The sequence below is a fragment of the Malania oleifera genome, chromosome 12 (genome assembly GCF_029873635.1).
Source record: "Malania oleifera isolate guangnan ecotype guangnan chromosome 12, ASM2987363v1, whole genome shotgun sequence".
Classification (NCBI taxonomy): Eukaryota; Viridiplantae; Streptophyta; class Magnoliopsida; order Santalales; family Ximeniaceae; genus Malania; species Malania oleifera.
Genome location: NC_080428.1, coordinates 715,239 through 859,417, shown reverse-complemented (window position 1 = coordinate 859,417; position 144,179 = coordinate 715,239).

The window sequence follows — 144,179 nt, the reverse complement described above, 5'->3', positions numbered from 1 at the left end:
AGTTTCCTCTGATAGCATATGTGAAAGTAGGGACTTTCCTAAGTGCAAGTGTGAGGACCTAAGGTCTTTCTAAAGTTATTTTTTAGAATATACCACATCATGCATGGCATGCAAATATTACAGTCCATTATTACAGACTCGAAAACTAAATGCAATTACAATAAAAACAAAAATGTTTTCAATCTTCATGCTCTTCACTCAATGGAGTACGCTAGGTGTATGTGTATTATCCGTCTTGGCCTTTATGCACCCTGTCCCTTATGTGTGATCTCAATTATAGATCTATGTACATGCTAAATACATAAATAAGTTCACTGCGTTTCGTCAGCATCAAAATAGAGATCGAACTCACAAAATCAAAAGATAGTCTTATATTAGCTAGTGACAGTTCTCATAAATCATCACTAATAATGCATTTTTTGATGGAGAGAATGATTTACAAAAACTTCTAATGGAGCAACGAAAATGGCCATCGAGTGCAATTAGCAAACACAAACATAAAAATGACCTTGCCTTGGCAAAATACCTAGAAACTGACCTAGCTAATGAGTTAGGCCAAACACCTTGCCCATTTGAACCAGCACCCATCTCTCAAGCTCCAGAGCATAATGATCTATATGTTTAGAGACCCGAAAAAATTTTATTTATGAAAGTAATAAAGGAAAAGAAAAGAAAGAGAAAGAAAAGAAGGAAAAATAAATTATACAAAGGCGCATCAGTAGGAATTCATTCGATGAACCTAGGGTCTTCGTCAATGAACATCATTCTTGGTCTCGTTAACGAGTACACGTGTCTTGTTGACGAGAAGATACCAAGAGCAAAACTTTTCAGGCTATTAAGGATTTGTAGATGAACCCACTATATTTTTCGATGAACGTTCTTCTATGGATCATTGACGAATCTATTTTGGGTTGATGAACTCCCTTTTGTGACTCATCGACGAATGCACGTGTCTCGTTGACGAGGATATGTGGCCAGTGGTCTATAAATATGTTGAAATTAGAATTTTAGCATAAATTTAATTTCTCACTCCACTCTCTTTTTCTAAGTTCGGTTCCTCTCCCTTCTCTATTCATTTCTGGCTCCACAATGATCTAGGGGCAATTCTCTGCAAGTTGACAGAAGCGAATTGTTGATATGGAGTCCTTGGGCACCACTCCAAAATTAGGGTAAGTGAGTTATTTTAAGGTTTAAATGATTGTTGGGATATGTGGACCCAGGAAATGTCTTAGATGCTAAATATATTGTGGTTGAGTTGATTGAACTGGGGAAAATGCAATTTCAGGGTTTGGAGTTCTGAGCGCTGCAGCCGTGATTTAGGAGTTTTCAACAGGCTTATTAGGAAATAGGTAAGGGGATAGACTAAGTCAGATATTTTCAGAAATTTTATTATTGAATATATAATATCTAATTCAAAAATTTATATATAGATGATTAGTATAGTTTTTGGGAATATTGATGTTGAACTAAGAAAACCCTAAAAACATATCTAATAATATTTTTCAGCAAAATATGCTTTTTCCAGACAAATAACATGATATATATATATATATATATATATATATATATATATATATATATATGCATGTATATAGTAGCACTCACTCGTGTGGCATTAGTGCATATTTTACAGCATTAATAACTTGTGAGAATATTTTATGATTCCACAGAATAAACATGATTTGATAACAATTTATTTTTTAAAAAACTATAAATAGTACAAAAATTATATTTTCAGTATATTATAATATTCAGTCAGCACAGATGCCATGATTATTCAATCAGCGCAGATGCCATGCTTATTTAGCCGCCCCAGATGCCATGATATTTTAGTTGGCCCAGATGCCATAATATTTCAGCCAACAAATTTATATGTATATAACAGTTTAATTAGAAATATTATTATGTCGAATTTTACATAGAATCATGAAACAGTATATACAATATTTATGAAATTTACTATATGCTAGCATAACCTTGATGGCTTAGTTTAGTTTCAGAGCATGGTACTATAGCTGTCAGTTTAGGTAGTGCTACCATACATCTCAGATAAAGTATGGGAGTTGGATTGTCAATTGAGCCCAGAGAAGAGTAGTGTCTCCCCTTGCAGTCCGGACCAGGCTGGGTAGGCCAATCGTACTCAAAGACTAATCAGTTTTGTCTTAGCGTGGTAGGCCAACCATAGCTAGGTCCTGCCTGCGGACCACACAACCTAGTCATGTGGGGGTAATACATGACGTTAGATGGCTATCCATTCAAGGTATAATTTCAGTAATATACAGATATAGAAGATGATTTTTATGTATACAAAAAATTTAGTATGACACAATATATTATTTTGAAACATGATTTATTCAGATTTATATAGAATAGTTTTATCATATTCATCCTACGCAGTTAAACTAAGTACATATTTTCCTTACTTATCAGATACAGTTATTATGTACAATATATGTTTATGACATGATGATACTCATGTTGCCACACACTGATTTTAGTTTTTCTCCCTTACTAAGAGGTGTCTCACCCCAACATTACAAATATTTCAGGAAAACCCGATAGACGAGTGAACTGAGCTCCGAGATAGAGGAGTTCGTTGGTACTGCCCCAGTTGCAAGGTAAGTAGTTGAGTCGAGATCAGGATGGATTTTTGGGTATGACTCTAGGATTTATGGTCCTTTTTGGGATGTGTATATATGTATTGGAAACACTAAAACTTTGGTATTGTATATAAGGTTAAGTATATTATGGTTTCCGCTACATAGTTGTCATGTATTTATAAATAGGTGTATCCCCGGTTCCCTTGAGGTCTAGGTTGACTTTGATTATGTTTATGGTATTAAATTTCTATTATTATTATTAAAAAGAAAGGAATTTACATATATAGCAGAAATTTGGGGTCGTGACAGTTTGGTATTAGAGCCTAGGTTGCTCAGCTCTATAGACTTTAGTGTACAGTGGAAACAATGCTAGAGTGTAGGAGTAGATTTTGGAGAGGATAGTAAATGGGGTAAATTAGGATTTTAGTGAGTCTATGTTGGGAAGTTAAGATAAGAATTTAGGGTTTTGTTCCGCATTTTGAAAGTAGGATTTTCATAGTGGTTTTCATGCCTTTCCTAGGGTGACGATTTCAGGAAAGTCATAGTAAACTATTGTCAGGTTGTGTTTCTAAATTGTTGGAATGAATCTTAAATTGATAATAAAGACGTTAGGTTAAGTGATGATATGAGATTTTATTTAGACAAATATAATAGTTATGTTATGAAGATAGGGTTCTCAGACTATATTTATTTTCTTTTCAGGATGGACCCTAGCAGTAGTAGTGCTTACATCAGTGGTAATGATGGTGTAGGGCCCTTTAGTATAGGTGGTGATTTAGATGCATTTATGTGTAGTGTTGCTCAGCAAGTTATGTCTGAGATTGCATGGACCTCTAGGGAGCAGGGAGGCCCATCAGCAGGCTAGGGTTGCACTATAGAACAATTCACCAAAATGAAGCTTCCGATTTTTTCAGGAAGTATAAACCCGAGTATAGCAGAGAATTGGGTGTAGGAAATAGAAAAGATACTGATTGTACTATGTTGCACTGACGAGCAGAGAGTATTGTATGCCACCTTTAGATTGATAGAGGAAGCTGAGCATTGGTGGTCTGCTATGAGACTCCTAGAGGAGCAGAGATCAGTACCTATAGTCACAACCTAGAGTATGTTTAAAGAAATGTTCTTTGATCGATAGTAGAGAGGCAAAAGTGGAGGAAATCTTGAATTAACCCAAAGGCATCGGACAATCCAACAGTATGTAGTCAAATTTATTGAACTGTCTCATTTTTCCCCATACATAGTCCCAGATGAGGTGAAGAAAGCAAGGAGATTGAGAGAGATCTGAGGCAAGAAGTTTATAAACAAGTGGCAGTGTTGAAAGTACAGGATTTTGCAGAGTTGTTCGATGGGGCTTCTATGGCTGAAGCGAGCAGGCAGAGGGATGCTAAGTTGTAGGGCTAGAGGAAGAGACCCACACCTCTTGGATCTCATGCGGGTTCTAGCCAAGGCCTATGGAGGAGAGGTGGATACAATGGAGGACAGAGGTAAGAGACTGGGAGCCGAGAGATGTAGGGTGAGCAGACTTATCCTATTTATCCTAGTTGTAGTAAGAGACACATGGGAGAGTGCCAAGTGGGGAGAAATGTTTGCTACCGATGTGGTGGACCAGGACACTTGGCACGAGACTGTTGTGCATAGCGGGGCAATGCTCTTATTCCCAGACCATTCCGAGGAAATATCGAGGCACCCCGAGTTGTCAGCAAAGGAATACCGCGCAGGCGCAAGTCTATACACTGACACAAGGAGATGCTGAGGTGGCTAACGATGTCGTGATAGGTACATTTATTACACTTTCAATTAAAGTTGTTGTTTTATTTGATTCAGGGGCCTACACACTGACACAAGGAGATGCTGAGACGGCTGACGATATGGTGATGGGTACATTTATTACACTTTCAATTAAAACTATTGTTTTATTTGATTTAGGGGCCACACACTTATTTGTGTCCGTGGGGTACATCAAGTTATGTGGGGTTTCAACACAACTGTTAGACATCGAGTTATCAGTAGTTACACTGATAGGATCATTAGTGAGGTGTCGAAGGGTACTCAGAGGCCATCCAATAGATATTTAGGGGAGGGTATTATTAGCTAACCTGGTAGTGTTAGACATGCATGGATTTGATATGATATTGGGAATGGATTGGTTAGCTACTAATTATTCCAACATCAACTATCATTAGAAAGAGGTGATATTTAGACCTCTTGGAAGGCAGGAGTTCATATTTATGGGTCACACATGCATTCCTCACCACAGCTAATGTCATCCATTCAAGTAGGAGGCTACTCCTGGATGGATGTCAGGGGTATATAGCCTGTTTAAAGGAAGTTCAAGAAAAAGAATTGAAGCTTACCGATATTCCAGTGGTAAAGAAATTTTTAGATGTCTTTTTAGAGGAGCTACCTGGATTGCCTCCTGATTGTGAGATTGACTTTGCCATTCAGTTACTTCTAGGGACGACACCAATTTCTAAAGCTACCTACAGAATGACTCCAACAGAGTTGAGAGTGTTAAAATATCAGTTGCAAGACTTATTAAATAAAGGTTTTATTAGACCCAATGTATCACCTTAGGAAGCGCCAGTTTTGTTCGTAAATAAGAAAGAAGGGATGATGAGGATGCGTATAGACTACAGAGAAGTAAATAAAGTAACTATTAAGAATAATTATCCTCTTTCCCATATAGATGACTTGTTTGATCAACTCCAGGGTACACAGGTTTGTTTTAAGATTGATTTATGCTTTGGGTACCATCAAAAGAAGGTCAAAGCAGAAGACATCTCCAAAATGGCATTCTGAACTCGATATGGCCACTATGAGTTTTTGGTCATACCATTTGGACTGAAGAATGCTCTTGTTATATTTATGGATTTGATAAACAAAGTGTTCCATCAGTATTTGGACCAGTTCATAGTAGTTTTCATACATGATATACTACTCTATTTGAGGAGTTTCGAGGAGCATGAGACACACTTAAGGTTGGTACTTTAGATGCTTAAAGAAAGGAAACAGTATGCCAAATTTAAAAAGTGTGAATTATGGTTAGAAAAAGGTTGTGTTCTTTGGGCATGAGGTATCAAGGGATGAAATTCCTGTAGATCCCTGCAAGATAGAGGTAGTGGTAAATTGGGCGAGTCCGAGGAATGTTCAAGAGATCAGAAGTTTCTTGGGACTGGAGGGGTATTGCCAATTCGTAGAGGGATTATCTAGGCTATCATGACCTCTGACACGACTAACCAGGAAGAATGCTAGGTTTGAATGGAATGATGAATATGAGTAGAGTTTTCAGGAATTGAAGCAGCAGCTTATCACTGCACCAGTATTGACTTTTCCATCAGGAGATGGTGAATATGTAATTTACAATGATGCATCTCCGAAGGGGCTCAGATGTGTTATGATGTAGCATAAGAGAGTAGTTGCATATGCCTCCCGAAAGTTGAAAGAATATGAAAAAAAATTATCCTATGAGTGATTTAGAGTTGGTTGTAGTGGTGTATGCATTGAAGATCTGGAAGCATTATTTGTATGGTGGGAGGTGCGAAATATTTTCATATCATAAAAGTTTAAAGTACTTCTTTACACAGAAGGAATTGAATATGAGACAGAGGAGGTGGCTTGAGCTGATTAAAGACTATGCTTGCACCATCAGTTATCACCTAGGAAAGGCTAATGTGGTAGCTGATGCATTGAGTCATAAATCAGGGAGCGCATCTGTATCAGTGATAGTAATTGCACTTCATATCAAAATGAATTTAGGAAGACTCGGGGTGGAGCTTGTAGAGGGTAATCATCAAGTGTTCATCACTCGTTTGGTTGTGTAGCCTGCATTGCTAGAAAAGATTAAAGCTACTTAGGTGAAAGATGGGGAGTTAATGAAGATTATGGATAAGGTGCAAAGCAGTCAGGAAGCTGAGTTTAGTATTTCAAATGATGGAGTTTTAAGGTTCCGTAGCAGACTTTGTGTGCATGTAGATGCTGAGATTAAACGAACCATTCTGGAAGAGGCACACCTTTCCCTGTATACAGTACATCCAGGGAGCACGAAAATGTACAGAGATGTTGACCCTATGGGTCATATCCTATTTTGATTATGACAAATATTCAGGTATTTAATGTTTGCTGAGTTGATGTGGAGGTTTATCTTGGCAGTATCCTATAATGGCACTCGGAGACCCGGAGGAAAACGAAGACCCTAAAGACCCTAGATATAATTTATGTGTTGTAATTTATATTCGAGTCTGTAATATTTAAGTAGGAAAGGTCTATAATAGTAAATAGGGCTTTGATTGTAATAATTGCATGCATCACTTGCATGGCTTAATACGTAAGCTCAAAATGAAAATGACCTTAGACAGACCTTAGGGAACACCCTTCAGTCGACCGACACCGAATTTTTCCAGTATCTTCAAAAGGACCTATAAATGACCCTAGAACACTCACACATGCATATATATGAATGGTCATTTGAATAAGGTAAATGTATAAGGGCGTTGGAATCGAAATACATGTTGGAATCGAAATGCACTTAAAATACATGTTCGGTCGATCGTACCATCTAGTACAATTCCTCTTGATCGACCAAACTGGAATCGAGTCAACAATTTGACCATGGCCTGGTCGACCGAACTTGCTAGTTCATTTACACCCGGTCGACCGAATTTTCCAGTTCATTTACACCCAGTTGAACGAACTCCCTTGGAGTCAACATTGTGACCACCTGGTCGATTGAGCCCAAAATGTACTCCAATGCTCTAGTCAACCAAGGGTCCTCGGGAGATGCCCCAACTACCTGGTCGACTGAACTTCTCAGTTCAAAATGTTCCAGTAGACCGAACCGCGCAAGTTGGGAAAATTGTCTCTCCCGATCGACCGAGCCATATGAACGTCGGTCGACCGAGAGTGTTATGGTCGACTGGTGCTCTTAGGTTGGTCCAAATTTTTACCATAGTTAACTATTTTGAACGGGGTTAATTAAGGTTAAAATGATTCAAAACAAAATTAATAATGCCCTATATGTCCTAATGGCTAAAATTCTTCCAACTTTTATAAATAGCCCATCATTTGCAAAGATTAAGTGATATTGCCATTTTGATTAGGAGAGATTCTCTGAAAATCCCAAAACCTATAATACTCATATCTAAGCCCCAACCACTCATACTTACCTTCTCTTATTGCCAAAAGTCGTTTGTAAGTTGATTGAGTGATTGTCTTGAAAGGTTTGCTCTCCTTGCGTGTTTGATTGAAACGATTTTCTTGAGAGCCAAACCCAAGTGTTCTTAAGGGGCTTTGCTCATAAGTCTATCCTAAGAAGACTTACCTAAGCTTCTAAGTATTGCAGTTGTGTTGCAATATCTTAGGAAGCTTGTATTTGTTTTTGGGTTGCAAAAACGTTTTAAAAAACATACCCAAATATCTTGTGTGATTTATCTTGACATATTTGTGAAAAGATATTTGTGTTTGTGATATTGATCCTTGCTGCAATATTCATTAACTTACATATCCTTTGCTGAATACAAAGATTAAATATCTTTTTGAAAACCAAACATATACATTACTAGAGCAACATACGATTGAGAAAATCTGCTGATTGAAATATACATATATATTGTTTGGCTAGTATCTTTGTGTGAGCTATTAAATTAAACACATATTGTAATACAAAGATCATACTGGTTGACACTCTCACATACTCATTACACAGATAGCAAATATTTTTAGAGTTGAAATATTAGACCACGCTGAACTTACATATTAAATCATCTTATGGTATATGTGACTGAGCGTATCTGGGTACACATCTGCTTTACATGAAAGCATAATCGCTGTACCATTGTATTGTATATCAAATCTACAGTATATCTAGGCACGGGCCTGAAGAAGGAGACTAGCCCTTTGAAATAGTCCCGGATTGGCTTAGACCCGGTTAGAAAAGTTAGGTGCGCCATCCAGTTAAGGCGTATAGGTTGAGGTCAGCCCCACTAATTGACTTGGTTGTTAAGGTTGAGGTTAGCCATGTGGTAATTGACCTGGTTGTAATCGGTGCCGCTCCACCTTTAAGTGAGCCTGTAGTGGAATCCTCGGGCTTGCAAGTTAGAGGTAGGGATGTAGGCACAGTTAGCCAAACCCCGATAACATATCGTGTGTCTGTTTACATTTTTGCACTTTATATTTACCGCACGTATATGTTATGGTATGAATGATGTGCATGATTTAAATTACGCATATTTTATTTATCAGCACATGTGGAATTGTATAAAAAGACCCTAGGTTACCAAATCATATTGACTTCTGACTTAACCTAGGAGAAAAGTTTAAAATTCCAATTCACCCCCCCCCCTTTTGGGAATACACCAATTCTAATAAGAGATTTGAGGTTATCATTTTGGTGGAGCAATATGAAAAGGTGGAGCAATATGAAAAGAGAGATTACTGAATATGTAGGGCAGTGTTTGACATGCCAGCAGGTGAAGGCTGGGCATCAGAGATTGGCAGGGCCATTGCAACCACTTCACATTCCCAAATGAAAGTGGGAACATATTACTATAAACTTCGTATCGGGGTTACCGCCGGCACAGCGTGGACAGGATGTCATCTGGGCGGTTGCTGATAGACAGACGAAAACTGCCTATTTTCTTCCCATCAGAGTAAATTACTCCATGGGTAGATTGGTAGAGTTGTATGTACAGGAAATAGTCAGACTGCATGGAGTGCTCGTGTCTATTGTTTAAAACCAAGATCCACGTTTCACATCTTAATTTTGGAAACGATTGCAGAGAGCTTTGGGATCTCAGTTGGCTTTTAGCATGACCTTTCATCCTCATACCGATGAACAAACTGAGAGGACTATTCAGATATTGGAGGATATGCTGCGTGCCTATGTGCTAGATTTTGGAGGTAGCTGGATCCAGTACCTGCCATTAGTAGAGTTGGCCTACAAAAATAGCTACCAAGCCAGTATTTGGATGGCCCTGTATGAGGCATTGTATAAGGGGAGTTTTCGATCTCTGTTATATTGGGATGAAGTTGGAGAGAAGTAGATATTGCAGCTAGAGATGGTATAATGGGCTTTTGAGAAAATCAAGCTTATCCAGGAGAGAATTAAGATAACTTAGAGCCGACAGAAAAGCTATAAAGATACCTATCGACGAGCGTTGGAATTTGATGAGGGTGATAAAGTATTCTTGAAATTGCACCAATGAAGCGAGTAATGAGGTTTGGGAAGAAGGTAAGCTTAGTCCTAGGTATATTGGGCCATTTGAGATATTAGGAAAAGTTGGCCCAGTTGCTTACAGGTTAGCGTTACCCACAGCGCTATCCACAATTCGTGATGTATTTCACATGTCCATGTTGAAGAAATACATCCTAGATCCATCTCACATAATAAGTTATGAAACAGTGGAGATTGGTGAGACCTTATCTTATAAAGAAATACTAGTTCAGGTCTTAGATTATAAAGAGCAGGAATTACATACTAAGAAAATCCCACTAGTGAAAGTGCTCTGGAAAAATCACGCAGTTAAGGAAACTTCATGGGAGTTAGAGGAGGAAATGCATCAGAAATACCCACATATATTTTAATGGGATGCAACATCAGCTAAAGGAAGGAAATGTTCAGGTAAGAAATCATGTAAGTAAGTAGATTTTGTGTAGGTTAATTAGTTGTATGTTATAGTTTTTAGTTTTGATGGTTTTGGGAGAGTTTTTTTTTTTTTTTTGTTATTGTAATCTCCCAGGACCGTAAATGTAACCATAATATTCTTCTGCCATAAGTGAGGTAATTAATAAAATTACAGTGAGTTTTCTTTAGAGATGGATATATGAGATAAATAGTCAATTTTGAGGACGAAAATTTTACAAGGAGGGAAGGATGTAGAGACTCAGAAAATTTTAATTTATGAAGGTAACAAAGGAAAAGAAAAGAAAGAGAAAAAAAAATAAGGAAAAAGGAATTATAAAAAGGCGCATCAGTAGGAAGTTGTCAACAAACCCGGGGTCTTTGTCGACGAACGTCCTTCTTGATCTTGTTGACAAGTACACGTGTCTCGTCAACAAGAAGATATCAAGAGCAAAAATTTTTAGGCTATTAAAGATTTGTCGACGAACCCACTATCTTTGTCAATGAATGTCCTTCTATGGATCGTCGACAAATCTATTCTTCGTCAAAAAATTCCCATCTGTGACTCATTGACGAATGCACGTGTCTCTTCGACAAGGACACATGGCCAGCGGTTTATAAATATGATGAAATAAGAATTTCAGCAAGAATTTAATTTCTTACTCCACTCTCTCTCTCTCTCTCTCTCTCTCTCTCTCTCTCTCTCTCTCTCTAAGTTTGGTTCCTCTCCCTTATCTCTTCATTTTCGGCTCTATTTTAGCCCATTTTGATGATCAGAAGTTACCACATTGATTTAGGGGCGATTCTCTGCAAGTTGACCGGAGCGGATTGTTGATTTGGAGTCCTTGGACATCACTCCAAAATCAAGGTAAATGAGTTATTTTAGGGTTTAAATGATTGTTTGGGATATGTGGACCCAGGAAATGTGTTAGATAATAAATATATTGGGGTTGAGTTGACTAAACTGGGGAAAATTCGATTTTAGGGTTTGGAGTTATGAGCACTGCAGGCGTGGTTTAGGGTTTTTCAATAGGCTTCACAGGAAAGAGGTAAGGGGATAGACTAAGTTAGATATTTTCAAAAAATGTATTATTGAATATATAGTATCTAATTTAGAAATTTATATATAGATGATTAGTATAGTTTTTGGGAATACTAATGTTGAACTAGGAAAACCCTAGAAACAGATCTAATAATATTTTTCAGCAAAATATGCTTTTTCCAGACAGATAGCATGATATATATATATATATATATATATATATATATATATATATATATATATATATAGTAGCACTCACTCGTGTGACATGAGTATATATTTTACCACATTAATAACTTGTCAGAATATTTTATGATTTCAAAGAACAAGCATGATTTGATAACAATTTATTTTTAGAAAATCTATAAACAGTACAAAAATTATATTTTCACTATATTATGATATTCAGCTAGTGCAGATGTCGTGATTATTCAGCCGGCGCAGATGCCATGATTATTCAACCGGCCCAGATGCTATAAAATTTTAGTTGGCTCAGATGCTATAATATTTCAGCTGGCGCAGATGTCATGAACATATTAATATGTATATGACAGTTTAATCAGAAATATTATTATGTCGGATTTTACACATAATCATGAAACAGTATATAAAGTATTTATGAAATTTATTATATGATAGCAAAGCTTTGATGGCTTAGTTTAGTTTCAAAGCATGGTGCCATAGCTATCAGTTTAGGTAGTGCTGCCACACATCTCAGATAGAGTGTGGGAGTTGGAAAGTTGATTAAGCCCAGAGCAGAGTAGTTTGCCCCTTGGTAGTCCGGACCAGGATGGGTAGGCCAATCGTACTTACAGACTAATAAGTTTTGGCTTAGCTTGGTAGGCCAACCAAATTTAGGTCTCACCCACGGGCTGCACAACCCAGTCATATGGGTGTAATACATGACATTAGCTAGCTATCTATTCAGGGTATAATTTTAGTAATATACAGATATTGCAGATGATTTGTATGTATACAGAAATTTAGTATGACATAATATATTATGTTGAAACATGATTTATTCAGATTTATACAGAACAATTTTATCAGATTCGTCATACGCAGTTAAACTAAGAACAAATTTTCCTTACTTATCAGATACAATTATTATGTGCAGTATATGTTTATAACACGATGATACTTATGTTGCCACACACGGATTTTAGTCTATCTCCCTTACTAAGAGATGTCTCACCCTAATATTACAAACATTTCAGGAAACCCCGATAGACGAGTGGAGTTAGCTCTGAGATAAAGGAGTTCGTTGGTACTACCCTAGTTGCAGGGTAAGTAATTGAGTCGAGATCAGGATAGATTTTTGGGTATGACTCTAGGATTTATGGTCCTTTTTGGGATGTGTATATATATATTGTAAAGACCCGAAAATTTAAAAGGATTAAAATAATTTGGAAAAAAAATAATAAGTAAAATAACAGATAAATAAATAAAAGGAAGGGCGTGGGAAAAAGAAGAAAAAAAATTTAAATGAAATAAATTAAATTAAATTAAGATAAATTAAATAATTAAATAATTAGTTATTAAATTAAACATTTTTACATTGGATTTAAAAAAAACTAATTGAAATAAGAAATATATATATATATATATATATACACATATATAAGTAAGTTATTATAATATATAAATATATATATACATAAAGTAACTGAAAGAAGAAAGAAGAAGAAGTCAGAAAACATTCACGCCCCCACCCATGCTCATTCCTGCGCAGCCAACATTCACTCCGTCTTTGTCGCTCTCCTTTTCTCAATTTCTCGACGAGTTTGCGGCGGATCGGGAAACAGAAGGTGCCGTTGGGTTCCTGGTTCCATTGCCGACATTTCTACTAAAGTAGATTTTTCATGGGAACGGCTTAGGCATTGCTCTTGGGGAAAGGTAACTTTTCCCCATTTTCTCAATTTTGTTTTAAATATGTGGTTAAATCGACGATCGGGTACCACCACATGGTACTAATCAAGGTTGTCGTCATTTTGGTATAGGTAAACTTCCAATTGGGGTTTTTTAGGTCCTACTCCAAAGCGAGAGTAAGATTTGGAAAATTTAGCAATTTGGGTATATTTGCGGGTGTTACTATTTATTTAGGAATTATGGCCTTAGGAAATATTTTAATAATATTTTATTCAAGAATAATTTATTGGAACTAGGAATTTAATTTCAGGGTTTGGGTGAGCATCGCAAGCATCTTTTCGGGGTCCCAATTGGCGTAGTGCAAGAAATCAGGTAAGGGGAAAAATATATATTAAATTAGAATTTTTATGAATTTAATGAAAAATAAATTGTGTTATATATATGTGTATATGTTTCAGTATTGGTTTCAAATGCCAGCCATTTAAATTATATTTTTTCGAGTTTAGGGTTGTTTATTAGATATGTATATAATTGAATACAGATGGATGATTAATTTATTATGGTTGGTAGATGGATTTAGAAAACTCTGGTATTATATAATTGGGAGATTATATTTATGTTTTCTGCTGCGTATATGTTGATTATGGATTATCAGCAATTTTATCATCTGTAACGCGTTGGACCTCGGGTTTAAGGGTTCGAGGTGTTACAGATGGTATCAGAGCAATGTCCAGCTGGAAGTGGGATTAATTTCACATCACCTAGATATGGAAATGTTAGAGTATTAGGTTAGAGATGATTTATACCAGAGTATAGGAAACAGTTAGGATAAGTATGCTAGATGGATAGGTTAGATTAGGTGTTGAGAAGTAGGTATGGAGTAGGGAAGTATAAGATTTTGTCTTCTAACTTGGAGGCAGAAATCCCTTGGCAGACTTCTGTGATTTTCTAATTCAGTCGACGGTTTCAGAAAACCACAGGAAATCCATCGATGGTGATGTTTCCTAACCGTGAGATTGGTCCTTATATGGAGAACTTGGTTGTGTATTGGATTTGAAGTATATAACTGTTGTTGAGATTATGGTGTGGGATATGGTAAATCGTAGAATTATGGGAATGAAAGATCGGGTAACAAATTTCGAGGATGAAACTTCATAAGGAGGGGAGAATGTAAAGACCCAAAAATTTAGAAGGATTAAAATAATTTGGAAAAAAAATAATAAATAAAATAACAGATAAATAAATAAAAGGAATGACGTGGGAAAAAGAAGAAAAAAAATTAAAATTAAAGAAATTAAATTAAATTAAGATAAAATAAATAATTAAATAAATAAATAAATAGTTATTCAATTAAACATTTTTACATTGGATTTAAAAAAAAACTAATTGAAAAAAGAATATATATATATATATATATATGTATATATATATACATATATAGGTAAGTTATTATAATATAGAACTTTATATATAAGATAAGATAAAGTTTTATATATATATATATATATATATATATATATATATATATATATATATAAAGTAACTAAAAAAATAAACACGCACAACCACAAACAAGAACAAGTCACAGAGCATTCATGCCCGCCCCCCCCCCCCTCTGCTCATTCCTTTGCAGCCAACATTCACTCTGTCTCCGTCTCTCTCATTCTCTCAATTTCTCGACGAGTTTGCGGCAGATCGGGAAATGAAAGGTGTCGTTGGGTTCTTGGTTCCACTACCGATATTTCTACTGGAGCAAATATTTCATGGGAATGACTTAGGCACTACTCCTAGGGAATGGTAACTTTTTCCCATTTTCCCAATTTTGCTTTAAATACGTGGTTAAATTAATGATCGGGTACCACCACGTGGTCCTCATCAAGGTTGTCGTCATTTTGGTATAGGTAAACTTCCAATTGAGGTTTTCTAGGCCCTACTCCAAAGCAAGAGTGAGATTTGGGAAATTTGGCAATTTGGGTATATTTGCGAGTATTACTATTTATTTAGGAATTATGACCCTAGAAAATATTTAAATAATATTTTATTTAGGAATAATTTATTGGAATTAGGAATTTAATTTCAAGGTTTGGGTGAGCATCGCAGGCATCTTTTCGGGGTTCCTATTGGTGTAGTGCAAGAAATCAGGTAAAGGGAAAAATATATATTAAATCAGAATTTTTATGAATTTAATGAAAAATAAATTGTGTTATATATACGTGTATATGTTTCGGTATGAGTTTAAAATGCCAGCCATTTAAATTATATTTTTTCGAGTTTAGGATTGTTTATTAGAATGTATATATTTCAATACTGGTGGATGATTAATTTATTATGGTTGGTAGATGGATTTAGAAAACTCTGGTATTATATAATTGAGAGATTATATTTATGTTTTCTGCTGCGTATATGTTGATTATGGATTATTAGGGATTTTATCATCTATAACGCGCCAGACCCCGGGTTTAGGGGTTCGAGGCGTTACAGATGGTATCAGAGCAATGTCCAGCCGGAAGTGGGATTAATTTCACATTGCATTGTTGATTGGTACCTAATTGCATGCGTAGTTTAGAATGCCTCTTGCATGGTGGATGCAGTGGATGTGAATTGCATGCTGGTAGTAGATATAGGTTCTCGTGTGCCTTGAACTGAATTATAAATTGCTTAATTGAACCTATCAGGTACAAGTTATGGGAAAACGTCCAATTTATAGATGACATGCTGCCAAAATTTCAGTAAATTTTTCCCAAAGTAAAAACTTGTACAAAGATGATTATGTTAAAATAAATGATAAATCATTTTTGAAAGGATGAGTGAAAACCAAGTGAATATTAAATTTCATCCTAGCATAATCATCGAATAGTTATAGGAGCTTAGCTCCTTCCTTAGAGAAAAAGTATAAAAGAACTTATATGCATCATCTTCATTTATTGAAATATTGAGGCTCTTCACGTTGAACATTATATCCAGTACTTAAAGCTTGATAACCTGATATAGTCTGTTCTTGGTTTATAAGCATCATATTATGCCTTGATATCACTCTCCTGATGCATGTATGATTTGTTGGGATAATTATACTAGTTGAAATTTTTTTTAAATGTTTTAATCAATATCCAGTATAGTTCGTAAGAGACTTATACTACTAGGCATAATGAAATGCATCTTGATTTGTATAAGCAACTCGTTTCAGCTAAGCCATATCTTCAAATTGTTAGTGGGGAGCAACTCAACTTAAAATTCTCTGGCTCTGAAATTCCTTAACAATTCTAGCACTTTCATTCATGTTCTTAATGTATATATTGATATGTTTGCTTCATATTGATCATGAATGTTGGATGTATTTGAATCATTTCATGTACTATTTTGGACTATACTGAATATCTTGCATGCATTGATAATGAGCTATTCTTGTAATCATTCAGGTCATTGATTTATTTTTGGGAATTGCTCTATTTTCAAACGGCATATTGCCAAAATTTCAAAATTTTTCCAAAATTGAATCTTATATCTGAATGTCTTGTGTTTACTTTCCTACCTTAGCCCCTTCTTGTTGATGTCAAAAAAGGGCAGAAGTGTCTAATGCAAAATTAGGAAAGCTAAATGCACATCAGTTTATATTATTACTTCATACTAATTGAGCTTTATTGGCAACTAAAATTGAATGCATACTTTGTGTATGTTTGTCTTCATTATTCATATGCTTGCACTTCAAATTTAAATTCTATGCATATACTTAGGGGGATACAGTATTTTACAAAACCATGATACACAAAGCATAGAACCATGACATACAGAAATACAGTTGATATAGATACACACACACACACACACACACATATACATATATATATATATATATATTATAGCGTCATGGTTAATACAAAGATTTATAGCACCATGGTAAATACACTTGATACATAATCATGGTAAAACATATAGATGTTATATAGAAATAGTATTATATAGTATCAGACCCTGATGGAATAAAGTAGTTTATAGAGCACGGTATCGTAGCAATACAGTATAGACAGTGCAACCATACATCTCAGATAGAGTATGGTATTGCCAATTGTGCCACAAGTAGAGTTGAGGGCTCCTTAGCGTCCAGATCAGGTGAAACGGGCCTTTCGTGCTATAGGCATATACAGACATATGCATACATTTAGACTAGCTCTGGTAGGCCAACCAGTGTTTAGTCCCACCTATGGGCCTCACAACCCTCTCATGAGGGGTTAAATCATGACATACAACTATTCAGGGATGTTTTCAGAATCATGTACATATACAGTATACACAAAAAAATAGAGATTATCTATTATAGTTAGAAGTATGACTGGATAGATAATTTAGAAAATTTTCATATTTTAAATGGCATAGGTGTGGGTTATTATTGTACATATACTTTTATATGATATCTTATTTACAATTTTAATTGAAGGTTGCGAATAAACTCATATACCACGCACTGATAATAACATGTTTCTCCTTACTAAGAGGTGTCTCACCCCAGCATTATGAACATTTCAGGTAACCCAGAGAGATGTGCAGGGCTAGCTTAAAGATAGAGGAGGCGACTAAGTCGGCATAGTTTTGGGGTGAGTCTTGGGCTAAGTAGTAGAGCCCTAAGTGTTTTGGGATTTTTGAGGAATGATGTGTATGTGTGTGTGTGTGTGTATATATGTGTGTGTGTGTGTGTGTGTGTGTATAGAGGATCTGTAGTACTCTAGTACTGTGTACTTTGGGATATGGTTTGGACATATATGTTTTCCGTTGCATAGATATTATACAGAGAATGCGCAGGATACCACGACACCCGCTCTAGGCCTTAATGATGATAGATATCTGAGCCAGGTTGTTAGGTTCTATAGACTATAGTGTATAGTGGAAAACAATACTAGAGTATAGGAATTGATTAGGAATTTGGTAAGTTAATGTTGGGGAAATTAAAATGACTATTTAGGGTTTTGTTTCGTGATCGGGAAGCAGGATTTCCGTAGTGGTTTTTGTGTCTTTCTTGGGGTGACGATTTCAAGAAAGTCATAGTAAACTATTGTCGAGTTATGTTTCTCAATTGTTGGACTGAATCTTATGTTGAGAATAAGAACGATAGGTTAATTGAGGATACAAGATTTCAGTTAGATAGATATGTTAGTTATGTTATTCAGACAGGGTCCTCAGACTATGTTTATCTTCTCTATAAGATGGACCCTGGGCACAGTAATGCCCACACCAGTGGTGATGATGGTGCAGGCCCCTCTAGTGTAGGTGGTGGGGAGTTAGACGCAGTTCTGCGTAGTGTGGCTTAGCAGGTTATGGCTGAGATTGCGCAAAGCTCTAGAGAGTAAGGAGGCCCATCGACATATCAGGGTTGTACTATTGAGAAGTTTACTAAAATAAATCCCCCGGTATTCTGAAGAGGATCAGATCCTGCAGTGGCTGAAAATTGGATGTAGGAGATCGATAAAATACTAAAGGTGCTCCACTATACGAATGAAAAGAGGGTTCTCTATGCTACGTATAAATTGACAGGTGAGGCCGATAGATAGTGGACAGCTACGAGATTATTGGAGGAGCAGAGACGTGTACTAGTGGTTATGACCTGGTGCCGATTTAAAGAAATCTTCTTTGACCTTTATTTTCCTACCACCGTTAGAGAGGCTAAGGTAGTAGAATTTCTAAAATTGACTCAGGAAAATCTCACGGTCTAGCAGTATGTGGCAAAGTTCATTGAGCTGTCATGCTGTTCCCCTACATCGTGCTAGATGAGGTGAAAAGGGCGAGAATGTTTGAGAGGGGCTTGAGGTAGGATATCTACAAGTAGGTGGTAGTCCTAAAAGTTCAAGATTTCTCTGAATTAGTGGATAGGGCCACCGTAGTATAGGATAGTGAACAGAAATATGTGGGGATCCCTAGTCAAAGAAAAAGGCCCACGCCTTCGGGTTTCTAGGTAGGGTCTAGCCGAGACCCTTGGAGGGGAGATAGATATGGTATAACTTAGAGATAGGAGAGAGGAGATCATGGGTACCAGGGTGTGGAGACATAACCTATGTGCCCCATATGCGGTAGGAGACATGCGGGTGCATGTCGATTGAAAAAACAATGTTTGCTACATATATGATAGACCCAGACACATAGAACGGGAGTATCATTGGCCACCAAACAGTGCACCAACCCCCAGACAGATCCGGAGATATAATCAGGCACTTAAGGGTGGTGACCAGTAAAGGAATACAGCACTAGCGAGGGTTTATGCAATGACATCAGGAGGTGCTGAGGCTGCTGCCGGAGACGTCGTGATAGGTATTCTTACTATTTTACCATATAAAGCTGTTGTTTTTTTTGACATGGGTGCCACCCATTCTTTTGTGTCTTCGGGATACATCAAACTATCTGGGGCTAAGACACATATGTTAGATGTTGAGTTGTCAATAGCCACGCCGATTGGAGTAGTAGGGATATGTAGAAGGGTGCTTAAAAACTTTCTAGTGGGAATTCAGGAGAAAGTATTACCAGCCGACCTCGTGGTATTAGATATCCAGGGATTTGATGTGATATTGTGCATGGACTGGCTGGTAGTTAATTATGCCAGCATTGATTGTTATAAAAAAGAAGTGATCTTCAGACCCCCAGAAGAGTAGGAATTTAGATTAATGGGATCACGTGGGCGCGCCTCACCATTGCTGATGTCAGCTATTCAGGCAAGGAGGCTGCTTCAGGGTGGTTGCCAAGGGTATGTTGCCTATATAAAGGAAATGCCAAAGGAAGAATAGAAACAAACTGATATTCTAGTAGTCAAAGAATTTCTAGATGTTTTCTGGAAGAATTACCTGGGTTACCACCAGATCGAGAGATAAAATTTGCCGTGGATTTACTACTAGGGTGAGCACTGATATCTAAAGCACCCTACAGAATGGCTCCAATTGAACTAAAAGAATTGAAAGACCAGTTGCAGGAGTTGTTTGATAAACGATTTATTAGACCTAGCGTGTCACCATGGGGAGCACCAGTCCTCTTTGTAAAGAAGAAAGACGGGACTGTGAGGATGTGTAATGATTATAGAAAAATAAATAAAGTAACAGTTAAAAATAAATATCCTCTTCCCAGAATTGATGATTTATTTGATCTGCTCCAAGGGACTCAGGTCTACTCCAAGATTGACTTGCGATCGGGATATCACCAGGTGAATGTTAAAGCAAAGGACATTTTAAAAACAACTTTCCGAACTAAGTATGGGCATTATAAGTTCTTGGTAATGCCGTTCGAATTAACTAATGCACCAGCAGTATTTATGGACCTAATGAATTGGGTGTTCCATCAGTACTTAGACTAGTTTTTTTATGGTATTTATTGATGATATACTGGTCTACTTGAAGAATTTTTAGGAGCATGAGAATCGTCTGAGGCTGGTATTGCAAGTATTAAGGGAAAAGAATTTATACGCTCAATTCAAGAAATGTGAATTCTGGTTGAGACAAGTCACCTTCCTCGGGTTTGTGATCTGTGGGGATGGCATATCAGTAGAACCGAGCAAGATAGAAGCAGTGGTGAATTGGGTGAGAGCGAAGAACGTTCAAGAGGTCAGGAGTTTCCTAGGTTTGGTAAGGTACTACAAGCATTTTGTTGATGGTTTTTCCAGGTTATCGGGTCAACTGACACGACTCACGAGGAAAAATGTGAGATTTGATTGGACCAACGTGTAAGGACCTGTTTATTTACCACTTTTTTTTTCACAATAATATCCAATATAATAATCCTGGAAAATCATAATCCACCTGGACCCATGGTGCTTGGGGTACATTTGAAATACAGCACTGATACCGAAGCAGCAGGAAATGTAATAACATACACATATCAAATTTCCATTCATCACAATACCAAAGTTTACTGCCACCATTGTCTGAATATCCACAACCCAAAATAACTAAAAAGAGTCCTAGGGTTGCCAGCCAAAAATCCATCTGACCCTAACAAAAGACTTACCCTTCAAAACAAGGTAGCACAACTGAATACTAATGCTGCAAAGCTTTATCCACTCTTCTATCTGGGGCTCCTGAAATATTTATATAATTGGGGTGAGACACATCTCAGTAAGGGAAAATAAACTAATATCAATGTGTGAACATGAGTATTTTCATGTTATACATATAACAATACATAAACATGATAAAACTTTCTGTGTCATATCTAGGAAAACATATATAATCATAACATGATATAACATACTGAATTTCCATATACATAATTCATCTCATATAACTATACATAGAAAACATCCTAGATGGTTAGCTGCCTGGTGTCATATCTTACACCCATATGACTGGGTTGTGCGACTCGAAGGTGGGACCTGACAATGGTTGGCCGACCACTACCGAATCAAAAGTAAAAGTTTGTAAGTACGATGGGTCTACCTCTCCTAATCCGTACACTAGAGGGCACCAACACTACAATAAACCACATTGACTGTCAATCTCCTACTGCCCCGTACAGCAAGAGGTAGCACTAACATAATCATGATCATAATCATATAGCAACGGTACCGTACTTCGTGATAGCCTAAACCAAGCCAACCAGGTTTTGATAACATATAACATATTTCCGAATAATGATACATGACTATTCATAATAGTAACTGTCAAGTTAATATCATCATATAATTTTGCATAACATATCATAAAAATCTTCAGCCCTTACACTAACATTTCATATTATATAAATCACGGCCCATATGCCGGTATTGCATATCATAAAACCCTCGGCCCGTACACCGTTATTTCATATAAAACTCTCAGCTCGTACGCCGACATATCATATAAAACTTTAGCCCGTATGCTGATATATCATATAAAAACCTCGACCCTTACGCTGATATATCATATAAAAATCTCTATATCATTTTAACATTTTCCTAGAAGTAGTAAAACCATAATATCCCATCATCATAATTTTTCATGGTAAATTTTACTCATGCCACACAAATTAGGTATTAAACATATTTTTGATCAACAACATTATTCCCAACATAATTTTACAATCTACATATTTATCTAAAATTAAATGCTGTAAAATAATATATACATTTCCATAAAAATCCTGACTTAGTTTATTCCTTTACCAAATTTCTAAAAAGTCCCAATAATGTCTAGCCTTACACTCGAAAGGTTCCCCGTTCGACACCCTAAAAACAATATCCCCCTAAACAAAACTTCAGTATTTCTTGGACTACTACATTTCTTATAATTGTAGGAAAGCCAAATATTGAATAAAAAGTCTTACCTTGAATTCGGGATGGAATCCAAGTTAACCTTACCAGCGATCCACTCCAGCAGACTTGAAGAGAACTTTCCCAGGAGTATTGTGATAGCCTCAGATCTTTGAACTGGTGAGAATCTGGCTCGAAATCCTAGAGAGAAGGGGGAAGGGACGAACAGGAGAGAGAGAGAGAGAGAGAGAGAGAGAGAGAGAGAGAGAGAGAGAGAGATTTTTTGTGATATTTTCTAGAGAAAAATTGAGTTTAGGCTATTTATACACTAGTTTCGTCGACAAAGCCACGAAGAAAGTTCATTGACGAACACCTATTCCTCGTCGACGAAGTTCAAAGCTAAATATAACCTCTTGGTATCTTCTCTTTGACTAGACACGTGTCCCTGTTGACGAGCCCAATGAGCCACTTCGTTGACGAACTCTTTGCATTCGTCGATGAGGACCTACTATCACCCCCCCCTTTATAATTTCCTTTTTCTCCCTCTTTTATTATTTAAATACCATAATTCTTTGAGTCACTAAATTCTCCCCTCCTTATAAAAATTTCATCATTGAAATTGACTATCCATACGATTCATCATCCCCTAAAGAAAACAGTCTACTTATTTTATTACTTATCCTCACTTATGGCGGAGAAATATCGTGGTTACATTCAGGGTTCTAGGAGATTACATGTATAAAATAAAAATTCCCCCAAAACTAAAATAGTACTCACTAACTAAACTATTACATATACTGACTAACCTACAAAAGAAACATTACATTATTACTTACACTTTACCTGATTATGACTAAACCCCATGGAACAATTGCGGGTATTTCTGTCTTATCTATTCCTCATGCTCCCAAGAAGCTTCTTCTATTGCATGATTTCTCCATAGAACCTTTACTAGAGGAGTCTTCTTATTATGTAATTCTTTCTTTTTCTTGTCTAGAATCTGTATTGGTACCTCCTCACAAACTAGTTAATCATTGAGCTCTAATTCACCATAACTGATTACGTGAGAATGGTTTGAGATGTATTTCCTCAACATGGAAAAAAGGAATACGTCGTGAATCCTGGATAACACAGGTGGTAAAGCTAACTTGTAGGCAATCGGCCCTACTTTCTCTAGAATCTTAAACGATCCAATAAACCTAGGGCTAAGTTTACCTTTCTTCCCAAATCTCATAAACCCTTTTAACAGAGCTATTTTAAAAAACACATGGTCACCGATATCAAACTCCAACTTCCTACAGTGGTTATCGGTGCAACTCTTCTGTTAGCTCTGAGCTGCATTGATTCTGTCTCTGATGAGTCGAACCTTATCATGTGCTTGCTGTACTAACTCTAGCCCCACAACTCGCCGCTCACCCATCTCATCCCAATATAAAGGAGAATGACATCTCCCACCATAGAGCGCCTCAAATGGTGCCATGCCAATGTAGGTCTGGTAATTGTTATTGTACGCAAACTCCACTAGCGGCATAAATTGGGTCTAACTATCCCTAAAATCCAGCAAGCATGCTTGAAGCATATATTCTAATATCTTTATTGTCCTCTTAGTCTGCCCATCTGACTAAGGATGGAATGTCATGCTAAAAGATAACTAAGACCCTAAAGCTTCCTATAAGCTCTTAGATAATCGTGACATGAAACACGGGTCTCGATCTGACACTATAAACACTGGCACTCTATGAGAACATATTATCTCCTAAATATAAATCTCCCCCAAGTGATTAAAGGAGTATCTAATCTTAATAGGAAGGAAATAGGCAGTCTTAGTAAAATGATCTACAATTACCCAGATCGCATTCTGGTTATGCACTACCGATGGCAGCCCTGAAAAAAAATCCATAGATATGTGATCCCATTTCAGCTCTAAGAAAAAAAGTGGCTGCAACTGGCCTGCTGGCCTCTGATGCTCAACTTTTACCTGCTGACATGTCAAACACTGTGCTACATATTCAATAATCTATTTCTTCATACCACTCCACCAATAAGACTCTTGCAGATCCCTATACATTTTCGTACTGTCGGGATGAATTGTGTACAAAGATTTGTGAGCCTCTTCTAAGATGGTCTTTCTGATACCAGCATCAGCATGAACACATAATCGAGAACAGAACCACAAATCTTCGTTATCTGTAATACAAAATTCCTCTCTTTAACTACTCTGTGGTATGACCATTACCTATGTTAATTATGGATCATCCTTCTGAGCACCTTTAATTCTTTCCTGTAGAGTAGGCTACACCACTAAACTAGAAATACATGCCTAAGGATCACTCTCAATCAACTCTATGTCAAGTCTCTCTAGATCTCATCATGTTCAGATACTGAATCTTCCTAATTGCCAATGCTGGTCCCACAGACTTCCTACTCTACGCATAAGCTACTACGTTTGCTTTTACTAGGTGATAACTGATAGTATAATCAAAATCTTAATTAACTCCAACCACCTTCTCTGTCTCATATTCAGTTCCCTTTGAGTGAAGAAGTACTTTAGGCTCTTATGGTCGGAGAAGATTTCACATCGCTTGCCATACAGATAATGCCTCCAAATCTTCAATGCATCTACTACTACAGCCAATTCAAGATCATGGGTAGGGTAGTTCTTTTCATATTCTTTCAACTCCCTGGAAGCATATGCTACCACCTTACTATGCTACATTAATACACAACCAAGTCCCTTCAAGGATGCATCACTGTGGATAACATAACCCTCACCTCCTGGTGTCGTGACAAGTCTTTGCTTCAATTCTTGAAAACTCTGCTCATAGCTATCGTCCCATTCGAATCTGGTATTCTTTTTAGTTAGTCATGTTAAAGGCCCTGATAACGCTGAGAATCCCTCAACAAAACAATGGTAATACCCAGCTAGCCCTAAGAAACTCCCGATCTCCTAGATGTTCTTCGGTCTAGCCCAATTCACTACCGCTTCAATTTTACTAGGATCCACAGAAATTTCATCCCCTGAGATAACAAGCCCCAAAAAAACAACTTTCTCGAGCTAGAATTCACATTTGCTGAACTTGGTGTGTAACTTCTTTTCCTTGAGCGTCTGTAAAACCTGCCTTAAGTGCATCTTATACTCCTCATAGCTCCTCGAATAGACCAGTACATCATCAATAAAAACAACAACAAGCTGGTCTAAATATTGGTGGAAGACTCTATTCATCAAATCCATAAATACAGTAGGAGTAATCGTTAGACCAAATGGAATAACGAGAAATTTATAATGCCCATATCTGGTCCTGAAAGTTGTCTTTGAGACGTCTTTTGCTTTCACTTTCACCTAATGGTAGCCTAATCTGAGGTCAATCTTAGAGTACACCCGCGTACCCCGGAGCTGGTTGAATAAGTTATCTATACGGAGTAGAGGATACTTGTTCTTGATTGTCACTTTATTAATTTCCCTATAATCTATACACATCCTCAAGGTCCCGTCTTTCTTTTTCATAAATAACACTGGAGCTCCCCACGGAGATACACTAAGCCATATTAAACCCTTATCAAGCAAATCTTGCAACTGATTCTTTAATTTTGCCAACTCTGCTGGCGTCATTCGGTAAGGTGCTTTAGAGATCGGTGTTGTACCTGGAAGTAGATTAATAGTAAAATCTACCTCCCGATCAGATAGCAAGCATGGTAACTCATCTGGAAAGACATCCGTAAACTCCTTTACTACTAGCGTACTAGTGAGCTTTAATTCATTCCATGTCATTTCCTTCACAAGACCACGAATCCCTAGCAACCATTCAGGAGCAGTCTCCTCACCTAAATTGTTGAAACTAACTAAGGTGAAGATTCCACTCACAACCCTATAAACCTGAATTTTGGTCTTCCCAGAGGTCTAAATATCACTTTTCTTGAATGACAATCTATACTGGCAAAGTTAACTGCTTGCCAATCCATGCCGAATATAACATCAAACCCATACATGTCCAACACTATCAAATTAGGGGACAAAATTTTCCCCTGAATATCAACTGGACAGCCTCGGAGTACCTTATTACACTGCTCCACATAGTCTAGTGCACTCCATATACACAAACAAATGTGTGGCTCCTAAATCAAACAATACAATAACTTTAAATGAAAACATGTTAACCATACCTGTCATGACGTCGCCGGCCACCTCACCATCGCTCATCATCAAAGCAAAAACTCTGGCTGGAGCCATATTCCTTTACTAACCTCCACGTGGTGCTTAATAGCCTCCACGGTACGGTCTGGGAGTAGGAGAAATATCTAGTGGTATAGAGCAATCTCGCACCAGATGTCCCTGTTTACCACAACGATAGTAGATAGCTCTCCCTACTCGAAACTCCCCTCAGTGTCTCCTGCCACAAGTTTCACAAACAAGAGAATTCTACTCCGCCTGAACCTCATAACCTCCAGTCTCTTGCCTCTATCCTTTGCCATAGTTTCCTCTCCTCTACTGACCTTACCTAGGTCTCTTCTGGAAGCCTAAAGAAGCAGATCTCTTCTTCTGTCCCTGCTCCTTTACATCCATACGCTCACTAACCTTAGCCAAGGCTGTTCTGTCGACTAACTCAGCAAAGTCCCGTATCTTTAGCACTACCACTTGCTTGTATATGCCTCACCTCAAACCTTTTTCAAACTGTCTCGCCTTATTTATCTCATCAGGAACAATATACTAAGCGAAGCAAGAAAGCTCTATAAACCACGCCGTATGCTGCTGGACCGACAGCTATCCCTGCTTAAAATTCAGGAACTCTTCCACTTTAGCTTCCCTGACAGTGGTTGGGAAATATCTATCAAAGAAAAATTCTTTAAATCGAACCTATGTCATAGCTATCGACATCGTCCTCTGTTGCTCCAGAAGTCTCACAGTAGTCCACCACCTCTCAGCCTCTCCTATCAGTTTATAGGTGGCGAAGAGGACCTTTTGCTCCTCTATACAGTGCAATACTACTAAAACTTTCTTGATCTCCAGCATCCAATTCTCAGCGGCTGCAGGATCAACTCCCTCTGAAAATACTGAAGGATTCAATTTGGTAAACTTCTCTATTGTGCATCCATGGCCTGCAAATGGGCCTCTCTACTCTCTAAAGCTTATAGCGATCTCAGCCATAACCTACTGAGCTACGCTGCATAGTACCGCATCAAAATTAGTCCCACCTGCACTTGAGGGCCCTGCTCCATCACTATCACTCGCATGGGCACTACCTCCTCATGGGTCCATCCCGAAAAACAATAAACGTGATTTCAAGACTCAATCCTTCTAATTTACTCACCTAACATAGGTCCCCATCTTAACTTCCCTATCTTATTTCCAAATCAAGTTCCACATTCTAGGAACACAACCCGACAATAGTTTGCTATGGTTTTCCTGAAATCGTCACCCTAGGAAAAACACAAAAATGACCACAGAAGCCATGCCTTTAAATTGTAGAACAAATCCTTAAATCCTTTTCCTATACTCTGGTATCGTTTCCACTGCACTCTAAAGTCTACAGAACCTAACAACCTAGACTCTGATACCAAATTGTAACATCCTGCTTATTTACCATTATTTTTTCATAATAATATCTAATATAATAATCCTGGCAAATCATTATCCACCTAGACCCATGGTGTCAGGGGTACACTTGAAATACAGTATTGATACCTAAGCAGCGAGAAACATAATAACATACACATCAAATTTCCATTCATCACAATATCAGAGTTTACTGCCACCATCATCTGAATACCCACAACCCAAAATAACTAAAAAAAGTCCTAGGGTCACCATCCAAAAATCTATCAGACCCTAACAAAAGACTTACCCTTCAAAAAAGGGTAGCACAGCTGAATACTTATGCTGCGGAGCTTTATCCACTCTTCTATCTGGGGCTCCTGAAAAAATTATATAATTTGGGGTGAGGCACCTCTTAGTAAGGGAAAATAAACTAATATTAGTGTGTGGTAACATGATTATTTTCGTATTATACATATAATAATAAATAAACATGCTTGATAAAACTGTCTGTGTCATATTTGGGAAAACACGTATAACTTTAACATAATATAACATATTGAATTTCCATATACATAATTCATCTCAAATAACTATACATAGAAAACATCCTGGATGGTTAGCTGGCTAGTGTCATGTCTTACCCCCACATGACTAGGTTGTGTGGCTCAAAGGTGGGACCCGAAAATGGCTGGCCGACCACTGCTGAATCAAAAGCAAAGGTTTGTAAGTACGATGGGGCTGCCTCTCCTGGTTCGTACATGAGAGGGTGCGAACACTACAATAAACCACATCGACTGCAAATCTCCCACTGCCCCATACGGTAAGCGGTAGCACTAACATAATCATGATCGTAATCATATAGCAACGATATTGTGCTTCGTGATAACGTAAGCCAAGCCAACGAGGTTATGATAACATATAACATATTTCCAAATAATGATACATGACTATTCATAATAATAACTTCCAAGTTAATATCATTATATAATTTTGCATAACATATCCTAAAAATCTTTGGCCCTTACGCCGACATTTCATATTATATAAATCATGGCCCGTACATCGGTATTGCATATCATAAAACCCTCGGCCCTATGCCGGTATTTCATATAAAACTCTCAGATCATATGCTGAAATATCATATAAAACTTCAGCCCGTATGCCGATATATCATATAAAAATGTCGACTCGTGCGCCGATATATCATATAAAAATATTTGTATCATTTTAACGTTTTCCTAGAAGCAGTAAAAACAAAATATCCCGTCATCATAATTTTTCATGGTAAATTTTACTCATGCCACACAAATTAGGTATTAAACATATTTCTGATCAACAACATTATTCCCAACATAATTTTACAATATGCATATTTATCTGAAATTAAATGCAGTAAAATAATATATACATTTCCATAAAAATCTTGACTTAGTTTATTCCTTTACTTGATTTCTGAAAAGCCCCTACAATGTCTAACCTTACACCCGTAGGGTTCCCTATTCAACACCCTGAAAACAATATCCCCCTGAACAAAACTTTAGTATTTTTTCGACTATTACATTTCTTACAACTGTAGGAAAGTCAAATATTGAATAAAAAGTCTTACCTTGATTTTGGGATGGAATCCAAGTTAACCCTACCAGCGATCCACTCCAGCAGACTTGAAGAGAACTTTCCTAGGAGTGTCGTGGTGGCCTAGGATCTTCAAACAGGCGAGAATTCGGCCCGAAATCTGTGAGAGAAGGGGAAAGGGACGAATAGGAGAGAGGGAGAGAGAGAGAGAGAGAGAGAGAGAGAGAGAGAGAGAGAGAGAGAGAGTGAGTGATTTTTCGTGAAATTTAAAATTGAGTTCAGGCTATTTATACACTGACCTTCATCGACGAGACACGTCACTTCGTCAATGAAGCCACGAAGAAAGTTTGTCAATGAACACCTATTCCTCATCGATAAACTTCAAAGCTTAATATAACCTCTTGGTATCTTCTCGTTGATGAGACACATGTCCTCATTGATGAGCCCAATAAGCCACTTCATCGACAAACCTTTCGCATTCGTCAACGAGGACCTACTGTGACCCCCTATTTATAATTTCCTTTTCTCCCTATTTTATTATTTAAATACCATAATTCTTTGGGTCACCACACGACGAGTGTCAATAGAGTTTCCAAGAATTAAAAAAGTAGTTTGTCTCTGCACCGGTGTTATCTATCCCATCAGGAGAGGATAAATTTGTAATATACAGTGATGCATCTCTTAAGGGACTTGGATGTGTGTTGATGCAACATGAGAAAATTATTTCTTGTGCTTCCTGATAGCGTAAAGAGTATGAAAAGAACTACTCAATACATGATTTAGAGTTAGTTGCAGTAGTCTATGCTCTAAAAATTTGGAGGCATTATCTTTGTGGTGGGAGATGTGAGATCTTCACTGACTATAAGAGTTTGAAGTATTTTTTCACCTAGAAAGAACTGAATATGAGGCCAAGAAGATGGCTATAGCTCATGCTCATTAAAGATTATGATTGCACTATCAGCTACCATCTGGGGAAAGCAAACGTGGTGGCTAATGCTTTGAGCTAAAAATCAGTAGGAGCAGCATTGTCAACAGCAGAGATTCAGCATCTGATTCAGATGGACTTGGAGAGGCTTGGTATGGAGCTAGTGGAGGATGATCACCAGGAATTTATTGCCAACCTAGTGTTATAGCTTACTTTGTAAGAAAAGATTAAAACTGCTTAGAGAAATGACACAGAATTGATAGAGTTTATGGATAAAGTGCAGGACGGACAAGGAGAGGAGTTTACTATTTCAGATGATGGAGCCCTGAGGTTCCATACCATATTGTGCATTCTTGCAAATGCTGAGATTAAGAAGGCTATTTTGGAGAAGGCTCACAGTTCCCTTTACACAGTTCATCTTGGTAGCACCAAAATGTATCGGGACCTTCAAGAGTCATTCTGGGGGAGCGGTATGAAGAGAGAGATAGCCAAGTTTTGGAGCAGTGTTTGACATCCTAGTAGGTAAAGGTTGAGCACCAAAGGCCGGTAGAATAGTTGCAACCACTTCACATCTCTGAGTGGAAATTGGATCATATAGCTATGGATTTTGTCAGAGGTTTACCGCCGGTGTTGCATGGATAAAATTCTATTTGGGTAGTTGTTGATCTGTTGACGAAGACTGCTCATTTTCTCCCAACTAAAGTCAATTATTCTATGAACAGGCTGGCGGAATTATATATTCAGGAGATAGTTAGATCTTATGGAGTGCCATTATCCATAGTGTTAGACCAAGACCCCTGTTTGACATCCCGATTTTGGAGGAGTTCGCAAGAAGCTTTGGGGTCTTAGTTATCATTCAGCATAACTTTTCATCCTTAGACTGATGGGAAGATAGAGAGGACGATCCAAATACTTGAGGATATGCTATGAGCATGTGTGCTTGATTTCAATGGTTGTTGGACTCAGTATATACCGCTGGTTGAGTTTGCGTATAATAACAGCTATCAGGCCAGCATTAGGATGGCAGCTTATGAAGCATTATATGGTAGGAGGTGGCGTTCTCCACTATACTGGGATGAAATGGGCGAAAGGCGAGTTTTGAGACTAGAGTTAGTGCAGTAGGCGTATAATAAAGTCAAACTTATTAAAGATAGAATCAGTATAGCTCAAATTCAGCAGAAAAGCTACATAGATACTCACCGTTGGAGGTTGAAATTCAATGTGGGAGACCATGTGTTCTTGAGAGAGGCATCGTTGAGAGGAGTTATGAGATTTGGAAAGAAGCGTAAGCTGAGCCCTAGGTTTATTGGTGCATTCGAGATAATTGAGAGAGTGTGTTCAATCACCTATAGGCTAGCTTTACGACTAGCTTTATTCAGGATCCATGAAATATTTCATGTTTCCATGCTAAGGAAATACGTCCCAGATCCCTCCCAGGTGATCAACTACAAGGAGATAGAACTTAGAGATACATTAGCATATGAGGAAACACTAGTGCTAATTCTAGATAGAAAAGAACAAGAGTTGCATAGCATGAAAATACCATTAGTAAAAGTCCTGTAGAGGAATCATGTAGTGGAGGAGGCTTTATGGGAGCTAGAGGAGGAGATATGATAGAAATACCCACATTTGTTCAGTGGGGACCAGTATTAGACAGAGAAGAAACAGCTATAGCTCAAATAAAGTAAGTTTTGTTTGATATCGTTTATATAGTACAGAGTAACTGATGTATAATTTGTACTTTAAGTTATAGGATAGGTAGTGTTTTGGTTTTGGGAGAATTTTATTTTATGAGTATATTTGTAATCTCCTAGAACCATAATTGCAACCACAACATTCTTATGTCATAAGTGAGGGTAATTAATAAAATAAGTAACCAATTTTCCATAGAGGATGGTGTATAACACAAATAGCAAATTTCAAAGATGAAATTTTATAAAGAGGGGAGAATGTGGAGACCCAAAAATTATAATAATTAAAAAATAGAAATGAGGAAAATTAAAAGGAGAAAAAGCAGAGTTCGTCGATGAATGCCTTGGTTTCATCGACGAGCTCTCTTGTAGTGTTCGTCGACGAGTTTTGGTGTTTCATCAATGAAGAGATACTAAGAGGGGGGTATTTCAAACCCATTGGTTCATCAATGAGTTATTCACATTCATCGATGAGCTCCCTTCTTTGGTTCGTTGACGAGTACACGTGGCTCATCGACGAAACCACGTGGACAACTGCCTATATATAATCAGAAATTGCATTTTCAGTGAGAGAATTGTTTTATTACTATTTCTCTCTCTTAAAATTTGGCCCTCTCACCTTCTCTCTAAGATTTCGGCTCTATTTCTCCTCGGTTCGATGATCAGAAGCTACCACGATGATCCTAAGAAGATTCTCTACAACTTAGCTGGAGCAGAATTTTTGTTTGAGGAGTTCAGGCAAAATCCCAAAAATAGGGTGAGTAGGATATTTTAGGGTTTTCATAGTTATCAGGCCTTTCTGAACCCAGATTTTGTATTAGATGTTGATATACTAGTCTTTAGGATGATTAAACTAGGGAGTTGTGATTCCAGGGTTTGGGTTTCCAAACACCGTAGGCATGGGTTAAGGATCCGAACGAGTGTTATCTCAGGAACTCAGGTAAAATGATAAATAGTTTATAATTTAGAAATGTGAGTATGATAATTATTCTAAATATTCAGTTGATTGACAAGGGGAAATATGTGTGTGTGTGTGTGTGTGTGTGTGTGTGTGTGTGTGTGTGCGTGTGTAATTTCAGGGTGTTGAAATCACGAATGCTGCAGGCATGAAATAGGGAAATAATAAATAGTTCTCAAGAAGTCCGGTAAAGGAAATATGTAATGCCAGTTAAATTACAAATATTATCAGCAAAGTATAGTATTTGAATATGGATTACAGAGTATAGTTTCGAATAAATTAGAGCATGGAAATTATATAGTATTATACATAATATTTATTGAGTTTTAATTAAATTGTGTGGCATGAGAAATAATGGAATATTTACAGAATTTTATACAGATTTACAAACTTATGATTATGTAGTTTTTACAGAGTTATGAAATATAGCTTATATAGTTTTATTTACAGAGCTACGACTATACAAAGGCTTATAGAATTACAGTTTACATGATTATACAAAAATATTATTATGCAATATTTTACAGAACCATGTTTACACAGTATTTTATAGAACCATGTTTGCACAGTATTTTATAGAGCCATGATTATACAGTATTTTACAGAACCATGATTATACAGTATTTTACAAAACCATGATATGCAGAGTATAAAACCATGACATACAAAAATATAGTTGATACAAATATACAAATATATATTATAGCGTCATGGTTAATACAAAGATTTACATTATCATGGTAAATACAGTTGATACAAAATCATGGTAAAACAGATAGATGTTATATAGAAATAGTATTATATAGTATCAGACCCTAATGGAACTGAGCAGTTTACAGAGCATGGTACCATAGCCATATAGTATAGACAGTGCAACCACACGTCTCAGATAGAGTATGGTATTGCCAATTGTGTCACAGGTAAAGTGAAGGGCTCCCTAACGTTCGGACTAGGTGGAGTGGGCCTTTTGTGCTATAGTCATATACAGAAATATGCATATAGTTAGACTAGCTCTGATAGGCCAACCAGTGTTTAGCCCCGCCTACGGGCTACACAACCCTATCATGAGGTGTTAAATCATGACATACAACCATCCAGGGAAATTTTTAGAATCATGTACATATACAGTATACACAGAAAATAGAGATTATTTATTATAGTTAGAAGTATGACTGGATAGATAATTCAAAAAATTTCCATATTTTAAATGACATAGGTGTAGGTTATTATTGTACAGATACTTTTAGATGATATCTTATTTATAGTTTTAATTAAAGGTTATGTTGCGAATAAACACATATACCACACACTGGTAATAACATGTTTCTCCTTACTGAGAGGTTTCTCACCCCAGCATTATAAACATTTTAAGTAACCCAAAGAGACGTGCAGGGCCGGCTAGTTTTGGGGTGAGTCTTGGGATGAGTAGTAGAGCCCTCAGTGTTTTGGGATTTTGGGGGAATGATGTGTATGTGTGTGTATATATATGTGTATAGAGGATCTATAGCACTCTGGTATTGTGTATTTTGGGATATGGTTTGTATATATATGTTCTCCACTGCATAGATATTATATAGAGAATGCACAAGATACCACAGCACCCGCTTTAGGCCATGATGATGACAGATATCTATATACAGGGTATCCGAGTTATGTTATATAGTTTGACAGCAATAATATATAGGAAAAAAATGGATAGAAATTTTGGGTCATTACATAGAGTATACTTAAATATGTGGTATGAAGTGGTTTGTTATAATAGAATCTTTTGGCTTAACTAGGTTTTTCAATCAATTTTGGTGATAAGAAACAAAAGACATTTTAACTTGGAATGTTTGAGTTTTGGTGTTTCAGGAAAACAAGGATCAATATGGACCATCAAGTCAGATAAACTAACAAGTGATCCAAAAAGAAGCTTAAAATAGCACAATACTGATCAAAGCATGGGAAGCTAAAACTAGCTCAAGCAAACATCCAAGGGATTTCAAAGCAAAAAGAAAGTGGATGATCTCAAGCTTAGCATATAAGGTTTTAGGAAAACCAATGTAAGTACTTCAAGGTCTAAATATCTATTGAAAAATCTTTTGAAGCTTCTTGAGGGGGTTATCTGGACTTAGAGACCTATTTAAAAAAAAAAACCCAAAAAAAGTTTTATAAAAGGATAAAGAAAGAAAGCAAATCATATTTTGCATAGGGATTAAAAAATTCAGAAAAACATAAAAAGATTGAAATTTCTCTTAGAAGTCTGAAGTGGCAACTTCAGATGACTGAACTCCACATTTGGTTGACTGAAGAATTACTTCAGACGTTTGAAGAATAAGTTCAGGTGTCTGAAGAATTGTTTGAGAAAGATTGTAACTGGCAGAAGCACTTCGGTCATCTGAACTTAACTCTTTGGTCTTCTAAACGCGACACTTCGGTCGTCTGACTCTGTATCCAGTTCATTTTTTTAAAAGGATCAGGAACTTCAAATGACTGAACTCGAGTGTTCAGTCATCTGAACACTGTTAACGGGCAAAAAATTTCAAAATTTTATTTTTTAAATATTAGTTGCTTGGGCTCCAATCTTTCTAAAAACTTGAGAAATACTCCAAGGAAACTTGAACAACAAGGAAACTTCTTTGAATGCCTATAAATACATGGTTTTCCAAATCAAAATACATCCAAGTATTGAAAAATCTGCGATAAGCTCCCTTGCTCTCAAAGCCTCTACTTGCTCATCTTTTGCAAACTGAAAGTGCTGCTATTTTGAGATCATTGGTCATCAATTCCTGAGTTATACTTGTTGATTTCTCATATGGAGAAAAGGAAGTTTGGTGAAATCTACTCTTAAGCTTCAAAAGTGTATTTCATTCTTGATATTTACTTTTTGAAGTACATAGATTTGAAGTGTACTAACTTGCTCTTTGTGTGAGCATTCTTTGTTCACAATCCTCTTATTTTTTCTCTTGTAGATTTTGGATGATTCTAGGTTGTTGGATCATTGACCAAGCGAGAGTACATCGTTTGGAGAAGGCAGACTCTAGCCTTAACAAAGGAGTGCTGTAATCGGTGTTGTTTCACCCGGTAAAGGAATTGCGATAGTGGAACCCTTCGGTAATTTGCCAAGGGCGAGGATGTAGGCTGTATTGAAGCCGAACCTCATAAAATATTTGTGTCTCTCTCTCTCTCTCTCTCTTCCTTATTCATTGTTTTTTTGTACTATATATCTTTGTGTATACTAAAGTGCAGGTTGCAGGGCTTGAAATTAAAGTCAAAGGAAGACTCTTGATATTTAGAAAGTACGTTTTGATTAACTGTTTGTGGAAACCCAAGAGGGAGTATGAGGGTTAATTTGCAGAAATCTTAATCAAGAGAAGCCCAAACAAAGATTTCATCCAAAGTAGGTTGCAAACAACTACACGGCCGCTAATAAAAGGCTTAACAAACTTTCATGATTGTTTGAATACTTTGGTTAATTGGTTTGTGTGTTTAAATTTCAATATCTTATGGTGTGGTTTTTTGGGTTGTCGTTATTAGTTTAATGATTTATTTTTCTCATTGTTGTATTAAAACAAGTAAGTTCTCAAAAAAGGTCAAAATATTAAAATAAACCAATCCGTCCCCCCTCTTGGGACAGCTATCCTAATTTCAGAATCTAAATATAATTATTAGTTCACAAATTTCGTGGATGAAATTTTATAAGGAGGGGAGAATGTAGTAACCAGAACTCAGAAAATAAAATAAAACTAAATATAAGAAAAGAAAAATAAATAAAATAAAATAAAAATAAAAATAAAAGAAAAGGAAAATAAATAAAGGAAAGGGAAAATAAGAAAAAAGATTGAGATGGTTTGGTTCAACACCAAACCGTCGACGGTTTTAGGTCCTCTCAAAAAATTGTTGACAATTTAAGCTATCGACGGCTTTTAAAAAAGGGGAAACAAGGCAAACCGTCGACGATTTCAAGCCATCTCAAAAAATTGTCGACAATTTAAACCATTGAGGACTTTTAAAAAAGGGGAAACAAGGCAAACCGTCGACGACTATAGGAAGCTAGGGTTTCCAGATCAATTTCGGTGGCGGTTCCATAAAGCTAGGGTTTTCATCTCCCGTTCATTTTAGGCAGAACTTTGAGAAACAAGTAAGGGGAATAGATTAAGCTAGTTGTTTTGTAAATTCTACCGATTAAAAAGGAAATTATTTGTTTATGTATATGATTATCATACAAGTTTTGAAATCAAACCATTTAAACTAAGGGTTTTGAACCTAGGGTTGTGTTAATAGCTATTATTTTTGAAAATGAACCGGTTAAACTAAAGAAAAAGGATATAGGATTTAAGTAATGGATTCTCTAGATAATTTGACTGGTTGAAATGATTGGTTGGAGTTGTTTTATATTTTCTAAAATTGGTCAAGGTGAGTAGGGTTAATTATCTCTATTTTTCTTACTAATGGTTATTTTGAGTATTAGATAAATTGTGGAGATAATTTAACCTATATTTTCAATAAAGTAGATAATGAACATGGATTGACTTAATATTTTAGTAGTTATATAAATGTGTATAACTCAAATCGTGTGGCATGAGGAAAAATGAAAATAGTGTGTTGGGTTATGAAATATGTATAATATATTGAAATACTAAAATGTGTTGGGATTATATTGTATTTAGAATTTTTTAATCAGAACAGAGTATTAATGTTAAATTGCAATGTATGACTTGAGAACTCCAGTGGACCATAGTACGTAAGGTACCGTTGCGAGAGTTATGGAGTTAGTGCAACCATGCGTCTTAGAGAGAGTGTTGGTATTGAATAGTCAATTGAGTTGTGAAGGGTAGAGTTTCCCCTGAAGTCTAGACTAGCATGGGAAAGCCAATCGAACTAGCAGACTGGAGAGTTGGAAATTGATTTAACTCTGGTGGGCCGACTAGGGTTGAGTCTAGCCTATGGGCCCCATAACCCATCATGGGGGGAAGCATGTCGGTTTTTATCCATCTAGCAATGAGTTCTAAATTCATATCTATAAATTTAACCAGAGTATATGTAGAACAATGCATGTAAATACAAAACAGTGTATATGAATACAAAATATATGAAGATAGAGGATGTGAAATGTGATAACAGAGTATGAGATAGGAGAACAGAGCATGTGAAAATAGAGATTATGAAGAGTTGGGTTTTACAGAGATAAAAACTTACAGAGTAAAGTAACAAAGTATTAAATATATTAAATATAGTAGTATTATATGTATTTGGGGCGAAGTAAACTCTCCGCCCGACGGCTTGCTGAGAAAGGTGAGTGCCCTGATAGGTATCAGTTGTAGCCATACCAGGTTGCATAACGTATTAGAGTAGAGGGGAGCTACATGTATGGGCATAATCTCCTCCATCCTCTTAAACTTTCGCTTATAAATAATTTTGTGTGTGTGTGTGTGTGTAGTAGTAGTAGTAGTAGTAGTATTATTATTATTATTATTATATGTATTTGGGGCGAAGTAAACTCTCCGCATGAGGGCTTGCTGAGAAAGGCGAGTGCCCTTATAGGTATCAGTTGTAATCATACTAGGTTGCAAAACGATATCAGAGTATAGGGGTATTACATGTAAGGGCGTTTAATCTCCCCTATCCTCAAGAACTTTTGCTTATAAATAATTATGTGTATGTGTGTGTGTGTGTGTGTGTGTGTGTGTGAGTATGGTCTAAGAATGATTTTATAACTATGGTTAATCAACAACTGATGATATTTTGTACACACTAAACTCACAATAGCCACACTATTGACTCTATGAGTCTAATCTCGTTTTGATTATGACAAAACCTATGTTTCTCACCTGTGCACTGAGCTTCTTGAACAGGTTTATCCTTAACATGCACTGTTGGTAGGAACACAAGCAAGCCATACAGACTATGAAGATCAAGCTTCATTTATGGCATCTGAAGAATCGAAAATGAACACCTATTCTCTATTGTATTTGCATTCCTTTTTAATCGGTCTTTAATAATTTATATGGTCTATACTAATGCATCTGCATGCATAATAGGATTTAATACTTAATGAGACTATAGGGACAGAATGACCTTAAGGCACCCTTCGGTCGATTGACGCCAGGTTTTTGGGGGTACTTGAAAAGATCTTAGGTCTCAACGCATATGTACTAATAAGTCCCCATTATTAATTACAATTAGGGGATCAAAATTGAGATAAAATGGACTTAAATTGAAAAATTTGAGAGGGTTCAGGCAACTGAACCCAAGCCGTGTAAAACGGCTCGGGTGACCGAACAAGTCAACATGTTGACTTTGTGTTCAGGCACCCGAACCACTTTTGAACGTATCTCCCTTGGGCACCCAAACCTGTGTCAAATTCCTTTTCAACTACCTGGGCGCTCGAACGATCACGTTCAAAAAGGGCTTGGGCAACCGAATTGCTTGGTTCGGTTAACTAAATATAGCCTTGGGCACCTGAACCTCGGACAGAATGCTACTGACTTTGGTTCAGCTAACCAACTCTGATTTCGGGCACCCAAACCTTTAAAAAGTAAATTTTTGAGTGTGCCTATTCGGGCACCCGAATCTCACGGGGTAAATTAATTTTTACTAAAAATTAAAAGGGGTAAACTGGGTTAATTTTTCTAAACCTGTTTTAAACTTTTCTAATAATGCTCATTGAGTCCCCAACGGTCATAATTTTTCCCTTACCTATATATATCTTCTCATTTGCAAAATTAAGGGTTGATTAACAAGATCATTAAGGAAAAACTCTCTCAAATTTTTAAATCTTATTTAGCCCATACTACTTCCATACACTCTCTATTTTGCTATTCCCTTGATAGATCAAGTTCCCAAGAGTGTTATTGAGTGTTTTACATTGCTAAAACTCTCCTTGCTTGTTGATTAATTATTTTTATTGAGAGTTCTTAGTTAGGGTTTTTCCCTGATTTAAACAATAAATCTTTGAGCGGGAATACCCTTATAGCTAGTGAGTCTTTGCATCTTGATTGCAAGACTCATCAAGCTTGTGGATTTTGATTTGCAAAAATATTATTTCACACAAGCTTGCATATTATCTTTGATATTTTTTTTTGCCGACTTCAATCCAAAATATCTATTGTGCTTTACATTTAGAATATCCTTGAGATATTTGATTTGGATTGTGTTAAACTTCCTTTGATGATTTGTGTGTTGAATATCTTATCTTGAATCAAAGGTTGAACTCTCACATATACATACACTCAAACATCTTAAAGAGTTTAGATATTGGATCTCACCTGAGCATTAAATCCATATCATCTGTGAGTGCATATTTGTTTGTGTTGTATTTTGGTACATATCTACTTTACTTGAGAAGCATAATCATTGTACTGGTTATATCATGAAAATACTGTTGTATTCCATGTGTGGCCCGAGGGGGTAGTAATCCAGCCCAGTAAAGATTGTCTGTAAAGGTTGAGGTCAGCCTTGTGCTAATTGACCTAGTTGTTTAGGTGTCACTTCACCCATTAAGTGAGCCTTAGTGTAATCCTTGTGCGGGTGTGTCAAGGCGGGGACGTAGGCAGGATTGGCCAAAACCCGATATCATATTCAGTGTCACTTTTACATTTCCTGCATTATATTCTATTGTGTGCTTGATATAATTTCCTTGTTGAATATACCGTGTATCTGATAGACACAAAATTGCATTGAGTTGAGAAATACTGAAATTGCATTGTATGCTTTAAATATTGGTAAACAGTTCATGTCTTCAATTTCATATATACTTAGACTGGCCCTAGGTTGTGTAATACTGCTACTAGACTGATTCAATTAGGAAGGAATTTTTAAATACCAATTCACCCCTCCCCCCCCCCCCCGGGTTGGGATTACAACAAAGCTAACACACACACACTAGTTTTCATCTATTCCGTTTTACTAAGATGTGTCTCACTTGTTATACAATTCATCTTTTTCAAGACCTCCACATGATCGAGTCTAGCAAGCTTGGGGCTGGGTTTTTTGGAATAGCAATTTTTTGAGAGGGTGCAGATCTTGGATGTATTTTTGGGTTTATGTTTTCAGTTTTATGAGATGTATATATATGGATACTGATGTTGGGAAATTTTTGGGATGTTTATATAGAACTCTAGTATATTATTGAGGATGTTTATTTATTTTTCCGCTGCGTGATTGGGGTTATGGTATCAAACATAGGTGATTAGATCACATCATGCCCTCGGGCCTCACTTGGCGAGTTCGGGGTGTGACAATATCTTCACATGATATTTACACTCATACTATACATGGATACATAGGTTATACTTCATAACTGAAATACATTTTGTTCAGGGGGAGTTAGACTTGTTAAGTGATGATATCATGATTTATGTCCATTACTTAAAATTATTGAAAATTCTGATATGCATATTACTATTCTTCAAATCTTGTTAAAATGATGCTTATTGTATGGAGGAGCCTTCTTAAGGCTTACTTGTTTTTACTTCTTTTTGTCATCATCAAAAGGGGGAGATTGTTGGCTTTACAAATAGGCTTAATCTCGTTTTGATGATAACAAATTAAAGATATTTAACATGATTGTTAAAGCATATTTTAGGACAATCAAAAGAGCTTATGAGATCAAGATTATGTGCTTAAATAGATTGACGATGTATGTACCTAAGTAAATGGGCTACGAAGGAAGATAAAGCATATTGAAGGAAGAAGTTCAAGTTGGACATAACATGGAAGCGGAAGCATGAAGACTTAGTGTTTGGAATGTTAAAATCTCAAGAAGTCTCATTTAAGTACTTTGCAAATTTCAATATAAAGGGTTGAAACTCTTATGAACCATTATTGACTTAGAGACCTGCTTTTGAAAACCCTAGAAAATGTTTTTAAATAAGTCTCATTTAAGTTTTCCAAGATCAAAGGGATAAAGTGTTGAAAATCAAAGTTTTAGGAAAAAATGTAAGCTCAGGCGAATGACGTGGTTAGATCAGTTGACTGACATCTTTAAAGTGTTTAAAATCAAAAGTTTTTGAAAAGTTATAAGTTCAAGAAACTGACCTTGTTTGATTAGTTAACTGACATTTTTATGCTAAAAGAATTAATGTAGGTAGAATAGAATCAGGCAACTGACCCCATTATGTGTTTGAAAATTTGCTGAATTATAAAAGATCAAACGACTGACCCTGATAACCACAGTCGACTAACCTTCATATTTTCAAATTTATAACAGCAAAGGAAAGTTTCTAAAATTGATTATTTGATCCCCAAACTTTGAGAAAACTTGGGAAACACTGCAAGAAACTTGAGGAATATGAAAATAAACTTTTTCTATCTATAAATAAATGTTAAACCCAAGGATTACACACCAAAAAATACCAACAATCAGCTATTGATCTAATTCTCATACAATCAAAGCGTTCTTGTTGAATATTTTTGTGAAGAGCTATTGCTGAGTACTTGCTGATTTAAAAGCTCACAGTTCTTGTGCTCTAACTTAAATTTTCAATCTAAGAAAGAACCCTGGTGATATTTACTTGAGCTTCATCTTTCTATATTGATTATTGATTGAAGTATATTGATATTCAACTGTACTAATTCGCTCTTATTGAGAGTTCTACTTGTACACAAGTTGTTTCTTGTTTTTCTTGTTATTATTTGACGATTCGGGATTGTTGGATCTTTGTCTAACGAGAAGGGGTATTTTTGTTAGAGAAGGACTTGTTATTGACGATTTAGGGTTGTTGAAATGTTGCCTAATGAGGACGAGTATTCTTGTTAGAGAGGGGTCTCAACCAAATACAGAGAGGTTGTAACTTGGCCTGTAAAGAAGTTGAAAGGAAAATCGTCACAGTGGTTGCTTGAGGCAAGGATGTAGGCTTCTGGGCGAAGCTTGTAAAAATCCGGTGTTTTTCTCCTTCTTCCCTAAATCTTTTTAAATTACTACAAACATATTAACTGCATGGATGTTTAAATATTGACTGAGAATTTTTCAGAAGTTGGGATATTGTTGAATACTGATTTAAATCAAGGAATTTGATTGGATTAGATTTTTTAGTAAAACTTTGAAAGATGAAATTGTTGAATGCACAACTGATATAAATCTTATGTGATTACCTCGTCTATTTTACAAGACACTTCAAATTGGTTTATTGGAACAATTCATTGAAGTTATCATTATTCATCGTTGAGAATAATAATTAATTTTGAAATTTGGTTATGTATTGAAGTATTGGATGTAGATACTGAATTGTTGAGTATCATAACTAAGTTTAAACTTGTGAAATAAATTATTCTATTAAAGAAAAATTGCAAAGTACTTAAGACAAAGTTCAGAAAAAAAATATTGTCTTTGATATATATTGAAAAGAAAATTTGATCTAAAATTGTTATCGATTGAAGTACTGAAAGTTAAATTGGTAATATCATATTTACATTACATTAATTATTGATTAATATAAATAAGGTGGTTGATAAGATTTGTGTTGTTGGTTGAATAAGTGTTATTATAATCAACTTAAATTTAAAAAGGGTTATATTAGACTAAAGTTCCAAAGAAGTTTTTAAAAACCCAATTCACCCCCTCTCTTGGGAGTACACCTTACTTTTCAAGCATCCTTGACCTACTTGCGCTAGTGAGTTTTGCAGGTCGAGCTGCTGGTCAAGACTTGTAAGATATTGATCTTTAGGAAAGTTCAAGAACTCGACTTGGTCGCCTCTCAAGGTCTTCCTCGTTGAGCACTAGGTTTAGACTCTCAATATCTATGGGTTAGTGAGCCTCAGTATCTCAACCTAGTTGCCCCTAAGGGTCACTTGGTTAATCACTTGGTTGAACCTTGCAACAATTTTTCTTCAGCCCAAACCTTAGAGTCTACAACTTGAGACTTGGTAGCCCTTATGTGTCCCTGGTCACACTACATGGTCGAGCAGAGTATTTTCTCCTTTGATGAGTTGAGGCTCTAGGGGATTGGTTGAGCATCTAATTTGAGCTTTAAGTATTCCAAATACTCAATTGGCTTCTTGTATTACTTAACTCCTCGGTTTTAATATGTTTTTCCCGAAACATGAACAACCCTTGCATAACTCCGAACTATGATAACAAAGGGCACTTACAAGATAAAAGAAGACAAAATAAAGGTAAATAAGGGTCTAAAATAATGCATTTTAGGGACTCATAAAAAATATATCCTCCTCAGAAGTAAAGAATTAGTTGATAGGTGCATTGTGAAGAAAAAATGAGTTTGGATTATTTTTTCTTGAGTTCGGATTATTTTTTCTTGTTTTTGAACCTCATTTGGGACTACAACATTCCGTAAGGCATGATCATTTTTCGTGTTAGAAATTGAAGGCCCTATGATGTAGGACAAGAAGTAAGACTAATGTTATGAAGGTAGGTGTAGTGATAACACATGTTATAAAAAATTGACTTGTTAACTCACATTGAATTCACATCATGTAAGATTAGTAAAAAATGAGTATTTGTTTAGTAAAAGTAATTTTTAAAAATTAGTTATTTTCTTTAGCTATTGATCCGAGTGGTAGCTCAAGTTAGTGTCGAAGGGGATTGTCAAGAAGCAAGAGATGAAGGTTGAGCCCCATTCCAAGTTGAGCGTAAGTGATTGTTAACTACCAAATGGAGTGTAATATGATATTAACTGCAGCGTATTTTGTGACTTCATACTCTAAAATATTTTATTAAATGGAAATCCTTAATCTACTATGACTTATACAATGAATTGTATAAAGGTTCATCATGACAATGCATTTTCTGAATTCATGCTATAGAAATATTATATTCAATGCAAAGTCTAAAGCTGCAATTACCTATATAATGATATATATACATATATATATATCTCAAACATTTTTATCACTATAATAGTCATAAATACCAAAATTTCACTTTTAATAAGTTGTTTCTCTTTGGTGTGAAAAAGAATGCTTTGTTAACTTTTATAAAAATTCAGCAGAGTCTCCTCTTAAAATCGGGTGTACCCATTTCTTACCGCACCTGTTCAATAAAAAAATAACTTTCATAGACAAATAATGACAACATTTTTTCATAACATTTATATACAGAAGTTATACATTGATAGTATGTCAATTTTTTGTAAAAATTTCGGCTAAATCTCCTCTTAAAATCGAGTATACCCATTTATGATCGCACTTGTTAAAAAAAAAAAAACATTTCATAGGAAAACAATGACAATGCTTTTTGTAACATTCATACACAAAAGTTATATGTCGATAGTATGTCAAACTTTTGTAAAAATTTCAACAATGTATCCTCTTAAAATCGAGTATACCCAATTCTGACCGCACTTATGAAGAATACAACTTTCATCGCAAAGTAATGACAATGTTTTTTCACAACATTCATACAAAGAATTTATACATTCATATCATGTCCAACTTTTATAAAAATTTCGCATGAGTCTTCTCTTAAAATCAAGTATACCCATTTCCCATTGCACTTGTTAAAAAAGAAATATGTTTCATAAACAAAAAAATTGGTGGATGGATAAGATTTTTTAGGATGTATAATTTGAAAATAAAGTTTTATCCGAATTATTTTTAAAATTTTATCTAAAATTCAACCTGAGGTGGCTGGAAAGTTAGGTAGGAAAAGATAGGAAAAGCATTGCGATGTTTGGCGAGCATCACTAAAAAAAGAAAGGTGAAGAGAGGAGTTTAGGTCCGGCCACGACCGCATGGCCATAAGTAGTTTTTGGTGGTGCGGTGGCTGTAGAAATGAGTCCTGGTGCAGCTCACAGCCGATATGTGGAGACAGGAGTGGAGTTTCACTACACAAAAAGGCAGCGAGTGTGTGGAGAAGATGAAAAGATGAGGTTTAAAATAAAGTAGGCTATGGTAGGCATTAAGGTAGCGGCCACGAGGGAAGCATAGGGGAGAGGTAGCTTCTCCAGGACGCTACTAGAGTTTAAATCTTTTTATTAAGAACAAAAAAAACAAAAAAAGAAAAGAAAAGAAGATGTCATCCAAACCAAATTTGGGCACGTGGCCACCTTCTTAAATCAGAAGCCGTGCAACCACCCTTGCATGTATGATTGTGATGGAATGGCAAAACCCATCTCTCATCTCACAAATCCACATGCTATGCATTAGTTGTTGAGATAGTAACATATCTTCTTTTTTAGTTGTTTTCATCACTATCACTCTCTAACACAAAAACCCAATATTAAAAACCAAAAAAATAGAAGAGTCCATAATAATAAAAAAAATCAAATTTACAAATTTTTTGGAGAAAAGTCTTGAAAAATCCATTTAAATTTTGAAAAATCCTAAAAAAATATAAAAAAACATCACCCCACCCTTTGGGACCTGCTTATAATGCCTTTCAGCTTTGAAACCTTTTATTTTATGGTCATTTGTTAGTTTATGCATGATTTACTTTTATCATATGTTTTAAGTGTTTGTCTTGAATGTTGCTTATTTTCTTGTCTTGCATGTGCATGTGTGTGCGCGTGCGCATGTGCACACACCTCTATGAGAAAAAAATTTATAAAAAAATATGGTTATTCAATTTATCTCCTGCGAGGTGGAAGGTCTAATAGAATTACTTCAAACCCGTTTGAGGTTACTCTATTAGACTGTCTTATTTCAGTGCATATATTTAATAATTGTCTCCTTAGTACGTTTGTCTACATGCGTATTTAAGGACAAAGTAGCTTGATCTATTCACTTGTATGTGATTTTTGTCTCTTCATATATTTATGTGCTTCTTTGATTAAACTAAACGGACATTCATAATGAACCTTCTTCTAGAAGTTGGAGGTTATGTCTTTACATTACTTTGAGAATCTGGAAGTGAGTGAGGTTTTTGTCCTATGCAAAACTTTCCAATATTTAAAGACAAAGTAAATGACATACAAAGAATGAAGAAATTGGAAAGCTACTTGGTAAAGAACTAGTATTCTTAGGGATCTTGGGGTTTTTTTTCGCATATACCTTTGGGGATCCTGAGGTGAGGATAGTTTCGTCTTTCGTAAAACTATCCACTATAAAAAAGGCTCAACAATTGAACAAAGAATGGAAGAATAAAAGTCTTGACCAGTTGATCTCAAGAATAATCTTAGGTTAATAAGGTACTGTCCATTGAACACGTATGTAAAGGGTGCTAATACCTTCCTTTGACAAAACTGTACTCATGAACCTTATTTGGTTGCGCATAATGTTGACTATTGGTTCATTGACCATAGATTAGCTTAGAGACTAATTAGCTAGTAGTAATTAATTAGGGATTCTAATCTCACCTATAATAAAATATGTTAGTGACGAATCCATTGGACAATATCTTAAACCCATTATTTTCGTTAATTTTGAAGTCATCATTCAGTTGAGGTGGTTTAGAGACTTGATCCCTCTTTTTTAGGAGGCAGCCCTTCGGGACATTGTGACAACTTGACAACTTTGCTAGGGACAGCAGAAAGTTAAGCAAGGGATTTGCCTCTGATTATCTTAAATTCAATTGATAAAGACTTGATAACTCTTCTTAAATAAATATTGTTTGTTTTGTTGTTGAAATGCTTGTATAATAAGACAATTGTGTGCTTTGTGATACTTTTTGGTCTATGGGGTGAGGATTTTTGGGTTTTCCTTAAGCTTCTTTTTCACACACACTTCATGAGCTCTATACCCAAGCTATTCTCTTTGTAGGTTAGTTTGGAATGAACTAATGTTAGTCATTCAGAGGCAAAAGCCTCCTAATGGGCGCATGAAATGTTCCACTAGGATGTATGCTATCCACTTTTAGCCTGTAATGGATGAGAATTGAAGCTCTACTAGTTGTTAGGCTACGCAAAAGCAGACTAGGATCTTGTTATCATTATGTTTTAGAGCTTAACTTCACTTCATAAGTTAAACAAATCTCAACCCCAGGGTACAACCTTAGAATTATAGCCCTTATACCTAGGGATCCACCACCTCAAGATAGAAGCTCCATCCTTCTTTCGCTAAACTTTTTCTAAAACATATAATATATATATTTATTTATTTATAAAACTAATTCATATATAACTAATTCATTTTTTTTAATGATACGTTATGCTTATACAACAAGCACTTATTTGAAGGGGTGTTATTAACCTCAAAAGGGTGCATGGTTCAACTTGCAATACCCAAGCAAGGTTACTAACACCCTAATTAATTGATTATTGCATAGATTACTGACTCACTGCACTCTCCATTCATTGTAGTTGCATCTACATTAGGAGTACATTATTGCCATAGTTCTAGACAATCAAATTTTCTTTAATAGATGTCTATTATGGAAATAACAATAGACATTGGGAAAATAATATAGTCATGCGCTGAATTAATTCAAAGTCAGAAAGGTGATAATTTGTCAAAATAGCTTGTGCCAGTGTTACCAAGTGTAGTAAATCTAGATATTTGCCTAAATCAAATAAAAGAGTTTAAGTTTGTTTGGTCTAAATGTGATGAGGACAGAAAGAAGAAGTTCACCAAGTCTTAAGTTTGTTTGGTCTAGATGTGATGAGGACAGAAAGAAGAAGTTCACCAAGTCTTACAAGCAGATTGCTACATTATTATCTATTCACATGGACACCAATTTTTTGAAGGTCATCATCTCTTTCTAGAACACTTCATACAAATTCTTTATATTAAATGAAAAAAGATCTAGCTCTGGTCATTGAAGAATACAAATTTTTCTAAACTTGAAGCCAAAATGCCCATAAAAGATGTATGTTGACAACAAGAAGTACAATTTGCGTAGACAGTTGTCATGTTCCTTAATACTCCTTATAGGTTAAATTAACGAGATAATGTAGAAGGATCAAACTTTAAGCAAGAAGCACTTGAAGATGCTAGATGAAGATAACTCTCACCCATAGACAGGAGGTCGTGCCTTTGCCTTGGCCATTTATGAACTTTTTATTTTCCCAGTATCCCTTGAGGTAATTGATGAACTAATAGTGGATGTATTCTCCTAATTAAATCATCATGTGATAATTTTATTCCTGGGCGAAGTATTTTTGAAAATATTACACTAGCTCAAGAAATGGTTCAGCCTTTGCACAAAAAAAATAGCTGGCGGCAATGTGATGATAAAACTAGATATGACTAAGGCTTACGATAGAGAGAATTAGAATTTTATTCAGGAGGTACTTAAGGCTTTTGGTTTCTCTGAGAGGTTTTGCAAGCTCATAAAAAATTTTGTGGAGTTTCCATGGTTTTCAGTTTTGATGAACGAAACTTTTAAGGGGTTTTTTCAATCTACGAGAGGCTTGCGGCAAAGGGATCCACTATCTCCTTATTTATTCATCATAATGGAGGAGGTTTTAATAATGTTGCTTAGGAAAAATTATGAGACTGGTTGGATTGGAAAATTTAATCATCCGATTGGGACCCCATTGGTTTTGCTTTTGTTATATGCGGTTGATACTCTTATTTTTGCAAATGGTGGGAAGAGGTTTATGAGAAATTTAGTTTACGCTCTGGAAAGGTATGAGAAGTGGTCGGGTCAAAAAATCAATAAGACTAAGTCAGCGTTATTCCTCTCAAAATACATCACTCCTGCTAGGAAGCGTGGTTTATTGAGAATCACGGGTTTCATGGAAGGTAAATTCCCTGTTTCATATTTGGGTGTGCCTTTGGTGTCTAGAAAATTGTCTTCTAGGACATTGGAGCCTCTTGTGGAGAAGATTAGAAAGAGAATTGCAGGGTGGAAATCTAAGTTGCTCTCTCAAGGTGGAAGATTGATTTTATTAAAAATGTGTTGTCTAGCATGCCTATTCATTTGATGTCTGTTATTAAGATTTCGTAGGTCACATATTCTCGCATTAACTCTCTTCTTTCAAATTTTTTATGGGGAGAGGTGAAAGATAAAAGGAAGATTCATTGGCGCTCTTAGGGAAAATTTGTAAACCTACCTTGGAAGGTGGTCTAGGCCTGAGAGATCTTAAGGAAGTTTAGAAATCTCTTCTCATGAAATTTGCCTTCAGATTGCTCACTTCTAACAATCTGTGGGCAGATTTTTTCAGAGCTAAACATTGCAAAAATGATCATTTATTAAAAAGGAAGGGGAGACCAAATGACTCTTGATTTTGAAAATCAATTATGGCCACCATTTCAGAAGTTATGGATAATGTTAAAATTTTGGTGAGAGGTGGGAACTCTTCTTTTTGGTTTGACAGGTGGCTGTCATTAGACCCATTATCTGTGAGCATTGAGGATATTTTGAACAAGAAATTGTGTATTAAGGATTGCTGGCTAAATAATAATTAGAACTCTGATTTAGTTCGGGAATTGGTTGGTGCTGATAAAACAAGGGAAATTTTGCAATAGGTGCCAGCGGGTAAAAGTGGGCAGGATATTTTTGTCTGGAAGCCAGCCCCGGACGGTAATTTTTCTACAAAAACAGCTTGGGAGGCAGTGAGGAGCAGAAGTGATAATTTTTTGTGGAATGATTGGTTTTGGCATTCTTTATTGCCCAAAAGAATCTTAATATGTTTATAGAGAGCCTGATTTAGATGCTTGGCTGTAGATGATAGAATTCAGACCAAAGGAATATCAATGGCTTCTGCTTCTGATTGCTGCGTTCAAAGAAGTTAGGAAAACATTGATCATTTTCTTTCTGTTGGAGAGGTGGCTTCAGAGGTTTGGTGTCGGGCTAGTGTGGCATTGGGGATTTCTTTCCAATGATCTCTTCCTTGGAAAAATAAAATGGAAAATTGGTTCCACTATGCAAAAAAATTGTCTATTAAAGGTATTTTAATCAGGATGATTCCATGTTTGATTATGTGGTGCCTCTGGAATCGAAGATGTAAAGCGAGAATGGAAGGAGTTTATCAAAGTGCAGATCAGATGTGGAGAAGTGTTCGATTCTGGGTTAGTTTTATTGTTGAGAGCACCATTTCTTTTCAAAAATTGAAGAAGTCAGACATTAAGATTTTGAATGAGTTTCAAATTAAGCATAAAAGAGTTTACGATAGGCTTGGAAAAATTATTTCATGGGTTAAACCTCCAATAGAGTGGATAAAACTTAATTGTGATGGGAGTTGTAGGAGCAATCCGGGTACTTTAGGAGGTGGAGGAATTATTCGGGATTGTCATGGCATGGTAAAAGTGGCTTTTTCAAGTTATTTTGGCAATGGTATGAATAATAGTGCGGAATTAAAAGCAATCAGGGAAGGAATTCGTTTGTGTAAATGTTTGCATTATGTTAATGTGATTATATAAAGTGACTCGTGAATTGTAGTTGATTGGCTTTGGAAAGGTAGATGTACTTTGTGGTATCTTTGGAAATTTTGGGAGGAGCTCGTGGCAGAGTTAAAAGGAGTGAATGTCATGGTGATGTATCAATATAGGGAAGACAATAGTGCGACTAATTTTCTTGCTAAAGAAGGAGGAATGGGAAAGAATGTAATCTATGAAGAACAACACCTTCTACCATGTTATCTAAAAGGTATCCTTCGGATTAATAGGTGAGGTCTTGTTTCCGTTCGTCGTTAGTTCATTTCTAGAGTTTCGTTTGGTGTTTTTCGTGTTGTTTTTGGTTGTTTTTATGTTTTTATCTCCTTTGTTAGTTATGTTTAATTTTTTTTGTCCTGGTTTGGTTGGTTGGTTTTAACTTGTAACTACGGTATTCCTCCGCCAAAAGTGAGATTTTATTAATAAATAAATGGAGGTGCCGCCCTCTTTTAGAAAAAAAAAAAAAATGTGAACCCAATTCTAGAAATCCTAGTAAAAACCTTCAAATCACTTAGTTATTGTTGAAGGATAGGGGAAGTTAGGCTTCATTGTTGTGTTCAGTTACTCTATGCTATGCTTGGTTACTCAGTCACTTGTCACTTAAAGAAAGGCGGTTCAAACTAGTCTTGTCATCCACCCTTTTGCCACTAGAGGAATTTAAGCATGCAGCAAAGAAGCATATGGAATTGAAACAACAATGGGAGGAATACCTAACAAGCTTACTAGATTAAGCCATAGTATGGATGGCCCTGTGGATGGATCATTTTGATTTTTTCTATCGTTATGGGGGGGTTCTTTTAGAAGTTGATCCTCCAAGATTAATCATTGTTGCCACTTCCTCCAACCAAGTTCAATCGTGCAATGTTTAGCTTTACCTATATTCTACTAGGATCATGGATTGGTAGATAAATTAAAACTAGCATAGAAGAAAGTAGAACAAGCCACACAAAGGGCAAGATAGGTGGACATTAGAACAAAGTAGGCATTTTCTAGGTTAGAACAAGAAAAATTGTAGCTTCGTTAATTTTCTTCACAAAAAAGGACTGTGATCCAAGCAAGTCAAAGGAAAGAGGAGCAATGCATCCAAGCCAAAAAAATAAATGGTGGCCCTTTGAAAAAAGAATCAATATTTTACCACTAACGAAATAGAGGACACGATGATAGGTGTTGAAGATAAGGCCCTCACCATTGAAGACTTAGACAGGAAAATATAGGAGTAGCAGGAGGCTCTTAAAGAGTGAAACCTACAATTGCAAGGGATGTAGCAATTCATAAAGGATGTCCATGTCCATGCTCAGACCATAGTGAAAACCCTTCAGATTTATGAGAATATTACAAAGCATGTGATAGAACTTCAATAGGATAGGGGGTTGATCATTGGAGTGAGAAAGTTTTGGGAAAAATTAGAATTTTTATATTGATTTCTAGTTGTATGGGTTGTACGAGAAATATTATGGAACTTTTGTCATGTTTATGTAATTTAGCCTTTTGGAATTCAATAAAAAGGAACATTTAGTGTATAAGAACTTTAGCAAAGACGTTTTCATAACATTGGCATCTGATTCATATAGCCATTTCAAGATCAGTCTTTAACTACAATGCTAGAATGAAAAATTGAGAACTCAATCAGTAGGACTACAGTTAAAAATGCACTAGACATTCATTTATGCATAACATATAGTTTTCATGCATTTCATGATTATATGCTCATACTTAGCTTTCATTACAGGACTTCCATCACATAGCCACACAATTCATTTATCTAGCATCCATACAATACTAGGAGACAATCTAAAATAATGGATGAGCATATGGAAAGCAAAATAATTCGCATAGAATAAAACTAAGAGGAAGTGAGACATGATGTGAAAGAAATCCAAGAGTAGATGAGTTAGTTGATGGGGATGTTCATGGCCTTAAATAAGGGGAAATGAGTGCAAGCAAACCTTATTGAGCTAGTCTCTATAGTAGAGGAGGAACCCACTTTCCACCAGGTTCACCCTTATGAGGGTACAGGAAGAACCCAATTTTCCACTAGGGTTCACCCCTATGAGAGTACAACCACCAGCACTTGCACTTCCAAAACTAGGACAAGGTTTTAATACCAGATACCACATGCCGACTATATCTGCACACCAGTTTGAGCATAAGAAACCAAGGGTTGAGCATGAACACTACCCTCTTACGATGGCTCCAACGGTAAAAGAGAAGGATCCTTATTCTACACCTCAAATGACTAAGGAGTTGATTAGAGGTAAAATAGAGATATGATATGATTGAAAAAAAAATACTTAGAGTGATTGAAAGAACCAACCTCTCAAGACCAATGGATGCCTTTGAGTTGTGCCTAATCCCTGATGTGGTGATTCACCTAAAGTTCAAAGTACCCAACTTCGAAAAATATGATGACTCGACCTATTTAGTAACACATGTTTGAATGTATTGTAGCAAGATGATTGTTTATTCTCAAGATGGCGAGATCTTAATGCATTGTTTCCAGCATAGTCTAAATGGAGCATCTGCAAGATGGCACCTTTAGTTGAGTCATACTAGAATAAGAAGTTGGAGCCATTTTCCTAAAGCATTGATATCACAATACAAATATGTGCTTGAAATGGCCTCTAATCACCTAACTTTGTAAGGGTTGGAGAATAAGCCTACTGAAACATTCAAGGAATATACTTGCAGATAGAGAGAGATGACCACTCATGTTACACTACCAATGGATGACAAAGAAGTGATTACCATATTCATTAATACTCTAAAATACCCATTTTACCATTAATTTTTGGGCACCATGACAATTAGCTTTGCGAGCTTGGTGTCTAGCGGTGAGAGAATTGAGAAGGTGTATAAGAGTGGCAGGATGGTAGGGCCAGCTATGAAACAAACCAAAAAGGTATTCAAGAAGAGAGAAGTGGAAGTATAAGTGGTTGAAGGTTAATTGAGTAGAAGAGGCAATACTAGAAGAGGAAAAGAGATTCAACAAGGACAATCGTTTTATTCGATAATAAGCAATATAGCAACAGTAGCTACTACTAATGCTCACTAGAACCAAGAGAACAAAAGGCCAACGAGGCAAGGTTTAGAGTTGAGATGCCTCACATAAAGGAAGAGAATTGAATGCAAAGCAATACCCATATGACATCTAAGGAATTATTTTCATAATTAATGAGTGAATTTTTTATTGCACCAATCCCATGACACCTATTTTCCCACCTTTTCCCAAATGCTATAATACAAATTTTAAGTGTGAATATTATGCTGGCTCTTTAGGGCATGATATATAGAATTTCTATGCATCCAAGGTCAAGGTCTAAGCTCTCGGGGATGCAAAATGGTTTGACTTTGATAATAACGAAGAAGCACAAGTGCTTCATTGCTTTCCATAATTCATCTTTCATTGTGTTTTTATATATTAATTCCTGTAAATACACTTGAAAGCACAAATAAATGTCTTGATTTGTCATCATCAAAATGAGTCAAGCCTTGTTAGGCCAATAGTCTCCCACTTTTTGATGATGACAAACAAGGAGCAAAATGAGGTAGCCTTGATAAGGCTCCCCCTCACAATAAAGTATAAACATAAAAATAAGCAACGTAAAAAAAAATGTTTAAGCTCAATTGTGATTAAATTCTCCCACTTTATAAAAAAATTATATTCTCTCCCTTTTTACTTGGAATTTGAAAAAAAAAATTATAATAATATTTGCATTTTGCTCAAAAAAATATCTCACCCCTTTGACATAGAAATCAAAAGTATTAGTTTGCATCATTTAGAAATTTCGATTTGCTTATTATTCTCCTCTTTTGGACATCAGTAAAAAAATCTCAACAAAAATTCAACATTATGGTATGTTGACTTTTTAAATTCTATCCCGTTTTGATTATAACAAAGCACAACATCTCATTTGTGCGTTAAGTGAATGAACAAGTTTACGTTTTAGTAGCATAGATGATTGATGCAAATGGAAGCCAAGAAACACTTACACGCTCACATCATTTGGCATATTCCATGGATTTGTGAAGAGCAAAGATTGAAGACTTTATATTTTTAAGTTGTATTGTTTATAGGTTTAAATTGTGCATGCATATCATTTGATTTGAATTGAATCTCTCTTTCAACCATGACCTTTGTTGGACCCTAGACACTCTGTATTTCATGGAAAATCATTTTAAAAATGTGAAAAAATTATTTCAAGTGTAAAAATAATTTTTGGAATGAAAAACTCAAAAACAAGATTTTCAAAATCCCCTTCATGTTTTTGTCGTCTCATCGATGAGCAATTTTCTCAATCAATCAATTCTTATCTTAAAATATATTTAACATGAAAATTTTGGGATTTTCTCTTAGCTTTCTTTGAATACTATTGGCTTTTTGATTCCGATCTCTATTTTGATGCTGACAAACCACCATTATCTTATGTGCGCGTTTGGTGTTTGAATAGGTTGTCATTTCAGCACGAACATAAGATACCAAAAAATGGAAGCCAGCAGGGATATAAAACTCATACACTTCTGGCGAATTCCACTGAAAATTAAGAGCAAGAGAAGAAAACATTTTAATTTTAAATTTGTATTGTATTTAATTTTTATATCTTTGGTCTGTAATAATACATGCATCTATGTTTTGAACGCTCAGAATACCGTAGATTGACCATAGGGACCGAATGACCTTAGGGCACCATTCGGTCGACCGATGCCAGGTTTTTGAGCGTAGTTAGAAAGACCTTTGGTCCCAAGACATATGCACTAAAAAGTCCCCAACATCACTTATTATATTTGGGGAATTAAATTTTCTAAAAATTGAAGTTAATTAAAAATGTTGAGAAGGTTTGGGCGACCAAACCCAAGCCATCTAAAATGGCTCAGGCGACCGAACAAGTCAACATGTTAACTTGGTATTGGGGCACTCGAACCACTTTTAAGTGTATCTCCCTTGGGTACCTATGCGCCTGAACGATTACGTTCAAAATGGGCTCGGGTGACAGAATTGGTCAGTTCGGTTAACCGAACTTTAAGTCGTGCACCCGAACCGTGCGACAAATGTTTCTGACTTTTGTTTATCCTATCAAACCTAGAATTGGGCAATTGAACTCATTAAAATGTATTTTTAGCTGAGTCTATTTAGGCGACCGAACTAAAGTTTAGCCACCCAAAACTTCTTGGGTTGGAAATTTTTTAAGGGCTTAAACGTCATTGTTGGCCTTACAAGGCTTAATATCCTATTTTGACGCTAACAAATAAGTAGAACTTAACATGCTTTTGTTAAGTGATGTATTTTCAGGACTCAATGATGAATGCAAGGTTAAAGAATTTGTGAAAGTTTGTACTTCAGAGAAGGATAATTATATCAAGCTTGAGGCATGGATTCAAGAATAAAAGCTCAGGTGATCAACATAAAAAGCTCAACATGGAAAACTCAAAGTTCAAATGAAGCTCAAACTTCAAAGGCCATATCTTGAAAGCTCATGAGGATCAAGGAACTTGAATGCCTTAGATAAATACAAGTGATCCATAATGAAAGCTCAGAGAAGTCTGAAAGATCATTGAAGCTCAGTAAAGAAGACAAAGAGAACTCAAAGCAAAGAAGAAGTCAAATCAGTTTCTTAGGACAAGTCTTTGTAAGTACTTCAAATATGGTTCAAATATGATTTTTCATTTTGAAGCTCATTAAGCAAAGACATACTAAAAATTCTGAAGTTTTAAAGTCTTGGAACATGTTTTTCAAAGTTAAAACAAGTTAAAATTCCAAGGTCAATTAAAAAAAAGAGAGAGAAATCAAAATGACCTAAATTGAGAAATAATCAGTTGACAGTCGACTGTCTACCAATATACAGACAACTGGTAAGTTAAGGAACCTAAAAAAAGAAGATAGAAGCTAGACAGACGACTGTCAACCAACTAACAGATGACTGCCAGTGAAAACTGAGATGACTAAGTGTGTTTAGTCGACTGACTGCCACCCTTCTGTATGTTTTTTAAAACTGAATTTTTCTAGTGACAGACAGCTGCCACCTTGAGGACAGGCGACTTCTACCTTTTTGTTTGTGAATTTCGTAGTTGTAATGCATGGACAGCCGACTGCATAGTCGCCTGGCTCGCGGTAAATTTCAAAATTTCGAACGGCTATATTTTTGAAATTTAAATTATTTGAAGCCCAAACTAATTTACAACTTGGACCCTACTCCAAGTAAACTTAGGGAACAAGCTAGATACCTTCCTATATCTATAAATACCATCAAGTTCCATTGAATAAAAAACCAACAAAAGAAGAGAAATTAAGAAATCAGTTCAGCATTCAAAACTCTCTCTCAAGCATTCTGAAATTTTGAAAGTGCTCTATTGCTCACATCTTACATGAAGTTGCTAAAAGTCTTGCTGATTCTCACTGAGATTGTGCTTCAATTACTACTTCTTTCATCTATTGAAAGAATCATATGGTGATACAACTCTACAGCTTCAAATTTGAATTTCATATTTTGAATTTTATTGAAGTATTGTATCGTGGTGTAATTGTTGTACTAATCAACTTTTTGTGAGAGCATATTCTTTGTACACATATTTTGTTTGTGTTTCTTGTAGATTGACGAATCCAAGGATTGTTTGGATCGTTGGTTAAGCAAGGAGATATTTCTTAGAGAGGCGGCCTCTAGCCTAGTTAAGGAGTGACTGAACGAGGGGACATCGTTTGGAGAGGCGGGCTCTAGCCTATTTGAAGGAGTGACTGAATGAGAGAATATCGTTTGGAGAGGTGGGCTCTAGCCTACTGAAGGAGTGTGTAAATGTATTGTTCCGCTTGGTAAAGAAACAGGTTTAGTGAATCCTTTAGTGGTTTGCCAAAGGCGAGGACGTAGGTTGGGTATAAGCCAAACCTCGTAAAAATCTCTGTCTCACTCTCTTTTTTCCTTGCTTTTAACTTGCAGTACATATACAATTACCTGGATGTTTTAAAATTTCTAAATCATACAACCTACGTAATTTGGAAATCAAGTAAACTTATAGTTTAATTTTGATTTGGGTTTCAAAAACCGAAAGGGAGTGCGTTGGTTAAATCATATTTTGCGAAAACCATATGGGAGTACATTACTTGGTCAAACATCCCAAAGATAAATTAACTAAGAGTTTATTTGGATTTTGAATATTGGGAAGAGTGTTGGATTCTATATTACACATCATATTAAAGAGGCAAATCCATTCATACAGGGCTTTATATCAGCAAACTTAACATTTCATATATACAAGGCTTAATTCAATTTTATATCTAAGGCTGACATCGTAAGCTATATTGTGATTGAATGGTTTAAAGTTTGATATCGAATGGTTTGTGTTTATATTCCAAAGAGTGTTGAATCTTCCATTAATCAAATAGTGCTGCAGTTAACTTATACTTGACAAATCATTTGGTTGTTTGGTTTAAACATTGTGCTTGATTGGTTTGGTTGAATGATTGATTACTTGTTTGGCTAAGCAATAGTGTTGTTGATTGGATAAAAGAATCTAAGTTCTTTTGTGATTAAAGAGTTAAACAAACAAGCCAAGAATTAGTTAAAAGAAATAAAAGAAGTTTAAGAATTCTCGAAAGCAATTAAAATAAAGTTTTAAAATCCAATTCACCCCCCCCTCTTGGGACTACACCTTACTTTTCAATTGGTATCAGAGCCAGGTTATAGAAAATCTTAATTAGTAGCTATAAAAAGATCTTAATGGATCACTTAGGCGTAGCTCCCTTTGGAGAGGATCAATCCTCAACCTGGCCACCCATCTTTTGTGGTTTGAACTATACTTTTTGGAAAATGAGAATGCAAATCTATCTTCAAACTATGAATTGGAAAGTTTGGGAGGTTTTCATGGAAGGTGACCAAATTCCTTTTAAACTAGTAGATGGAAAAAAAGTTCCTAAGGAGAAAAATGATATGACAGACTTAGATTATAAGATGTTGCAAGTTAACTCTAGCACCATGAAATCCTTATATTGTGCTTTTGATGCCAATGAATTTAATAGAGTAGTGGTTTGCAAATCAGTTAAGGAAATATGGGACAATCTAGAAGTCACTTACGAAGGTACTATAGATGTTAGAGATAATAGGATTGATATGAGTACAAGTAGTTCAAAATATGAATCAAGTGACCAAGAGGTTGCTTATACTTGCTTTATGACTTGGGATAATGAGAAAAGCTCCTCATCTAAATCTTTAAATAATTCTTGTAGTGATGAATCCAATGATGAGTGTATGCCATCTTATGATGAATTACAAAATGATTTATTCAAAGTTCATAAGATGTTAATTAAAGTAACTAAACAAAACACATCATTAAAAAATAAAATGGAGGTATAATGAAAGAGTTAGAATCTCTTAGAACTGCTGAAAGAGAAAAGGATTCAAGAATCAAGAAAAAAGAAAGTAAGAATGAAGTTATGACAAAGGAGTTAGAATCTAAAAATCTTGCTAAAAAAAAAACAAAGACTTGAAAATCAAAGAATTAGAAAGCAAGAATGAAAAAAATGATAGAAGACTTTCGATCCCTATCCTCTACGGTATATGAGAAAGATATATATATATATATATATATATATATATATATATATATTTATGAATTAGAGGATAAAATAAGAAAATTATCTCTAGAATTAGAGAAATCACAAAATAAGGTTGATAACAAGAAAGACATTTAAATAAATGATCTCAAAAAAAAAGTTGAAGATAAAGAAAAAATCATTTATAACTTCACAAAAGGAAAGGTACACTTTGACAAAATGATAAGCTCACAAAGAATGTCTCTAAATAAAGAATGCATTAGTTTTAATGGAATTGAAAATAAAAAGAAAAAGAGTCTTTACATGGGTTATTTTTTGAAAACTTCCAAAGATTATACTAGTACATCCTCTAATGCCTACACTAACACCATATGCTATCAATGCAAAAAAAAGGGACATATAAAGTTTGAATGTCCATTTAAGAGAAAGGGCATAAAAACTAAACAAGTATGGAGAGTAAAAGAAACATCCCTTGTGAAACCTATTGGACCCAAAAAGGTATGGGTACCTAGATGAAAAGCCTCGAAAAACTCAAATTGTTTATTGAAATACATAAAAATATAAATAACATTGTCGGCAAACATCATAAGATGATTTTTTTAAGGCTTAACTTAAGAAAATAGAAAGTATCAAATTGAGCTTATTACATAAAGTACCTTGATTAAAAAAAAAGATATTTGTGAATGAAAGTCTATATGCTACATGCTAACATACCTATATGATATGCTATATGCTACATGTGTATGACTTTGCTTGTCTTGACTTGTATTGAAGATTTATGGCTCACTATGTTGCAAATTTGAGCATGAGATTATTAAGCATAAGTATGAATTCTGATATGAAATTAATTCTTGACCATGAATGCTATTGATGAATCACATGGATAAACTTACTGTTCTCTATATTGATATTCATAAGCTATGAGAGATATAATGGTTATATTGGTATCCATGAGTTGTGTATAATGTGATAATGATTTTGGTATCTATAAAGTATTTGGTATCCATGAATATTTTTGGAATCACATTTTAAAATTTTTAATTGGTATCACAATTTTAAAAAGCTCACTTGGTAACACAATCTAAAAGTTAAATCTATTTTTGAGCATGACAAGTACGATTATATCTATGAGCATGGTATAACATTGATAATATTGACATGATATTGATATTTGATATATGATGTGAATAAATGTTTTGAAACATGAGATGATAAGCATAATTGGTAACAAAACTGAATGTATTGAATTGAGGGCGAGTGTTATGACTTATTCTTCATATTATGATTGTTTCCCTATTAATCAAATTCTCAATTGGAATTAAAATTAATAAAAAATTTAAATTGATATCATGAATTCAATTTTAAATTGGAATCATAAAATCAACAATTGGTATTGAGTGTGTTCATATGTTGGATATGCAATGTTTGATGATATGCTCAGAATATGATTTTATTTGAAATTAATCATTTTTTTCTCTTTCTGATTGATGTCAAAAGAGGGAGAAGTGTTAAGTAAAAATTGAGCATGGGATTGCAAAAATTGAGCATGAACATAATATATCAAAAGGAGGAGAAGTACGTGATGTTGATTGATAAACTTGAACTTGAATAAAGTGATGAGCATGATTGTAAAATGAAGTGATGAGCATGATTGTTAGAGAGTTTTAATATTGATCTTGCAAATATTGATGAAATGATGCTTATTGAAAGGGGGAGTCTTTTAATGTTTTGCAAATATTAATGAAATGATGCTTATTGAAAGGGGGAGTCTTTTAAGGCTCATTCCAATTTTTGCTACTTGTTTGTCATCATCAAAAAGGGGGAGATTGTTGTCCTTACAAGGCTTAATATCCTATTTTGATGCTAACAAACAAGTAGAGTTTAACATGCTTTTGTTAAGTAATGTATTTTCAAGACTCAATGATGAATGCAAGGTTAAAGAATTCGTGAAAGCTTGCACTTCAGAGAAGGATAATTGTATTAAACTTGAGGCACGGATTCAAGAATAAAAGCTCAGGTGATCAACATAAAAAGCTCAACATGGAAAGCTTAAAGTTCAAATGAAGCTCAAACTTCAAAAGCCATATCTTGAAAGCTCACAAGGATCAAGGAACTTGAATGCCTTACATAAATACAAGTCATCCATAATGAAAACTCAGAGCAGCCTGAAAGATCATTGAAGCTCAGCAAAGAAGACAAAGAAAACTCAAAGCAAAGAAGAAGTCAAATCAGTTTTGTAGGACAAGTCTTTGTAAGTACTTCAAATATGGTTCAAATATGATTTTTCATTTTGAAGCTCATTAGGCAATGACATACTAAAAATTCTGAAGTTTTAAAGTCTTAGAACATGCTTTTCAAAGTTAAAACAAGTTAAAATTCCAAGGTTAATTAAACTAAAAAGAGAGAAATAAAAAATGACTTAAATTGAGAAATTCTCAGTTGACAGCCGACTATTTGTCAATAGATAGATGACTGTCAAGTTAAGGAACCTGAACAAAGAAGACAGAAGCCTGATAGATGACTGTCAACCAATTGATAGATGACTGCCAATGAAAACTGAGACGACTGAGTATTTTTAGCAAGCCGACTACCGCCTTTCTGTACGTCTTTTAAAACTGAGTTGTTCTGGTGACAAACGACTGCTACCTTGAGGACACGCGACTGCCACCTCTCTGTTTGTGAATTTTTTAGTTGTAATGCATGGATAGTTGACTGCCAGTGACTACACAGTCGCCTGGCTCACGGAAAATTTCAAAATTTCCAATGGGCATATTTTTGAAATTTAAATTATTTGAAGCCCAAACTAATTTACAACTTGGACCCTACTCCAAGTAAATTTGGGGAACAAGCTAGATACCTTCCTACATCTATAAATACGCTCAAGTTCCATTGAATAAAAAACCAACATAATAAGAGAAATTAAGAAATCAATTCAGCATTCAAAACTCTCTATCAAGCATTCTAAAATTCTAAAAGTGCTCTATTGCTGACATCTTGCATGAAGTTGCTAAAAGTCTTGCTGATTCTCACTGAGATTATGCTTCAATTACTATTTATTTCATCTATTGAAAGAATCATATCGTGACACAACTCTAGAGCTTCAAATTTGAATTTCATATTCTGAATTTTATTGAAGTATTGTATTGTATTGTGCTGTAATTGTTGTACTAATCAGCTCTTTGTGAGAGCATATTCTTTGTACACATATTTTGTTTGTGTTTCTTGTAGATTGATGAATTCAAGGATTGTTTCTTGCAGTACATATACAATTGCGTGCATGTTTTAAAATTTCTAAATCATACAACCTACGTAATTTGGAAATCAAGTAAACTTAAAGTTTAATTTTGATTTGGGTTGCGGAAACCAAAAGGAAGTACGTTGGTTAAACCATATTTTGCGGAAACCATACGGGAGTACGTTACTTGGTTAAACATCCTAAAGATAAATTAACTAAGAGTTTATTTGGATTTTGAATATTGGGAAGAGTGTTGGATTCTATATTAGATATCATATTAAAGAGGCAAATTCATTCATATAGGGCTTTATATCAGCAAACTTAACATTTCATATATGCAAGGCTTAATTCAATTTTATATCTAGGGCTAACAACATAAGCTATATTGTGATTGAATGGTTTAAAGTTTGATATTGAGTGGTTTGTGTTTATATTCCAAAGAGTGCTGAATCTTCCATTAATCGAATAGTGCTGCAGTTAACTTATACTTGACAAATCATTTGGTTGTTTGGTTTAAACATTGTGCTTGATTGGTTTACTTGAATGATTGATTGCTTGTTTGGCTAAGCGATAGTGTTGTCGATTGGATAAAATAATCTAAGTTCTTTTGTGATTAAAAGTTAAACAAACAAGTCAAGAATTGGTTAAAAGAAATAAAAAAAGTTTAAGAATTCTCAAAAGGAGTTAAAAGAAAGTTTTAAAACCTAATTCACCCCCCTCTTGGGATTACACCTTGCTTTTCAGTCATTAATTTTGAATTAATCTTTTCCAAAATACCGAGCGTGTCCCCAACAGTCATAATTTTTAGAAAATTGATAAATACCCACTCATTACTCCAAATTAGCAAGTTTGATTAACTTTAAAAATCTCTCAAATTATTTCTTAATCAAAGTTCCCTCAAACTATTTTTTCATTGCAAAACTCTTTATTTGGGGAAAAAAATTCTTTGTACTCTCCTGACTCTTTTTCTTTCATTCATTGAATATTTTCTACAAGAGAGCATTTTGTTTGGCTAATTTATTTTTGGTTGTGTTGATTGGAAAAACATCTTTTAAGCATAAATCCTAATTTCTTCAATACTTTTTATTGCTAATCTTTGTTGGAGAAATATTTAGTTTATTTTGATCTTTGAAGTTTTCATTGCTTATTCACTTCATATCAAAGAGCATATATACATTGTTTTTGCAAAAAATATTTTAGAGCAAAAACCTAGGTTCTTCGACTTTGTATTGAAATATGTTTTTGGGAGAATGTTGTTGTTAGGGTTCAAATGTATTTGAAAGGAACCCTTACTTTATTGAGCATAACTCATATCATTTTAGAGTGCATGTATTGAGCTTTATTGTGTACATTTTTGCTTGTATTTTTCAGAAGCATTTTCATGTACAAAAATGGTTTTAATGTACTGGTTGGGTTTAGCCCGTTAATTGAACTGGGGAGTCTCAGCCCCATAAGTGAGACCGGTTCAGTTCAGCTCGAAAATTGAACTAGGGAGTCTCAGTCTCATAAGTGAGACTAGTTCGGCTCAACCTAATAATTGAGTTGGGGTTTTCCTCGCCCCATAAGGAGAGGATGTAAACAGCTTCTGCTCCATCCCGTTAAGTGAGCAGGTTTAGTGGAATCCTTGGGAGGTATGCCCAAGGCGGGGATGTAGGCGTATTGGCCAAACCTCGTTAACAAATCTATGTGTCATTCTCTCTCTGTCTCATTTAAATTTCTGCACTTAAATTTCAATATGTGTATGCTTGTACATGTTTTGTTATAACCATCTTGCATGCACACAGAACTAATATAAATAAGATATGCAGTACATGTGTAAGTATGCACACACTGATAGCTTAATCGTTGTACATACATGTTTTTAATATTAAATGGGATATGAACTTTGGTGAATCGGTGTAATTTTTTAAATTAGCGAAAAATGTTTTAAAAACCAATTCACTCCCCTCTTGGGATGACACCAATTCCAATAGATACCAATAACATCCCATTTGGAGTTTTCTAGAAAACCTAATGCCCAAAATACTAAAAGGTGATCGTAGTAGAAAAATTCCCTTCATGTTTCTACCATCGCATTGATGAGCAATTTTCTCAATCAATAACTTCTCATCTTAAAAAATATTCAACATGAAAGTTATGGGATGGTTCTTTAGCTCTCTTTAGTTACCAAGAACGTCCAATTTAGAGTTCTATAGAAAACATTATGCCTAAAATACTAAAGGGTGTCCGTAGGAAAACCCAAAATCCAGCCAACCAGATCTTCATTTCGGTCGACCAAAACTCAAGGATTTGATGATCCAATTGACTAGATCTTTGCCCCAATCGACCAAACCTCTTAGGAAAGCACCCCAACGGTTGGAAAACAACTAGTTTTCAAAATAAACTATTATTTTAAAGCCCCAATGGTCATATAACGGCTATATTTGGTTTTTGGCTATAAATACCTTGCCTAAACACTTGGAGAAGGTTAAAGAAACACTTGAAAAGCTTAGTTGAATATTCTTTAATTTCTTATTCTTATTTCAAACTCCATTTTGAAAATCAAATTCATACTTCTCCTAGTTTCTTCTTTAAAAATATTTTTGGAGAAAACATTTTGAGGGTTTCTTGAAGAGCTTTGAGCATATTTTTACACTCATATTTTTCTACATCAAAGCTTTCTTATATTTGAAATTTCAAAAGCCTTCTTGGGCATCAAATTCAAATTTCTCAAACTCTTCTTTTGAAAAATATTTTGGAGCAAATATTTTTGAATTATCCTTGAAGGCTAGAGCATATATTCACACTCATCTATATTGCTTGAAAGCCTTATTGCATTTGAATTTTAAAAAGGTCATTTGAGGAAAATAATTTCCATACTCTCACTTTTACTTGCAAAGTATTTTTGAGAGAAATCTCTATACTCTACTGAGCTTCACATTTCAAATCATTTAAAAGTGCATTTAGATATATTTTTCATTGTATGCAAATTTCATTTTCATTCATACTCTTTGCGATTCGGGTTGTGAATCGTGGCCAAGTGAGGGGATATCACTTAGAGAGGTGGCTCCACCTATAAGGAGTGATGTACTAAGTGTAGAGTATCGCTTGGAGAGGTGGCTCGACCTATAAGGAGTGGACTAAGTGAGGGGATATTGCTCAGAGAGGTGGCTCCGCCTATAAGGAGTGTGTAAGTGGTTGCTCCGCTCAATTAAAGGAGTGATAGAGTGGAAATCCTTGGGTGGTTTGTTCAAGGCGAGGACGTAGGCAAGGATAGTCGAACCTCATAAAAATATCAGAGTTGTTCTCTCTCTCCCTTATCTCATTTATATTTCCACACGCGTATGTTTGTATATTTATTGTTGTGTATATTTTACATACAAGCTTTTATTTTTGATTGGGATATTATTGGTGAATCAGCAAACTAATTAGCTAAAGTTTTTAAAAACCAATTCACCCCCTTCTTGGGATTACACCATTCCTAAAAATTGGTATTAGAGCCTTGTTGCAAAAAGCTTAAACATTTGTGTTGAAGATCACATGACTTATATTGGTGTATCCCCGCTTTTTGAGAGACAAATCTCTGCGAGGCCTCTTAATATTTTGTGGTGAAAATTTTACCGTTTGGAAACTAAGCATGAGTAGTTTTATCAAATCTATGGACTGGAGGGCTTGGAGAGTAATTGCTCAAAAGAATTTTGTGCCTATGAAAATTGTTAATGATATTGAAATTCCCAAATTTGAAAATGAAATGAATGAGCATGATACTTATTTAATGCAAATCAATTCTAATGCCATGAATATGTTGTATTGTGCCTTAGACACTAATACTTTTAAAAAGATCATGAGTTGTACTAGTACTAAGGAAAATCGGGAAGAGCTTGATAAAGAATACGGAGAAACCAAAGAGAAGGAGACCACCACTCCCGATGTTCCGAGCTCAAATGATCAAAAAGGAAAAAAGTGTTGTTTTATAGCATTAATCAATGAAGAGGTACATTCTTCTCCTTCCACTTCATTTAATGGTTCATGCAATGATTCTTGTGATGAAACTTGTGATAAATCTAGTAATGAATCATGTGATGAATCTAATGATGAAAGCATGTCTTCTTACAAAGAATTACAATCTGCTTTATTTAAAATGCATATGATTCTAGTTAAGATGTCTAAAAAGAACACAATCTTGAAAAATAAAAATGAAAGTTTGGCCAAAGAAATAAATAATTTAAGAGAATCTCATGCTACTTTAGAAAAGGAAAAGACCGAGAAGGCTTTGAAAATCACTTACTTGGAGATAAAAATGGAAGATTACTTTAGAATAATCTCCAAATTTACAAGTGAAAAAGATAACTCAAATAAATCCTTAGGAGTTAAAAGAAATAATTTTTTAAAAAATGATTTGAGTTCATCTTATAAATCCCACAGTCATTTTTATGCCTTATCAAGTAAAAATAGGTTTAATAAGCCAAATCTTTCACATGAAAACAAAATATGCTCATATTGTGAAAGAAAAGGGCACATTCGATATACTTGCCCATCTAGAGGTGCCATAGGCAAAGATAGGAAGATGATATAGGTAATAAAGAGAATCAATCCCTTAAGACCCAAGGAAGAATGGATTCCAAAAGGAATTACATAATTGTTTAGAACAGTTCTTCCTTAGATTTTAGGATTTGTTATAAAAAGGGGTTGTACTGACTAAAAGTTTGGGATGTGGTTTGTGCTTAAAATTTTAAATCCTAGTATACGTTACTGTTATACTAAGAACCTTAGAGAATTAAGCCAATATGAAAATTCAAGTGATATATCCAATCTAATCGCTTAATGACCATATATCATAATAATTGGTTAAAGTATGAAAATATTGGCTAGCATGCTAACTTTAAGCTGAAAAGGAATGAAAATTGCATCTGCTTGAATATGACTTTGGTCCAATCCATATCATTCCTTCGAAATGTTCAAAGTAAAGGTTAAGGGCACAACTAACTTAAATACTTGGAACCTTATATTTATGAGATGGATAACATAAATCATAAACTCTTGAATAAAATCTCAGAAGCATGCTGGAGTAAATCCACTTCCAAATGGACAACGGTTCTTTGCTTGGTAAATGATTCTTTATGCTTAATTCATGCTTAAATATGAATATCTTATGTTAAGCATATTTTTTCCTTTGAACAAGTTGGAACTTTAGGGAACTAATCTAATACTATATATCATTTAACCCTAAACTCATCTCAGAGCTTTATGCTTGATTATATCCAATGAGCATTGGTCAAGAAAGATTTATATACTCCCAAATGCTCTTCACCTAAATAGTTAGAACATTCCCCTCATTAGCATAAAAATGTCCTACTTCTTTTGAATACTCTTTTGAATTCATTATTGAATCATTTTAAAGAGTATTTATGTATACTTCCCTCATAAGCTCTCAACTTTAAATCAAATCCATTAGAGCTTTGGAATGGTGTTGGATGGCTAAGATAGTTGTGTTATAGGTTTCAATCTAAGAAGAAAGCACAAATTTCAAAGAGACATATGCACAACCAATTAAAATAGAAAGTCATTTGAAGTTGTGCCCTTCACATGCTGCAAAGAAGCAAAATTAGGCTTACTTCTTTGAAGGGACATTGTTTGAGACTCCTATGTCTGTTATGCCTAAGAACTCAAAGCTAAATTTTAGTTATTGAAATTTGAGAGCATAAGATGGTAATGATTAGGCTGGATAACAGAGGGGAAGCAGCATTGTTAAAATTCATCTGATAAACATCTCTTTAGTCTATGTTTTTATCTGTTGAGAGCGTAGTATTGAACACAAAATATCCATACCATCTATTAAGAGCACAGTATTGAACACTAAATATCCATACCCTGCTACATATTTAAATTCGTTCGATGGATGGATAATCTCTATTATAGCATGTTATTGAGATTTACTGACTTGTGAAAACCATTTGCATGGTTGATGCAGAATGCATGCTGTAGAAATGTTTAGGGCTTTTGCATGCTAATTATATAAAATGTCATCTGCATGGTTGATGCGGACTTTGTGAATTGCATGCTATAGAAACAACTAGGCTTTTAGTGCATGCCCTTGTGAACTGATTAATGGAAAAATTAGCTACTTACAAATGGTATGCTACTAATATTTTTTCTTTCTAAAAATAGATTTTTCCTAGAATGCTCTACATCATATACATGTTCTACGTTCTTAGGAAAATCTAGTTCATGGACACCATTTGCTCTGAGCCTTACATTCTGAACTTCTTTGGACCTAAATGGTTAATCATGCCTTTTTAAATTCAATATCACATGCTATGTTTAAAGTCCATAAACTGTGAGCAAATGCATGACATTGGGAAGTTTTTATGTCTTACACACTCATTGAATCTTTTGAGTTGTGTCTTTTTCATGTTGAACCCCAACTGCATAGTTATTGCATGATTATTTGAGTATAGCCTTGATGGTTATTGTATGCTGAATGGAATGCAATATGCAGTAACCGTGTCTTGTGTTTATAATGTATTGCATGATGAGTTTGACTATGAAGGATGATTGAATGATAAATGATTAGACAAATGAAGTTCATCCTTATCTAAAACTGCTTATACATGTGCATGCGAATTTACAGGAGAGCATGAGCTCTATTTTAAAAGAAGAGGATTTAATTTAAACATCCTTAAGGATTCATATGCATCATATTGCCATTGTTTTTGTTTTGAGTCCTGAGGCTCTTCTGTAAACCATGAATATCATATCCTGTTTTTATGAATCATAAATTGATATGGATTGCTCCTCGGATATATAAACACTACACAAGACTTAATATTAGTTCATTAATGCATGTGTGTTCTATAGAAATAGTTTTATTGGTTGGATAAAATGGCTTAAACAATATCCAGTAAAATTGTTTCAAAGAATCAAAATGGTTGCTTATACTAATTGGCACACTTTGAGAAATCAATCCTTGATGAGTATAAGTGATAAACTGCATCTAAGCTCATATTCAAATCAAAAGGGTGAGCTTTTGAAATTAAAATTCTATCTTTTTGTTCTTACCCATCCTTTGGCTTTGATTCTTTTTAAAAGGCTTACTATTGCATGTGTGTTTAAAGCAAATGTCTTGTTCTTGTTGCTCACAATAACCTTAGGATGAACCATAATGCTTATGCACAAGCATTCCAAGCTGAGCCATATGATTTTGCATAAAATTTTAAAATATTGGGATCTATAGGGTTGCCTTTTTTGGTCAAAATATGAAATGTTCTCTTCTTAAATACTTACCAGAAAAAAATTTAAGCTTGCTTGACCTGAGTGTTAAAATTATTATATAGCAAGCATAGTCCCTTGTACTTGTTGATGATATTAAAAATGGAAATCATTTTACAAAATGCAATGGAAAGAAATGAACTTAATAAAAGATAAATCTTATCTCTTGCTTAAAGGCATTCATAACACATGCTATTTGAAATTTTCTATTAAAAAAAAAAGCAATTTCTGTCATGATGTTAAAAAACTTAAGGGCTCTGTTGTTTAAATGATCTTCTTAACGAAGGAGAAATTTTTTAGCCCATTTGCTGATGAAAAAATGGGGAGATATTTTTGAACAAAATTATCATAATACTTTTACAATTGGTATCCTCCTACCTTTTTTTTATTGTTAAAAGTGGAAATGATTTCAAGAACTTGTTGTGACATGCAAATTAAACCAAATTGAGCGTAGATTCTCAGCTTGAAAAATTCATAAGTCTTTGTTTCAAATATGTTTGAATTATATTGACTATTATTTTGAAATTATGCATATTGTAAGGGGGAGCAATGTTAGGCGAACCTAATTTTGCTCATGTGTTTGTCATCATCAAAAAGGGGGAGATTGTTGACATTTTGAGTCCTATCATGTTTTGATTATGACAAAGAACAACATGTTATTTGTGCGTTAAGTGAATGATGAGGTTTACATTTCTATAAGCACAGATGACCGATGCAAAATGGAAGCCATGAAGCACTTACATGCTCACATCATTCGGTATATTCCACGGATTTGTGAAGAGCAAATATTGAACATATTTTTCAGTTGTATTGTTTATAGGTTTAAATTGTGCATGCATATCATTTGATTTGAATTGAAGCTCTCTCTCAACCATGACCTTAGTTGGACCCTAAACACTCTATATTTCATGGGAAATCAGTTTGCAAATGTGCAAAAATTATTTCAAGTGTAAAAAACATTTTTGAAATGAAAAACTCCAAAACAAGATTTTCAAAATCTCTTTCATGTTTTTGCCATCTCATTAATGAGCAATTTTCCTAATCAATTAGTTTTCATCTTAAAATTTTTCAACATGAAAATTTTGAGAATTTCTCTTAGCTTTCTTTTTATACCAATAAAGTCCCATTTGAAGTTTCCTATATAACCTAATGCCCAAAATACCGAAAGGTGTCTACAGCAAAAAAATTCCTTTCATGTTTCTATCGTCGCATTGATAAGCCATTTTCTTAATCAATAACTTCTTATCATAAAATATATTCAACACAAAAGTTGCGAGATTTTTTCGTAGCTTTATCTTGATACCAAGAACATCCAATTTGGAGTTGTATAGAAAACGTTTTTCTTGAAATACTGAAGGGTGTCCACAGGAAATCCTAGAATCTAGTTGACCGGATCTTCAATTCGATCGACCAAAACTTGCGAATTTGGGGATCCAGTTAACTAGATCTTCACCTCAATCAACTAGACCTCTTAGGAAAGCGCTTGATAGGCTGAAAAATGGCTAGTTTTCAAAATAAACTATTATTTTAAAGCCCCAACTGTCATATAATGGCTATATTTGGTTTTTGCTGATAAATACCTTGCCCAAACACTTGGAGAAGGTTAGAGAAACACTTGGGAAGCTTAGTTTAATATTCTTTCATTCTTAGTCATATTTCAAACTCCATTTTGAAGATCAAATTCATACTTCTCCTAGTTTCTTCTTTAAACTTTTTTTGGAGAAAACATTTTGAGGGTTTCTTGAAAAGCTTTGAGCATATTTTTACACTCATATTTTCTACATCAAAGCTTTCTTATATTTGAAATTTCAAAAGTCTTCTTGGGCATTAAATTCAAATTTATCCTACACTTCTTTTGAAAAATCTTTTTGGAGAAAATCTTTTTGAGTTATCCTTGAAAGGCTAGAGCATATATTCATACGCATATATATTGCTTGGAAGCCTTCTTGCATTTGAATTTCAAAAAGGTCATTCGAGGAAAATCCCTATACTTGACCGAGCTTCACATTTCAAATCATTTGAGAGTGCATTTAGATATATTTTTCATTGTACAAATAAGCTTGTGAAGAAGCATTCATTGTACACAAATTTCATTTTCATTCATACTCTTTGCGGTTTAGGTTATGAATCGTGGCCAAGTGAGGGGATATCACTTGGAGAGGTGGCTCCACCTATAAGGAGTGGTGTACTGAGTGTGGGGTATCGCTTGGAGAGGTGGCTTCACCTATAAGGAGTGTGTAAGTGGTTGTTCCGCTCGGCTAAAGGAGTGGTATAGTGGAAATCCTTTGGTTGTTTGCTCAAGGAGAGGACGTAGGTGGGGATAGTCGAACCTCGTAAAAATCTCAGTGTCGTTCTCTCTCTCTCTCTCTCTCTCTCTCTCTCTCTCTCTCTCTCTCCCCCTTATCTCATTTATATTTTTGCATGTGTATTTTTATATATTTATTGTTTTGATTATTTTACATACACACCTTTATTTTTTATTGAGATATTATTGGTGAAATGGCAAACTAATTAGCCAATGTTTTTAAAAATCCAATTCACCCCCCTCTTGGGATTACACCATTCCTCATATAGTACGAACATGCAAATGGATAGCAAGAGCAAACATAGGTTTGCCAACAATCATCGTGCAGTTCAAAAACATATGACCAGCAGCAGTATGTGATTAGCATATATTTAGCAGCCGAAGTCTGCCAATATTTATAATTACATCACAACCAACATTCAGGAGTCCCATGCATACACAATCAGCATTTCAACATAAAGCTCATAATGGTTGTAAATAAAGCATACATACATTAATATCAATAATCATACATGATTAAGCTATTTTTTACCCAACAAGAAACAAAACCAATACAATTAATTACAAAGATTGCTCTCTCTCTATCAAATAACTAGCAAAACTCACATCTAGTCCTCATCGATAGGATCTCTGCTAGATGAGCTCTCATCCTCCTCATCATCATCTTCAGCCTCTTCACTTGAGCTTGCTTCCATAGGTGCCTTCCCTTTAGTTGAGGAAGCACTACCCGTGTTGCTTGCAATCCTTGCAAGGTGACGATTGAAGGAATTGAAGTTTGAGTGAATATCTCACTGCATAGTATCAAATATAAAGTCCATATTCCAGCGAAGATCATGAAGAGTTCCTAGGATGGAGGCATAATCAGAAGGAGAAAAGGTTGGAACAGCTTGAGCAGATGGCTCCTTATGGTGTGGATCATCCCTACGTGCATATTCACGTTCCTCCTCTATGCGTACATTCCCATCATCATGCGGAGGTTGATGAATTTTAGGGATCCAACCAAGTACATCGGCCAACTCATAGCCCATTTTATTAATAGACGTAGATGAGAATTTATCAGATGGTATTCGTCTAACAAATAATGTGGAATGACGAGCAAGGCCAAGATGTTAAAAATAAGGGTTTGAGCCCCTCTATAAGGAAGAATGACTCAATGAGTTTCCTCTTTGGCGATCATCTGCTTGATGATGAGAGAGCGAAGATTTAGACATCTTATAGTATATAAACACCACATCACAAAACAGTCCAGGTAAGACACATGATCCCTAGACCCGGTCCTAGGAAGGAAGTTATATGTGATGAGTAGGTGTATTATTTTGGCTTCAAAATTCAGGTTTTTATATGAAGGAGAATGACCAAAATTATTTTTTGGCTCAGTTAGTACAAGAGGAATAGATTCTTTGAGGTGAAATCATATTCCATTATCTTGTTGGGCCTTACTCTAGGACACTTAAAGTCTCCATAGCGAAGGTTGAACCTTGCAGCAATGTTGCTAGGAGTGAGTGTAAAGGTATTGGATATGACTTGTGTAGTATATTGGTTACTTTCCCTTCCTAAGTTAGTATAGAAAGGTGTACTAAGTTTGGATATACTTCTTGGGGTTGATAAGTCACAATCCTATCCCAACCTAAATCAGAAAACCTTCGAAGAATATTTGGAAAATGTTCTTGCATGAATGGAGTGTTAAGAATATTGCCTAGAATAGGTTCCAAAGATTGAAGATGCTCATTGTATATTTTCTTAGCCCCTGGAGTAAAAAGCCAATGATGAATGAACTTAGTGTCATCTAGACGTGAGGAGGGAGCTTTTCGTGCAATGTTCTTATTTCTAGGCATGATTTTGGAGTTTGAATGGAGAGAAAACATAAATATGGAGATGAAATATGAGATTATCAAGAGAAATCGAAGCTCATATATGAGTTTAGGAAATGAAATCGAAGTGTAGAAGGTTCGAATAGGTTGAGACACATGTTCAGGTGAGAGAGAAATAGGGTTCAAGGAACTGAAGAGGTAAAAGTTAGGGTTTTTACGCGAGCATGAGATTTTAAATGCACACAATTCGGTTGACTAAACAGATAGTTCGGTTGCCTGAACATCCTCGATTTCTGAAAACACTAACACAATAGGTGTTCGGTAGACTGGACAAGGGATTCAGTCGCCCGAATGTCCTGAATTTTCAAAATACTTGAGATTACCCTGAAATGCTTAAGTTAATGAAAAAATTATCCTCAAACTACTTCCCTAGCATGCAATAAGCCTAATTCACATCTTATTAAAATGAAACGATCTTCTTGAATGGGTTTTGAGAATATATTGGTCCATTGTTCATTCGTGCTCACAAATTCAAGACTAATATCCTCCGTTTGCACATGATCTCGAAGAAAGTGATGTCTTATATCTATGTGCTTTGTTCTTGAGTGTGATATTGGATTTTTAGAGATGTTTATGGTGTTGGTATTATCACACTTGATTGGCACATACTCATAATTCAATTTGTAGTCTTTAAGTTGTTGCTTCATGTATAATACTTGAGTACAAAAACCATCTGTAGTAACATATTTAGCCTTAGCGGTAGAAAAAGCCACATAATTCTATTTCTTATAAAACCAAGGTACTAGAGAACATCCTAGGAAGTGACACATACCACCTTTTCTCTTGCGGTCAATTTTGCACTTGACATAGTTTGCATCGGAGAAGCTGATTATTTCAAAGGATGTATCTTTTGAATACCATAGACTTAAGTCTATAGTACCAATTAGATACCGTAAAATCCTTTTAACAACTATTTGGTGCGATTCCTTACGTCAGGCTTGAAACCTAGCACATATGCAAACATTGAACATGATATTTGGAAAGCTAGTCGTTAAGTAATGCAGACTACCAATCATACCTTGGTAGTACTTGATATCTACCAATTTCCCTTGCCCATCCTTATCAAGATTAGTGGAAGTTCTCATTGGTGTTCCCAATGCCTTGCCACCTTCTATATCAAATTTCTTGAGCAGGTATTTTATATGCTTAGATTGATTTATAAATGTGCCATTCTTGGCTTGCTTGATTTGAAGTTCTAGAAAAAATGTATGTTCACCCATCATACTCATCTCAAATTCGTCTTGCATACATTTAGAAAACTCTTTGCAAAGATCCTCATTCGTGGAACCAAATATGATATCATCAACATAAACTTGAACGATAAGCATATCATTGGCCTGGGTTTTGATAAAGAGAGTATTATCCATCTTCCCTCTCGAGAATCCATTTTCTAGAAGAAAGCCACTTAGTCTTTCATACCAAGCTCTAGGAGTTTGTCTTAAACCATATAAGGCTTTCGATAGTTTAAACACATGATTTGGAAAATGGAAATCTTCAAAACCTGGGGGTTGTTCGACATAGACTTCCTCATTTATGAACCCATTTAGAAATGCACTCTTCACATACATTTGATAGAGTTTGAAGTTTTTTTGGGATACATAGGCAAGTAACATGCGAATGACTTCCATTCTAGCTATTGGTGCATAGGTTTCCTCAAAATCAATACCTTCCAATTGATTGAAACCTAGTGCTGCTAGTCTAGCCTTGTTACAACAACAATGCCATTTTCATCTTTTTTGTTCCTATATATCCATTTAGTCCCTATGAATAATGATCACCTAACCTAGGAACTAACGTCCAAAATTTACTCCTTTCAATCTGATTTAACTCTTCTTCTATAGCTAACACCCATAAATCATCATTATTTCCATCATTTATATTCTTAGGTTCCATGTGTGATAGGAACGTAAAATGATCACACAGGTTCTTAAGTGAAGATCGAGTCGACACCCCTCATGAAGGTTCACCAATAATTTGATCCTTAAGGTGGACATGTTACCTTTGGAGACAACACCAAAGGTAAGATTATCGGCATCGACAAAGTCGATAAAGAACTTTCCTTAATCATTGAGAATGTTTTATTAGTTGAAGGTTTAAAACATAACTTGCTAAGTATTAGTCAACTTTGTGACAAAGGTTTTGACATTACCTAAGGACAAGTGTATTGTTGAGAATGTAGAACAACACAAAACACTTTTTTATTGCAAATCGTTATAAAAATGTGTATTGCATTAACTTTGAAAACTTAGTGTCTTAAGACGTAAAGTGTTTTACGACCTTCAATGAATCAAGCTAGTTATGACATATGAGACTAGGACATGCTAGCATGGACCTCCTATCTAAATTAGTTAAGAAGGATTTAGTCAATGGTTTACCCAAAACTAAATTCATAAAATGCAAAATTTGTGATGCTTGTAAACTTGGAAAGCAAGCCAAGAAAAGCTTCAAAAAGAAGAAATTAATATTCAATGGAAGGCCATCGGAATTAATTCATCTAGATCTATTTGGACCTGCAAAAACACCAAGTCTATGAGGAAAGTAATGTGCATTTGTCATAATAGATGACTACACTATGTTCAACTAGGTGTTATACTTGGCCTCCAAAGATGAAGTGTGTAAATTGCTTGCCAAATTGTGTAAGAAACTCCAAAATGAAAAAGGTTATGGTATTTTACACATCCGAAGTGATAAAGGTGGAAAGTTTAGAAATAAAGATGTTGAAAACTTTTGGGATGAAAATGGCATTTTACACAATTCTTCAGCACCTCGAACAACCTCAACAAAATGGAATTCTTGAGAGAAAGAATATATCTTTACAATAAATCTCTAAGACTATGCTAAATGAGGATAACCTACCCAAATATTTTTGAGCTGAAGCCATAAATACTATCTGTTATGTCATGAATAGAGTATCCATTAGGGCAAACTTGAATAAAACCCCTTACAAGCTTTGGAAAGGAAAGAAATCAAAAATTTCATACTTCTATGTCTTTGGTTTTAAATAATTTCTTATCTCTAGATCATCATGGGCAGTGGTTTTAGAAGAGAAGTGGTTGGCTTCATCAAATGCTTCATGAATTGATTCCACAATCGACATCATTCTTTTGTTGTATACTCTAAAGGCTTAACTACTTAGAGCATATCCTAGAAAAATTCCTTCATTAGATTTTGCATCAAATTTCCTTAGGTCTCTTTTATCATTTAAACAAAACTTTTACAACCAAAGACATGGAAGTATGAAAATTTTAGTTTCTTTCCTTTCCAAAGATTGTAAGGGGTTTTTGGTATCAGAGCCTCATTGCACTTGACTTAAATGTTTTTTCAAAAAGATCGCAATGGTTCAATTTGGTGTATCCCCATTCGGTGAGGGTCAGTCACCTTCATGCTCTCCTGTGTTTTGTGGTGTCAGTTACACCCACTGAAAAATTAGAATGAACATTTTTATAAAATTTATGGACCGGAGGACCTGGAAGGTGATTGTCAAAGTAATTTGTATGCCAGCTAACTAAAATGATATAAATTTATTACTTGCGAATTCATATGCCATGGATTTATTATACTGTGCTTTGGAGACTAATATTTTTCATGAGATCATGGCTTGTGCTAACGCTAAAGAAATCTGTGATGAACTAGAAAGGAAATATGGAGAGTCCCAGGAGAATGAGACCACCACCTAGGAAGTGGTAAATAATATGGCAATTGCATTAATAGATAGTGAGGTATATGTGCCTATCTTAGCCTCCGTGGATGATTCTATTATTGAATGCTATGATATGTCAAACGATGAATCATCTGTTGAATTTCATGATAGTTCTGTTGTTAATGCATGTGATGATTCTTATGAAAAATTTTGTGATATATCTTATAGTGAGTCATCGACTGTTTCTGATAATGATACTATATGCATTGATTCATCTGATAGTTATAGAGATAAGTCTTGTATTGAATCATGCTATGAGTTTTATGATGAAAGCATGTCATTGAACAGACAACTAGAAAAGGGTTCACTTAAAATTCATAAGTCTCTAGTTGGAATGTCTTATTATAAAACATTTTTGAAAATTCAAAACAAAAGGTTGGATAAACAATTAGAGGAATTAAAATGTCATCATGCCACCTTAGAGAAGAAAAGCATGAAGAAAATATTGAAAATAATATGTCAGAAGGAAGAAATGGGAGATGATAAACCCTCAAGTCATAAAAAGAAAAATCTTTTAAAAAAGGGTTCAATGTCACTTAATAAATCCCATACAAACTTTTATGCCTCATCGAGCAAACATAAGAATGGTAAGCATAGCCTTTCATGAAAATTCAAAAATTGCTTATAACATAAAAGAAAAGGGCACAACAGGTTTAATTGTTTAGTTGGAGGTGTCGGAGGCTTTGAAAAAAAATGAAATGGATAATCATGAAAGCAAACCCCCTAAGACTTAAGGAAAAATGGATTTAAATTAAAATTATCAAATTAGTTAATTCTTCCTTAGATCTTAGGATTAGGTTAGGGGGTAGTGATGACTATAGGCTCGGGAAGTGGTGCACACTTAAAATTCTTTGAAAATTTAGCCAATACAAAAAGTCATGAAAAATATCCAATCTAATCACTTAATGAAGAAATATCATGATAATTGGATAAAAATATAAAAACATTGGCTGTAGCATAATTGAATGAAATCCACTTCCAAATGGACAAAGCATTATTTGCCTGGTAAATAATTCAAATTGCTTAACTCACACTTAAATATAAATATCTAAAGTTAAGCATACTCTATCCATTGCACAAGTTTGAGTTCTAGGAAATAAATTCTTCTATTTAAACATCTTGTCCTAAACTCATCTTGAAAGCCTTAAATGCCTAATAAAATGGTTAGTCATCATTGTAGGCTTAAAGCACTATTGATCATAAATGCCTAATGTATTGAGTGCTTCTCATAGCTGCAACCAAATTAGGGGCATCCGCTAAGGAAATCAAATCATCTAGTTAAATCAAATGATTACGCACCGAAACTGCGTAATTGAATGTTTAACCCTTGTTTTACGGTTTATATTTTTAATTAAATGTCCAAAATTGTCCAATATTTTAATAAAGTGCCAAAATCATCATTCTTGAACTTTATTGCACTATTTATGAAGTTTTGGTATTTTTTTGTTGCAGGAAAATTCCCGAGAACTAAAACCAATACCTGTTCGTATTTCGTGCATAACTTTTCTGTATGAGCTCCGATCGATACGATTCAAATTTATAGAGAAATAGAAAAGGAGTATCTACAACTCTCACGTTTTGAGTTTTGTGAGATACGGGCTCCAGAAGAGTCAAATTTGTGATGAATAGAGAATAAAAAAAATAAAAAAATATAGCAATTCGAGTCAACTCCAATTGGGTCAAGTTGCCGGGTCGGGTCTCCTATCCGGGTCTAGGGCTTTTCCCCCTATCCTATTTAACCCTTCTCTTCCTCTTCTTGTGTAGGTAGCCCCCAGGGCTCCCCATTCTCCTCTTCCCCATTCTCCTCTTCTCCTTCTTCTTCTTCTTCTTCTTCTTCTTCTTCTTCTTCTTTAGTTTGTTTTTTTTTTTGTTCTTTTAAATTCTGCTTTGCTCTCTTTCTCTTTTCTCTATTCTTTGTTCTCCTTCCCTTTATCCCTCTCTCTCTCACTCAAACCTCTTTTTCCCATTGTTGCCGCAACACAAAAAGCTCCTGCTGCACTTTGTTGCTCTCTCCGGCGGCCGCCAACAGCACCAGCAGATCCGTGAGCCACTCTCCTGTTGTTCCTTGCTCCATGCTACAGCCGCGAACCAACCCACACACAGCCGCAGCTGCTACCACGGCTCCGTGGATTTGTTTCTCTCTCTCTCTCTCTTTTCCTTTCTTTCTTTCTTTTATTTACTTTTCTTTGAATCTTGGAATATTGAAGAAAGTTTAGTTTTTTTTTTTTTTAATGTTATTGGAGTTTTCTTTCTTTTTGTTTAAGTTGAGTAATTTTGGGTATTTCATTATTGTTAAATTAATCTCTTTGTTTATCTAATTGATAGTTATTTTAATTTAGCATTCTTAATTAAATTCAGATATTTTTTTTGTCGAAATTCGATTTAGTTAGGGTCTATGATTAGTAAAGGTTATGTTTTTATTGTGTTCCGTTATTGTTTACGTTTTTTGAATTTCCGTTGAATTCATGTTTTCATTTAAATTGTGAGTCTTGATTTGATCTCTTAATTATGCTAAAGGTTCGATTTTTAGGTTCGGTTTTTTTTTTTTAGTATGTGTCTAGTTTAGTTTCCATTGTGTGTTTTTAATTCCATGTTCTAGGTTGCCATTCTTAATTAACGCGTGTCCCAGTGTTTCCTTAAGTAGACTAGGGTTTTCATTATTGTTATTTTAATTCCATGTTTAAAGTTTCCATTTTTAGTTAGTATGATCTAGTGTTTCCTTAAGTCGACTAGGGTTTTCATTATTGTTATTTAATTCCGTGCGTGATAGTTTTAGGACTTTAATTTGTGTTTTCATTTAAGTCTCCACAATCTTGAAAACCCGAATCTGAACTGAGTTCAGTACCTTTTTAATTTCGATTGGAAGAAAGTAAAATTTGAGATTAAAATGCATTCCCTGAGGAGACGATCTAGCCCTTGGGCTTAATATTACACGATAGAACTCCTATACTTGGGATAGCTTTTGAGCTGCTCATTTTTCGAGTGAGTCATCAAACATTTCCTTTGTGCTTAAAATATGATACTCCTCTAATTTTGGTTCACTATCCCATCCATAGGAATTCTTACCAAACCATGATCATATTTGGTAAGACTTCAACTATCTATTTGTATCTTTACTTTAAATTGTGATTATATTTATAGGGTACTTTCCATTGTCCAAAGAGCTGTATTCAAAAATCCATACTCTTCTATACAATCTTAGCTCATGCCTGAACATGTTTACTAAGCGCAAAAATATGTTTTGAAAATGTACACTCATTCTAAATACTCTTTTGAACTAAATGATAATTTAATTGTTAAGAGTATTTGCTCATTTTTTCTTTATAAGCTCTCAAACATTAAATCAAATCATTTAAAGCTTCACTTTGTCAGAATGATGTTGAATGGCTAAAATTATTTGCACTAGGTTTCAAATCTAGATTATGAAATGAAATTTGAAAGAAACCTATGCATGGTGAGATAAATTTAAAAGTCATTCAAACTCATGCCTCTCACATTTTGAAGATGATAAGAAAAGAGGCAGTTGTAGGCTTATCACACTTAAACGAATATACATTGTGACCTTTTGGTCCAATAAGCCTAAAGCGTTCATGCCAAGATTAAACCATTGAAAATCTTATAACTCTTGACTAAAGAAAGTAAAAAATGAAAATGGAATTAAATGAGTTGAGTGCATAATTCAAGGGGAGCTTTTATTCTTCATATATATAAATTAACATGCTCTTTTGATATCATACCTTTTATGTTCATATGCCTTTATGAAATCAGCATTGTAGTCTACTATCCCTAATTTAATAAATTGTTAAAATTTCTTTGATGGATAGTTTATGTATTTTTCTAGAACAAACTTCTATTGAGCTATATTGAATATCTTGAGTTGATTATACGACTTGATTGCATGCTTGTTATTGAAAGCCTCCTGCATGGCGGATGCAATTGATGAGAATTGCATACTGGTAGTGGATTATAGGTTCTCACATGCTCAAATTGAATTATTTTGAATTGATTGCTTGAATCTATCAGGTTTTGGTGCATGAAAATTTGAGAAATGTCTGATTTATAGATGGCATGCTGCCAAAATTTTGATAGGAATTTTTTCGAACCAAAACCTTGTGTTAAAGATGATTATGATAAAATTAGCGTTAAAATCTTTTTGAAAGGATGAGGAAAATAAGTTGAATAATTAAAATTCATCCTAGCATAATCATCAAAGATTTAGAAAGGCTAAAATCCAACCTTACAGGAAGCGCATAAATGACTTTTACGCATCACTTTCATCTATTGAAATATTGAGGCTCTTCTAAAAATCCCTAACATCATATCCTGCACTTGAGGTTCTATGATTTGATATGGAATGTTCTTGGATCATGAACATTATTGCATGCCTTAATATATATACTTTTATGATCCATCCATGGTCTATAGGGACAACTATACTAATAGGGGTAAATAGAGTTGATTAATATTCAGTATAGTTGATTTTAAAGCTTCAAATTGAATAGCTTATACTACTGAGTATAATGAAATTAATCCTTGATTAGTATAAGAGGTTAAAGTATCTAAGAAAGAATTCAAATTGATAGGGGGAGCATATAAAATTAAAATGGCTATCATATTATGCTCACAAACCTTTTAGCTTAGATATGTTGTTGAATCAATTATGACATATGATTGAATGAAATGTTTTATTGAAAATCATATTCTGAAACATATTTATTTGCCACAGTCATTTAATTTGCCATATGATCTTGCATGTGATTGTTAAATCATTAGGATCATCATGTGTTGGCCTAATAAGGCTTAAAATTCTTATTTTAATGATAACAAATCAATTATGTGTTTAATATGGTTCAAATGAAAATTTTTCAGGAAAGTGACAAAGCTCAAGTGCATAAGTAAAGCCTATGGAATACAAAGAATTCTTGAAGAACATAGTAAAACTTATGGATTACAAGGAGCATGAGAAATAAAGTTATACTGGAGAAAAGTTCAAAGAAAAGATTGAAACCACAAAGATGATGGAAGAACAAGATTGAAGATCAAAGAATTATATTTTTAAAGGATGTTCTAAATGTAAGTACTTCAAAGTTAATTTTAAGTATAAAATTGGTTTGAAGCTCTTAGAAATTCAAAAATATCTTTTTATATAGATACCCTAAAGAATATTTTTATAATCAATGAAAAGAAAGTTTTTGAAACAGAAAAAATTTTCAAATGTTGAAGGGCCAGACGACTGTCATGATATGGCAGGCGACTGCCACATTAAGAAAGAGTTTTCTCAAAAAGTTAGTAGCTAGACAGGCGACTGCCTAAACCTGTCACGCATCTACGTGAACAAGCTAGGCGACTGCCTTGGTTCTGGCAGGCGACTGCCAGCATTCTGTGTTGAGAGTTTGCTCTATGACAGGCGACTCCCACTCGAACGTTGGCATTAAATCTCTCAACGAGAAGATTTTTTAAACCACGTTTTTGGACATAATTAATTTAAAATAATTGGGAAAGATTTTTGGGAATTTTTGGGAGTAATGAATGACTTCTAAACATCTATTAATAGCTCAAATCTTCAAAGGTTTTTTTGAACGATTAAGCAATATTCAAAGGTTTTTGAAATTAAGCAATCTTCAAGGGTTTTTCAGATCCATCAATCTTCAAAAGGTTTTAGATTAAGCAACCTTCAAAGGTTTTTAGATTATGCAACCTTCAAAGGTTTTTAGATCAAGCAACCTTCAAAGGTTTTTAGATCAAGCAATCTTCAAGCATTCAAAATTCTCAAAGGATCTGAAACTCTCTTGTGTTCAAATTACTGATTTGCTACTGATTTATACTTTGAGGAAAAGTTTTCAAATGTCAGAATCTCTCATCTTTTGAAAATTATATTGGTGATTCATACTAAGTATTGAGCTTCAAATTCTTTTATATTTGAATTACCTTGAAGTATCATTGTGCTGATTATTGTACTAATCTACTCTACTGTGAGAGTTTTTATTTTGTACACAAAATCTCTTTATCTTCATTCTTATACGATTTAGAGCTGTTGAATCGTTGAACCAAACAAGAAATTGTTATTTGGAGAGGCGAGCTCTAGCCTAACAGAAGGAGTGGTTGTAAACAGGTGTTGTTCCCCTAGGTAACGGAATTGATATAGTGGAATCCTTTGGTGTTTTTGCCAAGAGCGAGGACGTAGGCTGTGTTGAAGTCGAACCTCATAAAAATCTTGTGTCTTTCTCTCTGTTTTACTTTATATTCTTTACTTGCTATTGTTGTATTGTTTAAAAGTGTAGGTTTTTAAGTGAGAAAGAAACAAAGATACTTGATATTTAGAAAGTACGTTTTGATTAATCATTTGCGGAAACCCAAAAGGGAGTACGTTGGTTAATCTGCGGATATCTTGATCAAGAGCAGTGCAAACTAAAAGCTTACAGGGAAATTAAGTTCTAATTTTCTTGGTTGAGTGATTGAATTACTTTGATTTCATTAATTGACTTGTGAATTTAAATTTCAATATTTTTTAAGTGTGATTATCATTTATATATTTTGTTTTCTGGATATTAAAGTCAAAAGCTTAAAAATCATTAAAATCTAAAAGAATCCAATTCACCCCCCCCCCCCCCGCGCTCTTGGGAAGCTATTCCTCATTTCAATTGGTGTCAAAGCCTAGTTATAGAAATTCCTAACAAGAAACTATAAAAAGATCTAATGGCAAACATTGGAGTAGCACCCTTTGGTGAAGGACAATCATCAACCCATCCACCAAACTTTTGTGGACACAATTATACTTTTTGGAAAAAGGGAATGGAAATATATCTCCAACACATGGATTGGAAAGCTTGAGAAGTTGTTATGGATGGAAATCTTATCCCCATTAAGTTAGTTGATGGAAAATATATTCCAAAAGAAAAGAAAGACATGACCGACTTAGATTATAAAATGCTTCAAATAAATGCAAGTGCTATAAATGTGTTATATCGTGCATTAGATGCTAATGAGTTTAATCGAGTCATGGCCTGCAAAAAAGCTAAGGAGATCTGGGATAAACTAGAAGTAACTTATTAAGGAACCATTGATGTTAGAGACAACAAGATAGACATGCTAACAAGTGAATACGAAGCATTCAAAATGAATTCTGATGAAACGATATCAAGCATGTACACCAGATTTATCCACATAATAAACTCTTTAAGTGTCTTAGGAAAAACCTATACTACATATGAAATGATCAGGAAAATTCTAAAAGGCCTACCCTCTATTTGGGAACCAAAGGCCATAGCTATCATGGAAGGTAGAAACCTTAAGACTACTTCTTTGGATGAACTTATAGGTTCACTTCTTACATATGAAATGACATTGAAAGAAAGGAATCCTGAACCAAAGCATAAAAGATCCATAACTCTAAAAGCAACTAGCCATAGCACTAGTGATGAAGAAAGTGAAACAAGTGACTTAGATCAAGATGAATTGGCATTCATTACTAAGAGACTAGGAAACTTCTATAGAAGAAATAGAAGGTTTCCTAGAAAGTTTAATAAAAAGAAAACTGAAAAAGGAGATACAAGTAGGAAAGAAAATTAAGGTAAGAATGAACTACCTATCTGTTATCATTGCAAAAAGCCAGTGCATATTAAACCGGAGTGTCCATTATTCAAGAAAGACAAGACGAAAAAGAAGGAAGCAATGAAAGCTACCTAGGACGACTCAAGCTCTAGCGAAACTGAAACCGAATCAAGTGAACAAGAGATGGCAAATATATGCTTCATGGCAAACGACGAAAAGGTAAATTCTTATTACTCTTCAACCGAATCTCAAAATGAGTCGTGTGATGAGTCATGTGATAGTTTGGCTTCTTATAAGGAATTACAAACTGAATTATTTTCACTACATAAAAGATTTATAAAAGTGTCTAAAAGAAATATAACTTTGAAAGAACAAAATCAAGAAATAGTAAAGCAAGAAAGAAATACTTATATTAAGAAGTTGGAAGAAGAAATAAACATAACAAAACAAGAATTAGATAAAACTCATAAAAATGATTTGAATAAGAAAGATTTAGAAATAAATGAACTCAAAAAGACAGTTGAGGACAAAGAAAAGATTATCTATAATTTTACTAAAGGTAAAGAAAACTTTGAAAAGATGATTGGACAGCAAAGGCTACATGGAAACAAAGAAGGAATAGGCTACAACGGTAAAGCAAATAAAAGGAATAAAAAGATATACATGAGATATTTTGTTAAGGAAGCTAAGTTTTATGCTAGCACTTCATCAAATAACAAACATGAACACACCACTTGCTATATGTGCAAGACTAAATGTCACGTGATGTTCAATTGCCCATTAAAGAAAAAATATGTTAAAGTTCAAGGAGATTGGAAAGCAAATAGTGAAACCAACAGCAAAACAAAGAAATTCAAAAGAATTTGGGTTCCAAAAACTAACACACAATGTCCCTCATTATAGGTTTGCCTTAGGACAACAACGACAATGGACAAATGGTACTTGGACAGCGGATGCTCAAGGCATATGACAAGTGGCAAGACCAAGTTCACTACCTTAAAACAAAAGGATGGGGGATACGTCACCTTCTGCGATAATGCCAAAGGGAAATTTGTTGGTATTAGAAAAATTGGTAAAGAATCTTCACTCACTATAGATAATGTGCTATTAGTGGAAGGATTAAAACATAATCTTTTAAGTATTAGTCAATTAAGTGATAAAGGGTTTGAAGTAATTTTCATGAAAGAAAAATGTGTTATCCAAAATCCAAAAAATAAAGAAACCTTGTTTATGGCTCATAGAATAAATAATGTTTACTGTATAAATATTGGGAAAATAGCAAATCAAAACATAACTTGTCTAACAGCTATGAATGAAGTAAGTTGGTTATGGCATAGGAAACTAGGTCATGCTAGCATGGACCTACTATCTAAATTATCTAAGAAAAATCTTGTAAAATTATTACCCAATATTAAGTACATAAAAGACAAGATGTGTGATGCATGTCAAAAAGGAAAACAAGTAAAAACAAGTTTTAAAAAGAAAAAATTCATATCCACCAAAAGACTCCTAGAACTCCTACACTTAGACTTATTTGGTCCAACTAGAACCTTAAGCTTAGGTGGAAAACAATATGCTTTTGTAATAGTAGATGATTTTCAAGATTTACTTGGGGAATCTTTTTAGCAAACAAAGATGAAGCTTGTAACCAATTAATAACCTTATGCAAGAAATTACAAAATGAGAAAGGCTATAATGTAACAAGCTTTAGAAGTGACCAAGGAAGAGAGTTTAAAAATAAGGAAGTTGATAAATTTTGTAATGAACATGGAATAACTCACAATTTTTCAGCACCTAGAACTCCACAACACAATGGAGTTATTTAAAGGAAAAATAGGACTTTGCAAGAAATGGCAAGAACAATGCTCAATGAAAATAGTCTACCTAAATATTTTTGGGCTGAAACTGTAAATACAGCATGTTATATTGTAAATAGGGTATCAATAAGATCAAAAATAGATAAAACACCATATGATCTTTGGAAAGATAGAAAACCAAATATATCCTACTTTCATGTATTCGGTTGTAAATGCTTTATATTAAATACTAAAGATGATCTAGGAAAATTTGATGCAAAGACAGATGAAGGTATTTTCTTAGGTTATTCTACAAATAGTAAAGCTTATAGGATTTATAATAAAAGAACTTCTACAATTATGGAATCAATTCATATAACTTTTGATGAATCAAATCATTATGACGTTAAAGATATGAATGATAAAGTCACTTCACAAAAGGAAAAAATTCTTGAAATAAAAGAAGAAAAGAACAATGATGCTCTAAATGAAAACTTTTCAGAGAATCTGAAACTCCCTAAAGAGTGGAAATATGACAAAAACCACCCAAAAGAACAAATTCTTGGTGAAACATCAAAAGGAATAACCACTCGAGCCTCACTAAAAAATATTTGCAATCGTTATGCTTTCTTATCCCAAGATGAACCAAAAAATATTGAAGATGCTTTAAATGATGATTCTTGGATTATAGCTATGCAAGAGGAATTAAATTAATTCGAAAGTAGTCAAGTATGGGAACTAATACCAAAACCCAAAGATAAATCAATTATAGGAACTAAATGGGTGTTTAGAAATAAGAAGGATGAAAATGGACTTGTTATAAGAAATAAAGTTAGGCTAGTGGCACAAGGGTATAATCAAGAAGAAGAAATTGATTATGATGAAACTTTTGCACCTGTGGCAAGGATGGAAGTTGTTAGGATGCTTTTAGCCTATGCAGCCCATAAGGATTTTAAGTTATATCAAATGGATGTGAAGAGTGCATTTTTAAATGGATATATAAATGAAGAAGTATATGTCAAACGACCTCCAAGGTTTGAAAATTCTAAAATTCCAAACCATGTATTCAAATTGACAAAAGCCCTTTATGGTTTGAAACAAGCTCCAAGAGCTTGGTATGAGAGGTTAAGTAAATTTTTACTTAAAAATGAATTTACAAGAGGAAAGGTTGATAGTACCTTATTCATTAAAACTAAAAACAAAATATGCTATTAGTTCAAATATATGTGGATGATATTATATTTGGAGCTACAAACAAAGATCTATGTAAAGAATTTGCCATATGTATGCAAAAAGAGTTTGAGATGAGTATGATGGGAGAATTAAATTACTTTCTTGGATTACAAATCAAACAAGCCAAAAATGAAACTTTCATAAATCAAACTAAATATATTAAAGACATGTTAAAAAAGTTTGATATGGAAGAAAGTAAACCTATAGGAACTCCAATGAGTATATCAACTAGTCTTGACAAAGATGAAAAAGGGAAACAAGTTGATACAAAGCACTATCGAGGAATGATAGGAAGCTTACTTTATTTAATAGCAACTAGGCCGGATATTACGTTTAGTGTATGTATGTGTGCAAGGTTTTAGTCAGCTCCTAAGGAATCACACCAAACAACAGTCAAAAGAATCCTTAGATATCTATTAGGCACACTTGAACTAGGATTATGGTATCCAAAGGAATCTGAATTTGAAATGATTAGTTATTCAGATGCAGACTTTGCTGGAAGTAAAATAGATAGAAAAAGCATAAGTGGAACGTGTCATCTTCGAGGACACTCTTTAGTTTCATGGTCTTCAAAGAAATAAAATTCTGTAGCATTATCCACAGCAGAAGCAGAATACATTGCTGCAGGCAGTTGTTATGCTCAAACATTGTATATGAAACAGCAACTAAAAGATTTTAAAATACAATATCAAACTATTCCCATCAAATGTGACAACACAAGTGCTATTAATATTTCAAAAAATCCAGTATCTCACTCAAGAACAAAACACATTGACATAAGACATCATTTCTTGAGAGATCATGTGCAAAACGAAGATACAATACTAGAATTTGTAAACACACATGAACAATTAGCTGATATTTTCACAAACCTTTGTCGGAAAAAAGATTCATGTTTATAAGAAGAGAATTGGGCATGCTACATAGTCTTGAAGTAATTTAAACATTGTTCTGCTTGGCAGGCGACTGCCAGGCTACTGTCTTTTAAAATTCCACATAGACAGGTGCCTGCCACATTCAAGCAGGAGACTGCCTCGCGGCGGGTAGGGTTTAAAACCATGTTTTAAGTCATTTTAAAACCCACCAGGCGCTTGCTCATTCATCTTTCTCTCTGAAATCTTTCGTCTCTATCATTTTCCATACACATATCTCGTTCAAATCATCTTGAAACCAAGTTTCTAATCCTTCCTACTCATCAAATCCCGAACCTAACTTAGGGTTTCCTTGCTTCTCTTCTCCATAAAAATATGCCTCGATCCAAATCTGTTGGTATCAAGGGATCCTCATCTTCAACAAGGATCAATAATGATGAGGTGGAGAAATGGTTAGTGACTCCACATGCTAAGCACCTTTACCAAAATTAGATTGCTTCAGCTGAACCTATTTTAGGTAAGGTTCTTAACATAATGTTCTTCAATTCCGATTTTCCTGAAATCATGGAACTCTTTAAGAACATTGGATGGGATAAGTTTATTACCTATCAAGCTAAAGGATATTATCCTAATGTTGTTCGGATTTTTTATGCAAACATGGAACGATGCGATAATGGGATCAAAACCAATTTGCTTGGGCAAAATATCCATCTAACTTCCATATCCTTGGGAAAGATATTTTGAATTAAGCCAGGGGATTTTATGGTTCACATTATTGAGAAGTAATGGATTATGGCTCAAGGTTTTACTCCACAAGAGTTTTTGCCTCTAGTCATGACTGAAACTCCTATTAACTTTGGGCATCCTCCTCTTTATAAGCAGCTTAATCTGAAAGCTCTGATTCTGCACATGCTTATTATAAACAATATCTTACCAAGATCTGGTTCTCATGATCATATTTCATTTCTGGATTGTTTTGTAATGTGGTGTATTCTCAAAGAAAAGAAGATGGATCTTCCAAGTTTGATTATCTAGTGGATTATAATGAAAGTCGATGCTCCTCGTTTTGTTCTACCATATACTGGGATGTTAAATATGGTTTTTGCTCATTTTAATGTTCTAACACCATCATTCAACTTCACTAGCAAGACTTATTATGATATCTTTTCTGATACCATTCTTAAACGTATGGGCTATAAAAATTCTCCTTAAGGATGGTTTCATAAAGGACATCGACATGTATCATCTGCTCCACAACCTCCTTCACCTTCCATCCCAACACCTTCAGTTCAGCTTGATCCAGACACTCTTTCATGGTTTGTTCCATTTTTTAATCATTATATGACTTTCAATGTGGAATGAAATCTGGCCTTGGTACTCTGCAAGAGAAGGTTACCTTTATAGAAACTCATTTGTTCACATATTGATAAGCAAGTCGATAAGATTGAGCAACAGTTGGCTAGTTCTTCTAAAGGAAAATTTCCTATGAGTATCAGTTCTGCTACATCCAGTGATGATGAATCTGGTGACTAAGAGGAAGGAGATGATGATGAATCTGGTAAACAAGAGGACGGAGATGATGATGAAAGTGGATCTATGGAAGCTTCTTATTGATGTGTTTTCATCTATAAGATATTTATCACTTTTATGTGCTTCTGTGAATTCAAGCTTTATCGGATAGGCTGTTCTTGATGTTCTAAAAATAGTACTTAGTCTTACAGCATTTCTCTATTTTTGTATATTTTTTCTCCTTTTTTATTGATGTCCAAAGGGGGAGAAATGTTTAAGAGAAGTGAGTGCAAAAATATGATATATCATGGTTCGTAAAACTTTAAATGGATGGATGGTTTAAAGTATCTAAGCAAAAATTCAAATTGATAGGGGGAGCATCTAAAATTAAAATGCCTATCATATTATGCTCACAAACCTTTTAGCTTAGATATGTTGTTGAATCAAATATGACATATGATTGAATGAAATGTTTTATTGAAAATCATAATCTGAAACATGTTTATTTGCCACAGTCATTTGATTTGCCATATGATCTTGCATGCGATTGTTAAATCATTAGGATCATCATGTGTTGGCCTAATAAGGCTTACAATTCTTATTTTGATGAAAACAAATCAATGATGTGTTTAATATGGTTAAAATGAAAGTTTTTCAAGAAAGTGACAAAGCTTAAGTGCATTAGTAAAGCCTATGGATTACAAAGAATTCTTGAAGAACAGAGTAAAGCTTATGGATTACAAAGAGCATGAGGAATAAAGTTATACTGGTGAAAAGCTCAAAGAAAAGATTGAAACCACAATGATGATGGAAGAACAAGATTGAAGATCAAAGAATTATATCTTTAAAGGATGTTCTAAATATAAGTACTTCAAAGTTAATTTTAAGTATAAAATTGGTTTGAAGCTCTTAGAACTTCAAAAATATCTTTTTATATACATACCCTAAAGAATATTTTTATAATCAATGAAAAGAAAAGTTTTTGAAAAAGAAAAAATTTTCAAATATTGAAGGGTCAGGCGATTGCCACATTAAGAAAGAGTTTTTTCAAAAAGTCAATACCTAGACAGGCGACTGCCTAAACCTGTTAGGCGCCTACGTGAACAAGTTAGGTGACTACCTTGGTCCTGGAAAGTGACTGCCAGCATTCTGTGTTGAGAGTTTGCTTTGTGACAGGCGACTGCCAAGTCGTGACAGGCGACTGCCACTCGAACGTTGGCATTAAATCTCTTAATGGGAAGATTTTTTAAACCACGTTTTTGGACATAATTAATTTAAAATAATTGGAAACGATTTTTGGGAATCTTTGGGAGTAATGAATGACTTCTAAACATCTATAAATAGCTCAAATCTTCAAAGGTGTTTTTGAACGATTAAGCAATATTCAAAGGTTTTTGAAATTAAGCAATCTTCAAGGGTTTTTCAGATCCAACAATCTTCAAAAGGTTTTAGATTTAGCAACCTTCAAAGGTTTTTAGATTAAGCAACCTTCAAAGGTTTTTAAATCAAGCAATCTTCAAGCATTCAAAATTCTCAAAAGGATCTAAAACTCTCGTGTTCAAATTACTGATTTGCGACTGATTTATACTTTAAGGCAAAGCTTTCAAAAATCAGAATCTCTTATCTTTTGAAAATTATATTGGTGATTCATACTAAGTATTGAGCTTCAAATTCTTTTATATTTGAATTACCTTGAAGTATCATTGTGCTGATTATTGTACTAATCTACTCTAATGTGAGAGTTTTTATTTTGTACACAAAATCTCTTTATCTTCATTCTTAGACGATTCAGAGCTGTTGAATCATTGAATCAAACAAGGGATTGTTGTTTGGAGAGGCGGGCTCTAGCCTAACAGAAGGAGTGGTTGTAAATAGGTGTTGTTCCACCAGGTAACGGAATTGATATAGTGGAACCCTTTCGTGTTTTTGCCAAGGGCGAGGACGTATGCTATGTTGAAGCCGAACCTCGTAAAAATCTTGTGTCATTCTCTCTGTTTTACTTTATATTCTTTACTTGCTATTGTTGTATGGTTTAAAAGTGTAGGTTTTTAAGTGAGAAAGAAACAAAGATACTTAATATTTAGAAAGTACGTTATGATTAATCATTTGCGGAAACCCAAAAGGGAGTACGTTGGTTAATCTGCGAAAATCTTGATTAAGAGAAGTGCATACTAAAAGCTTACAGGGAAATCAAGCTCTAATATTGAGTGATTGAATTACTTTGATTTCATTAATTGACTTGTGAATTTAAGTTTCAGTATTTTTTAAGTGTGATTATCATTTATATATATTTTTTTCTAGATATTAAAATCAAAAGCTTAAAAATCATTAAAATCTAAAAGAATCCAATTCACCCCCCCCCCTTTTGGGAAGCTATTCCTTATTTCATCATGGCTGTAGTTTTCTAGTTATATTTCTGTTTGTGTGCTTAATTAACAAACCAGAAAAATGTTACTTGTTTGTATGATCTTCAAGTTTTTTTTTTAGCAAGCAACCCCCAGTACTTTAAGCAAACATCATAAGGTGATATATATTTATATGCATACATATATATACTTATTGTAATACTTCATGGCAAGAACTAATTTCAAAACCAATTTTTTTTCTTGCCTTAATATTATTGTTATTATTATATATGTATATGGTTTTCAAGTCGCATAACTGGCTCAGTAACTACACATAAAAATGCATGCAAACTAGTTAGACTGTTTTTATGCTCAAACCCTCTATTTGGTATCATATGCCATGTGCTTTTAAGTCAAATATTTCACGGGTCTTCTGATATGATTTAAAATGCTATGGTTTGTGGATAATTAGGGTCTAATTACATTTGTTATGTCATTTAAATCATTTAAATGACCAGTTATATAGTTTGTGTGCTCAATTGCTATACTTTATACTTTTTTATTCATTGTGCATTGTATGATTTTATTATCTCTTTGGATGCCAAAAGTAATAATTCTTGACCATACTGAACTGTTTGAGTTAAGTAGTTGTGGATAAACTATGAATTTTAGAACTCCAAACAGGTCATTTCTATACAGGTATTTTTGGGAAAATGCCTTATTTTCAAACAACATGCTGCCGAAATTTATAAAATTTCCCAAACTTATCTTGTATACTAATGCATCATACCCAATGCCTATGGCTATTTATTTCATAACCCTTTTTTCTATTGCCAAAAGGGGGAGAAGAGGCAAAATTTGGGTACTTAAAAAAATTATTTGCATTGACAAATCTTTAACATTATGCATATTGCCAAGGGGAGCCTTTCAAGGCTATACCCACCCACTTTTTACATGGTGTATTTATCATCATCAAAAATGGGGAGAATGTTGACCTTATAGGTCACACCCGATTTTTATAATGACAAATACTCTTGGTATTTAATGTTTGTCAAGTTTGTGTGCAGATTCATAATAATAAGATCATTTGATGGCACGAGAAGACTTGAAGGCTAAAGACCCTGAAGACTCATTGTAATTTTTATTTTGTGTAATTTGGGTCTGTAATAGTAATATAGGGCAAAGGTATGTAATAATATGCATTGTATGCATGCAGGAACTTATAAGCTCAAGACCTTAGAGAAGATCGAAGGTCGACTGATGCTAGGTTTTTTTGGCCTACTTAAAAAGGCCTTAGAAAAGAGCCTAGGTCCCAATACTTGCACATAAGAAAGTCTCCAACATCACTTACTATATTAGGGGAATCAAGTCAGGCTAAAAATGAACTTAAATAAGAACATTGAGAGGTTTCGGGCAATCGAACCTATGTTGTGTTAAATGACTCAGGCGACCAAACAAGTCAATATGTTGACTTGGTGTTCGGGCACTTGAACCACTTTTGAGCATACATGCCTCTGGCTCCCAGATCTGTGTCAGGTTCCTTTTCAACAACCCAAGTGACCAAACGATTATGTTCAAAATGGGCTTGGGCAAACAAAGTGATCAATTCGGGTAACCGAACTTTGAGCTGGGCACCCGAACTAACGAACAAATGCTACTAACTTTTGTTCGACCGACCAATTCACTCTTCGGGAACCCGAATCTCTAAAAATTGGATTTTTGACTGTCTGTTCGGGCACCCAAACCTCTGGCCAGGCACCCGAACCTCGTGGGTTAAAATATTTTTTATCGCTTTTTTAATGGGGTAAACTAGATTAATTTTCTTAATGGCTTTTGAAACAAATTTAATTATACCCATTGTATCCCCAAAGGTCAAAAAATCTTCCTTGCCTATAAATACTTGTTCATTTGTCATATTTAGCAAGGGTTGACAAGTTTGATTAGGGCAAAATTCTCTCAAAATCTGAAAACCTATTTTAGCCTATACTACTCCAAAAACAGTCGTACACTTCATTTTATTAGATCTTTCAAGTGTTGTGAGTATTTCTAAAGTGCTTGTGTCCAATCTAGTCTGCTCATACTCTCATTAGATTATTTTGTTTTTTTTATTTTATTGAGAGCAGAAGCATCAAGTTCATCCACTGATTTAACTTGATAAATCTTGTGTGGGAAGACTTGGAAGGTTATGGTTCTTGCATTGTCATTGCAAGTAACCTAAGCCTATACTTTTGTGTGCAAAAATCATTTTCAAAGCTTGTTTTCAAACAACTCTTGTGCTTGCTACATTGAAGAAAATATTTTTGAGTTTGTTTGAATATTATTGCTAATATCTTTGAAACCCTAATCTGAGATTGAGATATAATTTATCTGGTTTTCAAAGAATAGTTTGTTTGATATACACTCTTGTGCTTAATTAGATAAAGTCAATATTTTGAGTGTTGATTGCATACATAGAGCATCGAACTTATAGTTCATACATCATTGAAGTACACTGATTATATTGCCCGTATTTGGGTTCATATCTGCTTTACATGAAAGCATAATCATTATACTAGTTTGATTGAGAAAAATAATATACTATTCCAGGCGTGGCCTGAGGGGGTTTGATCTAACTCGGAAGGATCAGGTTGGGGTTAGTCCTATGAATTTGACCTAGGGCCTTCTCCGCCTCACAAGGAGAATTTGTAAAGGTTGAGGTCAGTCCTTTGCTAATTGACCTGGTTGTATTAGGTGCTGCTCCACCCGTTAAGTGAGCATTAGTGGAATCCTTGTGCTGGTGTAGCCAAGGCGGGGACGTAGGCACAGTTGACCAAACCCCAATAACATATCGTGTGTCTATTTATATTTTCGCACTTTATATTTACTGCACGTATATGTTATTGTGTGAATGATGCACATGATTTAAATTCCACATATTATACTTATCAGCGCATTTGAGTAGACTGACCCTAGGTTGTGAATATATTGTTACTGAACTAGTTGAACCTAGGGGGGAAATTTTTAAACACCCAATTCACCCCCCCCCCTCTTGAGAATACACCAAAGCTAACAGTTTTATTCAAGTTTGCCTTAATGGAAACTCTGTTCATGATATAACAGGCAGTACTTATGACTTCGGCCCAAAAATATTTGGGTAGGTTATGCTCATTTAGCATACTCCTAGCCATTTCTTGTAAAGATTTATTTTTTTTCTCAACTACTTCATTTTGTTGAGGTGTTAGAGGTGTTGAAAAATTGTGTGAAATGCCATTTTCATCACAAAAGTTTTCAACATATTTGAAAACCAAGGTGTAGTCCCGAGAGGGGGAGGGGGTTGAATTGGATTATAAAAATTTCTTTTAATTCCTTTGGAGACTTCTTTCTTATTTCTCTTAACCAATTCTTGACTTATTTGTTTAATTTACCAACCACACAAGAACTTAGTTCTTTTAATCCACAACACTATTGCTTAACCAAACAAGTAATCAATTATTCAACCAAACCAATCAATCAAGCACAATATTCAAACCAAACAATCATAAAACATTCAATCAAGATATACGTTGCAACTTAATAAAAATTCTCAACTTGTGTGCAACCCTGTTGTTAATGCAACCCCTTTGATAATGAATTAGCTTTCTCAATCAACACAACAGTCACACTATTCCTAAAATTCAGAATTCAAATAAACTCTTAGTTAATTTATTTTTGGGTGTTTAACCAAATAACGTACTCCCTTATGATTTATGCAAAATATGGTTTAACCAATGTACTCCCTTTCAGTTTCTGCAATCTCAAATCAAAATTGAACCTTAAGTTTATTTAACTTCCAAATTACATAGTTTGTATGATTACCAATTAAACCATCCATGCAATTTAAATTTGCTGAAAATAAAAAGTAAGGGAAAGAGAGAGTGAGATAGAGATTTTTACGAGGTTCGGCCTATACCAGCCTACGTCCTCGCCTTTGGAAAACCACCAAAGGATTACTAAATTCATTTCCTTTGCCAGGTGGAACAATACAGTTTACACACTCCTTCAATAGGCTAGAGCCTGCCTCTCCAAATGATATACCCTCGTTCGGTCACTCCTTCAATTATGCTAGAGCCCATCTCTCTAAGCAATATCCCCTTGCTTAGCCAATGATCGGAACAATCCTTGGAATCGTCAATCTAAAAGATACAAATCATATATTTGTGTACAAAGAATTGCTCACACAAAGAGTTGATTAGTACATTTCAAAACTATATACTTCAATAAAATTCACAATACGAAATTGAGATTGAAGTTCTAGCTTTTTCACTATATGATTCTTTCTATGGATGAAATAATTGATAGTTGAAGCACAATATCAGTGAGAAAATCAATAAGACTTCAGTAGACTTCGTGCAAGATGTAAGCAATAGAGAGCTTTTAGAATTTTAGAATGCTTGAGAGAAATTTGATTGCTAAATTGAATTCTTGGTAATCAAATCAATGTAACTTGAGGGTATTTATAGATGTAGAAAGGTATTCAACTTGTTCACCAAGTTTACTTCGAGTAGGGTGCAAGTTTTATTTAGTTTGAGCCTTAAGTAATTTGAAATTTTAAAAATAAATCCATTGAGTATTTTAAAATTTTCGCGAGACAAATGACTGTGTGGTCTCTGGCAGTCGGCTGTCCATGCCTTTCAAGTATAAACTTCACAAACAGTAGGTGGAAGTCATCTGTCATCAGCTAGTTTGGCGTTTTTCACTAAACGACTTTATTTTTTAAAAACCATACAGAAGAGTTGCAGACGACTGGAAAAACACTCACAGTCGTCTCAATTGTCACTAATAGTCGTCTGTCTAGTACTTGATAGTCGTCTATTATACTTCTGCCTCTTCTTAAAGCATTTTTAATTATGGTAGATGACTTTCCAATGCAGTCAGTCGTCTGTCAACCAGTTGTTTCTTCTTTAAAAACATTTTTGAACTATCTCTTTATTGCTTAATTTATCTTGGAATATTAACTTGTTTAACTTTGAAAAATATGTTCCAAGACTTTAAAAATCAGGTCTCTAAGTCTCTTTTCCTAATGAGCTTCAAAATGAAAAAAAAATCATACTTGAATCATATTTGAAGTACTTACAAAGCTTGTCCTAAAGACTCATTTGATTCTTCTTTGCTTTGAGTTCTCTTTATTGCTGAGCTTCAATGATCCTGAATCTGATGTGAGCTTTCAATTCTTTATCTCTCTTGATCTTTCATCACTAATTCAGACTTTGAGCTTTATTGATTTTTGAACTTTCCATGTTGACCACTTAAGCTTGAAGCTTTTTCTTTAATATCAATGCTCTTATAATCTTCAACTTTTAATCCATGCCTTAAGCTTGACATAATCATATTTCTTTGAAATATAAGCTTTCATGAATTCTTTAACCTTGCATTCATCATTGAGTCCTAAAAAGACATCACTAAACAAAGCATGTTAAGTTCTACTTGTTTGTTAGCATTAAAACAGGATGTTAATCCTTATAAGGCCAACAATCTCCCCCTTTTTGATGATGACAAATAAGAAGCAAAAATTGAAGTAAGCCTTAAAAGACTCCCCCTTTCAATAAGCATCATCCTAACAATATTCACAAGATCAAAATTAATTTCAAAAACTCTTTTAAATTTATGGTCATCACTTCATTTTACAATCATGCCCATCACTTCATTCAAGTTCAAGTTTATCAATCAATATCAGATACTTCTCCTCCTTTATATATTATGTTCATGCTCAATTTTTAAAATACCACGCTCAATTTTTGCTTAAAACTTCTCTCCTTTTTGACATCAATCAAAAAGAAAAAAAAAATGATTAAGTTCAAATAAAATCACATTTTGAGCTTATCATCAAACATGCATATCAAACATATGTACACACTAAATTTATTATTTTTCAATATAACATGTATAGTGTGTTTTAATAGTCATGTATATGAGTTGTAACATCTCTACTAACAACTTTTCCCCATTTGACATTATTCAAGATATCAATTTAATGATACCAATTGTTAATTTTATGATACCAATTTAAAATTTAATGCATGATATCAATTTAAAATTTTATTAATTCATGATGATTAATAGGGAAATAATCATAATATAAGTAATAAGTCATAACACTCCCCCTGAATTCAATACATTCAGTTTTGTTACCAATTTTGCTTTTATCATCCCATGTTTCAAAACATTGATTCACATCATGTATCAAATATCAATATCATGCTAATATCATCAATGTCATACCATGCTTATAGATATAATCATACTTGTCATGCTCAAAAACAAATTGAGCTTTTAGATTGTGATACCAAGTGAGCTTTTAAATTTTGATATCAATTAAAATATTCATGGATACCAAAGTACTTTATAGATACCAAAGTCATTATCACATCATGCTTAGCTCATGGATACCAATATAACTATTATATCTTTCATAGCTCATAGATATCAATATAAAGAGCAGTAAGTTTATCCATGTGATTTATCAATAGCATGCATGGTCAAGAATTAATCTCATATCAAAATTCATACTTATGCTCAATAATTTCATGCTCAAATTTTCAACATAGTGAGCCATATATTTTCAATATAAGTCAAGTCAAGTCAAGTCATACACATGTAGCATATAACATATCATATAGGCATCTAAGTATGTAGCATATAGGCTTTCATTCTCAAATATATTTTTCTTAATCAAGGTACTTATGTAGTAAGCTCAATTTGATATTTTCTTAATATTTTCTTAAGTTAAGCCTTGTAAAAATCATAGGATGATTTTGGCAACAATGCCATTTTGAATTTGTTTTAATAAGCTCTTAAATTCATCTTTAAGTTTTTCTATTTCAACTAGTTCGTTTGTTGTTCATGAACTAAGTTACTTTCTCAATTTTTAAAGGGGAATGACTTAATCCATGAAGTTTTTCGTTTATGAACTAGTCTTTTATCTTGGTACCCATACTTTCTTGGGTCCGGTTGGTTTAATATCTTTTACTCTCCATACTTGTTTATTTTTCACACCCTTTCTCTTAAATGGATATTCAGACTTTATATGCCCCTTTTTTCTTACATTGATAGCATATGATGTTAGTGTAGGCATTAGAGGATGTGCTAGCATAATCTTTGGATGTTTTCAAAAAATAACCCATGTAAAGAATTCTTTTTCTTTTTATTTTCAACCCCATTAAATCCAATACCCTCTTTGTTTAACGTCATCCTTTGTGAGCCTATCAATTTTTCAAAGTTTGTCTTTCCTTTTGTGAAGTTATAAATGATTTTTTCTTTATCTTCAATTTGATTTTTGAGATCATTTATCTCTATCACTTCCTTGTCGTCAACCTTCTTTAGTGATTTCTCTAATTCTTGAGATAATTTTCTTATTTTTTCCTCTAGTTTAGAAATATATATATATATATATATATATATATATCTTTCTCATATACCGTAGAGGATAGGGATCGAAGGTCTTCTATTATTTTTTCATTCTTGCTTTCTAATTCTTTGATTTTCAAGTCTTTTTCTTTTTCAGCAAGATTTTTATATTCTAACTCCTTTGTCATATCTTCATTCTTACATTCTATTTTCGTGATTCTTGAATCCTTTTCTCTTTCAGCAGTTCAAAGGGATTCTAACTTTTTCATTATACCTTCATTCTTATTTTTCAATGATGTGTTTTGTTTAGTTACTTTAATTAGCATCTTATGAACTTTGAATAAATCATTTTGTAATTCATCATAAGATGTCATACACTCATCATTGGATTCATCACTACAAGAATTATTTAAAGATTTAGATGAGGAGCTTTCCTCATCGTCCCAAGCCATAAAGCATGTATAGCCAACCTCTTGGTCACTTGATTCATTTTCCGAACTACTTGTACTCATGTTGTCCCAAGTAGTGGCTTTCATAGCCTTTTTGTTTTTATTCTTAGACTCTTTCTTTAGTAATGGATATTCCGATTTTATATGTCCAACTTTGTTGCAATTATAACATGTAGGAGTTTTATTTTTGGATTTCTTTTTGCTATTTTCTTCTTCTTGTGATTCGGAGTTTTGGCTTCTTCTTTTGAATTTGTTTCTCCTTCTTAGTATCCTTACTAGCTTTTTAGATATGAAGGATACTTCATCTTCATCCATTTCTTCTCCACTACTAGGGTTTCCTTTTGAAGTTTTGAAGGCTATTTATTCTTGGGCTTTGGTTTTTTCACTCTTTTCATTCATTGCCATTTCATATGTGAGGAGAGGACCTATAAGTTCATCTGAGGAAGTGGTTTTCAGATTTTTTCGTTCCGTTATGGTAGTGGCTTTTGGTTCCCATATAGGTGGTAGCCCTTTAAGAATTTTCCTTATCATCTCATAAGTAGTGTAGGTTTTTCCTAGTGCATTTAGGGAATTTATTATGTGAGTGAACCTAGTAAACATATTAGTTATGGATTCATACGAGTTTATCCTAAAAGCTTCATATTCACTTGTAAGCATATCAATCCTATTATCCTTAACGTCTATAGTGTCTTCATAAGTGACTTCTAGCTTGTCTCATATTTTCTTATCCGTTTTGTAAGCCATTACTCTATTAAATTCATTGGCATCTAAAACACAATATAAGACATTCATGACACTAGAATTTACTTGCAGCGTCTTATGATCTAAGTCTGTCATATCATTTTTCTCCTTGGGAACTTGTTTTCCATCTACTAGTTTAAAGGGAATTTGGTCACCATCTATAACAACCTCTCAAGCTTTCCAATTCATAGTTTGAAGATAGATTTGCATTCTCTTTTTCCAAAATGTATAGTTGTGTTCACAAAAGATTGGTGGCCTAGTTGAAGATTTTCCCCCTCCAAAGGGAGCTATGCCTACGTGAGCCATTAGGATCTTTTTATAGCTACTAATTAAGATTTATTATAACCCCGCTCTGATACCAATTAAAAACTAAGGTGTAGTCCCAAGTGGGAGGGGGTGAATTGGATTATAAAAATTTCTTTTAATTCCTTTGGAGACTTCTTTCTTGTTTCTCTTAACCAATTCTTGACTTGTTTTTTTAATTTACCAATCACACAAGAACTTAGTTCTTTTAATCCACAACACTATTGCTTAACCAAACAAGTAATCAATTATTCAACCAAACCAATCAATCAAGCACAATATTCAAACCAAACAATCATAAAACATTCAATCAAGATATACGCTGCAACTTAATAAAAATTCTCAACTTGTGTGCAACCCTGTTGTTAATGCAACCCCTCTGATAATGAATTAGCTTTCTCAATCAACACAACATTCACACTATTCCTCAAATTCAGAATTCAAATAAACTCTTAGTTAATTTATTTTTGGGTGTTTAACCAAATAATTTACTCCCTTATGATTTCTACAAAATATGGTTTAACCAACGTACTCTCTTTCAGTTTTTGCAATCCCAAATCAAAATTGAACCTTAAGTTTATTTAACTTCCAAATTACATAGTTTGTATGATTACCAATTAAACCATCCACTCAATTTAAATTTGCTAAAAATAAGGAGTAAGGGAAAGAGAGAGTGAGATAGAGATTTTTACGAGGTTCGGCCTATACCCAGCCTACGTCCTCGCCTTTGGAAAACCACCAAAGGATTACTAAATTCAGTTCCTTTTTCGGTTGAAACAATACCATTTACTCACTCCTTTAGTAGGCTAGAGCCCGCCTCACCAAATGATGTACCCTCATTCAGTTACTCTTTCAATTAGGCTAGAGCCTGCCTTTCTAAGCAATACCCCTTGCTTAGCCAACGATCGGAACAATCCTTGGAATCGTCAATTTACAAGATACAAATCAAATATTTGTGTACAAAGAATTGCTCACACAAAGAGTTGATTAGTACAGTTCAAAACTATATACTTTAATAAAATTCACAATATGAAATTCAGATTGAAGCTCTAGAAATTTTTCACCGTATGATTCTTTCTATGGATGAAAGAATTGATAGTTGAAGCACAATATCAGTGAGAAAATCAGCAAGACTTCAGTAGACTTCGTGCAAGATGTAAGGAATAGAGAGCTTTTAGGATTTTAGAATGCTTAAGAGAAATTTGATTGTTGAATTGAATTCTTGGTAATCAAATCAATGTAACTTGAGGGTATTTATAGATGTAGAATGGTATTTAACTTGTTCACCAAGTTTACTTGGAGTAGGGTCCAAGTTTTATATTAGTTTGAGCCTCAAGTAATTTGAAATTTTAAAAATATGTTCGTTGAGTATTTTAAAATTTTTCCGAGGTAGATGACTGTGTGGTCTCTAGCAGTCGACTGTCCATGCATTTCAAGTATAAACTTCACAAATAGTAAGGTGGTAGTCGTATGTCATTAGCCAGTCAAGTGTCTGTCACTGAACAACTTGATTTTTTAAAAACCATACAGAAGAGTGGCAGATGACTGGAAAAACACTCACAGTCGTCTCAATTGTCACTGACAGTCATCTGTCTAGTACTTGACAGTCGTCTATTATGCTTCTATTTCTTCTTAAAGCTTTTTTAATTATGGAAGATGACTGTTCAATGCAGTCAGTTGTCTGTCAACCAGTTGATTCTTTTTTAAAAACATTTTTGAACCCTCTCTTTATTGCTTAATTTTTCTTGGAATATTAACTTGTTTAACTTTGAAAAATATGTTCCAAGACTTTAAAAATGAGGTCTCTAAGTCTCTTTGCCTAAAGAGCTTCAAAATGAAAAAATCATACTTGAATTATATTTGAAGTACTTACAAAACTTGTCCTAAAGACTCATTTAATTCTTCTTTGCTTTGAGTTCTCTTTATTGCTGAGCTTCAATGATCCTGAATTTGATGTGAGCTTTCAATTCTTTATCTCTTTTGATCTTTCATCACTAATTTAGACTTTGAGCTTTATTGAACTTTGAGCTTTCCATGTTGATCACTTGAGCTTGAAGCTTTTCATTTAATATCAATGCTCTCATGATCTTCAAGTTTTAATCCATGCCTTAAGCTTGATATAATCATCCTTATTTGAAATATAAGCTTTCATGAATTCTTTAACCTTGCACTCATCATTGAGTCCTGAAAAGACATCACTAAACAAAGCATGTTAAGTTCTACTTGTTTGTTAGCATCAAAATAGGATGTTAATCCATGTAAGGCCAACAATATTTATTTATAAAATCTCCACCTCTATCACTTCAGATGTGTAAAATACCATAACCCTTTTCATTTTGGAGTTTCTTACACAAGTTGGTAAGAATTTTACACACTTCATCTTTGGAGGCTAAGTATAACACCCAGGTGAACCTGGTGTAGTCATCTACTATGACAAATGCATATTGTTTTCCTCCTAGACTTTGTGTTTTTGTAGGTTCAAATAGATCTAGATGAATTAATTCCAATGGCCTTCCAGTGGATATTAATTGCTTCTTTTTGAAGCTTGTCTTGGCTTGCTTTCCAAGTTGGCAAGTATCACAAATTTTGTCTTTTATGAATTTAGTTTTGGGTAAACCATTGATTAAATCCTTCTTAAGTAATTTAGATAGGAGGTCTATGCTAGCATGTCCTATTCTCATATGCCATAACCATCTAGATTCATTCAAGTTCGTAAAATACTTTACGTCTTGAGACACTAAGTTTTCAAAGTTAATGTTTCATAACAATTTGCTTTGCCTTCACGCCCATACCAAAATCTCCAAAGTCATCCCTATTCAGCCCCTAGATTTTCAACCACCCAGCAGTCGTCTCCCTTGCAACCCAAGTACGACGCATTCCAAGAGACGGTGTTGAAGTCCCTTAAGAATATTGAATCATGACCACCAAGTGGATCAGAAACTCCTTCACTCTCACTCCTAGTCTGTTGCAAAGCTAAAAGCCACTTTGGGACAACTAGCTGCCACTTTGAGTCAGAGAGATGAAGGTAAGTTGCCAAGTCAGCCTATAGTAAATCTTAAGGGACAATGCATGGTAGTATGTGATCCGGACGCTAGCCTCTCGTCATAATCTGAGTAGGCATAGGTGGTAACAACATTTCAAAATGATAGGCTGATAATTGAAAAAGGCAAAAAGCAATTGAGCACGGGGGAGACCCAAAATGAAAAACTGGAAGCACCCAACGCTGATTCATGCACTATCTCTTTCTCTAGTCGGGTACACATACCATTGAGTCTCACACCCACCACTAGAAGAACCATACCTCACTTCGCCCCCATAGGGTTTTTCATGGCTATTTATTAACATATCTGACAACAACACTTGCACTCTCTATATTCTGGAAAGAAGCTTCCACCGAGTCCATCTGGGACATGATTAAACAAGTGTGAATGGATAGGTCTCTTCTCGATGACATTAAGTAATAACCTACGTTCATAGAATTCCTTAAGGACTTGTCAACGTAGGAGATAGAATCAAGGGTGTACATGGATGGTTTAGTTAAGCAGGTCAGGCATATGAGTTCCATAATGTTAAAGCACTTTATTCCTAACCTAAATGGCCCCGGCTTACCTACTATTTCATGTGTAATTGGAAATTACACCATTAATGGAGCTTTTCTAGATTTAGGAGCTAGTGTAAACATTCTTTCATACTCGACCTATCAAAAACTTAACCCCAGAGTGTTGCAACCCACCTCGGTTTCCTTATGCCTTGCCGATCGATCTCTTAAGCAATCCTAGGGCATGGTAGAAGACATGGTAGTCAAGGTGGGAGATTTTCATTACCTTGTTGATTTCATCATTTTAGACATGGAGACTTCCACCAATTCGATCCTTGTCTTTTTGGGACAACCATTCCTAGCCACGGCTAACACCTGCATTCAATGTAGGACGGGGACTATGGACATCTCATAGGGCCATAAGTAACATAGGTTGAACATATTTAATGCTTCCCAACATCCTCTAAACTCCATCCAAGTTGTGGATGAAGACGTGATTGACAAAATTATTAGGGAAGTAACTCCTTCAATGCTACAGAAACACCTTTAGGAAAGTACACTTAAGCTTGACAGCCCTACCCCTGCTAAATTTGAGGGTCCTTTTGAGCAATCTATGTTAAAACATAATTCGAACCCCAAATCTGAAACTAACTTGGGGGTATGCAATTTCAGGTGTTAGAAAGAGAAGGGAGAAACCAATGTTAACTAGGAACCAGGATGAGTTCAAAATGAGCTTCAAAGTGTTTGGCTAAAGACGGTAAACTTAGCGCTTCCCGGAGGCAACCCGATAGTTTTTCTTTTTTTTTTTAGTCTTGAAGGTAGTTAGAGTAGACTAGCTAGAAGTTAAAGTATTTAGAATAGGTTTTAGGATAAGTTGGGATTGTGACAAAGTGCATGACCATCATAGGAGAGGGCAACCTAGTCTAGCCCCTGAGCTGTTCTGAAATTGGAAAATACTGAGAGAGTCAACTATGTCCATGACTAGCATTGAGCAGAGCGCGCCCTGGTTGACACCTTAGAAAAGTCATTTAAAAACAAGCCTTCGCCCGTGACTCTTTTCCAATTTCTTCGTTCTCCTTTAGGCCTTGACACGTGTATCAGCTCGCATTCGCTACCATGTTCTCTCCACCACTTCCAGAGCATGATTCATCTCTGTACTCTTCTCTTGATTCAGCCTAGGCCCGACCACAAATACCCTTGGAGCCCTGATATGGGACGAAATATACCTTTTACACCAGGAATTTGAGTTTCTCCTATTATTAGTACTTGATTCCTATACAGAGTTAAAGGAGAAACTTGAGCAAGGATTCCAAACAATCCTCACGCTTCTTTATCATATGGATGCTAATTTAGGAGTGCAAAACCCTTCTAGAATAGTTTTGCCAACTCTGTTTATTCCGACTAGGGTACCATGCGCATTCCTTATTTCGCCTCCACCTATCAACCATGGGTCAGAGAGCACTCTGATTGCTCACCCTAATAGGGCTAGCCAGCCTCATTCTAGCACTAGGGCAAGCCACTCATCTGCGACATCCAGGAAGCCAAAAGGTAGGCAATTATATTTTGTACTGTGCTTCTGCTGTAATGACGTGCTAAATTAATTAAGATTTTTTTGAATACTAAATACTATGAAATTTACACTGCTCTGATACCAAACTATAACGACCTGCTAATTTAATTCTAACTACAGCCTAAGCAGTGAGAAGTTGAATTCATATAACCATAACCATATATATACAATACAATACCAAAGTGCTAGATTATTCTCAAATTACTCATATATAACTGAACTAGGCTACACAACAGTACTCCCTTCCCCAAAAAGACTCACTCTACTGACAGGCCTGCACTATAACCCCCTTTATCTGCGAGCATGTTCTGCTCGCCTAGCTGGATCACCTGAAAAATATCAATTTATTGAGATTAGTCGATGCTCAGTAAGACGAAATATGCTATCACTAGTGTGTGGCAAGTGAGCTACATACTAGTGAAATATGACTTAGAAAATACCATAAATAACAAGGCTGAGTCAAACCTGTATACTTGTTGCAATATAAATCATGCCTATGTTGCTTAACATAAACTGATATTCCTAAATATTTATTCATAATACTGCTAATATCTATAGGTATGAATATTTTATGTAAATTTGATCATACATTTATATAATAACTGAAAAGATTCCCTGGATGGATAACTGAAAGTCATGATTTAACCCCTCATGATAGGGTTGTGCAGCCCGAAGACGGGACCTAACTTGGCTGGCCGACTAGGGTAAGTCAACTGAAACTCTGATAATCAGATCGACCCCCTCAACCCATATCTGATGGGGAGCCTGTCCACAACATAGGCACAATCGACTTCTGAATACCACATACTATATGAGTAGTGGTTGGACTCTGAATTGAATATAGCTACAGTACTGTGCACTGCTGGCTGAAAATGGTCCATCAGGGTTTGATACTATATATATATATATATATAACTGATATTTCTAAAATACTGCTTTTATCATGATCTATAACAACTGAAATAACCATAACATTATATAAATTGAACTGAATAAATTGTAATAACTAAATATCTGAAATATCTGCATAACTGAATAATTGAAATATCTGATTAGCTATAGTAACTGAATGTTATGGTTCTGTGGTTTGTATATCATAGTATTATGAAAATACTGTAAAATACAAGTTTTTGTACGCATACTATAAATCATGGTATTATGAAAATTATATAAACCCTGCGCTGATCTAATATTAAACTCATGCCACACAACTAAATATCAATATTATCAGGCTCTGAAAACTGTATATATGGTCTGAATAATAATTTGCTAAAACATATGATTTGTAATGAATCATAATAGAATTGCCTAGCATAGCATATTTCCCTTACCTGATTCTTTCTAAAATCCCCTACTGTGATTGGTCCTACTCCCGCAGGGTTCCCACTCAACACCCTGAAAACAACATTTACCAAAACAAAAAATTACTATTTCTTTGACTACTACATTTCCTACAACTGTTGGAAAGCCAAATATTGCATAAAAGACCTTACCCTAAATCTAGGATGAAATTCAGCTCAGTCCCACCAACGATCCACTCCGCTAGACTTGGAGAGAACTTTCCCAGGAATGTCGTGGTGGCCTCAGATCGTTGATCCAGTGGCTAACAGAGCTAGAATCAAAGAGAGAGGAGAGAGAAATCATAGAGGAGAGAGAGAGAGAGAGAGATTATTCTACTGTAAATTCTATGTAAAATCTGAGATTAGGTCTTTTTATACTATGGGCTTCGTCGACAAGCCACGTCATCTCTTCGATGAGATCAATAAGGAGGTTCATCGACAAATTCTATTTTCTTGTCGATGAAATTTAGAACTTGGAAAAACAGTCTCTTAGTATCTTCTCATCGATGAGACAGGTCTTTGTTGACGAGATCCTCTTGTACCTTCGTTGACGAATCCCCTATGTTCGTTGACGAGAACCTGATTAAATTCCTTGGGTTATTACATCTGCAACACACTTTACATTGCTCCTTTTTTTTCCTTGTTCACACCATGTTTTCAATTCAAATTCCAACTGTTGGCAATAGTGCTATCTGAGTGTACCAACTGTGATGTGAATGAAATGACCATGGTGCTCTTGACTGATATCTGTCTTTTGTGTTACAATGTATTCTTACTTGCATGTTATTTTGGTTATTATATTTTATAGGACACTATTTGTTCTTACTGGCACCATGCATGGTTCTATTCTTTGCCCGAGTTCTATTTTCTTTTTACACTTTAGTGATGACACTGAAGTTCTAAGTTGGGGGTAATGGGTAGTTCATTGCATGGCATAATATCATGCACAAAAATGACACAATTTTAAAATTTTTGAAAACAAATTCCAGTGAACCATGCGACCACATTTCATACCTTATACATACACCTATATAACTTAGTGTTATATACATAAGCTTTTCAATTATACGATTTAACTATGCTCACCAACAATGTAGTAAATTAGTTGTGTTAAATTCGCATAACATAGTCGATAACTTGATATTACTCTAAGAAGCTAACTAGTGATTTGTTTGGGTTAATATTGCAATGTAAACTCGTGTATTTACATGGTACTTCATGGGGCCAAGAACACACTCACACATTATTTGTAACACTGAGGGTCCTTTGAGAGTACTGAGAGAACAACTGTGGTGACTATGACACCTTGTGAGGTACTTGAGCCATCCATTCATTTCTTGAATTGTTGACGTCAAACTTGGAGTTTATAAAACTCACCTACCCTTCTTTTACTGGATTTCCTTTCCCAACTAGTCTTTTTCTTGTATTTGATAGCCCAGAGGTGACATCAAGTGGGGAGATATAAATCTAGGTCTTATAGCTTACTCAAGACATAGATGTTAAGCCAACCCTAGAGACTAATGTTTTCCATGGACTCATTCCGAGCTACATTCCCATTGGAAAACATGAAGACAATATAAAGAAGTGATGATTGTTTCAGCTGACCATGGAAGAAAGAAAATGAAAAAGAGAAACTTGAGCAGAGAAAAAGGAAAACAACAAAAATATACACTTTTCTAAGGAAAGATAAAAAGTTCAAGTTGAGAACACACACTACAAGTTTGCACATATGAAGAATCTTCTAACCAATGCAACTGCTGAATTCACGCATGTCTAGGAATAAGTTCTTCTATTTTGGTTTTGATTAAATATGATGAGTAGGTGAGAAGATGTTAGGGTGAAGGACCCAACACCTCAACAAAGGTTGGATTCCCTTCTTATAAGATTAGTCACTCCACACTTCTAGCATCAGTTCTTTAATTATGTGGGACGTTTGATCATGACACTGTTTCTCACATATGAGAGTGAACCCATTTTCTTGAGTGAATTTCGAGGCAATAAACCAGTGAGGCTAAGTCAAGACGACCGTTCTGTAGGTGTCTCCAAGCATTTTGAGTGAGACAAATCATATACTTTACATATGCCCTATGAGGTGGCCTTTTCATACTTGGATTTGCATGCTAATATTAACTTTGAATTATAATCATGGGTTAATTCTCTATGAGTGGTATCTTAAAATGGTTGTGTTGTGTTGAGTTTTTCACGTTTGAAATGTTGCGGAGTGTGTGTATAATGAAGTCATTATTATGCCATAAGGTTATATTTCGGTATATAAAATGGTATGAGTATGTTACATGTGTTTCCAATTTTTTTTCACTACGCTGGTGTTTGTGGGTATCACTCTAGAAACCCTTACAAGACTAGAACTCGTCCTCTAGGATCAATCTAGGAGTTTAAAGCCTTGTTGCATATGGTAAATGCAACCATGTTTCCCGCGAAAGAGGATGTAGGCAGGATTTGGTAGTTTTCTTAGATTTTACTTTGCTCAAAGACTAGTAAAGTGTAAGTTGGGGATTTAGATGAGTCCCTAAAATACATGATTTTAGAGCCTCATTTTTCTTTTTTTATTCTCATTTTATTATGTATTTACCCATAGTTATTGTTGTTCAGAGCCATGCAAGGTTAGTTTGTCATTTTAGGAAAAACAGGTCAAAACCATGGATTTAGGCATTACAAGAAGGCACAAAGGATTTGGAGGACTCAAAGCTTGAATCCAGACATTCATCCAAGCTCTAGAAACTTCAGATCATACATGGACAAGAAGATGATGCTCTACCATGTGGTGTGACCAGCAAACCACAGGGGCGACTTAGTCTTCCACTGCGGACTCTGAGGTTTAGACTGAGATTAGATGGCTGCAAGGTTTGACCAAGTTCTCGACATAGTGACTCTTAGGGGCGACTACATCAAGATAACTAAGATAGCACTGAGAGCAAAAATACCGAGAGTATCGACGAAGTGTTCAACCAAAAGATCCTCAGGGGCGACCATGTCGAGATACTGAGATTTCCTGAAGATTGAGATACTGCAAGTCTCGACCATCGACTTGACCAACAAGACCTTGAGGCATGATAAGTTTAACAACACCAAAGATTCAAATCCCTGCTTTCCCAGGAGAATCGACCAAGGCGCGGACCAGAATGACTGGAGGGCGACTTGGTTGACAGCGACGATTTGCTGCGCGAGATCTTTTGCAAACTTTCCTAACATGTAAAACAACCCTTGTAAACCCTAGAGCCTATAAGTAAATGCTACGAACACAAGCTTTGGGTTCCCTTTTGGCCTCTCTTAGGTTAGTGACAAGTTAGAATAGGAGTATAGTAGTTTTGGTTCGTGCATGGAGTGTCCGATGACCTGTGACAATTGGCGGTGTTCATACAACAACCGTGTATATTAAGATCTCCTTTTGTACTTTTGGAATTAGTGATAGACGTTTTGAATGATAAAAGGGATGATATTTTTACTCTTGCTTTAATTTACATGCTTTCATTTACTGCTTTCCATTTACTTGCTGTGTCTTTGATCAAAGATTGTAGATAAGGATAAACACTTCTACGTATGAGGCAGAGGGAAATAGTCAGCTAAGGAACTGTAGAGGTGTTCGTTATCGTTGAGACAGGGTATACTCTGGTTCCTGACCGTGCTCCAGATGGTTGGTACACCCTTGCTACCATGTGCCCTCGATCGCCCCTCTCCCGCTTTGGCCCACTTAGGTTAGTACTTCTATGGAAGTCTGGATGAGCGTAGTTAGAGGCATGACATCTAGCATATGATTCGTACCATAGTAACACTATGTAGGAGTAGAGTATCAAATAATTTACTTGCTTTTCAGTAGCATAGATTTACTTTCTTTCATTTAATCACTTTCCAGTAGTTATAAACAACCACCATTGCAAAATATCGTCTTTTACTTCTTTTTCATAACAAAGCTATAATAAACTAACTTGGAATTGGTTTAGTAAATGCGCTTGAAGTCTCTGTGGATCAATACCCAACTTACCAACTTTCTACTAAACTTGAGATAGTTAGGTTTTATAAATATTATTTTTTGTAGTTAAGGGCCCAAGCCTTGGTGAGCCTACCAGTTATGGTTTAGCAATTTTTTTTTTTGGCATATGTGTTTAGCACACACTCACCTCACTTCCATGGTAGTATATATTTAGGGGGAGAAATTTTTGGTTATAGAGTACCTCTCCTTTTGATGATGATCAAAAGGGGAGAAAGATATTTGGTGTTCCATTTGTTAGGAACAATATGTGTGGGGGAGATGTGAAATGTATATGGGGTAGAATGCATTTGGTTGTATGCAAGTTCATGTCGCTCACTTGTTTTATCTTTCATGAACTTTCCTTTTGGTGAATTACATGTTTAAGCTCCAAGGATAGGAAATATTGTGTTAAATGCTTATTGGACCTTATATGCATATAGTAAGGGGGAGCAAAAGTGTAGCATTATTTAACAATATCCATAATTTGAGGGGGAGCTTTGAAATATACCCTATAGGAGAACAGTAATGGCTTGCCATCATCAAAAAGGGGGAGAATGTTAGTCTTAGAGGCTATGGGAGCTTAATTGCATTGTTTTGATGATTACAACTCATTAGTGGTTCTAGGTTAGCTTATCTTTGCATATCAAGCCATAGTAAGTATAAATACAAATGCAAAGATTAAGTAGATTCTTAATAGGTTAGACATCATCAAAAAGGGGGAGAATGTTTGCCTTGATGGTTACGATATCATGGTTTATTGTGTTTTGATGATATTAACCTACTTGTTATTCCTAGTGTTTTCCTATCTTTGTAGATTATGTTTAGTACAGGTTCAAGGGAAGAATACTTGAAGTATTGGTCAAAAGGTAAAGAATGGACCAAGTATACATCAAGAAGGAAAGATCAAATGGACACGTACTCAGAAGGACCCAAGCATGACCAAAGGAAGCTTTATGTAGTATTATACGTATTTGGGGAGTATTTGAGGTAGTGTTTTGTAACTCTTGCGTGTTTTGTTTCATTCATGATTTTCGAGCAAGAGATGAGAAAAATGCATGCATACTAGGACACGTGAGTTTATAAGGTTGCACTAAAGTCATAAACACAAACTCACCTTTTATGGCTTTCAAAGTTAAATTTAAAGAGTTTGTTAAATCAATCTTAAACTCAAACATGTTTTCAAAAGGGAAAATTTTTTCACATCTTGGTTTCATAAGCATTTTCAATACTTGGTCTCGGTTTTTTCAAAGCATGGTTAATGTCCTAAAGCCTTAAAGAAGTCATGTATATTTTCATAAAGAACATTCTAAGCATATAAGATATCATACAAGTTTCAAATGTTTCTTCATAATCAAGATATCTTATATTCGAAGGCAAACTTATAAGGACACATTTTTTTAACAAGATTAGTATAATGATCCACATTTTGTTTAAACAATGGTTAAGCATCTAAAGGAATTGGAACATATCAAGTGCTTAGATGGTTTTCTGAAAAGGGTACGGCCTACAGAAAATTGTTGACGGTTTGGGAGGCTTAGCAAAACCGTTAACAATTTTGTACGGTGACAAAATGCTTAACAGCTAAAAAATAGCTAGTTTTCAAATGGTTTTTTAATTAAATCCCCCAGCGGTCATAAAACGGCTAGTAGCCTAATTTGCCTATATGTACAATTCCTTAGACCTTTTTAACAATGGTTTTGATGATTTATACAAGCTTATAGTGAAAAATATCCTTGATTCCAAAACTTAGCACATTGCATCTTAGTTCATATTCACAAGTCCTTGTCTCTCTTGTTCTCCAATCTTGTTTGATACAATTCTTGAGAGAAAAGTACGAGGTTTGCTTTTTATTTAATATTTTCTCATTCAAGGAGCATTCTCATTGTAATAATCTATTTCATGTAAGGTTCTTTGTGAACCATTGTGAGGGTTCTTAGTGAACCACTTGGTAAATGCTCTTTGTGAGTAAGAAGGGATTTGTTCCCAAGTGTGGGGTTGTGTATCCAAGTTGTAAGGCTTGCTCCACCGGGGTAGGAGCGTTGATAGTGGATTGTGGAATCCTTGGTTTAGTGCTATGGCGTGGACATATGTTGGGTTAGTATTCAAAAACCAAACTAAGGTTAGTTGAGCTTAACATGGTTCGGCACCCAGCCTATGTCTATGCCTTAGTACCAAGCCAAGGATTCCACAATCCACTATCAATGCTCCTTCCCCTGTGAAGCAAGCCTTACAACTAGAGTACACGACCCTACACTTGGGAGCAAATCCCTTCTTGCATACAAAGAGCCTTTACCAAGCGGTTCACCAAGAACCCACACAATGGTTCACAAATAACCTTACAAAAAATAGATGATTATAGTGAGAATGCTCCTTGAATGAGAAAATATTAAATAAAAAGCAAACCTCATACTTTTCTCTCAAGAATTGTATCAAACAAGATTGGAGAACAAAAGAGACGAGCACTTGTGAATATGAACTAAGATGCAATGTGCTAAGTTTTGTAATCAAGGATATTTTTCACTATAAGCTTGTATAAATCATCAAAATCATTGTTAAAAAGGTCTAAGGAATTGTACATATAGGCAAATTGGGCTACTAGCCGTTTTATGACCGCTGGGGGATTTAATTAAAAACCATTTGAAAACTAGCTATTTTTTAGCTGTTAAGCATTTTGTCACCGTACAAAATCATCAACGGTTTTCTATAGGACAATCATATTTTGTCCCTTACCGTCGATGGTTTTTTTTGGGCTCTCTCAAACCGTCAACAGTTTTCTGTAGGCTAGAACCTTTTTAGAAAACCATCTAAGCACTTGATATGTTCCAATTCCTTTAGGTGCTTCACCATTGTTTAAACAAAATATGGATCAAATTTGTGAGATATTATAATACTAATCTTGTTAAAAAACATGCCCTTATAAGTTTTCCTTTGAATATATGATATCTTGATTATGAAGACACATTTGAAACTTGTATGATATCTTATATGCTTAGAATGTCCTTTATAAAAATATACATGAGTTCTTTAAGGCTTTAGAATATTAACCATGCTTTGACAAAATCGGGACCAAGTATTGAAAATGCTTATGAAACCAAGATGTTAAAAACTTGTCCCTTTTGAAAACATGTTTGAGTTTAGGATTGATTAAACAAACTCTTTAAATTTAACTTTGAAAGCCATAAAAGGTGAGTTTGTGTTTATGACTTTAGTGCAACCCTATAAACTCATATGTCCTAGTATGCATGCATTTTGCTTAACTCTTGCTCAGAAATCATTAATGAAACAAAACCAGCAAGAGTTACAAAACACTACCTCAAACACTTACCAAATATGTATAAGATTACATTAAGCTTCCTTTGGTCGTACTTGGGTCCTTCCAAGTATGTATCCATTTGATCTTTCCTTCTTAATGTCTACTCAGTCGAATCTTTGCCTTTTGATCAATACTTCAAGTATTCATCCCTTGAACTTGTACTAAACATAATCTGCAAAGATAGGAAAACACTAGGAACAAAAAGTAGGTTAATATCATCAAAACACAATAAACCATGATGTTGTAGCCATCAAGGCTAACAAATGGTATTTAAATAGATGTTCTAACCTTACCAAGGACAAAATAGGTTAGTGGCAACTCTTTGGATATATTATTGACCCACATCTCATTCCTAAAATATCCAATTTCTCATTTTGAGTTTTCCACTCATGTTAAGATGATTCAAAGATTCACTTGAGTATAGGTGAGCCTATTGAATGCGTTGGCAGTAGCTCTCATAGTTGTTGGCTATAAAGAGGAATCTTGGGACAAGCTAGAGATTATCATTCTAGTGTTTCATGCCATGCATAAGAGGCTTCTTGCCTTAGACCCCATCCTTCAACAAGTAGACAAATTAGCTCAGAAGTTATATCCCATGGTTAAGGATGTAGTTGATAGAATGATGTGGACTAAGTCTCTTGATATATATGATGTATTGAATCATGTTCTATCCTACTTCAAAAAGGTTAGTGATGTGTATAAAGAGGAGAAGGAAAGTTGTACTTGAATTTATAATAGTATAAACGAATGACATTTGCCTCTCACCAAAGCAAAATCCATCTGGCATGTCGTGTCAATTAAGCAATTCATTCAATATGTTGTGTGTTTTACGTTGTACTATTTCCCTTTGTATGCGTTGCAATTCATGTCATATAGTCAACAAGGTCAATCAAAATTCCACTCAGAAATAAAAATTATTAAGCAACCCATGACCCAATCATTATAAGAGCTAAGTCACAAAGCATGGTGATATCAGAATCTAGCCAACTTGAAGAGTCTTTGATAGGAAAAAGAATTGAGGCTTTGGGAAAATTAGTAGTAGACTTAGTCTAACTCATAAAAGGAAAGACACTTTTTGTTTATGAAACCCAACCTTTTGTTGCTAAACAATTCCGGAAGAGCCAATATTCATCTATATAACTGGGTAAGGAACTAGTACTGAGCCATAAAAATCAAGCAAAGCCAAGGAAGAAGAAATATAGTCGATAGGAGACAAATACCATGTGACATATATTTAGGAAAAATTAAGATCAGTCCAAGGAATAAAAAATGGAGGAGTAAGTGACTTTGAAGGTCTTTGTCTCTTCCCTAAAGTGGTACTTCTAGAAAAGTATAAGGTTCAAGATTTTGAAAAATATAATGGCTTGGGTTGTCCAAAGATTTATATTTATATGTATGCAAGGAAGATGACACCATATGCAAAAAACCAAAAGTTACTTATGCATATGTTTCACAAAAGATTGATTGGACCTGCATTAAGGTGGTACGCTTCATTGAATAAAAGCAAAGCTTAGAAATAGAGGTATTTTGATTATTTATTCCTAAATAAATATGGATTTCATGTTGGGCTCACCTTAAATTGGATGAATCTATAAGATATCTAGAAGAAAGGTTTTGAAATTGTCAAAGACTATGCATAAAAATGGAGACAATTAAAGCGTCAAAATTCTATACATGGGGTAATTTGTTAAAGCGTCAAAATTCTATACTACTACCTCCTCCAGTTCGTATGCTCACACCACCTGCATATTATGTAAAAATAAAGGACACATTAAATTTGACTATCCATTTGAAAAGAAAGGTGTGAAGCTCAAATAGGTTTGGCAAGTCAAAGAAAAATGAGTACCAAACAAACCCCAAAAACTCCTCTTTAGACTTTAGGATTGAGAATTTAGTGAAGTCAGCCACATAAACAAAAGGGGGTTGTGATGACTAATAGGCTTGGGAATAGTATATGCTTAAAATGTAAAATCTTAGTATGTGTGTTTACTACACCATTACCATACTAAGAATCCTACAATAGAGTTAAGTTAATATGATTCCTTTAAGTAATATATCCAATCCAACTACCTAATGCCTTTATATCGTAATGATTAAGTAAAATGTTAAAATATTGAATAGCATGCAAATCTTGATGTATTCAAAGTGAAGGTTGAGAGATTAACTGTTAAAATATCAGGAACCTAATATCCTTGCAATGAGTAACATAAGTCAAACATTGAAGAATAAATCCACTTGCAAATGAATTAAAGCACTGCTGTTTAACAAATAATTCTTATTGCTTAACCCATGCTTAAATATTTAAATCCTAAGTTAAGCAGATCATGTCCATTGCATAAGAATGAGCCTTTAGGAATAAATCATATATTAAACATCATCTAATCCTAAACTCATTCTTGGAGCCTCAAATGGTTCAATAAGTCATCATTCTAGCCACAAGCACTAATAGTCATAAATTCCATATATATCAAGTGCTTATTAAAAGGCATCCTATTATAATCAAATCAGGGGCATTCTCTAAGGGAATCAAATTGTTTACCAAGACATTTTTAATAAATATTCCCTTTGTTCTTAAAATGTAAAAATCCTTAATTTTTATATGTGATTAAGCAATATCCACCACAAGAAATCTTTATCATACCATGATCATATCCGGTAAAGATTCATCCATTATAGGGTAGTACCCTTGCTTAAAATTGAAGACATACTTATAAGGTACCGACCAATAATTGGATAATCAGAAATACCTAAAGAGTAGTATTCAAAAATTAATATTCTCCCAAATTGCTCTTGGCTTATGTAGTTGGATATATTCGCTATATTTTGAATATTGTCCACACATAATGAATATTCTTCTAAACTTAATGATAATTAAATTGTTAAGAGTATTTGCAAAATCTCACTTCACAAGCTTTCCAACTTCAAGTCAAATCTATTAGAAAATTTTGAATATGTAAAATGGCTAAGTTATATGCGATAGATTTCAATCTATATGATAATACAAATGACTAGGAAACCTATGTGTTGAGATCCATAAGAAAAGAAGCAACATAGGCTTGTGACCCTTAAGTATAATTATTTGTGACTTTTTGGCCCTCTAAGATAAAGCAGGTAAACTCAAGTATAAATCATTCAAAATCTTAGAACACTCGGCTAAACTAGTGAAGAATTATTACAAGGAAAAGATATAAGAATATGATAAGTGTATAACTGAAGGGGAGCTGAGCTCTATTTCTAGAGAAAGAGCACAAAGAACTCATGTGCATCACAGTATCGCTCTAGTTGGTTTAAAATATTTTACAATGGTTGCTTATATGACTTTGAACTAGTAGCGGCATTAATCTTTGATACGTATAAACATTTCATTTCATCTACGCAAGTATTCAAATTCATAGGGGAAACACCTCAAAGAATCCCATATTACATTCACGAACTAAGCATATAGAAATACGACATAACTTTCTTCGTAATCATGTGCAAAAAGGAGATGTGACACTTGAGTTTGTATACACAGATGAATAATGGGTAGACATATTCATGAAACCACTTGTGGAGGATAGGTTTATCCAAATTAGGCGAGAATTAGGCTTGATGCATAGTCGAGAGGTTGCCTATAACTATATTAGATGACATAATTCAGGGGGAGTAACGTCACTTGATATCACATTTGTTAACTTTTGGTATCACATTAATTAACATTTGGTATCCTCACATTATCTTTGAAATTTGCCACACTGTGTATGTTCACAGGGAGACATGTTTCATAGTACAATACTTTCACAGATGTTTGTTGAATAAGTTCAAAACTTTAATACTTAAAAGGGGAGAAGTATAAGACTATGTCCACTAATGTATTAGTACTATACACCTTTTTGTTGATGTCAAAAGGGGAAGAAAACTCAGGAGCAAAAATTGTTGGCAAACCTAAGTATGCAAAGGGGGAAAACGATAATAGCAAAAATTGTTGGAAAAATTAGGAGCAAAGCCTGTTGGCAAAACTAATTGTGTAAAAGGGGAGAAAAATCAGGCTATAGGAGAAGAATTAGGTTAAACAACGTGTGTATGAACATGAGCATATTTCATTTGGAATCAGGATGAACAATGTATGTATGAACATGAGAATATTCCATTTGGCATGAGCATATTTCACTTACTGAATATTTGATGCATTATTTGAGGGGGAGCCTTGTTAGGCGTAACCCATTTTATTCTATATTTTTGCTCATGTATTTGTCATCATCAAAAAGAAGGAGATTATGGACTCTATCAGTCCAATCTAGTTTTGATAATGACCAATCACTTGGTATTTGATCTGTGCATTAAGATTGTGAACAGGAACTATATTAAACATGCACGAAAGGATAACAAGTCATGGAAGCCATGAAGATTAAAGCATACACAACTTGGCAAAATCCATGGAACTCAAAGAGTACAAGAATAAAGATGTAAGTAACAAGTTCAAGAACGTCATGGGAATGGCTATTTAGAACTAATGTATTTACATTTCATATGATTTAATTTCAGGCTCAAATCATAATCTTAGAATGACCTTAGGACTCATGCATTTCATGATCATTAAGGGACATTCATGGACTTAAAAATATTTTTAAAACCCCAAAAAATATTTTTATAAAAGAGTCAAGAAAGAGAGCAAAACAGAATTTTAAACTAGAAAGAAAAAATTCAGGAAATGGGAACTTCAGAAGACCGAAGTCAACGATTAGTCACCTGAAGTTGTAACTTCAAAAGACCAAAGTTAACCTTAGTCATCTGAAGAATTTCTTTAGTAGACTGAAGATTAAGTTCAGTCACCTGAAGAATTTATGGTGAAACACAAAATCTGGCAAAAGCACCTCAGAAGACTGAACTCAAGCTTCAGTCGTCTGAACCCGACACTTCAGTTGTCTGGGCCTTTAACCTCAGTCGTATGACCCTATGTCCAAATTTAGTTTTTGAAGCTCTAAGGAACTTCAGTCATTTGGGCTTTTAACCTCAGCCGTCTGAACTCGCGAGAAAGCTTAAAAATCTAATTTTAAATAAGAGAACTCGCAAGATATTCTTAGATCCAAATGGTTGAGATCTATTCTACGGGCAAGGTACCTATATATTGAACATCTAAACCCTACTGTCAAAGCAAAGATAAAAAAGAGCAAGAAAAATAATAAGACTCAACTACAAGAAGAAGAAAATCAAACCTTAGCAATACAATTCAGCATATTAGTACAGTTTGGGAGATCACACTACTGAGGTTGTGATTGGGATTTCAAATCTCACACTATACATCTGAGCTAAAGTTACTTTGATCCTCAAAAGGTTTTCTTGTGATTATTGTAAAAGCTTTTTGATATTGAGGTTTGGTAAATCACACTACTTGTTAAGTGTTATTCTCATAGAGCTTATTCATCTAAACTGATTTGCCGATTGATATCTATTTTTCAAAGAGCTTGTCATTGCAAAATCCATTTTTGAATATTCGTTAAGAGGTTGATCTTGAGTGTGCATATAGTAAATCATTTTGATAAGATTACCACTTGAGAAAAGCTTTTGTTATTGATTAGATATTTTTTATTCAAGTGATTTTTTCATTCAAAGCCTTGATCCTTTCAATATTCCAAAATCTACTTGATTGAAAAGTCTAAAGGTTATCTATATACACTTAAGAGAAATATTGTTGTGACAAAGTGTATTTCAAATCTTTGCAATCTTCAAAATTTTTTTTTATATTCAAAAATTTAACCCAAGTTCTCCAAAGCATTGACTTATATATATATATATTTTTTTTTTTTTTCTGAGAGATTTGATAAAAGGGAAAGTTAGTGAATCATACTCTTGTATACACTACAAAAAAAACAGGATTTTAGTAACGAAAGTATTAGTGACGGTTTTAAAACCGTCACTAATAGTGTTGTACTAGTCACGGTTCTTCAAAACTATCACTAATAGTGTACGCAGTAGTGATGGTTTTAGCAGTCCTCACTAATACAACACTATTACTGACGATTTTAAAACCATCACTAATACTTTCATCACTAAAAACTGCGTGGTAAACAATTTTTGCGTGAAAATTTTTCCATAAAAATATTAGTGATGATTTTATGGTATTAGTGATGAATTAAATTTGTCACTAAAAGTTACTTATTAGTGACGATTAACCAACCGTCACTACTAATATTTATGAATATATAAAAAAATTTAGTTAAGGGTATTAGGTCAAAGTATTAGTGACGAATTACAAAATTCGTCACTATTGGTCATTATTAGTGACAACCATCACTAATACTTCACTTATTTAAAATAAAAAATAAAAAATTTTGAGTTCAGAGTATTAGTGACGAATTTGTAAATTCGTCACTATTGGCATAGTATTAGCGATGGATTCGAGAACTGTCACTAATACTTCCTGTTTTTAAAAAAATTAAAAATTTTAACTTCAGAGTATTAGTAGCAAATTCATGAATTTGTCACTATTGGTCCCTTATTAGTGAAGGATTTTAAAACATCACTAATAATGCCTTTTTTAAAAATAAAATAAAAAAAATTTCAGTTTAGAGAATTAGTGACGATGTTGTAAATTCGTCACTAATAAGGGACCAATAGTGATGCATTTTTAAATTCATCACTAATATTTCCTCTTTTAAAAAAAAAAAATTTAAGTTTAGAATATTAGTGACGAATTTATAAATTCGTCACTATTGGTTCTTAATTAGTGACGAATTTCTAAACTCGTCACTACTATGCCATTATTAGTGACGAATTGTGGACCCTCACTAATGCTATGTCATTTAAAAAAAAGGACGTAGAATAATAGTGACGGTTTTGAAACCGTCACTAATGCCCAAAATCTCTTATCCCTATCCACGGGATATGTTCCTTCCTTTTCTCCTAGCTCCTCCTCTTCCCCGCAGCATGATCGTCTCTCCTAGTCTCCCGCTACTTTCTCTCGGTCTAGTGTGCCCTGTTCGCCGGACGTCGTAGGCTTCGTCGGAGCCCTAGTGGATTGACAGCTCGGTACACCCTCTCCCGAATTCCCACTGTGACCCTCATCAAACCCAGCCCTTTCCCAGTCTAGCTCCCGCTATTCCCAACCGACTGACGGCCTTAGCTTCTCACTGGACACCTTAGATTTGTTCCCTTATCTTTCTTCGTTGTTTATTTTTATTTTTATTTTGGCTAGAACCTCAACAATATATTAAATTTCTAGGGTTATTTCTTGTTTTTAAAATAGTCAATCCCTAACCATGTTTTTGGGAGCATGGAAAATTTTTAATTGGTTTGCTTAGATTTAGATAGAATTTTTTTTTTTTGTGTTGAGTTATTTTAATCTATAGAAATCTACATTTAAACTCAAAATTTTTGCTTTCATAAATACATATTATCACTTTATTTTTTAATTTTTAATAGTAATACTTAGTCTTAATTATGTATATTTAAATAAGCTGCCCCTGCTTAATAATACATTATAATTTTTTTTGTTTATTAAGACTAAGTATTTACATTATATATGTATATATTATAATTATTTCGTTTAACATGTAATAAGAAGGGGATATATGCAATTATTAGATTATAAATTCTGATCACTTTTTTTTTTCATTTCCTTGCTTGAATTTTAATTCTTGGCTTCAACAGTGTCCAACTCTTGTTTGCAACAATGTTAAACTCATATACTATTCAAATTTAATATATACAATTTCATCTCATCCAAGTCCCTCCCACCACTAATAAATTTAATATAAGTCCCTAATATAATTAGCTCAAGGCTCATAATTTGTTCAAAACGTATGATTTCTTTTAGAACCACAATGCGCGACTTGAGGTTGAATGAGAAGCATAGGGCTTAGGATTTGCTTGAATGCAAATTTAGCTTAATTATGCTAGAATGAGCTATGGACTCAAAAACTATGTCAACTTGGGGCAAAAGGTTGGCTTGGGGTCAGAATGAGCTCAAGGCTTGAGATAAATTCATAAACATGATTGACTTAACTAGGCAAAAAAGAGTGCAAGGAATGGTTCTTTTAGTTTGGGAATGACATAATGCAAAGGACAAAACATCCAACCAAAAGATGATTGCCATATTACTTAATTTAATAAGCTTAGTGGTGGGTCTTAGTTCTGCAAAGGCCCTTAGCATAGCCATTATTAAAGTCTTCCTAATTTCCTTGTCTTCTAAAGAAAATAATGGAGTGACAAAATGTTTCATGGGATCACCTAGTCCATATTTGTACCCTAACCCTTCTTCCCACAAAGAAACAATGATTTATCCTTCCACTTCTCGATGGAATCATAAATCTCAAGTAGAATGCTTGTATGCTACCCTCTCATGCAAAAATAGCACAACCCACTTTGGTAGGAAAACTGTTAATATAAAAAAAATTTGAGAGTTAGAAATTTTCATTTGAACATTGACCTCAAGCCAAAGGCAACCAAAGCCTAACAAGAAGTATGCTAGCTATTTAGGGCAAACTAGAAAGGTGGGAAGACAAATGACAAAAAACATTCTCAACAAAAAAATGTATAGGGGAAGCTTCAACCTAACCTTAAATGAAAAATCCAAACTTAATAAGATCAATGCTATATGCCTAATCAAAAGAAAAAGGAAGGTGATGAAAAGCATAGTCCTCAAGAATGAAATATAGTTCCCAAATGACATTCAAGTTGACTTCGACCATGGAGTAATTGTGATATAAAGCCTTAGGCATCCTAGAGAAACTCCAAATGTAGGAAGAACCCTTAGCCTCTATAACATCTAACCTATACTTGTATGGAAAACTTTATTAATTACATATAGTCCGGTGCTAGATGAGTTAATGGTAAGACAAAAAAAAAATACTATATTATCACATTTAAATGTCATAAATAGAAAATATGGATTGAGTGAACATAAAGGTCACGATGGATTCACTTGGAGTTACCAAATGCATAGAGACATGAAGCACCTTGATATAGTAAACTAGGTTTAAAATTCAAAAATCGACATTTGCATCCATTAAAATGACAAACCCTTTCAGATGACATGACCCCCCCCAAAAAAAAAATATGGAAAATTAATAAGCAATGACCTAGTAATTAATTAATCTCATGCCCATAGGGTATGGGTATGCGGGGTGGAGATGAATTGATTAGGGAAGAAAATTAAGATCAGAAAATCTAAATTGTAGATGGTCAAATCTAACCAAACCTTGATCATGCTAGGAACAACAAGTTGGGCATACTGAATTGATGACCTGACGAAGGAAGAAATATCTAATAATATTTAGGTTGCCAAGCCAATCAGTTCCCAAGTCAACAAAACATATAATGAAACACTAGTTGTCACTAATTGGTGTTTCATAATAAACATAATCATAATTGCATTGTAGTAGATGCCACATAAAAAATAAAATATCATTATTATGTTAATATTAAAACATGAAATGCACTCTACGAGCAAGTTTTTCCTATATATATATGCTTATTCCCACAAAAGAAGATGAACAACACTATATTTCTAATACAAGAGGTGGCACTATTCCCTCATGGAGAATACTTTTATTTTTCATTTTTAAAAATTTTAAATAAATACAAAAATACCATATTGTTTTTCAATTTTCTAAATTTGTGTAACAAAGTTGGAAAATATATTTTTCTTATTTCCTTGATTTCTGATTTTTTATATATGATTTTTGGAAATTTTAATAAAATTATAATTTTCTATATTCTAATTATTTGGAAACCTAGAAATAAAAGAGTTAGCATTTTTTTAATTCTTTTAAAAAACTAAAAATGAAAGATAAAAACTATTGAATGGTTTTCTAGCATACTGAAGGCGATCTAATCTTTTAAAGGTCTAAGCTGTGAATTCAAACTAGAAGGTATGCATTAATAGGTTATGTCTCACATAGTAAAACAAATAGGCTCATAGACCTTGAAAACAACCTCACGAGGTTTAAACATTGCTTAAGAAGATATTTCTTGAATTCAGGTTTAATGCTCGCAATTGTACGATGAACTTTCAAATTTATGTAAATTTTAAAGTATCAAACTCAATGCACATTATGAATAATTCTAATGATTTGTTGCCCAAAATAGTGTAGCTTGCGAACAATCTTTAGATGGGGCATATCTACGTGCACAAAGTTGAGCAGGACTGCTAAATGCTGATCCAAATGAGTAGCAATTTGAACAGTAGATCTAGTTGTGTTACATCAGCTGGCTGGGTCAGCTCGGGAGAGAGGAATTTTTGGATTTTGTAATTTTAAGGTTTTTCAACATTGTGAATTGCATGCTGGTAGTGGAATTAGGTTCTCACATGCTCAAACTCACTGGTATCTGCATGATGCGTATTATTGTGATTTGTTTGCATGAATCTATCAAGTTTTAGTGCAGGAATTTTTTGGGAAATGTCCAATTTACAAACGGCATGCTGCCGAAATTTCGTTAAATGGAACATGAAGTAAAATGCCAAATTAATTACTGTCACTTCATGTATTCATTGAAGCTTAGACCTATCCAAGAAAGATTACTATACATTCATTCCTAATCGTACATGTGAGACAAATCAATTGTTATATTTCAATTGATTATTAGTCATACTATGTTGACTTACGATTAGTAATGTTTGTATTTCAACCATTCTTGGATTGTCCAATGTGGACAGTTCAGGAAGTTGTATTTACATTGTTGTCATCATTCACGCTTTGTCAATTGTCACTATATATTTCGAGAGCGTCTCTACTTATATTCTCTGGGTGCATAGTGGGGCATCGTCGCAATTTGTTAGTGATGGAAAACTAGAAAAATTTTCACTTCCCCTATCTCGTGTACTGCCAAAATTTATAACGACTATGACGAAGGAATTTGAGCGATTGATCACAATGTAAATGCAACATTCCTGAATGGGATAGGATTCGTACCCTTTAGAGTATGATGGTTGATTATAGGATTCACAATGCATACATGATAAAAATTATAAGAATATAATGAACACCATTTACTTGAACATATTATAGGGTAATTAATAAACATGGATAAGAGTTGGATGAATGCTCGAGGTAGGTTTTTTCTAGAATACATGAAAGGGGTACATGGTTTCATAGAGTTCGCGCGTCCTCGTGCAGAAAAAGCCAGTAGAATAAGGTGTCCTTGCAAGAAATGCCAAAATATAGCATTCAAACACATTGATCTGGTCCATTCACATTTGTTAGACTTTGGAATGGAGAAAAGGTACACAAGATGGGTGTTCCACGGTGAAGATTATGCAGTTCATAGCGATAATGATGATAATGAAGATAAGGGGGAAAATATAGTAGGTGGTGATACACATTCGGAAGGGTTAATCAAAATGTTAGGTAAATTGCAAAGGGGGATTGCAGTGGACATGGGTGATGTTAGTGTGTCGCGTACTAGTGATGAAACTACTTCAGCGGGTACCATACCTTGTGATCCTAGTACGTTGAATCAACTCAGTAAACCATTTGCTAATCTCATGAGGGATGCACCGGTGCCCCTATATCCAAATTGTAAAATTTTTTTAAAATTAGAGTTTTTGATAAAGTTGCTTCATGCAAGGACAATGCATGGGTTATCTCAAAGCGCATTCAACATGCATTTAAGCCTCATTAAGGTAGCACTGCCTGATGGTGAAACACTTCCCAAGTCTTTTTATGAGGCGAAGACATACATGCGTGAATTGGGTCTCAGTTACACTCTAATACATGCATGTAGGTATGATTGTGCACTCTTTAATGGTGAACATGAAAATGCGAACGAGTGCCCAGAATGTGGTGAAATGTGGTATACAACTAATCAGACGAAGGGTAAAAAGATCCCCAAAAAAGTGTTACAATATTGTCCATTAGTCCCACCGTTGCAACAATTGTATATGTGCAAAAAGACTGCTACAGATATGAGATGGCATCAAGAGAAACATCTTCAAGATGGAAACACCCTTAGCCATCCAGCGGACTCCGAAGCTTGGGCCAAATTTGATAAAATGCATCCGTGGTTTTCTAGTGATCCTCGCAACATCAGACTTGGTCTTGCTTCAGATGGGTTCAATCCTTTGGGTAACATGACCAACCCATATAGGATTTGGCCAGTTATAATGATGTCATAAAATATGCCGCCATGGCGATGTATGAAAGAACCTTTCATTTATATGTCTCTGCTGATTCCCGGACTGAGAGTAGCTGGTAATGATATTGGTCTTTACCTGCGTCCGTTAATTGACGAGTTGAAATAATTATGAGAAAAAGGAGTTGAGACATTCGATGTGGAAACCGGGACAACATTTCGGATGCATACTGCATTCTTGTGGACAATTAATGATTTCCCACATACGACAACCTCTTATATTGGAGCACAAAAGGTTACTTAGCATGTCCAGTATGTAATAAGGATGTTGGGTCCTTATCCTTGAAGCATGACTATAAGTTATGCTTTATGTGTCATCACCGTTTTCTACGAACTGGACATCCTTGGAGGACTCGTGGCATCAAAAGCTTCAATGGAAAACCTGAATGAAGGTCACTGCCAAAGCGGCTAAGTGGGGAAGAGATATTAAACCAGCTAAGGTTGATCGGAGATGTGAAATTTGGGAAACCACCGACCAATAGAAAAAGAAAACGTGTTGAGTGGGAGTTGAGTTGGACAAAGAGAAGCATCTTCTTCGAGTTTCCATACTAGAAAGATCTTTTACTACGCCACAACTTGGATGTCATGCACATCAAAAAGAACATTTGTCATTGGTATGTTGCTTGATATAAATGGCAAGACAAAGGACACCGCAAATGCTCGCCAATATGTGGAAGATATGGGAATACGACCTGAGCTGCACCTGTTTTGTGATGGGGAAAAAATTCTCATGCCATCAACTTGTTTACACATTTTCGAAGGATGAGAAGAATAAAATCTTGGAATGGTTGAAATCAATAAAGTTCCCTGATGGATATGCATCGAACATAGCTCGATGCATAAACACGAAGGAAGGGAAGATGGTAGGAATGAAAAGTCATGACTATCACATCCTTCTACAACGGGTTCTACCCATATTCCTTCATAGAAACTTGACTGAAGATGTTTGTTCGGTACTGATTGAGCTGGGATTCTTTTTTCGATAGTTGTGCTAAAAAAATTGAGCGTAAATGTACTTGAACGGTTAGAGGATGACATCATGATCATACTATGCAAGATGGAGAAAATTTTTCTACCAGCATTCTTTGATGTGATGGTCCACCTAGCTGTCCATTTACCAAGGGAGGCCATAATTGGAGGACCGGTTCAATATCATTGGATGTATCCTATTGAGAGGTAAAGTATAAAATCCTTGTATAATGGTCACGTGATTTCCTTGTTTTTATTTTTTTTCTTTATTGTGTCTACAAGTCTATAATGCTACATAAAATGCACAGGTTCTTGTCCACTTTGAAGGGGTATGTGTGCAACATGGCATGGCCGGAAGGTTCAATCATTGAGGCGTACATTGATATTGAATGTCTTGCATTTTGCTCAATGTATCTACATGATATTGACACAATGTTCACTCATGATGAGCGAAATGCAGACGTTCATGCTACTAATGTCGAAGATGAAGAACCCAGGAGCTCTATATTTTGAGAAAATGTTCAGCCTCTAGGTGCACGAGTTTACGATTTCATTGATATGGACGACCTAGAAAAGACTCATTTTTACGTCCTCAACAGTTGTGATGAAATTGTTCCATATATCGAGTACGTGGTTCCAAACTCCTTACTTTGTATTGTATTTACATATGCATAATCATATACTTACTTGACATTAATATGTAGTACTATTTCATATAGGGAACATAAAGCTAAACTCCTAACCCAAAATGAACGGAATGTTAATGAAAGACATAAGGAATTTATCAACTAGTTTGGGAGTCACGTAAGTAACAAAAACTGCTTGAGTGAGAAGCAATGTATGTTTTCATTATTGATGGTTTATTCTTCTAAACTCCTGTTTATTTAATAGATGAAAGTCATGTTTTACAATAAAGAACCAATGGCGAGTAAAGATTTGTACGCATTGGCATGTGGCCCCAATCAACGAGTTAATCGCTACAGCGGTTGCATTGTTAACAGGTTATGATTTCATACAAAGTCCCTCGAACTGCATAGAAGAACCCAAAATTGTGGGGTTGCGGTGCTAGGTACAGAAAGATATGAAGAAATTGACTACTTTGGTGTGTTAGATGACATTATAGAGCTTAGCGATGGAGTAAACAGAGTTGTCCACCTGGTGGGACATCGACAATAAAAATATTGGGATAAACACCGATGCCTACTTCACCAGTGTCAATTTTAGCAATACCTGGTATTAAAATGTCCCTTTTGTGCTTGGGACGCAGGCAGAACAAATGTTTTACCTTAAAGACACCAAATTGAAGGGTGAATGGCATATGGCCCAGAAGATTCCTCCCTGAAGTTTGTACGCTATTGCAGAAGTTGTAGATAGTGAGATGAGTGCCAGTGAGGTTGCATTCCAAGAAGATGAGCCATCTATCCATGCAGCAGTGTAGTCGGCTACAGATGTTGTCGAAGAAGGCGCTGATCTTATACGATTGCATAGGGATGGTGCCAGGGCAGAACATGTAGGGACTGCTGACATTACAATTGAACCTTCTATAGACGTTCACTTCATCAACAATGAGGAAACTAATGGGGACGATGAAATAGGGGTCGAGTACTGTAGTGAAGAGGAAGACACTTTAGAAAGTGAGGATGATACCGATATTGAGAACGTATAGGGGGCGTAAGCTTGTTATTTTTGTCACTATGTATTTGGCATGTGTAAATAACTTAAAAATAGATGTATACTGCATCCATCTAATATTTGTACTTCTTATATTTATTTGTCTATTAATTTGTAGATATGGCACTAGGAGGCCAACGTTGGAGAAATTGTTTTAGGCACACGAGTACATCGCATGAGGATGATCTGACATCCTCCATACCAGCGGACCTCGTCGTTCCTGATGCAGCGGCACCATTGTATGAGCCATATGAACCTCGGCCAGACATGGATACCACTTATGCGACTTACACACAGGGTGAGTTGCCGACCGTCATGAGCATTGTTGGTTTGGATATGATTAATTTATTTACATGTCACTGTTGATGATAGTTATTCACATGTATGATTATAATGTTGTTCTTAAATTAACTCTACATTCAGCATCTATGTCCACGGTCATGTCAGGTCATGATGCAGCAAAGAACATGTCGCTGAAGAAGCACCTGGATTGGACTAAACAGAGAATTCGGATCGACATTCCTCCACGATACACTACCCGCCTAAACGATTGGTGCACCGCATGGACGAGAGAGCTCGACATTATATGCCGATAGTATGCTCTAGTCACCGCATTCAGCTGGCCGTAGGTGATTCATAAGCAGCGTATAGTTCTTTACATGCGCATTTTGGTAAGTTCCCAAACCCTATAAAGTTGTTTTTAATTTAAATGTTTTTTTTTACTTTTAATATACTAGCCAATTAACAATTGTCTAACATTGTAATTGTATTATCTATATATGTAGAAGGAGTTTGATATGGACATCCTCGAGGATGACCATGTGAGGAGGGTGATCGACGTCCAATTGTGTAATAAATTTAAGAGCTATCGCTAAAAAATGAGCTCTCATTTTCAAGCGATGGGAGATGAAGTAGAAGCGCGGCCATACGATAAGATATCCCAAGAGGATTGGGACGTGGTGTGTCACCATTTCCGCGACTTGCACTATCAGGTGATGTTTTTGTTTTATAATCACTAATTTTTCACAATGATGTCGCTAATAAGTCGTCATTACATCTTCCTTGTAGGCCATATGTGAAACAAATGCTGCGAACTGCAGCACACTCCCTATGATGCATTGTGGTGGATCGAGGCTATTCGTAAATCATCGCCAGGTAATTACTATATATAAAACTATCTGACCATTACATGACATAATACTAATGATGTCTTATATGATAATGTAGCGTGATCCCGAGACTAGCGCAGAGGAGCCGCTGCCGGATCTGTATCAGACAACACACCAACGACGATCGGGGGAGTGGTTCGAGGGTGCGCAGGATAAACATGTAAGTGAAGCAAAAGATTTAGTTTATTACTTTATTCAAAACATCAAAGTTGTAGTCTTACTTATTCCTTCTTATCATTTTCATGATTGAAATTAGGCATGAATGGTCGAGCTGAGGGATGCACCTGTTTTAGAGGGGAGTCAGTACATAACAGATTTTGAGATCACTTCCCAGGTGCTTGGGCAACGAGCGAGGGGCTAGGTGAAAGGTCTTGGAAGTGATTACATTGCCCCAACAGCATCATCATCCATGGGTGCAGTGGCTCATGCAGAGATGGAATGACAGCATCGAGAGGCCGAGTATGATAAGCAGGAGATGGCTCGATGGATGCAAATGATGGAAATGGAGAATGCAGAATTGAGATCGGAGGTCTCCAGCTTTCGAACTCAGATGCAAGCCATGATGGATAGGCAAGCGCAATTAGAGGAAAGGATGCGCCAATCTAGACTAGATGATGCGGGTGGCTCCTCTGATTAATTATAAGGTATTATGATCACTATTTGAGTTTCATGTTAAATTATGCTAGTCTAAAATGCCTCCTGCATGGCGGATGCAGTTGATGTGTATTGCATGCTGGTAGTGGATATAGGTTTTCGTGTGCCTTCAACTTCTTATAAATGATATATTTCAACCTATCAGGTGCAGGTTTTATGGGAAAACGTCCAATTTATAGACGGCATGCTGCCGAAATTGCATTAAAATTTTTCAAAGTCCTAAACAAAAGATAGGCTTAGTTTAATGTTAAATTATTTTTTAAAGGATGAGTAAAACTTAGGAATCATAATAAATGAGGCAATGTAGACTTAGTTCATTTAGAACGGACATTCATTTACACTAATGCTCTGATTAACCTTTTGAAAAAAAATTGAAATTTTAATATTTACATAATAAGATGTTTTTTCATTGTTTTTTTTTTTTAATAAAAATCTTGGTATATGAATTCTTAGGAAAATATTAATAATTTATTATAATTTCTAAATTTCCATTTGCTATATAAAATCTTGATCAATTATTGAGTTTTTTTTTTTTTGATTGTATACCTTTCCCTCTTCATTAACCCAAACAGCACCCAACACCTCCAGTATCCTCAGTGAATACATAGGAGCTGAGTTCGAACATGTCACATTTTCAAACGTACCCATTAACCCACAAGTCCAATTCCACTTCATTCTCTCTTTCGCCATTGATTACACTGCCTTATCTTCTCCTCATCCAACAAATGGAAACTTAAGTATCTTCTGGGATTCAGATGATCTCATCCCTTCCCATGTTTCTTCCATCAAGGGTAAACGTTTGAATGTCAAAGTAGCATTTTAAAGTTGATCCTAAAACTTTTGCTCAGTGCATAGGGCAGCTCATAGCGACCCTTAAGGATAATGGGGTAATCTCTTTTGCTTCTATAGCTCCATTTGATGATAACGAAGTTCAGAAAAATTACTTGGCTCTGTGGAAGAGTTATGGGAACCACATAGACTATGTTAATTTTTAGTTTTACGCATATGATAATACAACATCTGTGTCTTAGTTCATTAGCTACTTCAATACCCAGATGATTCGGAGGCATGTTATTTTGTATATAGTACGATAGTGGCAAAGCAGATTCATGTCTATTTGATGTCACACATCGATTTTTTAGGATATGTTTAAGTCATTTAAAAGCTTTTCAACGAGCATATTATCGGATGACTCGAGATAACAATTTTTATTTAAATTATGAATTTAAGATATGGTTACATGAATTACTATCGTGAATATGCTACATGATTTCATGTTAGTCTAGAATGCCTCCTGCATGGCGGATGCAGTTGATGTGTATTCCATGCTGGTAGTGGATATAGGTTCTTGTGTGCCTTCAACTTCTTATAAATGATCAATTTCAACCTATCAGGTGCAGGTTTTATGGGAAAACGTCCAATTTATAGACGGCATGCTGCCAAAATTGCGTTAAAATTTTCCAAAGTCCTAAACAAAAGATAGGCTTAGTTTAATGTTAAACTATTTTTGAAAGGATGAGTGAAAATTAGGAATCATAATCAATGAGGCAATGTAGACTTAGTTCATTTAGAACGGACATTCATTTACATGTTTTTTGTCCAGTAAGCTTAAAGCATTCATTGCCGTGCTGAAATCATTGAAATATTATATACACTTGGTTGAGGATTTGAAAATTTTAAAAACACATAAGTTGAATGTATACATAACTCACAGGGAGCATTACTTGCATAATCATTTAAATTAAATACTCTCATCATCTCACAACGTTCATGTCCAAATGCCTGGATGAATAACAATACCACACTAAAGTCAATGTTATCCACTGTTCTCTTCTGTTCATATTATGAATTTAAGATATGGTTACATGGATTACTGTCGTGAATATGCTACATGATTTCATGCTAGTCTAGAATGCCTCCTGCATGGCAGATGCAGTTGATGTGTATTGCATGCTGGTAGTGGATATAGGTTCTCGTGTACCTTCAACTTCTTATAAATGATATATTTCAACCTATCAGGTGCAAGTTTTATGGGAAAACATCAAATTTACAGATGGCATGCTACCGAAATTGCATTAAAATTTTTCAAAGTCCTAAACAAAAGATAGGCTTAGTTTAATGTTAAACTATTTTTGAAAGGATGAGTGAAACTTAGGAATCATAATAAATGAGGCAATGTAGACTTAGTTCATTTAGAACAAACATTCATTTACATGTTTTTCGTCCAGTAAGCTTAAAGAATTCATTGCTGTGTCGAAATCATTGAAAATATTATATACACTTGGCTGAGGATTTGAAAATTTTAAAAACGCATAAGTTGAATATATACATAACTCACAGGGAGCATCACGTTCATAATCATTTGAAAAAGACATGATTAGGGATTCGTCTGGACATATGAGTTGCAATGTCACTGTAGAAAAGAACCAAAAAAAGTGGAATAATGCTTGTCTACAAAACAGTAAAGCATGCTAATTGGACACGTGTCCCCGGCTGGATTTATTCACTGCATCCCCTTCCCCACGCAATGCTAATACATCATTGAGTCATTGTGCAAATCCCTCATAAGCATATCTCATGCTGCGTTCCAAAGCATGCATTTTAGATCTTAAATTTAGATTTAAATAGACTTTAATAAATTTCAATATAATTTTATGTTTTACGTGTTTGGAGACACTTTGGACTTGAATTTACATTGAATTTAAATAAAACGTAATATCAAATTGTATTAAAATTTTTCCAAATCCATTCAAAATGTTTGAAATCTATGCTCTCGAACGCAATGTTACATTTTTCATTATTGATATTACTACCGTACAAATTATATAATATGCATGATTATGAAATCTTTGTCAATTTGTTATCATATAATTATTTTTCCTTATTATACTTAGCATCAACTCTCATTGATTTGGTATTCTAAATTTTTTTAAATGACTCTTAATTTGTAGGATTCGCGGCTACCATAACATCATCATGATGTCATGTATGCATGCATGCACTACAGTCGTCAGATGCAACTTTTGACTATTTTTTTATAATTTTTATTGTTATTTGAACAAATGAAATTTTTGTATTTTAATTTGAATTTGTATTAGTATTTGAATTTAAATTTTGAATATTTTCAAATAATTTTTGTTATTTGAACATATGTTATTTCTTCATTTTAATTGAATTTGTATTTAAATTCAAAATTTTGAATGATTTACGAATTTTGTAGTAATTATGGTTTTAGTTTATATATTCGAAAATGTAATTATAGATTTTTGTATAAAAATTCATGATTAAATAAAATTAGTATAAAAGGTTGTTTAATTTTTCTAATTATTAGTGAAGGATTCAAATTCGTCACTAATACCCTACTATTAGTGACGAATTTTTGATTCGCCAATAATACCACACTAGTAGTGAAGAATTTCTAATTCGTCACTAATACCATACTAGTAGTCAAGAATTTTTAATTCATCAATAATATCTCACTAATAGTGACGAATAACTAAGTCGTCACTAATATCCTACTAGTAGTGACGAATTTGAAATTCGTCACTAATACCGTCCCTATTAGTGACGAATTTTTTATTCACCAATAATACCACACTAGTAGTGACGAATTTCTAATTTGTCACTAATACCATACTAGTAGTTACGAATTTCTAATTCGTCAATAATACCATACTAGTAGTAACAAATATCTAAGTCGTCACTAATATCCTACTAGTAGTGACGAATTTATAATTCGTCACTAATATCCCTACTAGTAGTGATGAATTTATAATTCGTCACTAATACTCCTACTATTAGTGACGAATTTGAGTTGAATCGTTATATACTATATAGTGATGATGTTAGGATTTATTGACGGATTAAATCTGTCACTAATACTCCATTATTAGTGACGAACATTATATTCGTCACTAAAAGTTAGTAGCAATGGCACATATAACAACTATTTGAAAACTGTCACTAATACTGTGATTTTTTGTAGTGATAAAATGATTGTATCATTTTCATACATACTGAGCTTCAAGTTCCATCATATGATTATGTATTAGGAATTTCATATGTACTCACTAGCTTTGTTAGAAGTAACATTGAGTGTTTTGCAGATTTGATTGTAATCACGGTTCAAGTTGTAAACCGAGTTTGAGAAGAGAGTTGTAGCTCTTGTAAGCAACAGATTAGGAGGAAGTTGTACCTCTTGTAAGCAGCGAATGTAAGGAAAGTTCCGTCCCAATTAAAGGAGCAAGGATTATAGTGGAATCCTTGAGTGGGTTGCTCAAGGTGAGGACGTAGGCCGGGTTGGCTAAATGTCGTAAAATCACATTTGCCTTCTCTCTTCCCTTACTCTTTTTATTTTTCGCATTGATTTTAATATCTAGATTGCATGTATGTATGTTGAATAACTTCACATGAACTTGATAAGTAATTTGTTAAATTTAGAAAGAGGGACTAAGTGGTAAATAAGTTTCAAAGAATTTTAAAATTCCCAATTAACCCCCTCCTATTGGGATTACACCTAAATCAACATTGAGAAAATAAAGAAAAAGAAGTCAGTGATGAGGAAGTAGTCAAGTTCTTGCAATAGCTCAAGATTAGTGACTATAGTATAGTGGAATAGTTTAACAATACCCCAGCTAAACTCTATATACTTAACCTACTCACATCTTTTGAGGGTCATAAAAATGCATTGTTAAAGGTTCTAAACGAAGGTCACGTGCCTTAGAATGTACCTATTGAACAATTTGAGGACTTGGTTAACTCTATATTAGTGGTCAAAAAATAGCATACACTAATGATGAAATACCAACGAATGGAAAAGGTCATGTGAGTCCTCTACATTTTTGAAGTGAAACATGGTCAGATGATTGTACCAAAGGTACTAGTCGATAATGGATCAACATTGAATGTGCATCGGTGCTCAACATTAGAATTCATAATTCAACAATTAGAGAAAGCAATTTGACATTCAAATCTTTTGATAAGACCATGATAGATAGTAGAATAAGTTGATTTCAATATTGAAACCAGACCTTGTACCTTTAAGGTAGCGTTTCAAGTATTAGAGATCACACTCTCATTCAACATGCTATTAGGAGGCCATGGATCCATACAATTAGGGCAATGCATTCATCTCTATTTTGGAAGTTGAAATTCTTCTATGGAGATCATTTGATTATTGTGAAGCGTGAAGAGAGCATCAAGATAGTCAAACTTGGAATAATACCTTATATTGGAATGGAGACATATTATCCTTTCAATATGGAAAAAATTACATCTTTTATAACCTACAAAGATCATAACTTGGCACCTAAACCAAATATTTGCGAAGCATGATGACTAAGATAAAAATGCTAAAGAAAGAACGTAAACTTGAAAAAAGGATTAGGAAATCATAAGTGAGGCATAACAGAATTGATTACATTGAAGAGTCACAAAGATACGTTCTTATTAGGATTCCAGCCAACCAAAAAACGACAAGATTAAAGCATACACTCGATGCAAAGAAATAAAACTTTCCAAATTGAAGGAAGAAATTCTAATGATCTTGGAGAAGTGGTTCAAAATATTTTTTATACATTTCCAAAATGATCATGTGTAATGCACCTTGGACTAGAGACAATTCCCGAGGAGGAGATCAAGCTAGAAGAATTGTTTCAAGATTGAAGGCCCATCAATGTGGTTGATCGAGAGAAACATTTGTTGGATATTTCTGAATTTGCATGAAGGTCGTTTAAAAATTGGACCATTAAGGTCCTACTGATGTACGCATAATTTTTTAAACAAAACTCTATCTCTAGTTTGACTTGTGGCCAAAGATAGATAATTCATTAACATGCTTACCTTTCTTGCTTTGTGTTTATAGTTGTTCATTTTATCCCTATAGAAAACCCATCTTAAGCCTTGAGAACATAGTTAATTGCAAGGAAAATGCTTTACGAACCCTTAGTGATGGACATGAGGAGTTAGGACCATCGGAAGAGCTTTTAAGAATGTTGGAGCATAAGGAAAAGTAGATTAAGTTGCACAGAGGTGGAATAGAAGTGGTGAATTTGGGAATAAAGGAAACTCCACAGGAAGTGAAGATTAATACCCTAATGAATTCATAGTAAGGCGAGACGTAGTGAATTTGTTCTATGAATATAAGGGCACATTCATTTGGTTTCACCAAGACATGCTAGTTTAGGATACTGATATGGTGAGTCATCTGTAACCATAATGGCCCAGTTTTAAGCCTATGAAACAAGAAAAAATGAAATAAAATTAGAAGAATGAGTCTATAATGGCTAGTAAAGATCAAAAAAGAGGTAAAGAAATAGTTTGAAATGTGTTCCTTAGAAGTTTGTAACAATCTGGAATGGTTACCTAACATTATTCACGTTCCTAAGAAGGATGGAAAAGTATGAACTTATGATGACTATTAAGATCTGAACAAAACTAGATCAAACGATGAATTTCCATTACCCCATATTGACAAGTAGGTAAATAATACAAATGGACACAAGTTATTTTCATTCATAGGTGGTTTCTCTGGATATAATCAAATCAAGAAGACAAAGTAAAGACCACATTTATTGCCCAGTGGGGCACATTTTGCTATAAAATAATTATTTTTGGGTTAAAAAATGTTGGTGCCACATATCAGAGAGCTACGGTTACATTATTCCTTGACATAATGCCTAAAGAAGTTGAAGTATGCATAGATGACATGATTGTCATGTCAAAGACCAATGAAGAACATCCTTAAGTGCTAAAAAAAATTATTTGAAAGATTGAGAAAATACATGCCAAGTTTAAATCTAGCTAAGTGCACTTTAAGAAACAACTTTTGGTAAGTTGGAATTTTTAGTAAGTCAAAAAGGGATGGAGATAAATCCAACAAAATTATCATATATAGATAAGTTGGAACCTTTATAAATTGAAAAGCAAGTACACTGATTTTTAAGGAGATTAAACTATATTGTTTGGTTCATAGCTCAGTTAATAGCTACTGGCAAACTGATCTTTAGATTGTTAAAGAAAGATAATCCTTGTATCATGAATTATAAATGCTAACAAACCATAGATAAAATCAATGAATATCTAAATAATCCACTAATGTGGATGCCTTTAGTATTTGGGAAGCCATTAATCCTCTATTTGACTATAAGGCTCAATGAGATGCATGTTGTGTCAAAATGATGAGATAAAAAAGAAGGACAAAGCAATCTACTATCTCAAATCAAGTTCAATAAATGTCAATCTAGATATTCGCTAGTGTAAAAAACATGTTGCACCTTACTCTAGACTGCGCACAGGTTAAGATAGCATATGTTGTATCACACGACTCATTTGATTTTTTGGATGGATCCATTGAAGTAAATATTTTAAAAACTACCATTGTTGGAATGAATGGCTCAGTGGAGTATGCTATTATCCAAGTATGACATTGTCTATAAATTTACTAAGGTGATCAAGGGACAAGTGGCAGCTGACCATGTAATAGAAGAAGAGGGAATGTCTAATCTAAATTTCTTTGATGAAGATGTCCTAGCCATGCAAGAAGAAAAAATAAATGAAAGATTTACTTTGATGGAGTAGCAAACACGGATGGATATGGATTAGGGGCAATATTGGTATCACAAGAAGGGGAACAGTTTCCTATTGCAACAAAGTTAACTTTTTCCCTATACCAACAATATTACCAAATATAATGGTTCCATAGCTAAATTAAAAGTTGCAGAAGATATGGGAATCCATGATCTTGAAGTATATGGGGATTCAACTCTTATCATATGTCAAGTAGTGGGAAATGGAAAACCATAGATCAAAAATTGATACATTATTAATAGTTCATGGAGAAACTTGTCTAACAATTTAGATTCATATCCTTCAAACACCTACCAAGGTTAGAGAAGAAATTTGCAGATGCACTAGCAACTTTGGTTTCTACGATAAGAATTATTGATAAAAAGATTAACTGACCATTGAGTGTGGATGTATAAAATGATCATACTCATGGCATGGTCTTTGAAGAAGCAGATGGGAAACCATGGTACCATGACATCCAACAATACCAATAGACTTAAAAATATCCATCATATGTATTTGACAATGACCAAAGGACATTTCATAGATTATCTATGGGAAACTACCTCAATAAGGGATACTTTATACAAAAGAGGATCAGATATAGCTCTGTTGAGATGTGTGGATGTTAAAGAAGTAGCTTAAATTTGGAGGAAGTTTATGAAGGGTCTTGCTCTACTCACCTACCTAAACATATGTTGACAAAAAGGATCCTATGAGTTGGTTACTATTGGATCACTACGGAGACTAGCTATATTGACTTTTTTTGAAGATGCTACAAGTGTCAAATATATGTTGATAACACGAAAGCTCCACTTGTTCCATTACATTCCAACGTGGCTTCTTAGCTATTCTCAATATGCTGCATGGATGTAACTAGATCAATTTCACCCAAGGCATCAAATGGACATTTATTCGTTTTAGTAGCTATTGACTACCTTACAAAGTGGGTTGAAGTTGTGTCATATGCAAGCATAATAAGAAATGTGGTAGTCGAATTCATAAAAAAGATATAATTTTCAGTTATGGTCAACTAGAATAGATCATTTTAGAAGATGCCACAAATATGAACAATAAAATTATAAAAGACGTATGTAAGCAATTCAAGATCCAGCATTATAATTCCCCCCACTTATTGTCCCAAGATAAATGGAGTTGTTGACGTTGCTGATTAAGAATGTTATGAAGATTTTGGAGAAAATGATAGTTACCTAGAAATATTAGCATGAAATGTTATCACTTTATTTACATACTTATCACACAACTATTAGAACTTCAATAGGGTCAACTCCATATTCAATGGTATATGGGATGAATGTCATTATTCCAATAGAGGAAGAGATACCATCTCTAAGAGTTCTTATGGAATCTGACTCGAACTGAATGGGTATAGAACAAATTGGATAATATAAATTTTATCGATGCTAAAAGGTTAAAAATCATACATCATGGACAATAATGTTAGCAAAGGATTGTCAAGGTTTACAAGAAGAAAGTTTAACCTCAAAACTTCAAGGAAGGGGACTTGGTGTTGAAGAAAATCCCAACTAACAACAATTGGCCTAGAGGAAAGTTTACTCCAAACAATAAAGGGCCCTATATAGTGAATAAAGCATTCTCAAGAGGTACAATGATTTTAGCTAACATGGACAATGGAGCAGTTAATCAACCTTGGAATTCAGATATAACTAAGAATTTTTATCCTCAAGTCCTACACATTACTTATAAAACAATGTAATACTCATTTCATTGATTAATAAAATATAAGTTTCCATATTAATCTGAATTTGTTGGCCTAATATTGTTTTTCAATCTTGTTTTGATGATAAAAAATAAAGGATGATTTAATATGTGTGTTTAAGTGATGATGTTTCAGGTTTACTTATAAACCAAGTTCAAACTAAAGAAATGCAAATGAAAAGTTCAAATCTTACTTGGGACTCTAAAGCTACATATTCAAAGACATCCAAAGAAGTTCAAGCAATACCAAAAAGATCAGAGAATGTGGAAACTTAAAAGCTGACTTAAAGCTCAAGTCAAAGAGGACACAAAGAAAATATATCATGGAAGACTTGAAGACTAGAGTTTTAGGCTTTAAGAAGTCTTGATGTAAGTACTTCATGTTTAAATATCTTATGGAAATATATTGAAAGCTCTTTAGGGGTAATTATGGACTTAGAGATCTTATTTGAAACCCCGAAAAATGTTTTATAAGTAATCAAAGCAAGAGAGCAAAGAACTTTTGAAAACAAAAATGAAAAACAAGAATATGGTCTACCCAAATGACTAAGGTACATTGCGAGAAGACTGAAGAGTTGCCTCAGAATACTGAAGTTCCACTTCAGTCTACTAAAGAATTTCTTCAGAAGACTGAAGAATTAGTTCATTTTGCTGAAAAATTTTTTGTAGGAATATAGAACAGGCAGCATACCCTTAGAAGACTGAACCCTCAGTTCAGTCGTCTGACCCTGTGTCCAGACTAAAATTTTAGTGTTTTAAGATATTTCAATAGTCTGAACTCAACACTTCAGTCTACTAAACACTGTTAACGACTCATTTTTTAAAATATTTTAAAATTCAAAGAATGGTTTATTGTGCAACAAGATTTATGAAAATTTTGGGAGATACTCCAAGTAATCTTGGGTAACACGAAATTACTTTTGAAAGCCTATAAATATATGGTTTTAGCAAATTAAACTTACCAAGAATTAAAAAATCAGCAATCAAGCTCTCTTTGCTTTTAATCTTTAAAGGCTCTCTTGCACACATCCTTGCTTGAGTTTTGCTAATGAGTATTGCTGAGATTTAATCACTGAAGTTGAGCACTAATTCTCCTCTAGAGAAGATCTCGGTGATAAGTTATCTTGGGCTTCAATCTTATTTCAATTCAATATTTGAATATTGAAGTATATAGTGTTTTAAACTGTACTAATCTACTCTTTTGAGTGTTATTATACGCAGAGATTATTTCTTGTATTCTTGCAGCATTTTGACGATTCCAGATTGTTGGATCGTTGGACCAAGCGTGGGGTATCACTTGGAGAGGCTTTACTCTAGCCTATTGAAAGAGTGACTGAGCGTGAGGTATCGCTTGGAGAGGGGGCTCCACCCTTAAAGAGGGATTGTAATGGTTTTTTCTGCCCGAAAAGGAACGGTATAGTGGAATCCTTAGGTTATATTGGCCTAAGGTGAGGATGTGGGTTGGGGATAAGTCGAATATCGTAAAAAACGTGGTGTCGCGTTCTTTCCTTACTCACTTTAAATTCCATCAAATATTAACTACGTGGTTGAACTTTAATTTTTGATCATAAACACTGCGTGGATTAGATATTAAATAAAATAGAGATTAATTTGATTTTGAGATTTGCAGAAATCGAAAGGAAGTATATTGGTTGATCAATACAAATTGCGAAAATTGTAAGGGAGTACGTTGATTGGTTAACACCCATAACTCATTAATTGAAAGTTTATTTAAGGTCTAATTTTTTGGAAAGAGTGTTGGATTTCATATTGTGCCTCATATTAAGAAATCAAATCCATTAACCATAGGGCTTACATATATTCATGGGGCTACATACATCAAATACCTCGAGTTCTTGGAAAAGCTTAGAATTGCCAAAAAGAAATCTTGATTTGGTATTTTGTGGTTAAATACTTTAGTTGTTGATTGATTGCTTAAGTTTTTCTTTACTTTTTTTGTGATTGGTTTGTGGATTGATTAAAGAACTTAGTTTTGTTGTGATAAATCAACAAGAGGTTAAAGATTCATAAATAGAACTAAAATTTTAATAACCCAATTCACTCTCCTCTTGGGACAACTCCTTAACTTTCAATTGGTATCAAAGCGGGGTTGTAGCAAATCCTAACTAGAATCTACATAAAGATCTATACAACACACCTAGGAGTAGCTCCCTTTTGAGAGGGTCAATCCTCAATTAGGCCTCTTATCTTTTGTGGTATAAACTATACATTTTGGAAACAAAAAATGAGGATATATATTCAAACCATGGATTGGAAAGAATGGAAGTTTGTCACACATGG